This window comes from Melanaphis sacchari, unplaced genomic scaffold (assembly GCF_002803265.2).
Source record: "Melanaphis sacchari strain LSU unplaced genomic scaffold, SCAv2.0 Contig88_pilon_pilon, whole genome shotgun sequence".
NCBI lineage: Eukaryota > Metazoa > Arthropoda > Insecta > Hemiptera > Aphididae > Melanaphis > Melanaphis sacchari.
Window position 1 is genome coordinate 836708 of NW_020271625.1, and position 114176 is coordinate 950883.

Below are 114176 nucleotides of genomic sequence, written 5' to 3' on the forward strand. Positions count from 1 at the left end.
AAATTATCCTAGTAAGATAATCGATGTAATTAATACCTTCAATCAATAAGATATATAATATAATATACAATAATAATATGTATTGAATTTTTAGAACTTTTATAAAAATTATGTTTTTATTTTATTTAAAGTGAATTTTCAATGACAGTTAAGTTTCTAATAATCATATAAGTCTCATTACGCGTTGATATTATTCTATTGAATACGATTATTTAATTTAAAAAATGAATACGAGAACACTATCATCGTCATTATTCTAGTATATTGTACTGAGGTGTGGGATGTCAGCCTATTAAATAAATGTACGAAATAACGTTACATTATATTAATATTAATAAGACCCCAACCTAGATAGTATACTATTATTTTTGATTGTTCACGTAGAAGTTAATAAAAAGTTTTAAACAAATAGTAATATTATAAAATGTCATCTTTTATTATTAAGGTTAATTATGGTTAATTAAGGCATATACGGTTATTAACAAGATAAATCTAATTTTGTATACCTTAAAATTAAAAATTGAATGAGCATAGTTATTTATTTACTAAATAAAATAAATATCATTAGACACACATAATTTTTACAAAATTACACTAATATAATAAAAATACAACTCATAGATAAAACACAAATAGTTTTATAATTAGTTTTCGAATTTATGATCTATCTATTTAAGAAATATGTGACACTATCTTGCATAAAGCAATAGCTTAGCTACAAAAGGGGACTAGTTAATACATATACTGTTGTTCTAACCGTGATAACGTATTGTTTTTCTAGAATCGAATTCTTATTTCCACTATTTTAACGTTATTTGTACAAATATAGAAGTTTTGAAGTAAATAATGTTTTTGTGCATAAACATGTTGTCTTCAAAATTACTATTTTTATACCAATTATTCCCAAGCTACCTAGAGAAAAAATGCTTCAGTTGTTCACAACAAAATGTACCTGGTATCATCAATATATTATGCAAAGTATACACGATTACAATACCACTACCTCCGTAAAATAGAGTAAGTAAATATTATGTAAATAAATCTGAATAAAAAAATTGGATTTAACAATCAAATAAAATATACGAGATTTACAATAGTAAGTAACATACAATGCAATTTGTTAAAAAAAATTATAACACCAAGATGTTTAATTTATAATATTGTGTTTGTTGTAATATTTATTTTTTGACAAATTACCACATATATTTATAATGATCATTTTTTTATTTATTCTGTGATCGTGTATACGTATACGGTAAGTTGAGTGTAACTGATCAATCGTTTAAATGCCGTAATCAGCCGCTAAGGACAAATAGTCAACACACTTCGCCCTCTACCACTCTCACACAATCAAATCTCTGGCAAATCACCCGAAACTAAGCCCTAATTGTATAGGTATTTTATTTATTTGTATCTATTCTTACCAAATCAAAACTAACTTCAACTCTATGAAATTACTCATCAAAACGTACTCTATTTTAAGTTATAACAAATCTTTACAAAACAATATATGTATTAATTAACATAAATATTAAAATTATTAACCAACAATAATGGTGATGATAAAAATTTAAAACTTGAGCAATAAAATGAATAATAGTTCACTAGTAGGAAAAATAATTCCTGGTAAAACGAGCTGTAAAACTCACGAATGGAAATAGATCTATAAATGCATAATATTAGTTATCAAAATATTTGTCACCAGAAAAAAAATGTAATTTTTTGTGATTTCATCCATAGTTTATTGTATAGTTGTACGATCAAAGTTAAGATATTAATTAAATACTCGTATTAAAATATTTATCAGGAAACTAATCATAGTTGTGGTTGACGTTTATCGTATACGACGATACTGAAACTATATTTCGGTACCTATAAGTTGACTGACGAAAATACCTTCTCTGGTCTTATGATTTGTGTGTAATCGATTAGAAATATGATAACTTGAATACTATTAAAATGTAAGCTCATATAATACGATGGTGGTTATGAAACATCACGACTTATTGAAAACTGTTCATGTTGGGATTTAATAATCATCAGAGCAGTAATATTAGATTCTGAGTTACAATATTTAATTATTTAAAACGAAACCTTTTGATTTATGCTTAGTACATCGTACGCTTACATAATTGGGCTGAAAGTATGTGAAAAAGTTAGGAAAGAGTAGATATTTTAAAATGTGTGTACAATGATATATCTTACACCATAGTCAAAAAGCACGAGTTAAAGCCAACAGTATAGGGGAAAGTCAAAAGGCTCTTTCCCGTGATTTAGATAATTTACTTTAATTTTTAAATCATGAATTTACTATTTATGATTTAAATTCGCTATACTATTAATATAAATCTCGATAATACTTTTTGATTGGAAAGTTGATATTATCAATCAAGTACTATTATCTATAAAACATGAATCTTGACATCAACAATATTACTGATATTTATTTATTTAAAAATTTTTTTTAATGACATTTAAAAAAATGTATTCAGCTATTTTTTAAAAAAAAAAATATAGAATATTAGTATCTGAACGAATCAGCTTTTATATTAATTATCATTAGAAATGTACATACAATAATATTATAAAAATGTTAGTGTTTGATATTATATTTTATAAGGAGATGAACGTATTCCAAAATACAAGGTATAGAAAATCAATATTCAATTTTTGTACCGTGTGATTTTTTAATATTATTTAAATAACAAAACCGGAAACATGATATTATATTTCAATAACATGGAACATTAAACGTCTTATAATATTATACTCCATATTATAATGTACATTATTTTTCGTTTAACTTTTCAAACGGTTTTTTTAGAATATAATCGGAGCGATAAACATATTGATTTTGCAATAATAGGCGTGTTTTTTTTTAGTGTCCAACACATTTTATAATAAGAAAAACTTTTATTTTCAACTTCAATATCTTTTTTGGTAAAAAACTGGGTATAGATGGTATAGTTAGTTCTTTGAAAGTCTAAAGTCAAAAAAAAATCTCTGTATTTTTAATAACAAATAAGAAAAGCGGAAAAATCGGTTTTATAATTTGAAAATAAATGATTGTTAATAAGTACTTAACATTTTTAGCAATCTCTATTAAAAAAAAAATAATTTTAAAATATTTTGACTTTAGATTTTTTTTTTTTCTATAAATATTGATAAAAAAAAAAAAAAAAAAACTATCACATCAAGAAAAGCTTGAAAATTAAGTACAAAAATACAAGATTCCTAAAAAATGTTTTTTAGCTGCATATTAAAAAACATTAAAATATACGACATGATTTTTTTTATGAACATTTAAAGTTCAAAAATTGAAAAAAATCATTAAAATTGCTAACATTTAAAATGTTTCCGAAGTCGATAATTTATAAAATATCCAATTTATATAGCCAAAACGAAAATATATAATACAAAGTGGTTCTTGACAAGTATTTCATACTGGAAAAAAAAATTTAAAAAAAATAATAAAAAATAATAACAAAATTGTTAATTAAATGAAGAATTACAATCTTATTTATTTCATTGTAATTTAAAATTATTCTACACGGGTGCATTAAAAATTCACGTGTACATAATTTCACAGTGATATTTTCAAATCATTTAGGTTAATTTAAATCGTTATTACTTATTTATACCATTAACCAATTTACGGTAAGTCGCGGTATCGACTCAAAAGTAAATAACAGAAGTACATTATATGAATATGAACACTATTGTGATAATAAAATACTGTCAATATATTAAATTCAATGTTTTCAGTAAAAATTAATTCAACTTACCATATTATCATTAAATAGATTGTAAGTTTACATACAATCTTTGTTCAGAATCGTTTTTCGTAAGCGATGACTTATTATTGAATTAAAATTTAACACGTATATTACAGTGAGTAATTCAATGACAAGATACACTTAACACCTACAACAATAGGCACAGTTGTATTACAGCAAATCGATTACCAACTTTTCTCATTTTAATATTTTTTAATGAGTTTAATATGACGTATTAAAAGTTCCACCATAATAGCATATACATATATATAATATACATACTTGGGTAACTAAAAATAATTATTTAAACCCGATTCGTTGAAATCTACATAACGCGTAATACGCACATTGATAATATCATACATACGTATTGTATAGAAATATTTTAACCGATTTAGACATTTGTCCGTGTTTTTTGTTCTAATTATATATTTTCACGTAAATATATATTATTGTTGTAATACCGATGATTAAAATCTATAGTTCGTAGTATCAATAATGACAGGAATTCATTGAATTAAAATTTATGAATGGCTATTAGCTCATAATATTATAATGGACATTACGTTTCGCTGGTTTCTAAACTACACGAAAACAGTCGAACAAATGTCAATTGTGCACGAAGTACAAGATCTGTTTCTCTGTTTCCGCGTTTTAGTGGTATTATACAATAGGCTGTCGCGTGGCTGATTCACTGTGGGAGCAACTGAGCAAGTGACAGTTATACTGGTGTTATAAAATTATACAATCAAAGAGACATCGATACAATTAACATTGGAAACGTATGATTACAAATTTTTATGATAAAAAAGATCAATTACTTCAATAACAAAAAAAAAAAAAAAAAAAAAAAATAGAAAAACTTTTAGTTGAGTAATTAAATTCATAATTTGATATTTCACCGCAAACTCTATCATTTCTATTTTATATATTATTCGTTAGGCTATGTTGATCAGGTTATTGAAATAAATAAACACAGGATAATATTTGACGATATTGATTTAAATCTCCAAACTGACTTGACAAACTCGAATATCTGACCGACGCGTGCGATATACATATACGACTATAGGAGACGTGAATTTTGGCTCCAAACTATTTAAACGAACATGGCCTGATATATTCAACCTTAACGTGTATAATAATAACAGTATGAACAACAACAGTACTGACTAATTGCTAAAAATGTACGGTTTTGACCAGAGGCGCGGAACTAAGATTTTTTACACCCGGGGAAAATATTAAAATTACGCCCAATCATAGACCAAGACTAAAATATCTTTCCCTACGATTGTTTTCTAATAACTGGAATTCAAATTACAAACGTACTACATTCTTATTAAATTTTAAACACATATTAATGTTAACTAACAAAGTTAAAAATATCGAGCTATTTCTTACTCATAGAATCATGTTATTGCTTGTGTTACAATAATTAAACTAAATAAAAGTTATTCTGATTTTTACATTGCTATTTGCTAACTATTAAATTTATTAATAATAAACTTGTTTAATTCAATGAAAGAACCTTTTAATTTAAAAAATTGTTCATGTACAAATAATTAATTTCAATACACAATCTTTACATACTTAACAAAATTTAAAATTTAATTTTTCTGGCTTTTACCTCAGCGAAGTCGTTTATAACTGAATCGAAATCAATTGAGTTTGATATTTCTTTTTCAATAGACAATAATGCAAGATTAGTTAGTTTTGTTTGATTTATTGTGGAGCGTAAATACGTTTTTATTAGTTTCAGTTTGCTGAAACTTCGTTCACACGTGGCTGTTGTACATGGCAATGTTAAATAAAGTCGAAGTGCTATGCAAATATTTGGAAAAATATTTGTCATGGAATACTCAAAAATAAACTCTAACAGTTCTAATGGTGTTGTATTTTTGATACTAGGTAATGCACTTATGGCATGATGTTTAAAATGTATTATTTCTTCTGTTAATTCTGAAGCATTTAAGTCTTTATTATATTTTAAGGCTAAATCAGCTGCTGCTTTGACTAATTCATCTGTATCTTTTTCGAATAGTTCAGATCCAGTCAGAAAACTAAAATCTGAAGATACATTATTCAATGTTTCAAATCTCCAACCGAAGTGTGTAAGCAAAACATCACAGACATTTTTCAAATTAATTATGCAATTGTTTTTAGCAGAAATGTCCCATTCATCAGCAGATTCATCAATATCCATTTTTTTTTGCTATTTTTTTCCTTTTTACTGGAAACGAAGGAGAAATATTCATACACTAATTTGTTCAGCGTCTTGGAATAATATTTGAATTCTATTATTTCTTAAGTCAGTTATTTCTTTAATTAATCCATGAATCATTTTTGATGCTTGACATATTGTAATTGTTTTTTTTTGAAGAAATATATTTACACAATCAATACTTGATAGTATAGAATTCCAAACCGTTTAATAAGCAAATAAATTCGTGATCCACTAAATTAAGTAAATTTTTTGCAATAGGTTTTCAATCAAGATTTCCGTTTTCAATAATATTAATCAAAGCACATTTCACTTCAGGCAATTGTTTGTAAAGGGCTTTTACTGCAGCAGCTTTAGAGGACCATCTAGTATCGGAAAATGGTTTAAGAGTTACTTTCAATGATTTCATCAATATTTCCCAACGTAAAGTAGAACCAGAAAAAAAATTAAATAGTTGTTGAATTTTACCGAACAATAGTTGCATTTGTTTATTTGATCCTACAGCATTTACACCTGCTAAATTTAAACAATGTGGTGTACAAGGCATAAATGTTGCTAAGTTATTTTTTTCTAAAATTTTTGCTTGAACCCCATTGTACTTCCCTGCCATATTTGATCCGTTGTCATATGCTTGGCCCCTACAATTATTAATATCCAAACCATCTTAAGATATCTGATGTAATATTTCAGTAGTCAAACCACCACCAGTTTTTTTATGAGATTCTATAAAGCCTAAGAAACTTTCTTCTACAATTACTTTACTACCAGTGACACGAACGTATCTAATAACTTGACTTATTTGCTCTATTCTTGACACATCTGGCGTGTAATCAAACATTATTGTATAATATTTAACAGATTTAATTTGATGTATGATTTCATTTCGAACTCTTTTAGACAACAAAGCTATAAACTCATCTTGAATTTGATGAGAAAAGTAATTTATAGAACTTTTTTTATGTGATTCAATGTGTTCTTTTAATATAAGATCATATTTACTTCTTAAACTTAACAAATTAAGAAAATGACCTGCGGATGGACTCCCAGGTATGTCTGAATGTCCCCTCAATCCTAAATTGTTGTTGGCACAGTACAATATTGCATTCAAAATTGCTTTTAAAATGTGTCTCCATTTTGCTTCTTGTGATCTTATTTAATTTTATAAACAGTCATCAATAGCTCCACCATTTTTTAATTTTTTTTCAAAAATTTTCCATTCAAGGAAATTTTTAACGTGGTCTGAAGAATTTTCATGTTCCATTAAACGTTCCATTTTTTTCCAGTTTGTAAAACCTTGTTTAGGATCTGTTAAGGCACTTGATTTGGTTCCAAATAAAATACAACAAAAACAAAAAATAGCTTCATTAGGTTCAGAATATATCATCCATGTTCTGTCACACTTTTCACCGTTATTCATTTGTTTTAAAAACCAATGATTTTTGAATGGTTTAGGTACTGTTATCCCACGATTTGGTCCATGAAGAATAAGTATACTACGCAGTTTATCGTTAATAGGATACCAAGAAAGAGGATTGTCGAACAAAATTTCAGAAAAATTAGTGACTTTAAAATGTTCATACTTATTTTGAGATTCTAAAGATACTTCAAAAGTATTCTTATTTATTTCTTTTTCATTTTGTTCAATATTTATTTCGTTGCCATCAACATCTAAAGAACCGTCAGACTTAAGATTTATTTCATTTTCCTTTTGTTCAATGTTTACTTTATTGACCTCAACATCTAAAGAATTGTCAGTCTTTTCCACAACTTCACATTTTAACCAGTTTTTCCGCGTTTTTTCCCACTGTTTTGCTAATTCTAGCTTTTCAGCTTCTATCTTCTTCTTCCTATCACGAAAAAACGAACCTGGAGGTCGCTTTGACATTTTCGTTCTTAAATCTTTTATTAAAAAAATTTTATTTTTGATTTTTTGGACCTCTATATAATTTAATTGCCGACTCCTGCTATACACCATATTATAACATTGATTTTTAATGAAAAGTATTTTACTTTTAAATATAGAAAAGAAAAATCAAATTTAAAATAATACAAATTTTTAAATTGTTCATTCAAATAATTCTTACATAGAAAAAAAAAATTAATGCTGTTAAAAAAAGATGTATGATTAGTATATAAAAATGAGTTTATTATTGTCCATAGAGTAGACTTTATAAGAAAAAATATGTTGAAAATAATCAAATTTTAATTATTGACTGTTTTGTATAAAAATGCTTTTGTTGTTTTAGTTCTATACGCCTCAATTATAATAGACCTTTTGATGAAATATAAAATCTCTTATTTTGATAAAGGTACACAATTAAGACCAATAAAAAATTTAATTAAATTAAACAATTTATAAAAGTAAAAACAAAAACAAAACACTGAAAACCAAATATTTTTTTTTTAACATAAACAAATGTATAAACATCTTGGTAAATATTATAATGCATAATATTATACAATATTAACATAATTTTTAATATACCTACAGATATAATATATCGTACGTTGTTTGATACGCCTATAAAAGTTATTGTGTAGGCATAAGTAATTTTAATGTAAACACAGCATAAAATATCAATACATGCACCTAGTTTAACTCGGAATCTTAATAATTATAGAACCTATATACCAGTACACGTATACTTATATGAATCTATTCATAATTTTACCGTTAAATAGATGTCTAAATCTTTAGATCGATGACCAAAATGACGAATCCGGATTATTAATATAATATTACAATATTAAAAAATATGCACAAAAACGACAATACAGTAAAATTACATACAAAATATAAATGAAAAATGACAGAATAATGCATTTATCACTGGAAATTAATTTTGTGCTATTTTTGTCAGTGTCGTCGTTGTTCGTCGACGATAGTCGATAACGTTCATACTTATTATTTAAAATATATGTTTATATTTAATTTTTATTATTTGTCTGTCTTTAAATGTAATATGTGCCGTCGACGTACGCCGATTGCGCAGCTATACGTGCTTTAATAAATAATAATTAATAATAGAATGATGATTATTTTACGCTGTGTATGATTTTATTTAATGTTTTTCATTCTTTTAAATGTGGCTATTATTATATAATAAACAAATTATGAGAAATAAAAATAGTTTTATAACTTCTAACAATAAACATTAAGTAAAGGCCCACAAAAAATTACGCCCACCAAAATTTTACGCCCGGGAATCAATCCCCGGATTCCCCCCTCCCTTAGTTCCGCCACTGGTTTTGACAAGCAAATAGTACAGATATATGGTATTCCAGTTATCAGACTCTAAGTGAACTGATGTGAATGTCTTGCTTTTATAAAAATGTGTTTTTTTTTTCCTATTACTTTTAGACCCAGGAAACAATTCTTAAATCTTAAACTTTGAATGTGTTTCTTGAAATTAATCAGGTAAAATAACTGACAAACAGAAATATTTTATGTACCTAATATACACTTAGACAAATTCTGTTTGTATTATATTCTTGTGATTTAAAAAATGATATTTTTAGATACTTGAAAATAAATATTGTTTGAAATGCGCAATTACACTTTCAAAATACCAAATCTAATTAGCCGCAGTATAGTATATACTTATTTATATTCTTTTGTGGTACATTGGTATTTATTTATAATTAATAATAAGTAGAAGTAAATACTAAATATCATATTTTGAAAATAATTAAGAAATATATTTAAAAAAATGTGTGTTAGATAAAAACTTAATTTTTATTTATTAGTCAACATAATTTTTTTGTTTATTTTAAATTAAAAATAAAATGTAATTTGAATAAAATAATAAAAGCTGATACATTATTAATACAGACTACAGAGATTTAAAATCGAAATATTTTAAAAACTTCTTTCCGTTATTTGATGTACTTAGGGCCGAATTTGATTTAAACTATACTCAATTTAGTTTTATTTAAAGTAATAATAAAAATATAAAATGTTTAATTAAAAATATATGAATTTATGTTTCTCTATATTGTATTATATTTTAATATTAAAAATACAAATGATTCTGTTTCTATATCCATGTCTATTTTAGTTTTACTCAAAAAATCTTTGTTCGGTTTTTGAGAAGGAATGGGATGGTAAAATTGTAATACCTGTGAGCAAAACAAGTCTAAATATGAATCATCAAAAAAAAAAAATCATCTTAATAATCAGTGTCTTCATCTGTCGTCACGATTACATTTAAATATTATTCTAATATCATTGTAATCTTCCTTTGCATTATTGAATGTTGCAAAATATTTCAAGTATATTTTATCAAGTTTTTCAGATTTTACACGATTGCAATGTAAAGTTAGAATAATTTTTATAATATTTAATTTTGTAACCATAAATAGACAAATTGATTAAGTGAGAGTTCAAAAATCATTTTATTTTTCTGTTATCTTAAATCATAAGTAATTAATAGTAATCAAAAAAGCTACTCAACCGAGAGATTTTCATAAAAAAATTTTGTTGATCGATTCTGTAAAATCCATTAAATGTCTACTGTCTAGACTACTTTAATTACAAAATATAATTGTTTTTTTTTTGTATTATGAATCTATTAACAAATATTTTATTTATAGGTAGGTAAAAATGGCTGTACCCATTTCAATATAAATTACCTAAGAAACTTTTGTGAGACTTACGAAGTGTTATAGGCTAATTTTTTTACCAGAATTCAACCTTAAAATCATGGCTTGAACAGAAATGTTGTACTTAAAATACGAAAATTGAATTTTGTATTTATTTATTTATTTATTGTTCATATTGGTTATTGGTTATACAGGAAGAAAAAATGTTATTATTCAATTTGATCGTCACGAATAAGAAAGTCCCCTTTTAAAAATGTCATTATATCTTATTTTTATATGAAATACCTGCCACTCTTATTCTTTTATTATTACAAGTATTTTATTATTAATCAATCTGTTTATATAATAATAAAATTATGCCGATGTGATTATATCCAATTTTAATTATTTCTAGATTAAAATAATTTACTGTAATTGATACGACATCTAAAAATTTGTCAAGGCAAACCATCCGTATACTTATACTCATACCAAACGAGAATTTGTTTTCGGATTGTTAATTTTGTATGGATTTGAATGAAATTTGCATAGACTCAACTACTCTTTTTAGAAAATAAAGTAATACCTAGACGGTATTTCTGTCCAATTTTTACAGCAACTTTTTCAAAAATTGTATACGAATCGACTTTATTAACTTTATAATTAAAAATGTAAATTATTTTTTTTTAAACTATGCTGTGTTCATACTTTTTTCCCATATTAAATTTAACATACAGATTTCAATATATCCTTAGTCAAATCTTAGTTTTTAACTTGACGATCTTGTTTTACATTTTCAACCATTTTGTATACATATTGTAAAATTAATACATTTATTATTCATCTTAAAACTTAAAATAAACGATACTATATAGTTATAAGTTATATAAGTACATGTTATTAAAAAATAAATAAAAGAACAAATAACTAAAGAAACAACGAAACGTACAAAAAATTGAAATTTACAATTATTGAATATAAAAATGAAAAAGATACTAAGTAAAAGTGGAAGAACGTATGACGTCTTTGGTGCAAATTCTTGTACAGTAAAATTTTTATAAACAAAATATTTGAACTACTTTTAAATATATATTTTATGTGTTATTTGTTTCATTATAATTAAGTATAAAAACCTTTACTTATATTTAGCGTTTATAGCAGTGATTCTCAACCCGAAAGGGGGAATTTCCTCCCAGGAAAAATTTAGATACTACATGGAGGGAATATAATGATGATAAAATAACGAGAATTTTTTCGTTAAAATAATTATGCCATTTTACAATAAGTTCTTAATTTTTAATTTAATTTTTACTTTATTTTTAAAATTATGAAAAAAACCATTAGTTGTCTAATACAATACTATTTTGTATCACTAAATAAAATAAAAGACCTTTTGAACTTTAATAGAAGAGACGTAAGATTTTTTAAAATACACAAAGGGTTATGCTAGATTTGAAAAGGTTGGGAACAACTGGTTAATAATCATAGAATTATCATCATATCGTAACTGCTATCAAAAATGTTCACTATCGTCTCAAAAATGATATTTCAAAACAATATGGCAATTTGAACTAAGAGTGACTTATACAATTAAATCAATTAAATAATTAAAACCAATATAAATTGTACTACTGAGCAAAACATTTTATGGCTTATAATTTGCAACTTTTTTAATTTTAAACTAATTGGTAGCTCTTTTTTCATTAGGATCATATTAACATTTGTTGTATTTTATCAAGTATATTTAATATATCAACTTATTCTAAATTTAAAATTTAGTACACGCATTTTATTATTTTATTAAATTTTTTTAGATACTTTTTATTATACTGAATAATTATTTGTATTAGGAAACAATATCCGTTTAAAATATTTTTTATTGTATCAATATCACAAATAGTTACAAGAATAATAAAATTATATGATTGAAATGTTTGTTTCACTTTAAATTTTTTACATGAAATACGTGAAATATGTATTACGTCAGTAAAGTAGTGAAATAAAAATATTTGATACCTAACTTTGAATTAAATTATATTTACCATGAAAAATTTGCATATAAAATACACAAAGCCCATCGTCGCAAAATTGTACGTATTATATAACAAAAAAATAAATTATAATAATACGCATACCTATTTAACAGATAATTTGGCAAATCGTAAAATTCATATTTTTAATTATTAGGTTACGTTTGAATAGAATTTAGTATAATTATTAGGTACGGTCAAAAATATATCATTGCGTACGCCACAATATATTTCAAGTCAAATATTATAAAATGATAAAATGTTATTCTAATATACATGTACTTGTGGGTGGATAAAGCAAAAGCAACACGATGATTGACGGATTTCAAATATTTGGTTTATTGAATCGTGTTATTTTTCCTCGACGGTGTTGCGTCATCATAACGAAATTTATCTGTAAAAACATATTTACGCACTTTCCATTCGGGCAACTTTGCCTTTGTAATAAAATAAAGTGTTACAGTTCAATATTTTGGCCAGGTGACGGTATTTTCAGACCAAAATGAACACGATAACTATATAATAACAATATAATACTATAGTACTTTATAATATTTGACGTCGGTCAAAAGCTTTTTTTAAACGGTTACAAACGGATACTTATGAAACTCTTAACATTTGAAAATTCTTTTCAAGAACGTACAAAATGCATTTGAATACAAGTGACAATAGGGAAACGCCCACGTGTCAATGTGCATTTTGTTGGTATACACAAAGTTTTAAAAATTTTTAAAAAAATACAATCCTTTAATTTTTAATGAAAAAAGTATCAACCGTAATCGTTAGTTATATATATAGTTTTAGTGCTGCTACTGCATCAATGCATTGATATTATTTTAATCAATACTTGGTAGTAACGTAATAAAAATAACGTGTTATTGTAACGACCTTACGTAATTTTGTTAGAATATTTTTTTTGTAATTAAAATGTAATAAAAACTTTTTTGGATTTCCATTTATTAACAAAAAAATTCTGAAAGATACCCTTGAAAACCAAACTGAATTTCAAGAACTGTATACAGATGCCTCCAAAAATGACAATGGGGTAGGAATAGCCATAATAAAAAACAATTTTTAGACATCGTTCAAACTACCATCGACATGCTCTATATATACAGCCGAAGCACTTGCTATATTGCTAGCCATAAAATATATAAACAAAAAAGAAAACCAAAAACATATAATTCTAAGCGATTCGTTAAGCACACTAATAAGTGTAAAAAATAAATTCAATCCTAGAGATGTAGCAATTCAAATTCAAAATAGACTAGGATAAGCAAACCAAAAAACAACAATATAATCATAATTTGGATACCAGGACACATAGGAATAATCGGTAACGAAAGGGCAGATAAACAAACAAAACTAGCAATCAGCTTATCGAACTCACAATATATAAACATTTCATCATACTCTGATACTGATATAAGAAAACAAATACATCAAGATACCATCCTACTATGGCAAAATATATGGAACACTCAACACACCAAATTAAACCAAGTCAAACAAACATTAACAAACGGTCAAAAAATGGAGAATGAAAAAAAAACTAAATAGAGCTAGAATCGGTCACACAAGACTGACTCATGAGTACCTAATGAACAAAGGTGACCCACCAATATGTCAATCATGTGGCATAACAATCACTACCAAACACATCTTTGAAAAATGCAGAATTTACATTAAAAAAAAAAGAGGATCTCAATATAAGCCATCAAATTAGAGCAAACCTAGGCCCAAATCCTGACAACAAGATCAACACCATTGAATTCTTCAAAACAACCAAATCACTCAAGCTACTCTAGTCACCATTTTTAAAGGACAAAATACTAAATACATAACATATAGTTTTTTTTTTTTTTAAATGTTTATAATAATTCGGAATTCTTCACATCATTTCTATTATTAATATTGTTTTTGGATATTTTAGTCGACAGACATAATATTTATGTGATAAATGTAAAATCGTATTGTCAATTATCATTTATTAAGTAATTATGTTCAAAAACGTATTCTATAAAAAAGAAATTTAATTTTTAGTTGCTTGTTATTTTTATTTATACATTATTTTTCTAATATAAAACGCAAAATATAATCGTATAACTGACACTGGCAATTGAACGTCTGGTTAGAGAGGTATATGACATTATGTTTATGAAAACAATACTAAATCAATAATGTTTTAAAAACGATTTCGAATGTATTTCCTAAATAAAAATCTTAAATCGATATATAGTACCTAATTATTAAATAGACCTTATTTTTTCATTTCTTCACAATTTTCTTGAAAGCCATTTGGAAGTTTAACAGGCTCTTCTCATCAATATTCAATTAAATCGTTCAATTTTTAGTTCAAAACTACTTGAAACTTTTTTTTGTTTTTTATATTAATTATGGTTTTTTTGTAAAAAAAAATGTTTTCCAGACGTTTTGTAAGAAAACCAACTTTCAATTGTAAAACTAACATTCCTTAGCTATGCTTAAACCTTAAAATGATCTAATAATATAATTATAGTAATTTATAATTCAATAATATCTGTCATTTTCAGTGTTTCCAGTCTATCGACAGTAAATTGTTTTTTATTTTTATTTTTTAATTATAGACATTTTTATAATTAATTCAAATAAAATATACTAACCAACACAAATTTTTCAAATAAAACATAAATAATAAACTTATTTTATTTTTTATTATTAATTGAAATTTAAAACACACTAATTTTTTTGGTGACAGGCGTGTTAGTAAAACATATCAAAATATAACCATTCATTTACAAATCATAATAAAAATGTACAGTTAAAATAATTTATGGATTTTAATATTATTTAATCATAGAGAAATATTATTTATTATGTAAATACATTGTTTTTTAAACGGGGTAGGTGACTTTTTGTACATATTTATATATACATACAAATCGTATAAAGTTAATAGAGTTTTGAATGAAAAAAAAAATCAGTTTTTTACTATTATTTAATATACTATGCAATCGAAGGAGTGAAAAATACATTAATCTATATTTGTGTCTTAAAATGACATTATAATTATTGAAACATAAGTTTAGAGCTGGGAGTTTTAAGGTTTTAATAAAAATCTATTTAATCTTTAAATAATTCGTTACTTTGGTTATAACTATATTATGGATACAATTATTAAATAATTAATAATATAATTTGTAAATAGATTTTTCATACAAAAATAAATAATGTTTGCGGTTATATAGTACTTTACTTTCGTTTTCTACAAGTTAAACCAGTAAAGATTATTATTTATTTCGTTTATTTTTTTGACATTTTTATACTTAGTTTGATAATATATTATAGAAAGGTAATATATAAGTGTGTGTTGAATATAATGCCAACAGAAATAATTAAAAATATATACTTTAGTTTTAATAACATTCAAATAGAAATTGGCTGTCCACCAAATACTAAGAACTTTTGATTTCTTTAAACTTTAAAATAAAATAATTTAACATGCATTAAACTCCATACAAATATATCACTAGTTTAAAACGTACGTCATAACATTTTCTTTGTATGCTTTTTATCGAAAATTATGAAAATATGACAAGAAGAAAAATCTTATTAACGATCACCTCTATTAATAGCGATTTACTACACGTGTACACATAAAGAGGAAAAAAAACTAAAATATTCAGTCTACATAACTGAATAAGTAATATAATACATACAAATAATTATTGAGTTCTAGATTACTGATATTAACAAAAAACATTCTATTTGAGTCTACAATATTAAAATTCGAAACAATTATCTTATAGATTTGTTGTTATATATATTCGTTCTAATGTAAATTTATATTGTTCTGGTTTATATATATCTATCAACACTATGGAACAACGAATAATCGGTACGTTAACCAGAATCTAATCAAAAAATATATATAATTACTAAAAAAAAAAAGAAGAAAAAAAAATTATTATTATTTATTCGGTGGTTATAAAAATTCTCTATTATTATAACTTATAATATTTTAATATTTTACAATTTTAAACTTTATTGTATTGAATATTGTATTTTACATGATCTATGTTATAAGTTTCTTTATTATTAATAAACGTGGATTAACCGTAAAACGTTCGTGTAAAAATAAAACAAAATTTAAATATAATTTTCAGGTACCTTCAAAGTGATAACCATTCGTTTAGCGCACTGGAGTGTAGCAGAATTGCCTATACTTAACGCCGTTTATTTACTAAATTTGTAAATCCTCATTATTCATAGTTCAATGCACAGTAAACATTATCGATTCAGCCAAGTTTATTCAATATGTTAAGTTTGCTCCTTCTGATAATTTATTTTCAGAAATCTTAGTACAACGTCACATGTAATTTTTAAATCCATGAACTTTCCTATTATTGCACTTCAGCTGTGTGAAATGATTATAATAGCTTTTAATCGCAACTGCAGGCGTATAAAATCAATTTAATTTATTTAGAACACAGTGTGAACATAATTTATTTCAAAAAACACTCATCACAACAGTAACGATTATAGTATATATATTTTTATTAATTACCATCATGTTCTTTTACTGAAAATGAATACTAAATTAAAAGCAATTAAATTCATTATATTTTTGATTAGGTATTTTTTGATTTTCCTTAAATTAAAAACAAAAATGTGATTTATTGCATTCGTATCACTCGGAAAATTAAAAATTTTTATAAGTTTTAAAATTTAACCAGTGGTAAGCTAGTTAATGAAAAAACCACTAAAGCGATGTTATAATAATCAATAAAATCTAATGGTTTGGACAAAGGTAGGGAAGGAATACAGTCAATAAAAAAAAAAAATCTAAAAAAAATACTCCATTGTAAACAATTGATTCTAATGATTAATATTAGCTTGTACTTTTTACATATTTTATAAAAATATAGTAATTTTTTTTTTAATTGTATTATTAAAGCTTAATTATAAAATAGTTGAATTTACGATGCTTATTTACTCAATACAACTGAAAAAAATCTAGGAATTTTATTCAAAAAATTTGTATATGGTCTGAGATATTTTCAGATTTTCTTGTACTACTTATCAAGGACAATCAATTAAGACATCTAATCAATCATTATTGATCGCAGAATCATAATTAATAAAACTGTGATGTATTAATTATTTATGGCAAGATCATGATTACAAGATCATATGGAGAAAAAATAACAAGAAATTATTAATGTAATACAATAATCAGCATATTGTACCTACGAAAAGTATTGTATATTTAACGAACTTCATAATAATTGTATAGCTATATTGCATTCAAAAAAATAATGTTTAGTAACTATTGTTAATTTAATACTCAAAAATGTATTTAAAAATATGTTGTAAATTATTATTATTTATCATCCGCAGATTAATTTTAAATTATAAATATCATATTTTATATTTCAAATAGGGTAAAGTTTAATTCATGGAAGCAAATATCCCCTGAAGATAGTGATTAAAGCAATTGGCTTATTCAACTGCATAGCTCCCAACTATTTAATAGGAAATTTTCAAGAAAATATTTTTTTTAAATGATACACACACTTAAAATGTGCAAATATAACCTAAATATCAAGTTATGACATTATAATTATTATTTTAGGACATATTATATCATAATACGTATACGAGCATAAAAAATTTCAATTTTTATAAAGAGTAAAATTATTATATTAGAACGAAAGTATAGTACTTATTTGCAGGTTCCGAGTTATGTTTACAACAAGATGAATAAACATATTATTTAAAATCACTTCAGCAAGTGAATATTTGATGAAATTGATGAATATGTATTATGTGCTTTTAATTTTGTTAATAGGTATTCCGGATATGCTGGATATGAATTGTTTCTTCTTTGGTATAATAACGATGAAAAATCATTAGAATATTTTATAGACTTATCTCTTGGTCCGGCAATATAAATGAGTATCTTCCACTCTGTAATTTTTCATTATTTTAAATTGGTATAAAAATTACTTATTGTACAATCATCAATACATAGATTGTAATTAAGTTTTTCAATAAATAAAAAAGAATATTTATGTTTTTATAAAAAAAGTTAAAAATATATATATATTGCACAGTTTAATTAACTAATGATTTAAAATACATTTGCATCTACAATGGTCTACTAGTAACTGATTACATACTTAAAAACATAACAATATATATATATGTATTAATAAAATAGTGAAAGTTAAAATGAACAATACAATCTGAGAAAATTTATATTTAATTAAATAGTAAATTAAATACACACCACCTATAAAGAACTTAACGAAAAAAAATTCGTAAACTCAGTTATTTCTACGAGATAATTTTTTTTTTTTTTTTTAACTTAATGAGTAATTTTAAACAATATTCTAATAATCGTGAGACATGATATTTTTATTATTACGCTATTTAGTGTGAAAATTAATACTAATGACTAATGAGTAAATAAGTATTACCAACATTATTTTTAACCTTAAATTGTATTTTAAAACCAACGCTTTAAACCTTTTAATTATGGATCTACATTTAGTATTATATTATTTTCTAACATTCAAGTAAAATTGTATAAATATAGATACATTTTAATTTGGTTAATCTGATAATTAAGCAATGTTTAAAGAGGAATTTTCCCAAAGAAAAAAAAATTTCAGATTAAATATTATATTTGCATAAGTAAATATATACATGAAAAAAACATTTTACACATAATGTGTACACGTTAGTAAGTGAGTTGAAATGTAATATTCACTTAAACTTTTTTTTATTTTTCCATAAAAACGAACTCAGAACTCAAATACATATTACTAACAACATTAGAAATATTAAAATTTAAAAAATTTAAAAAATTTAAGTATAATGAAATGATGTTTTGTTTTTTCTGATTGGTAAAAGTAATTTATAATTTAATGTGGAAAAGTTTCCTTTATAACTGGAATTCGAATGTTTTTACCTACGTATAACGGAATGGGAATTCTCCTTGTACTAGAGTGTGACCTGAAAAAGATGTATACAGTCTAAAAACAGACTATTTGATAGAATGACTGACAATTAATATAACTCTTTACATTCAAAGAAAATACCAAAAACATAAATCTTAATCAATTTATTGCTCAGTACTAATATTAATTTAGAATCAAATGAACTCGTGAAGTCGATGGTAGTAGAAAGGGAGAGGATTTTAATTGTTAATGACGTATCGTAGTTATTGAATCGCTTAAATAGTGCGTTATAAATTAATCATAATAAATGTTGATAAAAACAATATTATAATTATGTTTGCTTAGCTGATTACATCATCAAGGCGGTCTCTGTGTATATTTGTCGACTGTTGAAAACTTACTGTAATAATTATTATGACTCGCCCACTTATTTCCATAAGGATATCGTGCAGTTAAATGTTAATTTAAATATAATTTATAAAATAAAATCATATTGTTACCGTCTCTATTTCGTGCAGGTTTTTCGTGTTATAGCTGTGATCGTTGTACCGTATAACTATAACTAAAACGTTTTGTAGATTTTTTGATAAATCAACAATATACGATAATTATTAAGTGCTAGTACATGAAATTAAAACCATCAAAAATTAACAGGTGAAAAATACTTCTATAGTATTATGTCAGAGAATTCTCGTTTAAATTATAGTTGTACGCAAAATATGTGCGAGTAAAAATTTCAAATTAGATGATTGATCGTGATTTTCACTCCCTCGAGTTAAAAATGTGTTGCGTAAGCATTAAATTCAAGCTTAGATTTATTATGTTTGTAAAGTTTAACCAATAACAATTATTGCAGTTCTTAGAGTAAATTAGAATATTTGAGTAAATTCATTGAAAGCATCAACATATCCAAAACAACAACAGTTATTGCTAATTTATTATTTTTTTTTTTTTATTTTGTGGCTTACCAGTCTTAATTTTTAAATACTTCGAATTTATCTTTACTCATAGGTAACACAGTAAGTCCTTAAATACTTATCAGTTATTAAATCTTTCCTTTGGCTACATAGTTTAAATGTTAATATCTTACATTTTACTCGTGATGAGTTATCACATTTAGTAGTAGTAATATCTTACGTTTTTACATTTGAAGGGGAGATAATATTCCCCGATTAACCTCCTAAAATAAACTCAATACAATTTAATTTTATATCAGTGATTAATAAATTATAATTATTACTTTGGAATTAAAGCTATGCTACCATTTTTATTCTTATTATTATTATTTACACATTAATTATATTCTGAATGAGTACACGTTTTTAAACATTTCTAATAATCAGTTATTGCAGAAAAATTATTATTATTATCACATTTTTTTTTTTATCCATCCGTTTCAAGCAAAATTTACATTTATTTAAAATTGATCAACTGGTGTTGGAGATGAAATTTACGATCTTGTTAATATGATTATTTTTGCACTATAATTATCATAACAAAGATATAATGTACATAGTCCCAACTCTCCGAATATTTTGTGCGTTGTGCTTAAAATCGAAATGGAATCGCTAATAGTCTCCATACGCCATATAATAACGTAATGTAGTTCGACGTTTATAAAATTCGGTCTTGCGATCAGAAAAAAAAATATAAGTGTTTTTTTCTTTTTGACTTAGAAACTCTCAATTCCCGAATGCACTTCATACTTTTCCAATAATTCATTTTTATGAAACATTGGATGAAACATATTTTCCGATTTACCGCTTTACTGATATTTGTGCTTGTCCACTTATAACCATTCAGCAAATGAAAAATCAAAACAAGATGTGTTCTTATGACAAGAACTCATATACAGTACACAATATTGTTTTTTAAATAAAAAATATAACTTAATTAATGAATGATTTTAATTAAAAACCAACTTCATGAGTGACGGTTGATATCAAATATTCATTTATTATCATATTATATTCTACGAAACAAATGTATAATGTTTTATGCATGTTTTAGATTAAAATTAAAAATAATATATCTCTTTTTATATCACGCGTGTAAAAATTACTATTACAGAGTGATTGCAACGCCCACTCCAGTTTTTCCACTAAAATAATTAATTTATTTTATTCAAATACTGATTTTAGAAACTTATTTTTAAGATAATATTTTCAAATACTTGGTTTTCTTATGCCATTCATAAGAAGTGTTTTGTGGTGATAAATATTTATTTATAATAATAAGAACCTTTGCATTTCATCACTGAAAATTGTGAAATATAAACTTTTTTTTTTGAAATGTTGTTATAATATAACTATGCTCACTTTGTATAATATTAAAAATATTATACATCTTCATCTTCAAGTAAAATGAACAAAATTTTATTTCACAAAATTATTTATAATAGTTAGGTTATTAAATATTATACACAAAAATTTTAAATTGAATTTTTACATTATTTCATCAGCATACTATCTGAGTATGTTTTATTCCGTTGTATATAACTTTATTACACATATTATATGCAAGATTTAATGTTTGTAAAATCGAACAAAAAATTCAATGATTATTTTTCCAAAATAAAGTATAATATTTGCAAATTAATGATAAAAATAATTTGTAAATTTCAAATTGCAATTATTATAATAAATAATGTAAATAAGTTTTGTTAGAAAAAAAACGATTCGCAAATTCTAAAAATTCTAATTTAGCTGTTGGATATGTTTACCTCTAACGATATGTTGTTGAATATTAAATTATTTTCGGCAGAAACTTTAACACCACATACTTTGCAAAAAAGTACAGCATTATCACAAGAAAAAATGTCTTCACCAAATTATTTTACAAAATTGCGAAAACGAGCACTACAATTGATAATTTTTAACATTTTGAATAATAATAACAAACTATACGGTGTTACAACGAAAACTAAACTGTAATTCTGAGTAGGTAAATAATTTTCAGAGCATTTTATTGTCGTTTCAAGATAAAATAATTTACTACATACAATATACTATATACGTATCTAAATTGCATCGATAAATGTATCCATAAATCAAACATAACGAGATAAAATCAGTTGAGCCAGCTATAAACAATATACGATATTGGAAAACACATTATTTAATATAAAAATAAAAATTAACATTTTAAATACATTTATTTAGAACACATTTTGAAAAAATGTACCAAAAATACCCATAAAGTCCCAAAAAATCCCCAAAAATGCATGAATATATTATAAAAAAAAATAAAAAATGCAAAAAAAAGCAAAATAAAATGTCGTGCATAGTAGTTTAATAGTATAAATTGAATTTGTAGCTGACATAGCTTCGTTTTAGAGCAATAGAAAAAAAGGCAAATGCCTTCAAAATCCGTACTCTAGTAATAATATTGTTTAATTTAATTAACATAAAATTCACAAATTCTGAAAAATAAACACCCAAATTCTCGCAATGAACTCACAAAATATTGAAGAATATAGGATCTAAGTCACTACGTCAAAGTGGATTGACCAATTTAACTTATATGAAATTTTCTAACTATTAAATAGTTTATACTAAAGATAAAATTTCTTAAAAACGGTTTAATGTTTATTATACTAGATTATTCTTACAAATTATAAATTTTTATGAATCAATATTGATTATTACATTTTTTCCAGTAGCCATGGCCCTCATATCCTTCAAACCTTTTATCATTAACTTATTATCCTTAGTACACTAAGTTAAACTGTAACCGATTACTTAGTTTTCAAAAGTAAATAATTTCTATATTCATATTATTTTTAGTTTCCTAATAATCAAATTAAAATACTTTTATCTTATATTTATTTCTTTTAAGAACTTGCTCTATCACCACAAGCTCTGCTTTTTGAGAGTGATGCAATATTGTTAAATTTTTTTAAACTTTCTTAAAATTTATAAATTTGTTATTTATTTATTTATAAATAACAAATATAAATACTAAATATATATATAGTATATAGTATATATTATAATATTTTTTTTTTAAATATGTAAAAATATGTTATTGTAGCAATGCAGTTATTATTATTATATATATTTAGTTAGATTGTCAAAATTTAAAATATATAGATAATAATTTGATGGTACAGATAGGGCAAATATGTATATTTAAACTTATTTTTTTATAAACACCATCTTAAATAAAAAAAATGAAAATAAAAAACTATAAATAATACATTTTTTTTTTCTAAAAAATGAAATGTACCTACCTATAATTGAAATATTTCTGATATTATTTTTAGCATTAATGTGGAAGTATGGTTATACATTATGTTTATTATGTTATAAAAACACCACCGTGAAGAAAACAATACTATTTTCTCGCTGTTTTTAGAACTTGCATAACGCCCAAATGTTTCATGAACAAAGTTCGATGACTTTATAAATAATTGGCATTTGTTTCCATATCTCCGAGGAGTACATTAATTTAAAATAGGAAGTACATTTTGAAATAGTAAGGGTTGTACGGTTACGTCTACTACTATAGTGTTATACAGTATCACTTCATACCATCCTGGAATAAGAATACGCCTGGGACATCCTGAAATTCCGTAACACATATTTAGATAGGTATAAGGCAAATGGATTGTACCCTTCTCCACATCAAAAATCAGTTTCGTGCACGCACCGTAGGCTGATAGTGAAATTCATCACGACAGTATTTTTATTTCCAATCCAAGAAAATATACGTTAGAATTTTCAATTGGAATAAAATATAAACACAGACATGCCAGTCCTAAACAAAATTAAACTGCCAGTTGATAAAATTGATATTGATTTACTGACAGTTGAATATAAGTATACATATAGTATATCTAAATCCAAAATCTAAATTCAAACCACCACTTTACAGTTTACAATTAATTTTCTCTAGAAAATAATATATACTTAGTCGTTATCATCTTTTTGGTGAATTATTTTGAGCTAATGTTAAATTCCTATCTATACGTATGAACAATTTAATGAGAACGTTTAACTCGAGTCCAATTGAGTGAATACAAGGTAGTTAAATTAGAAATTAATATTTAACAAATAATAAATTTAACTTGTGATTAAAGTTAATTTGGTAAAAATATTAACTTTACAATATTTAAAAAAAAGTTAATCTACTTTTTTTATTTACTACATGGATCACATTTATCACTATATATTTTTCAAAATATTATTTAATCAAGGAATATAAAAAAAATATATATTATAATATTATTAATGTTTATTATATTAGTTGTTAGGTTTTTTTACTTATTAAAGTTAAGTATTGATTAAAGAAGAATTACTTTAATCTATATGTATGTCTTCATATAAAAATGTAGTTTTTTTGTTATTATGCATTACAAAATAATAATTGTGATGTCTCATACAACATAACCTATACGCATGTTAAAAAGCTCACTCTATGAGCTTTCTGAATTCCAAGTTTCTAGACTTACCTATTTTAATAAATCATATTTAATTCTATATACAATTTTTATACGTATTAAAATCATAATTATATATTTTAATTAACGAATGGAGACATTACAATATTAAGTTTTTTAATCTTATTTTTAAAAACCAAATATTGATAATATATAAAACATACGTAAAGCGTACTCCTATCATTCATTTTTTTTCTATTAAAATTTAAAAATGTAATTATTATTTTTAATACAAATAAATATTTTATGTTTATAATGATAACAATATCTTGTAATCTTAATACAAAATAAAAAAATTATAATAATCCAATCAAATTAGATATAAAATCATATTAATAACATAAAACGCATAACGTATTATTCTACTGATTTATTGATTTTTAATTTATAAAACCATTAAAACCAAACATTTCAAAAACATTATTAATTTGAATTCAATTCATTATTTTTAAATCAACAGAAAACAAATATGAATAATTTAATTAGCCAATTATTAAATTATCATTTTAGTTTAACAATTAACTATAACTAATATAGTTAAAAAGTAAAGAAAACATTTTGATTTGTCTTTAAACATTATCAGTTTATTTTTGGTATTTAAAAATTCAAAATACGGTATAGCCTTTAAGGTAAAATCAATTTTTTTTTTTTCCAATTGCTGACGGAAATAAATCACTCCATATTGCTCAAGATTGTTGACTTTATGGGCTGAACCGGGAAGAACGCTTTAAATTTAATGACTCTGAAACGTATTCAACTTCAGAACTAGTATCCTTCTCTAGTTATACTATTTACAGTTTGAATTTATAAACGTTTATATATTTTTTCAGTGAAAAACTAATTTTATAGCTTACTATAACACTCAAATTAAAAATATTTAATGCAATGAAAAAATATAAATATATATATAATATATACTATTTAAATCAGTAATTGCTAAACAAAAAACAACATCCATGTTTTTTATGGCTTAAAACGTTCACGTTGTTAATACAATTAAAAGTTATATATATATATAATATATATATACCTATATTATATACATAATATCTATACTGTAATATACAAATCGCAATGGTATTTAGGGGAATCTATCGGTTGGTGAAAAGTCGTCATCCATTAAACAGAAGCTCATTTTTCAACCTTGGTCGAGTACGATTCAAAAGTCAATAATATGACAATATAACTAGATACCATATTTTTAAAATATTTATGCCGAGTCGTATAAATTGCAAATATTAAAAATTGAACGAATTAATAATGAGCTTATTTTTCCATAGCATAATTAAATTGTCTATGATTGGTTCGCATTACGTTTTAGTGAAACAATAAATTAATCAACTCGGTGTAAAAGTAATTTATTTTATATTGAATCATTTTTAGCTCCATCTTTATTACTTTCCACGATAACAACGCCATATTTAACCAGAAATACACCTCTTGAAATATTAAAATGTAACAAGTAACATTCTGGAGAAATCGCACAGCTTGTGCCCGTCAAATTGTCAATTACAAAAAATATTTACAATAAATAAATTGAACTTTTCATTTTTTTATAATCTTTTTTCAAGTCATATTAGAATTTATTATTTTGTAAGTAATATACCTATATTTACAACACGTTTTTTACATCGAGATTTCAGTAATTTATAGCAACCATGTTTCGTTACAAATACGTCTTATCATACCACTGTTTATAAAATGTTACACAAGGTTATTTGACAATACATATTACATAAAAAAATTAATTTAATTAACCATTCTCATATAAATTAATCTAATGAATGATTTCATTTACAATATTATCTATTATGCATTTTCTACAATATTATTATGTATTTTTCGTTAGAAAAGAAGTGAAAAAAGACTTGTGTAAATAATATTTTAGAGTTAATTTATTTTATAAGAAATCATAAATAACAGTATTATACTAATATTAGTATACAAAATTAATATTTGATATCGATTAAAAATAAAAATCATTGAGTAATTTTATACAATAAAATTTTAAGTTAAATATTTTTTGCTTAACAGAAAATGATGTGTGACAATGAAAACACAATAGTATAACGACTGTGTATACGATAATGTAACATTGTCTACGCATATATTGTCAAAATCTCAAAAATGGGTTGTGAAAATATAAATCAATACTGCTTTGGTAGATAGAAAACAAAAATAACTTCAGCTTATAAATTATGTAAAAATAATGCTTAAAAATCATAAGTTCTGTATTTGGTAAATAATTTCGTACGAGACTTAAATAATTTAAAATGAAGTAAGAAAAAAGCAATTCACAGTACAACTCATATAATATTAAATAAGTAATAATATGATGGCTAAATAAATAATTCTAAAAATATTAAATAAATTATATATGGTTGGTTTTCTCATTTTAAACCCTGTTATTTAGCTTAATATAAAAATATAATTATTGAAACAAAAACGAAAGAAATATTATGGGGACTTAGTCTCTTCCAAAATCGAATTCTTCTCAGCAATTGAGTACTAATTAAATATTATTGATTTCTATAATTTTGAAATAAAACTCAATAACAATAATTAAAGAAAAAATGTGTTTATTTCAAGGTGTACCTACTATTATTTTACCAGTTATACTTTTATTGTTCTGTGGTATTTCCGATAAATGAAGTAAGTAGAAATGGTAACAATACCGTTTTTTCAAAATTATTAGAACAAATATTTTTCACTTCAGAAAAATAAAAACCTGAACATATCAGATATGATTGAAGTTTTAATATTCTGACAGTATACTATGATATTTTTTTTTTTAAATATACAGAGACGTACAAACTTTATTTTAGTACTATATGAGAATTCAAAATTTTATTGAGACTGACTATAGATCGAAGGGACTGAATCATTTTCTTTTTCATTATTTATGCTACATTTAAGAGAGATAAAATATCTAACAGTATAACTATTGATGACATAATACATTTTAAATGTAATTTCCATAACATAACTTCATATTTTATTTAAATACACCTAAAATTTGTATCCATTTGTTAAGCCATATATAATTGGAGGGTAAAAAGTCTTCGTCTCATACTTTTTTTTAAATCAATATCATAAAAGCATTACGTTAAAAAAAAAACGTAGAATTTTATGAGCACAGTCACAAAGGGAACAAGGTAATTCACAATATTATAAAATCGTAGCAAGTTAAAAAATAATAACCATTGAGTATGGAAAATATTTTTTTCGAAATAGATGTTTATTTTTCTTAATGACTTAATATAATGCAATCAAATTTTTGTAATTGTATTTTCGTGCAAAATATATTAATAAAATTTAGCGATAAGTTAACTTTTACTGAGTGATAATCATAATAACATTTTATTGTAATTAGTAGTGTACAGAAACCTTACATTATTTTCATTAGATCTAGAATTTTTATATATTTTATAACAATCAAAACTTTCATTAACTATAAAATGATAACCTAGATTATACCTTAAAATAAAACCTAAAAAAACTATTTACTTTTTATAACTTATAATATGTGTTTTACGTACATACTTGAAGCAAACATCAAATAGAAGCAAATCGTTTGAATATAACATAAAATATTTCACGATTTTAAGTTTTACAAGAGAATTAAAAAAAAACTTAAGTTTATTGATAAACACCAATTTTAGCTTTAATAAAGAGGGGGAAGAAGAACTACCTTTATGTACAATAGGTGTCGAGTGTACATTGTAATTGAGTAATTCACTGTAATGTATTATGTTAAGTTAAAGTACAATGTCAAGTCATTAAATACGGAAAACGATTAAGAGTAGTAATGGTTTGCCAGCTTACACTAAGTAAATTTTATTACATGTTCAAATTTTCGTTATTATTGTTTATTTCAATAATAAAACACGATAGTCGTTAAACGACGTATAAAATAAGGTTAAAATTAATTAAAATATTTTTTAAATATTATTGTATATAAAAAAATATAATAACATAAATACAATTTTCGAATCTCCAATAATAAAGATTTTAATTACTATAAAATTACTAATATTGTTATTCGTTATTAAATTTAAATTCCTAATTTTGTCTGGATTTTAACTTTAAACATAAATAAAATAAATTATACTTTTATATATATTAGTTCATTATGAACTATTTACAAAGAATCTTTTATTAAACTTAGGAAAATATATTTAATTAATATAAAAATAAAAAAAGCCACCTCCTTATGTTAATAGCTCAAAAAGTCAAATATCTACGGTTATTTATTTCGTTTATATTTTAGATATACTTTATAGTGAACATTTGAATATTTCAAAAAATAATCATTGTATAAAATAAATTAATCAAAAATTGTTATAAGTATAAATCGTAGTCATACAATATGAATTTTTCAATAATTTATAGTTGTATGAAATCAATATTCGATATCTATCCTTTTAGCAAAAATAGTGTAACGGTTTAACTCATGATTAAAATGAAAATTTCAATTATTATATTATTAAAATCTAAATTAACTAGAAAAAGTTGTTACGCTAGATCTAGAAAAGTGGTGCACATTAATAGGTGATAACAATAATGATAGAGTTATTGATAAACTATATTATATTCGATGTAAAAATTTTGAAATAACTAATAAGTTATAACTGATAATTTTTTTTTATTTCATTAATGTTAATCAATCAACTATTATTTTATATTCTAATGATAATTATATCAAATTATTCTATGTTGTTTACCATCGTTTTTTAATATTTACAGAATTTTATTGAATTTGTATATTTTTGAAAGGCAAGAAAAATTATAACCATATCAAAAAACATTCGATAAAGCTTATGCGCTAATGAAGGCTGAAATTAATAGATTATCATTATCTTGTCAACAAAATTTATTTACAAACCAATATATTCAAAATTATGATTTCAGCTATAATAATATTTAAAATGATGATATTAAATTCGTGTATGAGCTACCTATTACAGTTTAATTTTAATTAATTATCAAACATGATATTACAAAATTTAATAATATAATAAAAAATATTTATAATTTTTAAATCATCCATTTGAATATCCTTTTTCTCACTATTAAAAAAATAAATGTCATCATTATTTCATTTATTCGCCTACTAAGTGTTAATATTAATACATTTATATATATATAAATTTCTAAATATTTATTTTATTTTATTTTAATAAAACAAAAAAAAATAAGTAATAAAAGTTTTAATATTTATCGAATAATTTAAAAAAAATATTCAATGATATCTTCTATTTCTGAATATATAAGACCGTTTTCAGTTAATGAGTATTTATTTTGAAATTACGTCAACTGAATAATAGTTATAACTAGTAAGAAAATATTTTCGCTACATTTTTGTAAATTCATATTTTATAAAATTGTTCTTAAATAATTACTTAAAAAAACTAAATAGGAGATCTGGTTACAGAAAAACTTGTTTAATAATAACAATAGTTAATGGAACAATGATTTATCAGTAATTGGACTGAACTGTTTTAAATTAATAACTTTGACTTAAGAGTAAAATTTTTAACAGTGTGATTAACATGATAACGATCATTTTTTTGAACATAGAAATTTGGTTATATAATTGTGGAAAGGTATATAGGTTTTACGAGTAGAATCACTGTGATTTGTGTGATACAGAAAATAAATGCTTTTAAGAGGGTATATATTTTTCTTTACATTTTAAATTTTGACCTACTAAAAGCATAAACAAGATCCTCTAAAATTTCAGAACTTTTACTTTAAAATTTGATGGTTGAAACAATTCGTCTACTATGTAATATATATAGTGTACACAGACGCAGAAAAATACATAATATTATAACATTTATTAATAGGTACATTAATCGTTCCGCTTAGAACCTAAAATTTCTTAAATTTAGATTCATAGATGCCTGTGTCATACATACGTAAGTTATTGAATAGCTATATTCAGGCCAGGAAAAAATAATACGAAATCCCATACAAAATTCTATGGCGCTGTAACTATTGCATTATAAAATTCAACCACATGTTTTGAAATCTATCAATGAACCTCGAACATAATATAATAGTCGTATAATTTTAAAAAATATTACAGAGGTAGATATTGAAATTAAACAACAATACTGTCTCGACCTACTATAGAGTTGGATTATGCATAATCATAAAGATCATCGCATTTATAAATATAAATGTTATACAAAAGAGCAAAGCAACTATTATTATTGAGTTAAATATTTTTTTTCCAGCGGCGCCGCTTTCAAACAACCACCGCATAAATGTATTAGTGAAATGAAAAAAAAAAAAAACATTTAATAAATGGTCGGGAAAACAACCCGTTAGTGCGAAAGTCTTACGGGCTTTCGGATCGTTGGTTTTTATATCATTATACGATAATATGAAATAATTTAAGATTCCTTCTCTCTATCTTTTTTTCTAATACAACTAAGGAGTAGAATGGAATGGTTGTATCCTGTTGTTTAATGCGAATTCCTGTGGCATTATTATTTTTATTATTTTCATTAGAGCGGCATAATATTGCTGTTCTTTCGAAAAATAATAAATACTTCATTTAATTTTCACTGTCCGTAGATGAGAACACGGAGCCTGGTATAGAATCGTTCTAAATGTTTTGTATGACGTTATTTTCGTCTGTCGATTGGATACGGCATTTAAATTAAATATTTTTTTTTTTCGATTTCTCCGTAAATATAAATTTTACGTGCAAATTTTCCTTATTTAATGTACAAATAAGACTATCGCGTTCAATTGCATTATAATTTAATTCTTATAATATATATATATATATATATTCGTTCTGTTTTGCAGGTCTCACTTGCGTCTTGGCTATATCTTGTACGTAAATTTCACACTAATTTATTCTATTATCATTTCATTATTAACGCGTTTAAAGCTTACAGTTAAATTTCTAAAAAACCCATCAATAGCCTTTTTGCATAATAATAGTACAATTGTTCGCAAAATCAATTAGTACCTGAATGCATGATAATTCTACCATTTAGTTTATCTAGCCTGGAGAAATGCAGATATTATATAGTCAATATAATAAGATTAATTATGTGACCAAAATAATTAACAACGTTCAGTCATGACAGAAGAATATTATTCGGTGATCGTGATCGATTAATCGTCAAAAACCTCATGGCACAACCGACGATATTTGACGGTTTGTTAAATTATGAACAGCTGCCAATCATTTGGCTTTTATTTATGTGAGATAATATGTGCATAAAATTATCGTCAAAATTGTTCCCAGTGGCTCACTGAGGTGTTCCTAAAATTATATCACCGAAGTCAATTTAACACCACTATCTTTCTGTGTTTTCACATTGACACTTTGACATGTGGAAAACAGAGTTTGCGCCTGTGGAAACGATAACGAAGGGATAGGGAAACACTCACCGACAAAATTTTAGTTCAGAATTCAATATGAGATGCCACCTCAAATCGATCGTTAGCATTAAAATTGTATTGCATTTACAACAAGCTGTGCCATTTCTACAGCTTTTAAAAATATATTTTTATTTTTTTCAACCCTTATATAGTTTGATCTATAACTTCAATTCCCCATTAATTTCCTCATTTTAAGTCGAATTTTCGTCTTTTATTTTAGTTACTATCAAGAGTTTTGACTCTTACGTCTTTTTAAATATGTTTTATATTATGATATAGTTACTACAACGTTCTATAGTCCTTCTCTTCGACCGCATTCTATACCTAAGAAACAGCTCTTCAGGATATTTAGTGTAAATTAAACCATTCGCTTTTATATAACAATCAAAAGTAATCATTTATTTGTTTCCATCTCTATTAAAATTGTCCTTTATACACGTGTTCAACTTCAAATTTCAAAGGCTTCAAATATATATATATTTTTTTTTAGTTATCATTTATGAATCGTCATTGTTTACATCAATTTGTTACTACACTCAAAGTCTATTATGTTTTAGTAAGTTTCTTTTTAATATTAAGACGTATTTTTTTAAGCTAATAGTTTCTTCTCTTATTAAAAGCTGCTTTTGACGATTATATTTCATTTTTTTAATCATCAAATGCTAAAAATAATTTATCGAAAATGTATTTGAAATTATGATTTAGAAACCAATATACTATAATAAGCCACAATAGAGTAAAGTATATTTACTTACTAAAAATTTAGTTTGATGGATGATAAAACTATATGTATATGCTTGATTGGTTTTCAAAATAATATTTTGAGTAAAATAAATTAAGTACTCGTACATCAATATTTCACTATAATCAATGATTCAAAAAAATATTCTTGGCACATATTAGATTATAACACACACACACACACACACACACACATAATATATGTATATGTTTAATCTTATTATACGTAATTGTTCTTCTTTTAACGACATATTTATCTTTAAATGTATTTTAATTTTTATTTAGAATACTCTATTTGTTTTTAGAATACTTATTTGTAACTCTAATACTTTTAATATTTCCAGTCACATTGAAGTCGTTCAAAACATTTTTGTTTTCAGTTTACTGGTTTTAAATTCAATAATGTGAAATTATCTCATTCTAATTACATAAATATAAATACATTTTTAAATCTTAAATCTTTGAAATATTGCATAAAATATACTTATATTACTTATAGTATTTTTAATAACAATTAATAAATAATAAAATTGATTTTTAATTTTTATTTATTAAGTCTTATACACTTTTAAGTTAATACTCTATATCTTAATCCCATATGTTTTCCCCAATTTAAACCATTTAATACTACACACATTAATATGTATCAATAACATATATACATTTATCTAAAATAACATAATCATTTAGTACCGCACACTATAATTAATCATATTTAACCAAGATCACAAAATCATTATAACAAAACTATTGGGATTATACACAGATTGCTATAACTACACGTTTTTCATTTCATCAGATAAGATACGATTATGGTTTTTATTTTCCAAATATATTAAATAAATTGAACTGATTATTTAAAAACTTTATACCAAAAAAATTATTTCAATCTAAATAAACAAAAAATTATTTTTAATTTATACTAAATTATTTGTTTTAATTATTTTTTTTTTTTTTTTAAATAAAATATACTTAAATTTGAACTGTCAATCAAATGTGTGCAGTTTTGAACTATCAACCTTTCAAGTGTACCTTTTTAACAATAGTATAAATGTGTGCGGTATTGAACGGTAAGTGTGCAGTAATGACGACAGCCGGAAATTAGATATTAAAAGTTTAAACAAAGGACATTGATTTTAGTTATTTTATTACGATTTAAAAATAATATTTGCACGAGTACTTAAAACTTTTATCGTAGATTATTATAGTATGAAAATATTATTAATTTTTTATATTATTTTATACACGTAATATATATTGTACAATTTGAATAAATTATTATATGCTATCATCGACAGTTAGCGCACATATTTTGAACTTGAGCGTATAGTTATCAAAGACGCGTAGGTTATGTAGAATAATTTTTTTCCCGATCACTCATCGTGAAGAGCAATTAATTTTTAACTCAATATCAAATTGATTATCAAATTCAGATATTATGATACATGTTACACAAAACGTGCTAGACGATAATTATTATAAAACGGTGCTATTCATAATATTATTCTGACGACGTGTGACCGTGAATTTTTTTTAAATACATTATGTATTTCGGAGCTTAAAGAAAACATAACAATACAATATTATTTACGATTAAATATATTATATTTTATAGGCATTTAAATCTGGTTCTTTTGAGTGCTGATAATTAATTCAAAGTATACAAGATTAAATTCCTGACGAACTCACTCCGCGGTTCAAAATTCTTTTGGCATTGTTACACTGCTATCAACATTAAAATCATTTACATATACATGATAACATATCACGCAACCAATGTCGTTTCAAATGACAATAATATTACCATTACCATAATACGGTTATCGTGACGATAATTATTAAATCCTGCTGAGGTGTTTTAAAAGGCGTGCCATCGCCGATATTATATATTTAGTCGAAACTAAAATATTATAGCCTACAGTTATAAAGCGCATCAGATCTAGAAATATTTCGAGAGTAATAATTTTGGAGTGGCAATGATTTAGTTATTGCTATAATATTGCATATATTGCATTATCTATCATGTTAACTCGATACTGTTTTTCATTGTAATTGTATCGCACTCGACTTTCTAGAATTCGGTAGCTGAAATTGTAACTGTTAATATTAGATACTAAGTACTCATATCCCTTGTTTTAATCGATGGATATTCTATTAATAATAATTATAGGTGATACAAAGAGTACTTGGTTTATATTTATTTATTTATTTTTTTTTTTTTTTAAGCTCGCTACCTATATTATATAATTACAACTAGTTATAGTATCATAATGGTTTAGATATACTCATATATAGAAATTGCGTAAAAATCATCCATTATTTTCGATTCAACTTTGAAGAAGTTCAAGAAAATTTCATTATTTGTAATAAATTATTATTCAACATAAAATGACTTTTGTTGCTAATAATATATTATACATTAATATTAAATATATAAAAAAAATATTAATTTTACTTGAATTTTAATGAAAATATAACATTCGTGTATTAAGAGTCAAGCATTGGAAACTTGTACGATGTGGTAAGTATTAATGTATAATAATAATGGTATATTTTAAACACGTTTCCTTTTTAAAGACATAATAATTCGTGAATATCGTTAATGTCACGTAAATTACCTATTGCCCATCAGTGCTATTACTTCGTTTTCGCTTAGAGTTCTTTCTAACTTTTTTTTTTCTTTTTGCTTACCTCTTAAAATTAATATTAATGCATTTTTTCAAGAATCTGGTTATCAAATGCAAAATTTTTTTTTTAATTTTGACTGATAATATTATAGCGTGCGTTCAAACAAAGAAAAAAATCTTCAACTTTGTTATATTAATAATATATACAATGTACAGTTTATAATATTATCAAACTTGATGACCTGACAAACATCATTTTTCTTACAAACATTTTTTAAATTTTATAGCTGACCTATTAGACGTTATACTTGCATATGGTTACGAGTTCATACAAAAATCTTCCGTACAATATTTCTAATTTTTTTTTTTTTTTCCCCGTAAAAACTAAAAGTCTATTCAGACTAGTATGAATACAAAAAAATAAAATCAATCGGTGCATCCATTTTCAAATTATGCGCTTACTAACAAACAGGATTTCGTTTTTATATAATATATAAATTATTATATTAATCTTGACTTATAAGTTAGCTGAGAACAAAAGTTATTAATTTTAAACGATACAGTAAATTATATATTAAATGTACCATGACTTCAATACTTCTTCAATAAAAATGAAAACTACCTCGTAGTACCTTGTATGTAATTTTAAATGACTTTCATATTATCATTTTCACAATCGTATAATATACAAATAGTTAAGTGTTTTACAGTGCACTAATTAAAAAAACAAGTCCATAATCATAATAATATTTTTGTACCTACTCAGAGGTCTCTACATATTTGACTAAATTGTTTTAAATTGTCACTTATCATTAAACCACGTTAATTGACTATTTAAAATAGGAAAAGTAGTTTAACATATTATGTTATTTATATATCATATTCAACCCTCTATCATAAAATGTATTTTATTTGATGTTAGTTGATGCAGTAAGTTTTAAAATAAACACTGCACCTACCACATTATAATTAACAAAAAACGTTATTTTTGGTATTGCATGAGTGCGAGGTCGGGAAAACGCCAAATAAATAAATAACGTTTTTGGATTCAAACGAATTAGTTAATATTTTGAGAATGGACGATGAATAATTTATAGAAATAAAACACTAAATATTTGTATATATAATTATAAAAAAAATGGATTATGGTGGAGCTGTGGTTACGAACATAACACAATATACACTAACAGTCACTTTCTTTTGAAATTCGGTACATCTGAGACCATCGTCCAAACAAACTACTCGATTTACCACACAGAATTCTCAGAAATGATTAGTTGTATAGTTTGAGTAAGTATCACGTCAGTGTCCGGTGTCCAATCAACAAGGAAAAGCCATATTGTTTACGGAGGTCATGTATCAACGTCTGTGACGCCCTATCGAGTCAATGTATATCAATATCCGATATTCATCAACAAAATATTTTTTCTTAACACACAACATCGTTAAAAGCCATATTCCGTAATGTATGGCAATATCATGAGTGATACGGTAATAATATGATCCAACCACCAATTGTATACTCAATCCTTTTCTTGAGTAGAGTGATGAATGTATTAGTTTTACAATATATGAAAACGTATTTTTTTTTTTATTTTGTGACTTTTTTATCGTCGAAAAAATTCTTAAGTTTTCAATTTCAAGAGTGATAACTGATAGCCAATTAGACTTATAAATTATAATAAGTATTTATGGAATGTCAAAATAAAAATTACTGTATAGACACTTCAAAAAATAATAATGAAAAACATAAACATAAAAAATTAGTAAAACCACAAATTTTTAAATTTTATACACTTTTATTTTTTATTTAAAAATTAAAGAATTTAAGGACTTGAATTTCCCATTTAATATTCACATTATAATTTTCTAGACATGATATGGCTTTGAAAATATTTTAACTCATTGTTTCCATTTATAGGTATAAAATATTTTTAACTTAATATGTATGTAATTTTCTTTATTTGAGAAAAAAAAACGATTGATAAATTAATATAAGATTCCTAATAAATTGTTCTAACTCCAATTTAATATAATTTACTATAAGCTATTTGTATTTATTATCTATTCACACCATTTTATAGCATTAACTAATAAATTAATAATAACCAACTTATAATACTATATTAAATAATAGTTTTGGGTAAAAGTTAGTTAACTTACATTATTATTAATATAAAAATAAGTTAATAGTTTTATTATTAATGAACAATAAAATATTCTTAGAAATAAAACTAAACAAACCACAACTCGTCTCTGAACAAAATTGGTTTTTATTTTTATCATATAAAACAGTTATTATAATTGAATTAAAATTAAACACATACATTATAAAGACTTGTTCATTAACCATAAGTACATTAAACATCTACAGTAGTATCACGTCTCTATAGTTGATTGTACATTTATTTGAATTCTGAATATTGGAAATGTTATGAATACTTTCCATTTGAAGAATAATATAAAGCAATTTATATTGTTTTTAAATAAAAACCACACTTTTTAATTAAAAATTTGAAGTAAATTTTTTGGTATTTTTGAACTTGAAATTTTAAGAATAATCGTCCATGACAATCATGAAAATAAGTTTAAAAGATAATAATTTGAAAATTGTAATTAGTATTAATATTAATATAAAATACATGAAATGTAATAATAATTATGTGTTAAAATTTCATAATTTTGCAATTTTCTTTAACTATCTGATATAATGACTAATGAGGCATTTTACAAAATAGCACACCTATTATATTTTGTGTTATTTAAAACTAATATTAAGGACTTCGAAACACACGATACACACAGTTAAAGAACTTTGAAGACTTTTCTCCCAAATTTTGATTTAGGTTCGTAAAAAATGTCAAAGAAAGAAGAACATATTTCTGATAATTTACAGCGAAAAAGTGATGTTTTTGAACGAAAAAAAAATCAGATTTGTATTGCCAGAGGACACATCTTCTTCGTTTGTATAAGATATCTAAAATTATTTGAAAATATGATCGTTAGTGTAATATTATATTTAAAAACTTCAAAACCTAGAGTATGACTACTGTTTAAAGTTATATGTAAAAGAAAATTTATTGGGCGAGTATACTCAATAAATCTGTATCCCATGTAGTTTTGTATATTACATGCACTTACTTACCGAGTGTAAGACAATATAATATATAGCAAACGTCGTACGATTCGATTTTTCTCTCACGTAGTATTCGATGAGATGGCGGCAAAACGACATCTATACACGATTTCCATCTTATCGATATATTACAAACGTCAGTAGGTATACCTATAATGTCCGCAAACAGAGCGAAAAACGAAATACGGAAATCCCAGTGCATTATACATCACAACAATCATAGACGGTGTATCTGCGGCGTACGTAAAGTGGCCCTCTAAATGTATTTTCTTTTCTTTCGTAAGTCTGTAATATCGGGTCGTCCGCACACAACAACAAAAAAAAAAAACGACAAATGAAATACAAATTATGTAAATTTACATTCGGTTGACACGCGGAGTGGTATCGCATCACAAAATCGCATCACGTACTAATGATAAAATATTGTTATATATATATGAAAGGCACAAAAACACATTAAGTACCTGTGTATAGTCGTAACTCGGCATAACTATCAGAAATTAAATTATTTTTGATCTAATGAAAAATTAAATTATGTAATATTATAATATCCTGAACCAAATTTATCTCATTTTAAAAAAAATAAAGAATTGTTCACAATAGAATAACATAATAACGATTGAAATTGTTAACCATAAATTAAAATAATAAGCTACCGCAAAACAAAGCATAATCGTCAACAAAATATATTGAATGTTATTAAACAAAAAAATATACAAAACAAAGATAATAAAAGCATTTTATATTTCTGTATTGTAAAAATAAAATGTATATTTCAATTTATTTTAGCTTTTCTACTCGATTTCTTTTTTTTTTTTATACTTCGAAATCTAAGCATTATATCTCATATCTTGATCAATTTCTGATAATATCTATAATTGATCTTAAAATAAACAAGAATTTTAAATTATACACTGTTTAGTGTTCCAACATCATATGGCACGACACCGATTTTGCAGTAGAATTTTGTTAAAAAGATGTTTATACTCGCATAGGTTGTTTTCATTTTAGGAAATAACGTAAGAAGCAAATTGTAGGTGAAAAAATATCCATTTAACCCTGTTAATTTTACTAATTGATTGAATTAACATATATAAAGGAAGGAATATTATTATTATTATTACTATTCTTAAATAATAAAAATAATAATAATAGTAATCATAAATAATAGTAGTAATAATACAATCTTAGTAATAATAATAATAATAGTAACAATAATAAAAATAATAATAATCAATTTATAATATTAAATAATAACAATAATAATAGTAATAATAAATAATAATAGTAATAAAAAAAAAATATTAAAAAATAAAAATAATAATAGTAATAATAAATAATAATAGTAATAAAAAAAAAATATTAAAAAATAAAAATAATAATAGTAATAATTATAAATAATAAAAGTAATAATTATAAATAATAATAATAATAATTATAAATAATAATAATAATAAATATATAATAATAATAGTAATAAAAATAATAGTAATAATAAATAATAATAGTAGTAATAGTAATAATAGTAATAATAATAATAATAGTAACTATAATTAGTACTAATAAGTACTAATTAGTAATAATAAATAATAATAATGGTAATAAAAATAATAGTATTAATAAATAATAATAAATATTAATATTAAATAATAATAATAATAATAATAAAAACAATAATAATAGTAGTAATAATAACTAATAATAGTAATAATAATAATATATAAATAATATTAATAACAATAATAATAGTAATGGTAATAATAGTAATAATAATAATAGTTATAAAAGTAATAGTAAAAATACAATTTTTGTAATAATAATAATAAAAATAATAATAATCAATTTATAATATTAAATAATAACAATAATAATAATAATAATAATATTAATAATACAATATTAGTAATAATAATAATATATAAATAATATTAATAACAATAATAATAGTAATAATAAATATATAAATATTATTAATATTATAACTATTATTAAATAATTATGCATTGATTATTATTACTATTAATATTGTTATAATTTTTATTATTATTATTGTTAATTGAATATAATTAATAATCTAATTGTTATTATTATTATTTTATTATAACTATTATTACTAATATTAATATTACTATTATTATTGTTATTATTATTTTTTATTATTATTATTCATTGATTATTATTACTATTATTATTATTGTTATTATTATTATATATTTATTATTATTATTATTTATAATTATTACTATTATTATTTATTATGACTATTATTAGTATTACTATTATTATTGTTATTATTTATCATTACTATTATTATTTATTACTATTACTATTATTAATATTATTATTATTACTATTATTACTATTATTATTATTTATTATTACTATTATTACTATTAATATTATTATTATTTATTATTACTATTATTGTTATTGTTATTATTATTATTATTATTTATATTTATTACTATTATTATTTTTATTATTTAATATTTTTTTAATTTTTTTTATTACTATTATTATTATTATTTATTATTACTATTATTGTTATTATTATTATTATTATTTATATTTATTATTATTATTATTTTTACCCTTGTTTTATTATTACTATTGTTATTATTATTATTTTTTTTTTTTAATGTTATTATTATTATTTTTAATTATTATTGTTATTAATATTATTTTTATTATTTAATATTATTCTTTATGGATTATTATTACTATTATTATTGTTATTATTATTGATTATTATTATTAGTATTATTGTTATTATTATTATTTATTATTACTATTATTATTGTTATTAATATTATTTTTATTATTTAATATTATTATTTTTTATTTAATATTATTCTTTATTATTATTATTTAATATTATTATTATTATTATTATTTTATTTTACTATTTTTGTTGTTTTTATATTAAAATAAATTATGAGCATTTTATAATTTACAAAAAATACTTTTTAAAATATTAATAATACCTTTAAATTTGATAAAAGATAAATTTATTCTTATATTAAAAATAACAAAGTAAAATGAATTCTTAAACAGACAATTCTATATTTTATGTGCTAATAAGACAGAAACAACGAATGGGGGTTTCATGTCCGTCAAATGTAATAATCCAAAAAAATTAACCAAAGTGTAGACCAAATATTTAATATTTACTCAAATCATTCACTACTTATGTTTATAAAGTATACTGTTTATTGTATAAACTATTTCTGTATAAATTAATTCTCGTTACCCATCCAAAATGTCCAAGAACATTGTACCTGTTTAAATTATCAGTATAAATTGTTTGTATAATATCATGCTATTATATAGGTTTAGCGTTTAATTCTAAGAGTAAATTTATCAATAAAATTTATTTTGCATAAATCAAAAGACTGTTTTTAAAGATTTTTTAATAGTAAGTTTTTAATATTAGTTTTTATTCTTTGTTTTTCAAACAATAAAAAAAAAAATTCAGACCATACAAGAAAAACCGCTTAGTTTATTACATTTTACGAGTAGCAAAATAGTATCACAAATATCTGATCTCGAACACAGGCGCACGTAAAATAAAATATAAAATCCACCAAAATATAATTCAACAGTTTCCATTTTATACCTTAGCTACTTAAAATTTTCTATGCAGCACTTGATTATAATAAAATAAATCACTCAATAAATAAATAATGTTTTGGGGAGAATAAGACGATACGATAGCGGAACGAAATATTTAATTACATTTTAATATTGTATTATAATATTAATCCTACGATTTTATTGTTATTAAGATTACAAAAATATAAAATATGACGTGCGTCTCATAAAATAAAAGCGAAACGTATTAGTCAACGATTTTGCAAACTTCTTAATCGATATAATATTATTTTATAAATGAATTATCTTATATTTACGAGTATAGATTAACATTTTGATAAACCCTATGGTTTAAGGTTTTATATTAAATATGTATTATATATTTTAGTATTTATATTTATATTTATATTTCTGTCTTGTTCTTATTTTGCATGTACAATTATAGAAAATTTCAACATGTTAATACATTAAAAAACATATTTAACCTATTATCACTAATTTATATTCTTAGTCCACGAAGTTTAATAATATTTAAGAACTATTGTTTCAAATTTTTAATTATACTCATCAAATTAAATTAAAAAAATATCTGTTTCACAGTTAACTATAAGTAATTTGGAACTTATTTATAAAAAAAAGTATAGTATTTTTTGGTACTTAAGTAAACTTATAAATTTCATAAATTAGAATTTGAATAATATCGTAACTAAAGAAAAAAATTAAAACAAATATGCCTGGTAGTAGGATCAATCATCATGCGTATATATATAACACGTACTTAACATTATATCAAAATATATTGGGAAGTAGTTATTATTTATATTCTAAATATACATATAGATTAGTTATTTAGAAACTTTAGTTTACCGCAAACAATTTGGTATACTCATTTAGAAAAAATTGTAATTTATATCGCCAACGTTCAAATGATACTCTTTAAGTGCCATAAACAATATGAGTATTATGTATTTAATATTAAATAAATACTGTAGTGTCCATAATCTTTAAGTAATAATTCTAAAAATTAAATTTTTAATAACAAAAACAAAGTTAGGACAAACATATCTGCAGGTCTATATCATCGTGCATTTTACACGGTTAACTAATGCAGTATATCAGTAACTGATATTTTTTTACCTGTATTCCATAGATTGTAATTACACGATAACTTGCCATCGCAATTATTATAAATACAAAATATCGAAAATTATAAATCGTTCACAATAACATAATAGTTTCTACCAAAATTTTGTATAAATTTATCGTGTATACGTAATTACAATATAGTATAATAATATATCGTACAAATATATTTTTTTATGATTTTACTCCTCGTGATTTACATGGTTTAATATTAATTTCTGTGTCAGCAAGTGATTATAATATAATATATAATATGTAGAGTTCAGCAACTGATAAAGTTTTAACTCTATGAATAACATTACACTAACGCAATCGCATGTTCAGTGCATTTATATATATATATATATATATATATATATATGTGTGTGTGTGTGTAATGTAATATATAGTAATATTATACGTACAATGGTATAATAATGGTAAAATTAATATTTTGTGCATCAACTATAATATATTTCCCAATTTATCGCAAAAAAAAAAATTTAACCATTCAATCTTTGATGGAAAATTGGGTGACTAATGGGTTAACGTAACGGTTAAGACGTTATTACAGTGATCCACTATTTTGCTATTTACTAAACATTTAAATCCGATTGCCATATTGGGTACATATTACCAAAGCTAAACAAGTAGAAGATTTGTTTCAATTTAGTTAAGCGAAGTCCATGTGCATAAGTAAAAAAGATATTTAAGTTAAATGTTGATTAATTTTTAATTAACTTAGTCAATCTAAAAGTTAATATACAATTGTTTAGGTTTTTATTAATTCAAATTTTTATTCTTATTTATGAAACTATATTACCTTATTATTTCACTAACTTAAAATTATGTTATTTTTATAATACTGCATTGAAGTTTTTTGTCCTTACAATCAAACACAAATCAAATAACAAATATTATTCGAAATATTTTTTGACAAGACACGAAATCTATTAAAATTCTATGAAATAAAATATGATTTAAAACACAATAAATCAACTAATCTTGATTTCAATTCAATTGAAATCAATTAACAAAAATAAAATATTTCAATGAGAATGTTGAAAAGAAAAGTAGTTATACACCAACTACAGGCTCAGATAGCTTACATAAAGTCAATAATGAAAGTAGAAGAACCATACTTGAGACTGAATAAATTTTACTCGTTGAAAACCTTGACGAGTGCTTAATTTCCCAAGAAATTAAAAGCATAAAAACATTCATTGAAGCTATAACCAAATCAACCACACATTTATAAATAAAATACACAGAATTTGCATTTGGTACTTAAAAACACACAGATCTCATGCAGATTCCGATCACTACCAACTCAATGTGAATTTCAAATTCGTGATTGTTTATAATATATAAAATAATAAGTCATTGTCTTCCAAGGAAAATTACAAGAAGAGAACGAGAACTATTAGAAATATTAAGGTCACTGATTACAGCAAATAATAGATGATTAATTACTTTCATGAGAAAAGTATACAACAGATTATGTATGGCTTAACTTATAACAAAAAATAGTAGACTTATGAGAAGGGAAATATGAAGAACTACACAAACTAAATATTCTATTGTTTATAAAATTCAAACTTCTATTATAAGGAGATCCCTGATCTATTTTATTGATAACATTATTAATTTTTCCTTTTTTTTTTATTGTATTTTAACTATAATGTTAACCCATCACGACTATTTTTTCAAAAACGATGTATGATGTATGAAACTTGTATTTTTTTATTAAATATATACGTATATTAAAAGCATGTTAAGTTTGAAAAAGTCTAATAGTTTTAATATAAAAGGCTGACAATAATATATAGACGCTATCTACTTTTAGATTCTGTAGATTCTGCACACGCCTATGTTAGGTAATAATGTTTTATTTAATTAAATAAAAAATAAAAAACAGATCTAAAATTTGGAAAATTTATAACTGTTTGGCGATGTTAATTACTAAATTGAGAAATATTATTAGTACGTATGTATTTAATACTCGTAGTATTTAAAAGTTATTATATATAAATATATTTTGAATACTTGTGAAGTTATATACTAAAAACTAAAAATGTTTCAGACAATCACATTTCGTATTCAACTTATCTAAAGTAAAAAAAAGTAGTTAACAACATTTTCAACAATCCATCTTCGCTTCAACAAGCATCTAATAAAGAAAATATCAAAGCAACAAAATATGTATATACCTACATTTCAAAAAATAAATTTGATCTAAAAATGATGAAAAATGTAATTATTTTTTTTAGATTTTAAATGTAGTCAGTGTTATAATTTATACTTATTTTTAAGTAATATTAGGCTAATAACAATCAATATTTAATGTTAAATTCTTAACAAATAACAAAACAATAATAATAATATTGCACGTCTTTAATTTTTCGATTAATCAGGTACCATACTTTATTTTTTGGTCTGCATAGAGAAACGCTGTATTCATTAATCTCTTTAATCACCACATTTAAAACTCACGTGTACATAATCCGGACTTATAGCAGGATGAGTAGTGGATAATATTTCAATATTTAAACACAAAGCATCTGTAATATGATATTACAAAGCTTTCTGACTTAAACTAATATTATCATATATTAAAAAATCACTTCTGTTCTGAGCTAAGTAGTATAATGCAATATGTTTGACTTATGAAAAACATAACTAACATACAGTAAAATGTTTAAAGTCATCGATTTTAGTTAACAAATTTAATCATCAACACTATGATCACTATTCCACCAAAAATTGAGGCAATAACTATAATGCAATATCATACGTAATTAATGTAGGTATGTAACTTTCATAGTACATATACAGATACACTAGAATATATTTATTTTTTTATTAACAAATAAATAAATAACTAATTAATAAAGTGTAGACAATATTTTTATAATTTTTTAAAATTCGCTGGAGTGAGACAATGCATTATACGAATTTATAAACAAAACATCTTTTAAGCATACGCTAAATTTAAATCAGTTGCATCCGAGATAGATCTGAAATTAAATATATAGAGTTGTTTTAAGCGATTTCCAAATTGAGTCTAACCGAATAAAGTTATGGGTTCAAAGTAGATATGTATATTATCATAATGTCGTAATTAATATGATGTACAAATTTGTCGGTTCCATTTTTCCTTACTATTTATCTAAACCATTTAATACTATCACGTTTATAAATATACAATAATATTATATTATACAGAATGATTCTTTGATTGAACTATACTCATTATTTCGAAATCTATTAATGTTTTTTTACATAATTTCCAATCAAAATAAAATAACAATTTTTATCGTTATAATGTTTATGTTTTTTCTTTCTTTTAAAAATAAGTATTTTCAATTTAATATTCCGAAGCAGAATTTTTTTCAAAGTATTTCGATATATGTACATCAAAATTCGGACGAATAGTTTATGAGTTATAAATATTTAGTTTTTTTGAACTGAGTGTGTAGTGATTAAGGGGATACTCCACAAAATGTTTGTTTACTACTCTGCTTGTCTAAATTTAAAATATTTAATAACTCTTAAGTTACTTGTTTAAATTCCGATTTTTATGTATCGAAGTACTTTGATAAATATTCTGCTTCAGAATATTAAATTAAAAATGAATGTCGCCATTCAAAAAAAATAAAAAACTTAAAAAATATTTTTATATTTTTATATTTTGTCCGAGTATTTTTTTTTTTTTAGTATGTTAATAGATTTTAAAATAGTAATTATGAATCGATAAAATAATCACCCAATATACTATAAAGATTTTACATTTAAGAAAAAAAACCACAAAAAGCATTTTTAGCCACGCCTGTAATAACTAGATGATAAGTTTTAAATAATCTTAACTCTGTTGAATAAGAAGGAATTTTTTTTTTCCTAACCCAAATAATTTACGTTATCAAAACCTATGCTACTCTATTAATAACCACGACTTTTTTTAAAATAATATGTATAAAGGAGGGATTACGTCGAAGGAACTCACTACATAGTTTTCAATAGAACTTAATAAATATCTTAGTTGATAAGAAGTAACCAAGATAATTTATAGGCAGCTAGGAAAATTTTCAGGAAAGGAAGAGGTAAAAATACCTTACTATCAAACTATAAAAATAATACCATAGCAATAGCAATACAATACATTTTAATGAGAATAAAACTTAAAACATTAAACAAATACAATAAGCATACCTATTGACTTGTATATTGATTAAAATCAATGTACTTCTTTTTACATATTTTGACTGCTATAAATATATTTTTAGAATACTAAATAAAAATAGTTATAATATAAAATTTGTTGTAAATTCTGCATTTGTGTTGATATTAATAATAATTATATTTATCATATTACATAATTGATGAGGACTGTCTATCGGTCTTTAGTGAGAAGACAATTTTTATACATAGATATTACGATTTAGAAAATTAACAATAAAGGACTATAAAATACATTAGTGTTGTTATTCATATTAGTACCTCAGAACCAAATCCATAGTTCATTTTTAAAAAGACTCAAGGCTATATTATTTAAGATATGTGTTTTATAAATATTTCTTGATTACATAGTAATTATGGATTATAACAATTCTATTATCAAATTTTAAAATTGAAAAAAAAGTGTATAACTTATAACTCCAAAGAATGAAAACGAAAATATTAAAACAAACATTTTGGGGATATGGAATTGAGATCTAGCTTACAAAGTAATTTTAAATTTCCTTAACACTCCACACACAAACACACTTTTGGTGTATACTTCAGTTGACAATTATTGTAACACCAATCATAAATATTTAGAAACAATATAAAATTGTATATTTTATAAGTTAAAACAATTACACTATTATAATTTAAATAAATAACTATAATTTAAATATTTAACCAAATATTCATATTATATTTTGCCGCTGAAAAATAGCGACTAGTTGGCACGGAACAATATTGTGCATGAGTGATTTTAAAACTAATGATTCAGAAAATTCAAAAAAAAAATCTCCTTCTCTTCCGCCACATCTTAAGTACTAGAATATGAATTATCAACGTTAGTTATTGAATATTAGCGGCCAAAAAAATACGATGAAATAACAATGTCGATGTGAAAATAAAAATTAATTTAATTTATGAACGCAATATAACAATCTATTATTAGTACGATAATAATATGAATTTTATTTTTTATTTGGTCACACAAATAAAACAACAGACTCGTGTATATGAGCTACACAATGCGTAATAATATTATGTTTTCTGTCGGTTTCAATTCCCACGGGCCGTCCTTTTAGAGCGACTTGGTTGAACCGCACCGCGATAATAACAATAATTACGTGCAAAAACATTTTGTGATAAATTTAATATATATTTTGTAATATTCGAAAATTTAACACATCATCGGAAAACATTCAAACAATCAAACGGGCTTATGTGGCTATGCTAATTAGCGAATAGTATTAAAATACATTATAGCCAATAAATGCGATGTGATATTTTAATTTTTGATTCAATAACAACGTTGCAGTGCAATTTTTTGATTCATTTCTGGAAAATTGCTTAACAGCATATTAATATAAATACATATAATGCAGTAGTACATTTTAATTATATTGTATAATATTGAGTATTTTATTGACGAAATGTATGAGTTTTCAAAAAACTTTTTTTTAAGAAATTCAAAGTTTTTAAATACGTAAAAATATCGTATCAGAGAAAAATGATATTTTTTAATATTTATATTATCGTTATAGTTTCATAATATCCAACTGTTTCTTTTTTTTATATATCAACCATTTATTTATAGAGGGTAATTTGTATATATAATATAATATATATAAAATATGCATTATACATATTTTCGACCACCGCTAAAAATTGTATTCTACATGACGGATTGACTATATTTATAAAAAAACAAAATAAGATGCATTAGTATACTACTTTATTAGCTAATTGTAATTCAATAGATATTAGTTTTCAATATAATGATAAAGGTTATATTTAAATTGGAATGTATAGGTTACCTAATGTTAATGTTAAATTATTCGTATTTTTAAATGGATCATATTTGTATCTAAATAATTCTTTCGATATTAAAAACATAACCACATGTGGTGGTATTAATGTCGACATCTTAAGTAACTCCTTAAAAAAAGCAAAATACCTTAATTTCATTCACAATTTGATTTTAATTTTTGTATCAATGATAATACTCGTATATTTAACAATGCTAAATCCAAATATTGATCATATTTTTATCAAAAACATTAATGCCGATCATACTAAATCTTATAAATGAATAGTAAAATGTAATATAACTTCCTGTAACTTAACAAAATTAATCATGAGAAAACAAGCTGGTAGAGTAACAATTTTAATTATACAAATATCACCTAAATTGACTATAATCAACTAAGCATGCTTTTTCAGATCGAAAATGTATAAACTATTATAAATAATATAGATATTGATAAGTCGTATGACTCCTTCAACACAAAATCATTTGCATTAATTAATTTATCGACCAATAGTTCTAAAACAAAAAATTAAAAATTAAAAAACTCAAGAAATAGATCACACGTAGACTTATTATTTCCATTGAATATAGAGAAAATATGGCCACTAAATTACAAAATAAATCTTTTGAAAAGGAATTCAAAACTTATTACCATAATTATAGAAATGTATTGAATGTTTTGATAAAAAAACCAATAATCACGCTATGATTGATAAAGCAGATATATTATACAAAAAACAGTATGGAGCATAATTAATGAAGTGATAGGTAAAAAAAAGCAAAAAATCAATAATAATTAACAAAGTTGTTGATAAAAATGGTATCACAATCACTAACAAAAGCAAATTAGCAACATATTTTCTGATTTTTTTGAGATAATATTGGTAAAAATATTAAATATAGTCTTAAATTGAATAGTTTTGAAGAAAAAACGTGGGCAGAAATAAATAATAATTGTAACATTTTAAATGTTTTTAACACCTGTTGATAGATATGAAATTGAAAAAATGCATAAAAAAATCAAAAAACATACAACTTTTTTTTGAAGGTCGTTTAACATGCCATAAACTAAAACAAACTGCTATACTATTTCATACTCTGACAAAATTACCCTTTGACAATCTCTTCAGGTATTTATCCATTATGCTTTAAATATGTATAGTTGCTCCATTATAAAATCTGATGACCTATAAATTTATAATAACTATTGATCAATAGCTCTATTATAAACGTTATCAAAAACTTTAGAAAAATGCTTTAAAAATAGAATAATGAAATTCTTAAATAGAAAATCTTTTTTTTTTTTTAATTTAGCTCTATAACAAATAGGATTATTGAGGATTTAATATTTTTAATTATCAAATGTAGTCATACAAACCTAAAAACTAAAAAATGTTTAGGAATATTCTCAGATATCAAAAAAGCTTTTGATTATATAAATCACATAATACTTTAAAAAAAATTAAAATATGATGATTTAAGAGACAAAATATGTATATGAATTACTAAATTTATATCTAACTAATAGAATACAAGTAGTTAAAGTTAATTATTGTTTAAGTATACAATTAGAGGTACATTATGGTGTACCCCAAGATATGATTCTAGGACCTATAATTCTCTTTAACATATATTCAAAAGGTTTGTTGAACCTAGATATAAATTCAAATTCTATTAAATTTGCTATCCTGACAATACGGTTATTTTGACAAATCGGTAGGTTCACTTTTTTTTATCTCAAATATTATTATAAATAAAGTTAAGGTCTGGTTTGCTAATATAATCCTACTGGAAATACATTTAAACAAATCGAAATATATTTACTTTAAAATAAATCTTGAAATAATTGATCCAGTGGTATACAAAATACTTGTTAGTTGATCAATCATTCCTAATACATCTAATTAAATGTATATTGCCCAGCAATTTATTAATAAAATTAAGTACATTGGTATAACATTAGATAATAAATTTAAATCGAATCATCGTGTAAACACTTTAATCAATATAATACGTAAATTATTTTACATCATTAAAGATGTTAAAAATATATTTAATAATAAAAAACTTTTATACACATCGCTTATTCAATCAATATTAAAAAATAAATATATAAGGAGTCAGACATATAATTCATATACCAGCTCTTTAAAAATAACTATAAAAAGTTTAGTTAAATTCTTATTAAATAGACCAAAACATAGCAATAATGAATATACGTAATATTAACTTAAGTATATAAAATCAAAGCTTTGTATTTTAAAAATATCTTAGTCACTGTATGCAAATACAGATATTGTACTATATAAATTATCAACCATAAATATTGTGCAGGATATAAATAGCGTATATTAAAAGAAAAATTTTTAAATTTTATTAACACTTTGGTACAAAAAATTCAATTTTTCGCTATTAACCTATGTAGAATTCTTTTTCAGTAAAAAAAATTAAAATACTTGAATAATTTACAATCTGTTTATAAATACAATATAATAAGTAATTGTGTTAACATTTTTTAACTAAACTGGACGACTTGAGAAAAGGAAGTGTAAATTGATAGGATTCTTAAAATCAATATTTTTGACTTTCAAAACTTAAAACTTTTTAAGCAGTATTTAAAACTTTTAAACTTAAATTTAATTTAAGTTGTATAAGTTTGACGACTATTCATTATTATTATTTGTCTTTTTAGTATTTTATGAACTCTTTTAAAAACCTTCCATCATAAGTTTCTTAGCTTACCGAAGGGTTACAAATATTACAAATTCTATACTTATAAGCTCATGACCTTGTTACTGGCTCTGTAGGATCTTTCTTCGAGAATACAACTGTGCTTACTGCAGCGAAAAATTCTTTACACAATACTCAATATATATTAATTATTCATGCATATTTTAGATGGGCTGTCTCTCGTAGTTTTAAATAAAATATTTTTCAAAAAATTATTCGCACGTAGTTGCAATAAAACTAAGTCTACGAATACTATTTGTGATAAAAGTATTGCATTTTGACAACAATAAGCAATTTAATAATGGACAGTTCTAACAATGCGTTAAACCTAAATATTATGAAAATAATAATCCGTTTATAAGTTTATATATTCTTAAATAAAGGATTAAAATAATTTACATGACATTATATAAAGTTTAAATACATTTATAACACATTTATACGTAAAATCAAATATGCACTTAATATAAAAATAATAAAGATACATTAATAATATTATTAGTTATTACCTTATTATATAAAATGATTTTGTTGACATGGATTGTTAATAAAAACCTAACAATTATTGTTTCGGTTTTTTTCTTTGAAAGATGATTAATTATAAAAATCCAAAAAAATATTTTAGGTAAAAAATGTTGTTTTCCATTTAAAAATATTGTTTAATTGACTCGAAGTAATCATAAGTTTTTAAATATTTTAATGGTTCCATATAAGTAACAAACGAAATATCGTAACTTGCTTTATAAATACTAAATAATTTTCAATTATCAAATGGCGAGTGAATATTTTTCCCACGACAATACTGACGCGTATCCAATTTTAGTTGGATAATAATAAAACAATATTATTATAGCCGTCAATAACGGTTTTTGCATGTAGTGTTTTTTTTTTTTTTGTGAACAACATGTCGTCGCCTCTTCATCTCCTGCATACAATCAAATATACAAATGCAAAACAATAATTCAATAAACATTATTAATCGATTTTGCTTTTTGTCGGTTCTATAATACCTAGTGAAAAGAAGATATGGGATAACTGGATAATGGATTCATTATGATAATTCCATTGTGGTATAGCTATCAAGCAAACAGTTGATCAGCTGTTGTGCAATTTAAAATCCCACGGATTCATAGCCATGGTTCGCATTTAATTATTTCCACGTAGTTGACATATCGTAATGAATTAATAATCCTATACCGAACTTGTTTAATTTGGACTTTCGGAGTACAACCGTCCAAAATTATAGACTATATTGTACCAAATTGACTACACACGCGACGACCAACAGATAAAAAATGTAATATTATTGTATTATTAAAATACAAATATTCGTTTGTTATACAGTTGTTATGAGCGTAGAGTCAAACATGTTCATGAGACGATAAAAATATTTCTTATTTTCGTTACTATTTTCAAACAGATTGCTATTGCGCATAAATACGATTTAATGATATTGATTCAAAAATGTTAATCATATATTTTTAAATTTATTTATTATTATTATTTTTGATTGATCTGAAAATTACTATTACAAACTATATTATCTGTTTGATAATATATTGATACATTCAGGCAAACGCTTTCCCGTAACACTCTTGACGTTAAGATAATATTTAAAAATCACTATTCGTAGATAATGTTCGATTAGACAGAACTTGACTGTGACACTCGAAAAAAGACATAACGAACATTAATATAAAATAACATAACATTGTATATTATATTAATTTTACAATTGTATAGATCAACGTATATAACATTTTCAATTAAAATTAGATTATTGAGCAGACGTAAACTAATTTATTTTAAATACTACTAAGCAGCGATTCCGTCCCAGCCAAGACACTTCCGTTAGAAGCGTGCAGGATCACTTAATACATTTTAATGATTACAAAATAACTGTGAGCATCATGTTTATGACAATAAACAATAAGAGAAAAAGTTAATGCACTTACCGGCTGATTCGTTTAACACCAGACACTCATCGTTTTAATGTTTTTTTTTTTTTAATATTTTTATTAATTTCAATGAATTAAATTGTAAAACGTTGGTTCATTATATAATTTATCTAAGATTTAAATACTCATAATTCATAAAATACTCATCCGATCGTATCACTCCATATTGTGTGTCATTTTAAATACCTATAACGCATGGAAGTAACCGCTGTCACCCAAAATTGTAACTAATAATGTATTATTTCATGTATGTTTCACAAATTTCAACATATCACAGATTAACTACGCTTCTGCAATACTATTAAAAAATAATTAATAATATAATATAATACTAAACACACGTTTTCTCATCGCGTTTACTTATAATGTTTTATAGACTATCCAAACAACCCCTTTTACATTCCGTTCTTATAATATAATATCTGAAATTCCTAGCGTTAATTTTCAGCATCTTTTTTTAATTAAATTCTATTATCTATATTTTATTATAATACTATATGCTATATGGACTAAAATTAATAAATAAAATGTTCAAAGTATCACGCGTTCGATGACTCAGTTAATACTTCGTAGTCTATGTATGTACATAGAGTTTTTTTTTTAAAAATGGTTTACTTAAAAAGTTATATATCGGTATGAAAAAACAGTTTTCATTTTCTAAAAGAAATCCGTTCCATCACAGGACCCTCTTAAATAGTATGAAAAATGTAATTTTTAAGTACACTTCTAAATTCTTAAAAATGGAATACTAATAAATTATTTTTTTTAAATATAAGAATGTAATAACTAATAAGTGTGCTTGGTGAATTAGCCTAGATTAAAATATTATAAAATAAATCGTCCAAAATTATTTTCTGACATATTTGGCCCTGAAAATCATTTTTTAAACGACGTTTGTAAGAGTAGTTCGCGATACTTTTCTTGATATGGAGGTATAAATAGTAATGTAGTGGATGTCACATAACATGTAAGTTTTCACTATGTTCTTTATATAATGAAATATACCAATATTATAAAAGTTGAATTAAGCTAAAATTATTTAAAAGACGATTACTTGTTTAAAGTATCATATAATATTTCAGAAAATGTGCGAAAATTTCCATTATTTATAATTATTTTATACAAATGAATTGTTTAATTAAAATAAACTACTTATATTAATTACCCAAAATACTGTTAACTGAAAATTATTTTAATAAATAATTATATTATATTAAAATTTCTATAATTACCTAAAATGCATTTACTAGAAACTTTCCATTAAGAAAATTTCATTTTAGAGACTTCTTAAATGAAAATTTCGAGACTACTGACAACATTCAAAAGAAATTTCATAACAAAAATATTTCAATGATTATTTATGTTTATTTACTATATTTTGTTAATTAAGTTGGTTTAAAAAAATAAATTATATATTTATTATTAGTTAATTCAACTAGAAATTAAGTTTACTAAGATTATTTAAGATTAAGAATATAATCAAATTAATGAAATATGTATATTTCTAAATTTAATTACAAAATATTTCAAACTTTTTATAATAGCAAGAAAAAAATTAAAATTATATAGAAAATAAAAAATGAAATTATTAAACTACACACATTTTAGAAATGTTTCGAAATTTAAACTTCCAAAATTTTACATTTCTAGTATCTACTCTAAACTGCAGTAACTAATTGTACATTTCAATTTTAAATTTACAATTGGTATATATTTATTAAATACCTACAGTTTAATTTGTTTAAAACATTAAACATCCGTTTTGAGTTGGATATTTTTTACATTTAAATGCGCCTAATTTATTGTAAATGTGTGTTATCCGTGTATATACTCGTATGTACAGTGTACACACACAACCACGTAGTACCAAAAATGCATATGTTTTTTTCCCTTTACCTTTTCTACAAATTTTTGTATTATAATCTGCAGAAGGGTTTTAAGCCAAAATTCAAATAAAATCTTGTTATTAAACAAAAATTTAACTTACATAAAGTTAGTTAATAACCATTAAATATTATAGTTTAAAATAATATAATATTATTTATAAACATATAACCTGCATGTTTATTATTTTGACCATTGAAACATCATATATAAATATATATTTCCTGCCTTTCTGGTAATATATATACTAACCTATCTAATTTACAATAAAAAGAACTGATATTTGTTGTAAATATTTTTACTGATCTTCGTAATTTTCAATCATACTTTTCAAATTTTTACATAGCAACTTTTTCCAAATAGATTTGTAATTAAATTATATTGTTTTAAGTTACTATACGTACAGAGTTGTATAAATTAATAAAATATTGAAGAAATTATTAATATACTTCTAATACAAATTGATTATAAGTTATAATTAATTAAATAAAAAACTACACAGTGAACTTAATTAAAGTTTTCTGAGTACATTTTTTAATAGATTATATGGTTACTTTTTTGAAAAATTTTACTATAAATTTAAAAATAAGTTTGTGAATATTTAAGCTAAATTTACCATTGACATCGTGGTCTTAAGTTTATATTTTTCGATAAAAAAAAAGTCTCCCCATAAGTGACTAAGAACTGAATTTAACATTTATTTATTATATTATTGTCATTTTGTGCAACCCTACAGTCGTGGTTTTTAGTCCCATACGTATAAATTAAACGATTCTGCAAAAAAATGACTTCTTAACGTATTATTCTGTCTATATAAATGATTGTTGCATGAATTTGCTTTATTTGAAATGAATATACATTTTGGCATAACAAAACAATTTCAAATTGCTTAAACTTAAGTATTAATAATAATAATTAACGCCCACTAGTTCACGAGAAACGAAAACTTATGCATGGGTTTCAAAATTCAAATATTAAATCATTATAATATAAAAACGTTGGCCAAAAATGTCCTTCATCAAATTCACTAAAATTCAAATAACATAATATGGGTTGGTCTATCTCTTCAACATTTCAACATGACTTTTTTTTTGCTTTTTATTAGAAAATAATTTAGCAAAAAAATTCAAATTACTTAAAAGGTCGTTTATTAAACGATGATATTATTTGATTATTTATACCTAGAAAATTATACGTAGATGATATAAAAACACGTACCGACATAAATAGTTTTGTTTGTAAAGTGCTTGTTAAACCTTTATCTCACTATATTATTATTTATTATATATAACTGCTTGGTAATTTTATTATTTTTATATATTAAAACGCATTAGCCATTAATTATATTTATTATATTATTAAAAACTTATGTGTTATCGTCGTAAATTTTACATTATTACGCACCTATAACACTAAGTAAAGATTTTATCTTCAAGAAATTACAAACTTTAAAAACTAAGAAAAAATTTAAAACTTTATATGTCTTTAAAAAATTCAAAAAAATCAAAAATTTTATTATTTCTAAAACAATGTTGATATACGTTTTTATTGAATATATCAAAAAGTATCTACGTGGGTTGGTTATTTGTTTTTAAATTACAATAAAATAAAAATGTAGTCAAAAACAGTATTGCATAAATATTCCCGTTTTTCGAAAATTTTCTCTAGTTTTTCCTCGATTATTTTTAAAAGCACTTGGGATTTCTAATCAAATTCTAATTGTATATAAAATTTCAAAAAAACTAACCTCCGTACCTCACAGCAAAACTTGTAGATTCATCCGCTTAACCAAACCTAAAATAAATTCACTCAAAATAGAATAGACAAACGATATTATAAACTTAATTATCGTTTATGTATAAATGGATATTACTTATGTGTAGAAACGGGTGTGTCCATTTGACGTGTAATCAACGTATACAGTATAACAGTTTAATTAGTTTATAGTACATATATTATTATGTCGGATGAACCAATCAAAAGTTTTAAAATACTCAAGAGTTTCTCAAAATAAATCGGGCCGGTACATTAACCGCGACGACGGTATAGTTATACGCATAAATCAGTGGACTACGCTTTTTAAGTTCCCCTTCAGTCGATCAATCGATTTGTTATAAATTGTTCAGTGATACAAAAGAGCTCGACCCTAATATTTCAAGTCACATACATTTTATACATAAACTTAGAAATCTGAGTATTTGGATGGTGAAAATTTGATAATATGTAAGCTATAGGCTTTGGTTTTTTAAATAATAAATATATGTTTTATTTTTATTTTTGAGAATGGTTTAGCATTATTTACCAGACTAAAACGATTTTTACATAAATTTTTTTTTTAACTTAATTTTACAAAAAAAATAAATGAAAACTTAAAAAAAATGTCCATAATCATAAGTAAAAGCACGCAATTTATGTTTATATATGAAACTTACTCATAGCTTTCATATCAAAATCGATAAAATTTGTATGGCAATAAACTCGTTACCTATCAAGTTTTATAAGGTTTATATTATATTTAGTTTTTTATGTTTCTATTTTACAATTGACTTTTATTTTATTTTGTCTATGAGTCCATACGAAATTAAAAATGTTTTACATTTTTGAAACAATAATATAACTATAAATAAGATTAATTTTTTAAATTTTAATTAATATATTATTTGGCATGGAAATTCTTGTATTTCTTATAGTTTACGGGTGACAGAATAACATTTTTAGATAATTGAATAACATACGTGTATTTAGTGGATAAAAAGTATTGAAAACATTATCGATGATCAAATTATATATTATCGAAATTGTAATCATGGCTGAGTTTAAAATCAATACTTATGTCAACTGTGAATTTTGAGATAAATTTACAAAACATAGAAGTAAGTAATCAGTTTACATTGGTGACCTAGTAGTCAGTAACATGTTTATATGAAAATGACACTACGGTAGTCGGTCCGTCCGCAGACATTAGATTTCCAGCTACATACAAAAATATTGTATTAACAGCATTATGTTTTTGCCTCCTCTTGTATTGCGCCACTGTCATGTCCGTTTGAATTTTGGCAAACGTCGAGACCGAATTTTGGCCGCAGTAATACGGTTATATAGGCGCACGATAGCAAATTGGTGCCAAAGTCATGTTCTAAGATAGACCGACGAAAACTCCAAACGTCCCATGAATCAAATAGTGAAAACAAAAAGGCGTTGACGCATAAATCTCCAGTCCATTTTAACTTATTTTATTATAACTTGCAGTGTTATGTAGAATACCTAAATTAAGTTAGGTACATGTATCTAGGTATACCTAGTATAGATACAACCATAGTACTTTATCTAATTTAAATTAATTTTAAAATTGGTATCACACTATCATCTAAAATAGAAATCATAACTCTATTTGATGGAAGAACAAAATTATCGATTCAGCTTACGTAGTGAAACATAGTCGGTATACGAACAGGATATGATATGACGTCTCTATGTTACCTATTCTATTGACTATCTATCGTCCTCTATTCTCTACAGTTTTTCATTTTATCTAGACAAAATCATTTGTCTTTTGACTTTTCCAAAACATAATCCCTCTTTTATTTTATTAAGTTAAATATAAAGTCATATGTAGTTCGAGGCATTATTCTATAATTATCCGACTGCAAGAAATACAAATTGAAATCAATAAATTAATAAATTTCAAAGTGGATAATAATATTTAAAACTTGAAAAATTAATTTCAAACACAATTATTATAATATTATTTTTTTTTAAATACAATTTTCAAATAATTTTAACAACGTTTATATTTTGTCCATGATAAAAAGCCTTGGATAGACTACCCGAATTAAAATTCACGTTTTAAATAATTTATAATATTTATATTTTTTTTTATGTGAAAAGTATTTAATTGTTCACGCTAATACTTATTATACCTCATTTATTATATTACATTCATGTACATTTATTAATTATTACATATGGTTTATTGTAGTTATGTTTACATTTATAACTTATATAATATTATATTTATAGTGTAAATACTATTAAAAAAAAAAAAAATTAATTTAATATACCGTTTTAAAATTTCAATTAATTATCTGTTATCTCATCTAATCGTAGATAATTAAAATTATGTTTAACAACATTGACTCCCTGTGAATAAAGCTGGACAAATCAAATTATCTTTGAAGACTCGCCTTTAAAAATTCAAAAGGACTTATTTCTTGAGTATGTTAAAAATTGTTTATTTTTTTTATCATTGTCGAAAATAAATTTTAAAACTGCAGTTACATTTTATTCAGAAAAAATATCTTTACTGAATAAAGTTTTTTAATAGACAATAAAAAAATAAATACGTTTTTGATCTTAATGATTTTATAACAAACAAAATAATGATTCTATGATTATAATAAAAAATTAACGGAGTTCGCGGTGTGCATAACCGTACGATTAATAAAACCATTACTGACATTTATGATTTGTATAATAGTGTAAGTAAATGGTAATTTTCGGTCACCCAACTACTCACATCTATTATAGTAATATAGTATATACATCAGAATTTCCATTACAAATCATTAGCCCATTTTAGACTCGGTGAATTCAGACGTCCATCATAATATAAGTATGATCTGAAATTCCATCTAGTGCGAAGATATTCATAATGATATACGTATTATTATATCGTTTTCGTTGAGTCATAAATAGAAGCCCAAAAACGGTAGTGTATCCTCGTTGGAATAAATGCGTTCGCTACCTACAATATCTAAAGTGTAATATATTGCAAGCCAACTGTAAAATATTACGATTTCTTATGAAAGGTTTAAATATCCACGATCGTCAACATTGTCAAAACAAAACTTTTACAAATAAAAATTAATAAATTTGCGGCGCATACAATAATCACTACGTCGTAGCCACTAAGTTTTTACGTTTTCATCGAAAAATTGACCATCTCATGACATTGACTAAACATTTATTAATATATATTTTTCAACATTTTATTATCTACTTTGTTATGTTTTTATTATATTTATTAATATCCTTTTGACACATTTTAATCAACCAAAAGCAGCATTAAAAATTCAAACAATTTTAGACAGCAGTGGTAGATTTTACAATTACACATATCGGTTTCATATATTTACAATATATGTATAACACTCGTCAGTTTTCTGTACCTAGTACCTATAGTATATTTCAAGTTTACCTTGTCATTGCGTGACAGCAAATAAATATATAATAAACCATACAATAAAAAAAACAATTCTGAGATGATGTGTCAGCCTCTATATTTACATGTTTATATTTCAATAAATATATTATGATTTACAAGAATTCTGTAATTTTGCTAAAGTTATTCACGGTTGCATCAAGTTTTCCTTTTAATTCTCAGTAGTAGTGTAGTAAGGTAAATTCTTAGTGTAGGTAAGCTTTTTCCCAAATATTATGAAGAAAAGCTGAAATAAGTAATTTGTCAAAAATCTGAATCAATAATTTTAAAAAAGTATCCAAGTATTTAAAACAAAAATGCGATTTTCCGATACTCATACAAGCTATTCAAGCGATTTGTCAGAATTAAAGTTGTGATTAGATTAGGCAAGCAAGAGACTTAAGGAATTTCTTCAAATCAATTTTAAACTATAGCAACTTTCGTGTTTAAAACAAAATACATTATAAGTATAAATATATAATGTATACAGTGACTAATCTGTTACAGAATTTAAAATATATATAATAAATTAAAATTTGAGAATTTTTTTTATGTTACAACATAAATTACTTAAGATAAGTTAAAATATTCTTTTGGTAGCTGTGAAAATGATTTATCAGATATGAACGTATACTAAAGATCAATGTATTAAATCATTTTCAATAATTATGTACATTTAATTATAATTATGTTATAAAAATTTAAACAAGGCTAAAACTAAAAATAACATATACTTATGATTAATAATATTTTATGAATGTAAAAGACGAAGTACTCACGGATTTGTTTACTATACTCTATGTAATGCGATGAATGATAGGCGCTGCTGATGTTTCTATGAATAACACATGTGTCGATTTTATAATAAATGTATTAATATTATTGTCATTTTATACATAAATTTGATAATGAATTATTAGAATTCGAATCATGCTTTAGTTTTAAAAATATATCATTTGGTGATCCAAATTATTATTAGAGTTTAAATAACTTAATACTGTTTCCTTATTAATTTAAATACTTCGTATTCTTAAGATAATTTTCTAGAAATTACACCTGAACACGAATGGTTCAATATAAAAACTTTTTATAAAATTTTAAATCCCTTAAATATTACTAATTTAACCACTGTATTCTAATGAATTTTATCTTTTCTGTAACTTTTAAAACAAATATTATAGTATAAAAACAATGATATTTTAAAATGTTTTGTATTTTGTAAACAATTTTTTACTAAAAATGTAATACTTTTTTAACCAAAACTTTTAACCTAAAAAGTACAAATTATAAAATTTCGTTTTGAATACATTTAACAATTAAATAATTTTCTTACCTATGAATAAAAATAAATACACAAATTAACTAAATTTGTATTTTTATTTTTAAAACTTAATTTAAATGTATAATTTTATGGAAACCAAACAATTCTCAATGCATAATATTATAATAGCTGATTCCTCAACTTAGTTACGTACGTACTGCTTGTTAAAAAATTCATAGAATACTATTGTCCATAAAATATAATATTTGTTTTTCTTTACTTCATCTGCATAATGCTTTAACGATCGTATCAATATATTATACAAGCTACTAGAAATTATGAATATTAGTTTAATTATGCTGAAATCTTCTAACCTTTGACCTGAAAAGATTAATTTTATATTCTGTAACCAATTTATTAAGCTTGAGCCAGTCACCAACAAAAAAAAACCATCCTAAAATATGTCGGGTAATTAATTAAAAACTATCATTAATTTGTACCTTGTACATCATAGTATATTTTATAAGTAACAAACTATAGAGATATTATCCAGTTTTTTTGCATTTCTTTTTTTAACGCGATAAATTAAAAGCCGATAATATCCGTACAAAATGTCTATTGTTTAAATTGTATGCATATTCAAGATAATAATATTACATGATATAAATAATGTTTTTAAAGCATACAGAAACAAATAACAATTACATTACCGGTCTTAAATTTACGTTAACTGTTTACGATCCAGTGTACGTATATTATTTCAATTGCGTAATTTAAATGTTAATTTTTAAACAAACGTAATATGTACGAGTCCTGTTTTCCTTTTTAATTTTTTTTAAAAACCTTAAAATATAGAATAGATGTACAAACATATATAAATTGTGGTATATAGAACCCGTTTCGGGACGTTAAGGAAAATGTGTATACTTTCAAACACTGAAGCTAGGACTTCTCGTAAAGGTAATGTGAATATTAAACGGTTCTACGTTTTGGTACTCATATGGTTTCGTGATTTTTATACAAACTTGACGATTTACAGACTATCAGCCAAATGGTTCTATGAGTTCTTTTAGAAAATAATTGAATCGATTAAATTAGTTTTGAAAAATGCGAACATCATAACATTATTGTAATCTATTTACCAATAGGCGATTTTAGGGTAGATTTTTCTTTTCATCAAACGTCGTTTTCGATTTATTAACGTTTTCATTTTATCTGAGCGCATAGTTTATTAAAAGCGAAGCAGTGTTCGACGAAATAAATAATTATTAACTCGCCAGAAATCGAATGAAAAGGCGCCTATAGATTGAAAACGTTTATATAAAAAGAAAAATAATAATAATAGTCTGTTCGAAAACATTTACAATGATGTAACAGTGCACCGTCTAGAGTCTAGACTTTGGACGGCTAGCAAAATTTAAAATAGCACTCGTATATTTTCTTGTACTTTAATGTAACTCTTTTGTTTACATAACAAGATGCATTTTAACGGAAAACAATTATTGAAAACAAATAAATTGTAATTTTAGTTTATAATATTTCGGTTTTTCAAATAATGTAACAAATTAATTTTAGTTTTTGAATAATGTTCCAATTGTACTTCTTAAAACAATTTAATTTATTTTTTATCTCATTAAAATTTCAATAATTATTTATTTAGTTATTTATTACTTTTTTTTCACCTAATTGATAGATGATTTATTTCCTTTCACGGGGTTGACGCCAGCTATGTACATTTTTCACACATTCACCAAATTCACTTATATTTTACTATTATAGTATCACCTGAAACATAACATAGCTTTTTCAAGTCATATTAATACATTATCAACGAATTTGCAATACTTAAAACCAAAAAAAAAAAAATAAAATAATAATAATAATAACATTTTCAAAGATAAGAAATCTTGAGCGATAATATTATTAACAATATGGATGTAAAGTTTAATTGTTTACCAGCGTTTATGAGCAAACTTCACTATAATAGATATGTAAATTTGAATTCAATGGTAAAATATATCATTGCACACGAAAAATGGTTCTGAATGAAGACAGTCTACCACCCTATTTCATTAGGTATATTTCATAGTATATTTTTTTTTGATATAGCTACAATCATTTATTATTTACTATTAATATTAAAACAGTGTGAATAAGTTTATGGTATAAATAGTTGATATTTTAAAACGAATTTCCATATGTTTTGAAAATATCATTTGTTTAAATTCATAAAAAATGTAATAAAGTAAGTTCCAATAAATAATGTTTTTAAATAATAACAAAATAATAAACATCGTTATTTGCCAATATGTAATTTTGTCCAAACTTAAACTTAGAATATCTATAAAAAATTTTTATGATTCTATATATTTTAAGTTTTTTTAGTTCCAGAATGAACTATTTCAAAGAAAAATGTTATTAAGTTCTCAAACTCAAGCTTTAAAAATTGAATATTTTATAAATTTTTACCACAAAATACTTATAATTAGTAAATTTTAGTGACTGACGATTTTATAAAAATTTAAACATCAAATGCACATAAAAAAAATCATTATTTTTTTTATACAATATATTGAAAAACTTATGAATAATCTAATATTACATTTTCTAAGAATAAGATAATAAAAACATTTAATGAAAATTTCAAGAATTTAGGTATTTATTTATTTACAAAATACGAAATTCATTTAAAGAGATTCTTTTGTTGCACGAGTGTATATCCAATTTCATAAACATTTGAACTTCAAACACTTATAAAAATTGATTTGACTTTTCAATAAATATTTCAAATGTGATAAAGAACCATGAATTAAATTTTCAAATCCTATACATAAATAAAATTTTTTTTATGAATTTCTAACTACAAAATAATTAGTTATTTTCGTGATTTTAATAAATTTTGCCAAACATTTAACTTTAAATGCTTATAAAGAATATTAAGACTGCATTTTTTTTTAATTTAAAAGAAATTTTCTAAGGACCTTAGTGAACCTAACTTGCGTTGAAAAATTATTTAAATTTTAAGAACAACCAATAAATGGTATTCTATAGAAATGAACTCTACTCAAAACAGTATAGTCCTGATGATGAACTAATAATAATAATGTGAAACTCGCTGTTTTTTTGAAAGATTGAACGAACTACTAAAATATTTTTTGATGGGATTGTAGTCAGAGGTCGGAAAAATTGATGTATGTAATTCGGACAGGTCAGATAAGAGAAATAACACGTATGTCTTAGACCTGTTCTGTGGTTTCAACCAAAGGGTATAGATTAAGTCACTCAAGTTTACTGGTTAGGTTAAAAATATATAAATATATATATATTGTTAACGATATGGTTCTCCGTTTAAATACAACTAATTTAAAAAAAATAAATAAGCCAGAACACGTTTTGATTCCGATCGATTAAGGACCAAAATGTAAGAGTCTCTTTAATTTTTTCATATCAAACAGTTTTCATTAAAAACTATATTCAGAGTTAGTTTTTCGAGATTTTATCATTCATTGAAGGATTTTGTACTCCTGATTAAAATATCTACTCCAAAACAATTTTTGTTTTCTAATTTCATAGTAAATTATGTGTATAATATATACGCCAATTTTTTCATACTTGGGTAAAGCTCTCCTATAAAATCAATTAGAAAAAATAATGAATGTCTACTTATTCATTAATCCATTAATTGATCGTAATAATATTAACAATAACTGTTAGCGTGCCTATATAATCTCATCTTATTAGACTAAACGTTGTCCCAATCACGTGATTACCTATATCATATCACTAGTTTCAAATGGCTTATTAAAATGAGTCATACATTTCAAGGCGTCACTCCAATCACAATATTATCAACAAAAATCTCGTTTAAAAAGTCATCAGTTTTAATTGACAAAGTCTGCCAATTATAATGGTATAATATTCCCAAATAAATAAACCTAAGTATTAAATCACCTAATCAACTTCATTACAATACTCTATTATAGGGAAAACTCCAAAAACAATGTTCTTACTAATTCATTCATCAAATAAATAAATAGAATTATCAATTTATGACGAATACAAAAATAATATGAAAACAAATACCATTATTAAAAAAAAAAACTTTATTCAAAATAAATTATCAACTTATGATGGTTTTATTATTGATAAAATCACTTTACAGTAAGTGTTATTGACGAATTAATTTTTGTCAAACTGTTTATAATGAACTATGATAAACTTTTGATATAATATTTTTGATTAACTATCTTAGATCTCCTCAAATGATATGTACCAATAACTCCCCAAATACAATTTTAATATAATATAATATAATATAAAGAAATATTTTAGATACTTGTTTAGTCAAAATCGAGGTATATATTATCCAAATACCATACGCGTAAGTCTACACAATTCGCTATAAAAAAATCAGATTTTTCAGATTTTAAAATGTTCACAAAGTTAGAAAAAAATAAATTAATAAATCACTAGTTGACATTTAAAATATTATGTCAAAATCAATAATAACAATAATATTTCACAGTAAATATTAATTTAATATTATGATTAATAAATATGAAATATAAATAAAATACTAAATGTGACAATAACTATAGATGGAAAATTAAATCAAATATTGTGTCATTCACTTACAACGCTTAATACAATTTAGTAAATCATATAACGCAGACATACAAAACAAAAATACATAAATTCAAAATCAATAATACTCGATATAATTTGAAAAACTTTTTAAGTTTAATGGTTGTTATGAAATTAACTCTGCATTATAAATTTTAGTAATAAATAAGCACAAAAATAAAAACAATTAAAAATCAAACATTATTAATTATTTTACAACAATTGATAGACATTAAACCTAATCAGCTACACGGCGTAGTAATAAGTGTACACCCGATTGATATTGTAACATTGTAAATGTCTAAAACAACAGTTATTTTAATATTGTAAGGACTTAAACCCGTCATCTGTCTGTTTATTATTCATAATATAATTTTTATTTTCGTCTACGCATACGAGGCTACTGGATATGGAACAATCCTCAAATGGAAAATTAAACTTAAAGTATGTTCCAGATGGTTTATGAGTCGGTGTCGTCCAGAGAACTGCATTTTTTTTTAGTACTTTAATCATTGATTTCCAATAGCACATATATCCATTAGTAATTAAGTGATTGAAAGTTTGAATTATCATCTAAAATTTAATAAAAGCGAATTAGTAATAAATAAAAAGATAATAATATATCAATGATTAAAACTGACTTAAAAAATGTTTCTATACACTGATGGTGAATTATCAATAAAAAAATATATATATAAATAAATATAAATTTACTACCATAACTATATATTTAATCTAATAATTTATTAGTATAATAAATAATGTATTTTATTCTATGGTAATCAATGAACCAATAATCTTAAAGAATTGAATTAAGGAATTATTATTAATAAATTCAAAGTAAACTGAATTTATAACTTATTCGAGTGTTAATAATAATTATCGAGTAATAATTCTGACAGAATTTTAAATTATAATGATTTGTACTATATTAAAATATTAAAAAATCAGTGTCAAATCATATAGCTATTTATAATATTATTTCTAGAACAAATTTGAAAACGAGGAAACGAAAATTTAACAAAATATTTATAAAAAAAAAAAATACATACATACATATTTTTACAAACAAAATTAACTGATCGTTTTTAATATGTATGTAATAAATAATAATAATAGTTAATAATGAAAATACATTTTAGTTTTTAATAATATACACAATAAGAGTTAAAAAATTTTTATTTGAATCTAATAAAATATACTTTTTGGTTTTAAATTTCGTTTTTTTATGAATTATAAGTTTATGGTTATTTATTTAAATCGTATTTTTCTCAGTCTCTTAAACATAAACAATTTCTACTGTATTTAAATAATAGGTACTTGTCTTTGTCCTTACGAATAGTTTTAGCGGTGTATGATATAAGTGAAATTATAAGAAATATTTAAAGTGTGAACGATTGAGGTCTAAGATAATTTTTACTACATAATTTAAAATTTCTGCACACTTACTTAACTCGCCTAACAATAATAAACCAACCTTAAGTATTTCAGTTTTATCAATCCTGTCGTACGTTTCATCGATATATGACCCGTAATTATATTTACAAAGTTCGGCGCTGTCCAGTGCCGATTTTAGATCCTACACAACAAAAAATACAAATTTTGTTCAGATTTCGCATGTCCATTTGTTAAATTGTGAACGATTAACTGGTATTGTATAGAACTTATAATTTTTTTTATGTATATACTTTCTTGGAACGATGATATTTTTCACTTAAAATAACATTATCCTCCGTCAACTTAATAGATTTTGCAATATTAATGTTATTGGATAAAATATCTTCTATCATCAGGGTTTTGCATAGTGATTTGTAGTATTTGTCTTCATTTTCACTTTCCATTCTCTACAATTAGTTTAATCTATTATTATTTTATTCAAATAGCAATTTCAATAAATATTAAATTTATTTACATAGCTTGTTAGTGACACTTAATGATATTACTAAAAAATTATCCATATTATACGATGTATAATTTAATACCTTTGACAATAAAGTAGTTGTTTTGTTAGTGAAATTTCCATTAGTGTTTTTTATTTGCTGATCAATGAATTCACTTTTGTCGTCTTTTTCAGCTATCGATAAAAAATAAAGCTATATAATATAAATAATATGTAGAGTATTATGCTTATAGTTTTCAAAGTGCTTAAGTTAATATAATATCATAAAACATATCGTCATATTAATTATTTCATACTTAAATAAATAAAAGGTGAGCAAGTAAATACCATTTTTTTTTTTTTTTACAGTAAATTTCAAGTAGATTGCTATGATGGAAAATCTGTTAAATTTGAATTCAATTTTATACCTATATGAGAAACGATTCTTTACGATATATATATTAATATAGGTATATATTTTATACGAGCATAGCTATATTAAAGTAATTTATTTTGCTATTAATTTTACGGTAGAATGATTTAATTTTTTCTAAAAACGTTCGATTTTTATTATATTATTAATATTTAATTATTTAATTATAAATAGTTATATATCTACTACTACATATATTATATTTTGATTATTAACTTTTGAGTCAATATCACCTTAGTACCTTACTCTAAAACAATGTGAATAGATCCATGTTTAAGAACTTAAAACTAATCAATGTATTTTGAAAAATTCAATGTGTATGGTAAAATAATTGACTTTGTATAATATTCACAAAGTTTTAAGTCTCTGCGAATAATATTTTTGAATTATAATAAAACAAGTAAGTAATATTGATATTCTTCGTTTAAATATGAAATTTTTCAAAATTTAATCTTCAAATATTTAAAAAAAAAATATATGTATTTTATGTTTCAATATGAATTACTTATGTTTCAGCTATAAAAATTGAACGTTGATATAATATTCGATTGCCTTTGATATTAAAATTAAAAACGTTATAATTTTTAACTAAATGATATTTTCCTAATTTTTTTAGTAATTCCTTAACAATTTGAACTTTAAACACATATACACAATACACATATTATTTTTACTTCATCTAAACTAGCTACATTAAGTTTTATCCTGTCTAATTTTCTACAATCTAAATTATTAGACAAAAGCTTATTATCATATTTAAAATTTGGTTAAAAGCTTTATTCTCCACAGTTAATCGTCGTAAATTATTTTGAAAAACATATTGAAGAATTATATTTATGTAATAGGCTAAGCATTTTTGTAAATTTACTTTTTGCTTTTCATATATACCAATTGTTCCAATCAAATTAAAATGCTAAATTATAATTATATGAAATATTTTGAAAAAAAATAAAAGACAAATTATCGAAAATATAGTTATAGCATTAATAATTCAATTAATACAAATAAACAAATCACTTTATCGCTTCTATGATTCATCAAAAATCCAAATGGATCTAGTTTTAAGTTAATTAAAAATAATATATCATATTTATTACATAAATAGTTATTGCATAACTTTTAAACAATTTTTTTCAAACTTTAACTCACCTAATAATCTTTGTATTTCTTCAAATTGATAATTAATCTTTGATGTTATTATTCTGTTTTTGTTTAGAGTATCTTTTAATTCATCTTCGTATTCTTTTTTGGTTTTATCAATTTTATTAATTTCATTCTTTAACTTTTTATTAAATAAATCTAAAAAAAAAAAAATATTAAATTTTAGTTTTAGTAGAAAAAATATTTTTAGTGTGATCTAACTTTGTTTTTCTATTTGTGTATTTAGCCTATTGAGACTGGCTTTCAATTCAATATATTCTTGAATTTTTTTTTCATTCATTTTCTTGCCTTTTTTTGCTTCTACGTACAAACTTTGTATTATCTTCACAATTTCAGATAATGACGTTTCATCTAAAATATTGAATAATGATATTAATAATTTGTAGAAAATAAAATATACTTGACATACGGGTCATAATTTATAATAAAAAGATATAGTTAATTTTCATCACAGCAAATTCTTTTCTATTTAGATTTTTTTAGTTTATAAATATAAATAAATAGTAACTCAATGTAAAACGAACAAAAAACACAATCAATCATCACAACATCAGTTATAATTATTAAGATTTAAAAACAAACGGTGATATTAGGTTGTTTACCGACTTGATAGACAAATTAAATGAAAAAATAAAAATGTAAACATTTGCTTAGCAACAAGAAAAAATATGAACATTTTCAAACGAATATTTATATAATAAAATAAAATTTGTCAATTGTGCTAAAAAAAATATAAGATCGACCGACCTGATAACATTTAAAAAATGCTTTAAAATTCAAATTATAGTTTATACAGTAACTCTTTAGATATTTTATTCGATATTGAAGAATTTAATATAGTTATTGTGTTTATAAATATATTTATACCTACTATAACTATTTTTTTTTAAATCGTACTTAAAAACATTGTTTTTTTTTTTTTTAATGTGTATTACAATAATATAATGTATATACCCATTTTCGTTAAACTACGTTTTATAATATTATTTATTAGTCTTAATTTAACTGTTTTTATTTAGTTCGACGATAATTATTTTTAATAATCTTTAAGTATGAACATTTTTTTTTTATTATACCATGATTTGCAATATCAAATTATAAAATATTAAATAGAAAGAAATATATGTTAAATACATGACAATACAATTTAAAAACCAATCGATAGTGAATAAAAAAATAAAATCCAGAAGACATTTTTTCAAATAGAATTTGTATGCCTTTAAACTAACAACTTTTTGTACTTTTGTCGTGAAGAGGATGGGTGCAAAGATTAACATCGATCGACTGTTCTTATTGTTATCAGACATAATTTTTTGATAAAGCATTGAAGATAAGTGAATAGTTTAATGAATTTATTTACAATTTTTGAAAATCTTTTGTCTATCTTAGACACTTTATAATGAAAGCAATAGAAAAATGTACCGTTATTTATTGTTTTAAAGGTTTGATTGTATTCGTATCATATTACTGTGATAATGCAAGTCAAACTGTCAATTTGGTTTTTTGTTTATTATAATAAATAATCGGTTATTTTCTACAAATTGAAAGACTCACATTTACTGATACACAATATCGAAATAAAATATATGCCACCATATATAATATTATCTGGCCCACAAATATCAAACTGAAAATATCTTAAAAATATTGGTTGTTGTAATATGAGATAATATTAGCTGTAACGGCTAATTAACAATACAGAAAATTTGTTAATGTTCTATACGTGATATTATATCATTTAAAAATTTTAAATTAAAATATTAGGGGTAGAAATGAATTATACAAAACAAAATATGGTTAGTTGATTCTATAATTCGTAATTTACAAATATTTAAAACTTTTACGTATTTAAAAAAATTTCATATTTTGTATTATATTCCTTGTAAAATATTTAATGAAAGTTGAATTTATTTTTGATTAAATTTATTATATAATCTTAGTTAGAATCATCCTTTTTAGTTCCTATTCAGTCCCTTTGAATCTTTCTAGATTTATTTCAATTAGCTCGAATATAAATCGAGGGCATACTACGGAAAAACATACCACTCCTAAAATGTTCGTAGCCGTACTAGATATTTTGAAACGTATAGATACATCTTATAATGAATATACCGGATTTATTATACTTTTCGTTAATTAACTCGCCGTTAGTTTATTATAAATAGTTTCTTTTTACATATGACCAAGATGCAGAATACATATTTTAAAAAGTATGATTTTGCATGTCGTTTAAACCTTTTAAAAAATTGTAAACCTAATTCTCTTTCAAATTAAAAGCAAAATTATTGTGTAGGAAGTTCATATTCACAAGTTATAAAATGTGATGATTGGTGTTGTACTAATCAATTAACATCTAACATTTTTGAAACTAAAACTAAAAATATATTTGTTACAATAAAATTTTAGTAAAAACACAAAAAGCTACTCATTTAGATTTTACAAGAATTAAGATTTTCATATTATTCTATATGCTCACAGTTTATACTGCACCAAACTATAAATCCATTATAATATATAGAATGACAACCTTAGAAATCAAAACTTTAAAGTATATTTTACAATTTTTTTTTTTTCTAAAAAAACATACCTATTCATTTTTTTCAAAAAAAAAAAAAGTGAAGTTATTATAAAACAACCTATATTATATTTTAGTATACAACTTCATGAATGTTAAAAATATGTTTTATTGATACTACTTAAATACCAAAAATATGTTTTCAGTTCAATAATTGATATTAACTACCAACAACCAATTCTCCAAACATTAAGATTTTTTTTTTTATTTATTTAATAAAATAATTCTTAGCATAGTAATATATCGTATTAATATTACCAAACTGCTGAAAAATAATAATAAAACCTACTTTTTATTTATCTATTTCTTAAATTAAAACAAAAAAAAGTGCATGCTAAATTTAATATTTTCTGTGCATATTTTGTATATTTTAGTTCGTATAACTTCTGAGCGCTCCAGCTTTAAGTATTCTAACTATTAGCTACATGTGTGACGACACATAAAATATGTCATACAAAAAATAATATTGAAATACAATATAACATGTCTGACAAACTAATAATGTATATTAGGTAACAAACTTCATTTCAGAATCATAATAAAATATAAATCAAAATTTTTTTTATGACACGAATATAATAAGTAGGTGGATGATATTTAAGAAATCTTGTTTCCCAAAATAACGTAATTTGAATAGTATCCTACTAACTGTATCACTGAACAATGCGACTCGATTTCTGCATGAACACCTTCAGTAACTTGTTCAAAAGTTGAGAACGAAAAACAATGCACACAATAAAACACCTCTTAACGGAAAACATTACTAAAATGTACGTTTTCACGGCAAGGTAAAATATTACATAGTAAATTCATTGTATTGTCTTCTTTTTTCAACCCGGAAGAGGTGTCATGTTAAAATATTTAATGAGAGGTGTCGTTGGTCTTTTAGACCGATATATCATAAATTGTTTTCAATAGTTGAAAAATAAATATTTTAACACATTTGGTAATACACATTACACGCATTATTATATTTTATACTATATAAATGGAAGATCACCCTAAAGCTTAACCCCTTTCCTACAAGTAAATAAATGATAATAGGTACTAAACAAAATAATAACTAAAACACTTTTAGGAGTAATACATTTTATTTTTTAGTTAAGTGTTTTATTTAAAACAAGAAAATAGCTCTTTATTATTCTCTTTCATACTTTAAGATGAATATTGTGAATATAGACGTATAATAATATTAATAATACTATGGTGAACATGCTTCGATAAGAGTATAAAATATAAAACTAATGACGATAATTTAATGAATTAGTAACTTTACTATGCTCAAAATCTAAACAATAATAGTACATGCCACGGACTTTGCACACCAAAAATGTAAATGTATTTCTCATTTTTCAAATGTAACATAAAACTTAAATATATGATCTAAGACTGTTAAAATATCTAATGACATAGATCTATCACAACAAAATTAATGTGTGTAAATACGAAATTAATTTTAAGTTAAAAATTAGACTTTTTAACTAAAAATAACGAGATTTTTACTTATGATTGTTTCTGTTCTACTATAATTATTCAAAAAAATATCAATCGTAGGAATTGACACTTTTTAACGTTACGTATATTATTATTTTGTATACGTAATATAATATCCAAAAGATTTAAATTAATTTAAACTTTTTATTTATTAATTTTTATTTTTAGACGTCCACTTTTCCCCATTATACATTGCAACAAAGCGATGAGTAAAAAAAAAACCTTAGAAATAGAAATTGACGTGGACTCCTCTTAAAATCATTTTTGTAATCGAAAAATAGGTTAGTACACAGAGTCATATTTCTATATTACTATATACCAATCGTACATTATTGTTCATAAAATAATTTCAACAAAGCGGTATTAAAAAAATTTCCACGTGTTACATACTTAATATTTTTCTAGTTTAAATGTATGATTCAACTCGTTAATAAATATACTCTTATTTCTCTTGCGCTATTGCCCCAAATAGTTTTAAGTAGTTAAGTAATTATTATTTTAGAGCAGTGCTTCTTAACCGGTGTACCGCGACCGTAGTATATGCGTATAGTGTTATTACTAATTAGGTATTACTTATTTTTAATTATATAATATATTAATAATAAAAATAATAATTGAAATAAAAATGCCTTTTTTTTTGTTTGCTTCTTATTAATTTATTACTACAATGTTCCGACAAACTGTATAGTCATAAGAAATACGCCATGAGCATAAAAAGGTTGAAAACCACTGTTCTAGAGAGTAAAAATATTTTTATATTTAACTATCATCATTGAGTAAGCAATATATTGATTTTAATTCAAGGTAATAAATTAACATCAAACAATAGATATGTTTTATTAATATATTCCAGGAGCAAACATATAGCAAATAATAATAAAAAATGCATGGTATATTTTTGTATGTAATAGAAGAAATGAAAAAATAATATTATATTGTAAACGTATTATATATGATTTTCATTGTTGGAAGTTATAAATTATTTAACTAAACATATAGACAAGTTATAATTTTAACTTCAATAGTTATTATTATGAATAAAATATACGTTGCACCACAAACTACCATCAAGCAATATGACAGATTTGAAATTATTTTCGGTGTTAATATCTACGGTACTACGGTAAAATTTTCAGAGCGGGCTATTTATTTAAACAAAAAATTCAGCCAATTTTTAGTTGTCCATAAAATAAGCCATACGAATAAATAAAATCAAACCGTTTCAATGAAAAAGAATAAATTTACACTAAAAACAATCACGCCTCGTAGAACCGTCAGATTGTTTTTTATTATTATTATTTGAAAATAGTAATCTCTGTTGAAGTTCCACAGTACTACGATTTTTTAATTAACTTCAAATAAAGCCAGAAAAATAAACTTTAAATAGATACACAATAATTTTCGATAAAAATACGTTTATTACCAATCTTGAAAAAAGAGTTTTTTAAAATTAAATTAAATCTGATTTGATCTATGTTAAGTTTTCGTTTTTAAATTATAGTAATTAAACTGTTTCACGAAGTTTGACACTTATTCCTATGAGGCAAGTTTTTGTATTAAAAGTGCTTTAGCTCCAAAATCATTGACAAAAAAAGACAACAAAAATTACTGTCTCGCTTTTTGAAAGTATAATGTCCTTAATTTGTAATAATAAAGTATTTTAAAAAATAACTTCTTTTTATAAGCATCCATTTGAATTATTATATTCAAATACACGTACAAAACACAAGTTAACTAAGTGATATTCCAAATTCTATTTATCATTATTCATTAGAGTATTAGAATAGTATTTTTAGACAATTATTAGTTCAGTATTTGATTATAATATGACTTATTCTAAATTAATTATTAAAATATTTAATACAAGACTGAATGTATACATTAGTAAGAGCAATTTTGGGTTTTCGTTACAATATACATAATAATTCATAATAATATTACTATTACTATTTAGCTCAAGTGGAACGCATTAACTGAACATTTTTCAGATATTATATTATTGCAGATTATTATTTACTGGACCATTGCACATGATTTTTAAAAGACTAAAATGTATTTATTTATTTATTTCAGCATAATTTAACAACATATTAACCAAGGTAAATTAAAGTAATTAGAGCTGATATGTATACCAACTAAGCTCAACTCGAATCTGATATACGGAGTTCCTATAGATTTACATAATTGTTTTACAATAAAATGTTTATATTTAATTAAAATGATAACATAATTTAAAAATATATAGAAAATATATAGATATATTCAAATCGTAAGTTATATATTATTTTAAACCAACATCGATTTTATCATTAAATTGGAAATAATTTATTATGAAATGCATATTTACAGATATTATCAAAATTTTATAATTTGATCGATAAACATATTCTCATTAAGGTCATCAACTATTTTACTGATTGATTTTTCTACATGTTTTCATTTATAATATTATTGGTATTAGAAACGTGAATTTCGTCTAAGCTTTTTATAAAAACCTTTATACCATTTTTCAAATTATTATCAATGAAACATCTTGAACTAGTTAATGTTAATATTGTTACTTTAAAAGGAATTTTATGTAGTTTCCTGTTTTCGTGTTTATTATTTCTTTAACATAAAGTATGTACCTTTGAATGGATTTTATTAGAATTTGTTTGTTTAAATAACTCCTTTGTTGTATATAATGTGTTAACGGAAAAGTATACACCACTCTTTTATAATATATTTTTATTTTTATTTTAATATTTAAAATGCGATATAATTTAAATTTTCAAAATGAGTTTTTAAAATCTATAATCAGCCAAAAACTCACATCATATCTAACAAATAAGCACAGTGAATGATAAAAAATCCTAAATGAAAATATATTCTCGTATACATATATTATCTAATATCTACAGCATAATTCCCTTAATAGGAACAAATTAGCATAGTTTCGAACGAATTTATTCGTTTTAGACAATTCAACTTCATTTACTGAGGAGAAACCATAGGTTATAAGGGACAAAAACAAGAATGTCTAATTAGATATTCTAACTTATATTTACTTACTTTCTTACTAAAACTATTAATTATCTCAAGTTTATGGTTCTATTACATTTTATACACGTATGTCGTATAATATGCATGTAATAATTTCATGTTACGTGTTCTATTTTTGTTATGTTAATAATTTATTTTTATCTTACTACCATGTACTCCACTGATCAGCTGAGATTATATTTCATTCGAAATGGAAACGAAAATGTTCTAACATCTTCATTAGATTTTGTGCAGATTTTTAATAATTTAAGTCTAAGTAAATTACAACAAAAAATAATAGATGATTTTTTTGCAACCTAACAAAGTATAAACTAAATACCTATATGTTAATCAATTAACAATATAACAATACTACCAGTAATAATTTTTTAACAAAATATGAATTTAATGTGTATGTATTTTGTAAATAAAATTTTCATGTATATGCGCTTAATAATTTCTGTGTATTAGTTAAACAGGACAGACGAATAAAGGAGACAAATCGATCACCATCCAATGTGTTCCATCAAAGCGGATTCTATTGTATACTTTTTTTTAATTATTACTTCTTATAAAAAAGATTTAATTTACTTAGTATATTTATTTTGGGTATGATATACGTCATACTATCTACGCACTTATATAGTAACTCTAAAGTAACCGACATAAGCAGTATCTAAATGTTTATAATTAAAAATGAATATTATCGTTTAACATTTAATCATTGGATACAAATTTTAATGACTTTGTTCACAACTTTAATTAAATGCGGTAGATACTTTCTTTTAAATTGTTATTTTTACAAACACTATACCTATCAAATTTATTTTTCCAACAATTATTTAAATAATGCATATAATATATAGGCAAAAATAAAATCATACAAAACGATTTCTGATATAAATTACTTATCAAATGATCATCATGAAATTATTTTTGCATAATTTTGTTAACAAGTGAAAAAGATTAAAAATAAAAAATTAATTTTTTCAACATTTACGTTTTTTGTAAACCTTGCATTTTACTTTGATACATAATATGTACTATAATAATATAATAACGATACTTTTTTATCTATGTCGTATGTTTCGGAAATGAAAATAACACAAAAAAACGTTTCACTGGTCCAATTTAAAAATTGATAAAAAGCGCATTTAAAACACATTCAAGTTTTCGACGTACAACATAATGATTTTACATATTTACATCAACACCAGTCGTAATTTATTAAAAGAATTTTTTACTGGAATAAAACGATTCATATGACTGCGCTCCAAACACATTGGATTACATACGAAGACAAACAAATCAAGAAGATAAAATGCTGCAAAATCTCCAAGAAAATGAATGCAAAACATTTGGTAAAGATAAAATTCAAATTTTGTAAAGTGTAGAGAACTATTAGACGATTATAAGTAGGTCAACATCACTATCCAGAGCCTCGGATTTTAACAACATACGTAGATGTGTGCCTGTTGTAGACATTTTGACGGTACAATTAATTTGTCCAATTTTCCATAGATCTTCAAGTGTAAGGTAACAGTTTACAACTATATACAGAATGAAAGTCATATATCACATTAGTATCTTCGTGGCAAATAAATAAATGTGTTTTTGTATAATAATTAGTATAATTATATAACGATACCTAATTGAATGCCATACATTTCATTTATTTTTTTTTTTTTCAAAAATTCAAGAATTACAAAAAGATATTTTTATTTAATTTAGTTTTTTTAAATTTTCAATATAACCATTTTGTCATCATATTTACTATACCTAATCGTATGGTTATTAGTTAATATGATTTAGCAACGTGGTATTGAGTTATTTCATTGATTTTCTAGTATTATTAAAAACTTAATTTTAATTCTATAATAATGTCAGTGAGTGAAATAGGTCAAGTCAAATAAATCATAAAGCATAACAATTATTAACCTCACTATTAATAGAAAAAAATTGTTAAGTATTCCTAAGTCCAAAAACTTCAACTGTATGGTATAACTTCAAACATTTATAAAAATATGTAATACATCGTTTTCATTTTTGTGTATTAAAGTTATTTTTTAATTAAAATAAAAGACTAAAAATATTATTTTTAATTTATTTATTAATGAATAATAATTTAACTAAGACATAATAAACTTATGTAAATTCCACTAATAATTAGATATTTGAAATTTTACAAAAAATCTGCGTTAACGCATTTCAATCGAGATTGATTGAACGCGTTTCTTAAATTGTTTTTCTGTAAAACCGTTTTTGGTGTCCACTCTTATCGTATAACCCCTACTTTTTTTTTAGCTTTTTAGCTTTTTTTAGGACTATTTGCATAAAAATTATAATTATTTTAATTAATAACTATACTATAGAGCAGCGATTCTTAATCTATGGCTTGCGGCCCCCTAGGGGTCCGTGATACTCATATATGGGGGTCCGCGACAACCAACACATAACATACATCAATACGTCACATGAGTACATTTTTACAGTTGAATTCTTATTTTGTTTTTCATATATAATGTTATTATATTATTTAAAAAGATAGATATATTTTATCTTATTTATGATATTTTTTTATGAAAAATGAAGTGTAATAAAAATTATTAAAAATTTGGTTATGATAACATAAGATGTTTCATAAAAGAAAAAGGTATTCAAAAAATAGTAATAAGGGGGTCCGTGATCTATAAAAGGTTATAAAAACCACTGCTATAAAGTATAGACTGTATAATATAGACTATACCATATTCATTATTATTTAATATACATACAAATATTTTTTCCCCGTTAGCCACTAGTCACTACTAATCTTAAGTTATATATTTAAAGCAATTTTCTTAAAAATTTGGAAAATAATTACTAAAGCTTCACGGAACCCTGAAGTGATCTCCGTGGAATCCAAGGTTCCACGGAAAACAGTTTAAAAAACGCCGAATTAAAGAATCACACGATTCTTAATTCGTTAAGTAACTATTATTCTTACGAAATTAAAAACTTAATTTAACTTGGCCCTAAAACTTTTGGCATATATAAATTGTATCTATATTTATCCGATTGATTAAATGTAAAAAACCTAATTTTCCTTACATACAATGCTGAAACTGATCTAAATAAGAATAGGTAACTCTTTTATTATCTTAATAGTTTGAAAATTTCATGAAATATAAAATTATGAAACATTATAAAATTTAAAAAAAATTTGTTCTTGTTTTTTTTTTTTAATAAGTTTTATTTTTGCATAGGTGATTTTTCATTAGTGATTGGTTCCTTAATACTAAAAATTATTTAAAAATTAATTTATTGATAAAATACATACAAAAATATTTAGGCAAATGATACAATATCATACAGAAATATGAATTACTCACAAGTTACATTACAAAAATATTATATACTTTTGTACTCAACTATAGTAATAATTTAATAAATATAGTAATATCATAACGACCACGGCACTTGCATAAATATCATCAATATTTATATTAAAAACATAATTAAATGTATGAAATCTCAATACGACAGTGGTTTGGCTTGCACTTTTAAAATTAGTCTGCTGCAAACTGTATAATAATGACCCAATGTAAAATTGTCTAAGAAAACAGAAAAAATGCTAAGTTCAAGACATTTAAAACAGACGACAAACCATATGATATGGATTTGGGTTGAATGTAAACAATTTAAAAAAAACATTATCAACCTTAAAAAATAAACGGAAATAGAACTTTCCGTGGCTTAACGCGTAGTTATGTAACGCAATAAATATTTAACCGGAACCGAGGCCCGAAGTTATCCGTCGTAATAACAATAACCATAATATGTATATACGAGTATATGTATATATTTATAAGTTCCGTGTTACCGGCTAAAACAATAAATAGCGTCCGACTACTAAACAGATGAACAGATTCAAAGGTTTTAGTGTCAGGAAAACTAATTTCCTATGAGTTAGCAGCGCTCAACTATAAAAATAATCGATTTCTTACCGATGTTCTATACATATAATGATTCACCATAAACATGTTTATTCCCTTTAGTTTCCTTTAATGATAAATTCAACAAAATTTTGATTTTTCAAATTGTTTGATGTACTTAAAGACTATACTTCTAAATTCTTGAGATTTGTTGTATTCTACTCAAAAAGTGTTTTGTAGTAATACAAGCATCTATTTTTCAAATTAACTCGCTCCTCCTTCTTTTTTACTACAAAATAATTGATTGGGTAATTTTTTTGAAAATTTTAATATAAATACCTAATTCAAAATTCAAACAAATAGTTCTAAATTATCACAATTCTTATACCAAAAACAATAGTTCTTAAAAATGGACAATAGTTTTACAAAAATATAAAATAGATATACTTAATATACTATATTAAAATACTTATTATACTTGAACAATTTTAACAAATCATAAGTTTTGATTGGCTAATATCAATTACTTATAGCCCTCATATTATCTTTTAAACCTGTTATCACTGACTTGATATTATCCCTAGTACACCAAGTTAAATAACTCAAAAATTAGACATTCAAATTTTGATTTTGATACGTTCAAGTTTTCAGAAAAACAATTCATTACATAATTTATATTTAAAATAAAAAAGGTGGAGTTCACATTTTAAAAATATAAATTTGTATCTCCATGGGACACTTCTTAAATAGTATGTAAGATCTCAAGAACTTGTAAATATGATCTTAAAATATTTATATTTAATGATTCAAAAAATCAGATTTTAAATAACTGCATCATAAGAAAAATAAAGGGATGAACACTGTGCTCATTGAATCATTCAGTATATATATTATAGTGACGGACAGTGTAATATACAACGACTGTTACATAATATAACAATATAATTACATATCAAATATGCTTAAATTAAGTACAAAACAACTATTATATAACGATTGAATTGACATGATTAAGGACGAGACGAAAGTTTGCATAACAATCCATTAATTAAGCCAATTATAGTACGCGTTATCGATGAGCGTACCTACGCGATACGCGAACCGAAACATATATTATTTTAGTATGGACATGTTTAAATGATTAAAGAGTGAACATTGTTCCAACGATCTAAATGTTTCACGGTTATATATTTATTCGTATACTTTCGTTACACGCGTATTGGTAAACCTTTGTATGGCGGTAAGTTAAAATAAATTGAAATATTTAAAAAAATAAATAAATTATTTGACGCTTTCAAATTATTTATAAAAAACATTTATTTATATATTTATTTATTTTAGCTTATAAATCAATTAAACTGTTGTTTTTTTTTTAATTTTCGGGTTTTTATTAATTTTATAGAGCATTTAACACCATTTAACATTATAACTATGGTGTGGTGTGACTATAAACAACTCATCCATTTTCTTTGAAATAAATTATCAGCACTAATGTATTCTGTTTGTTTAAATAATTTTTAGTTTAATTTAAAACATTTAAATACATAAATCCTATTATAACTGCCTATATAAATTATTACTTGCTAGAAAAATAAAATAATTTATTATTTTTATAAAAATAATAATTTTGAGCAGCGAGGATGTTTGTAATGAATTATAAATTTTAATATTTAGTAAAATTTGATAAACCTATTTAATTTAAAATGAGAAATTTATACGAGACTAAAATTATCAGTTTATAGTTTCTAAATATTTCTACAACCATGACTTAATAATCTTAGTTTTAATTTTTTTTATTAATTAATTGTGATATGTCACACTTATATTATATTAATCAAAGTATTGATAGTATATTAGTGTAAATAAATTAAGTTATATTATCAAAAATCAAATAAAAAAATATATTTATAAATTATTTCCTCATCTAACATATCTAGGAATCGAATGTTAACACGGGCGTAAATTTTAACAACCAATTCTACTAATTTTTGAAAATTTTGCACAAACTTTACAAAATAACTTGTTTGATTTTTGTATAACAACCGCTTATACATATTAACATTTTAAATTTCTAACTAATTTTAAGATTGTTTTGTCAGCATTAGTAAAACTAAAATTTAAAAGTAAATCTCCCGTGTATCATTAAGTGCTTAGTTCTTAAATTTTGAATTCAAAATTTAAGTAGAACATTTCACCTTAAAAACAATAAATAACTGAGTTAGTTTGAATAATACATAAGCAGTGAAAACTATGTTTTAATATTATTATGTATTATATATTATGTATTATTATATACTACCAATCTAATAATTATTATTATATAGTCAACTTCTTAGTATAGCATTGCACTTGAAAAACAAAATGTAGATCAGACCCTAGTGAACTATAACCGAAAATAGTATCCACTTACTTTCGTCATGTACGGACGTATACGTAATTTTTTAATCACGTAAATTAACATTTATAAACTTTCTATACAAACATCACTAGGAACCTATTTTATTTACAAAAGAAATAACAGGAATAATATTAAAATTTATATTTATTAAAAATAAAATGATTGTTATTAAAAAAAAAAAATACCTGGTTATCGTTTGTCGTACCAAAATGAATTTAAAAATCGATTCTTATAAACTTATAATAGTTTTAATAGTATAACACAATAGTATCATACAATTTAAATTTATGCTAAAATTTAAACAACATGCAATCGTGCGTACATTTTATCACAATAAAAGTATTGTTATTTTACTACAAGGTACAATTCCATGCTTGGGTATACGCTATTTTATGTTTAATAATAATTTCAACATTTTTTTTTTTTTATATAAGAAATAACACAATCTATACTAAAAGTACAATAAGCGTATTTGAAGAGAGTAAATAAGCAGGATAATACGAGGGTAACCCATTAGCAACACTTAGTATGAGTACAGATTATATTAATCTATGACTTAGTAGAGAATAAAAGTAATTTCAACAAAAAAACATTTTTCAGTACCATTAGAATAAGTTGTGATAAACATAGTAAACTTCGCGGTTTGTTAAAATTGTTATATTTTCGTGAAACGATTTCATAAGCATTTCCGATTATCACACTATTAGGATACCTCACACCGCACACCGAAATCGAAATAAATAACTAAACAATAAGTGCTAATATTCTTATGTTGACATCATTAATACCGTATACGTTAAAATCTTTTGAAATAATTGAAAACAATTTTATGGTATGCTAAAAAGCCAAAAGATAAAACATATTTTTATATATATATATCTTTTGTTAGAAATATGTATACAATCTGTAATAATGTTTACGGTGAGTATATGTGATGAAAGATGAGAAGAGGAAAAAATTGTACAGGTAAAACAAATGAAACAACTTTTTATAAATTATTTATTCCAAATAATCTTTTTCTAAAATTTTCAATTATTTTTAATCTCTATTTTACGAATTGTACCATACTATCGCGCAATTGAAAAAAATGTCTTATTTGATATTATAATTTTACTTCTATTAATCTAAAACAACTAACCTCTTACAACACAAATTTTTTTGAACATTGAAACATCACCAATTTCTCAGGCTTTATTATAATGTGTAGTAAGAAATATGAAATGTGCGATCACCTTAATCAATAAATGCATTTAAGAAATGTATAACTTATAAATTAAATAGTTAACTAGTGACTGATATCTACCTATAATGTTGTCAGTAATATTATAAATATCGACAGTTGCTTTCCACTGTCTCTAGTTTTTTTAAAACTGAATATAGTAAGATTACTTAGTCATGACTTGTACGTAAAATTTATACATTTTATATATTATGATGTGTAAAAATTTTAATGCTATACGTCTTGAAGCATTTAATTATAATTTATTTTATACACATATAATACTCGTAATATATCTATTAATAATTATTATAGAAATAAAAAACATAATCATGGTTTGATCTTATCACATAAACAAGATGTTAAAATATAATACAGATTTTAAAACTATGACTCAGTGACATCAATATCCAGGACTCTAAATTAAATAAAAATGAATTGTGTATCTATGTATATTTGGCTAGTATTCGTTCAACGTAGCAAATTTAAACTTCAGTAAAGATATTTTTTGTAAAATGTAAATGATCTTAGAATATCCAGGATTTAAATGTATACTACGGTGTTATAACTATATTTTTTAAATAACTGATAAACTATTATTCTTAAACGGAGAGTTAATTTTTACAGTGTAACTTTGCAAGATTTACTAGTTATTCCCGGAAGCAATACATCAAACAATTATTTAAATGATCCATATATACACAATATTTAAATAAAAATATTATATTATATAGAATAACAAATTTGATTAAAAGAGAAATACATTAAAAAGTCATTAGGCATATTTTAATAATTTATTCTTTGATTTTTAACAGCTCAATTTTAAAAAACTTACTAAAAGATGCTGCCAATTAAATAAGCAAGTATCCAATTACCATACATAATACCGGCATTTTAGCATATTTTAAAATTAATTAATTTTAAATAAAATACATTAAAAAATACAGTATTATTATTTTAATGTATTAATAATTTGATTAGTATTCTTAATCTATATCATATACCGATTTAACTATGTAGTTATATCATCCGGAACTCAAATTAATCATATCAAAAACAATAAAAAATAATTTGAAATATATAAAAATTAAAATAATAAGTTAAATAATAAAAAGTTCAAGGTAAGCTTTATAGTATGACAATAAAATACATTTTATTTTATTCATTCTATAGTAATACCAAACAATTAAAGTTACGACCTTAAATTGTTTAAGTATGGATCTTAGACCTCATTAAGTATACTAAATATAGCCAATTGGACGGAGAAGTACCTATTGGCATAAAAAAATTTAACAATGTTTTTGCTTATCGATCCGGTCATTACTTATTATAACTTATAAGGATACTTCCCAGTGATTAGGCGTCGGTTAATAGTTTTAAACAAGTATGAGAGTAGTGGATCCATTACTATTAGTATTACAATAAATATATTATAAGTACTAATCGGGCACTATACTTAACTTTGAGGAGCTATAGGTATCTCGTCATGAAATTACATATACAAAAATAAAAACTCTATTATGAAAATTCATAAAAAAATAGTTCTATTTATTTTTGAAATAACTTCTATATAAAGATCAAAAATTAATTCTGGATTTACCTACAAAAAAAGAGCTATTATAATAAAGGATAAAAAATAGGTAAAAATATTATAAAATTTTGATACTTCAAAAAAAAAAAAAAAAATTGAAAAGTATTAATACTTTTTTAAAATAATGAGTATCTGCGTAAATATATCGTACATTGTAGAGTATATATTTTTGGTGGGAGAGAGTAGTAAAAAAAAAACCGTTTCGAAAGACTGTATATGATTTTAACGAAATCGAATCATGAATATTTATTAAAAATAATGTTTTATAATAGTGATTACAATATATGCATTATCTAGATTCCAAGGGACTTTTTATGGGTAACTTGATGTATAGGTATGCATTGTGTATATTATGTCAGTCAGAAATTATCATTAGTGTAAAAGTGTTGTTATAGTAATATGTACACGCCTTTTGGATTTACTAGAAAATAACGAACGAAAATGCTCTGTGACTACAAAAAAATGTTTTATTTTTCATTCATGTGGATGGTTCTAATAATTCTCATAGTCTGTGATAATCCTTACTTCGACATTTATTCTGAAAAAATATAAGATTTTTCCGTGATAGTTTCAAAGCAATAGCCTAAGGACATTTATAAAATTGTCTCAGTTAATTAAATATTTTAACTAGAAATCTATAAACCACATTCATTAAAATTCAAAGAAGTAAAAAAAAAAAATGTGGCTCGGTTATAACCTCGTAACTATTTATTATGGGAAGTTTTAATATATTTTTTTAGAACGAAAATAAAGATAAGCATTAATATGGAATTCTTTTAAAATTAGAGTGAGTAATTTTGTTTTACTAAAACAACACAATAGCAGCTAGGCTTTTAACGAAAAATCCAATCCCGATCAACGCCCAACCATAAAAAATATTATTTAATTTAAATATTTTTCTACGTGTACTTCATAGTTCTTTGTTTATATCGCGGTAAATCAAAATAAAATGTCTTTGCATAATATTATTATATTTATAATTCTATTACCATACAAATACACGATTTCTGGCTAAAAATAAAAACAGTTGGCTATTATTTTAATAAATAGTGTGCGTCACCGAACAACGTTTCATTAAAATATAAAATTTTAAATTACTTCCAACATATTATCATAATTTTTGAAGTAAAATGACGACTAAAACTGAGTAAAACAATTCCATGTACAATTCAATGCCAATTGAATGTAATCCGGGTTAATCGACTTTTGCAGGTCTATGCCTGCCGCCAAGAACGAGAGTCCTAGTGAAAACTTCTCGTTCAGTCCAATGCTGTACAATTTTCGAGTGTCGCCGCCACCCGGGCACAATAAAACATTTTCACTCCAACAACCGTTCGCAACCCTATTCGATAACCTAATCACAGTACTGTGGTCAGTGTACGGCAAAAAATCAAAAATTCAAATTGGTAACACACACAGTAATATAAAATAATCGTAGGTGTCACTATGAGAGGTATCAATTGGTAAGTATGAATGTCGTTACCAAAACAAAGTTTCGTTTATGATAAAACCTTCGTTTTACTACTTCCCCCAGTAAACGTTAATTTTTAAACATTCTTCGCCGATCGGAGACGGTTCATTTAGTAATATAATACAGTTGATATTACCACAATATTAATTGTCAATAAAAAAAGCACAAACATCTCGTGATTTGTTTCAGGAAATTGACTGAAAGCTAATACATTTTTCTTTTGTAAGGTCAAAAATGATGACCCAAAACTATCTCTTTAGTGACACCTCGATGTAGCACGATTGAGCATTTTTACCTATTTGGTATTAAAAAATCACTTAATTAAAATACATATTATATACGTTAAAATTAATAAGACATAAGCACTAATTTAAAAATATATCTGATACATAACATTAGCATCTAAGATAAAAAAAGAAATGTTTTTTTCACTAATACTATTTTTATTTGTTATACAAAACTCCTTTATTCCTAATTGTTTTTGTAAAATTCATTGTTACTGTAATAAGCCTTACGCGAATGCTTACCAAGTTAGTACTTACACAAAATACATAATATATGAAAATATAGTCTATGGTACTGAAAAGTAAATATTATCCCTAAAACTCTGACGATCTATCGTGTCTTAATCTAACCTATACGTACCTACATTCGGTGTTTTTAATCGATAGAGTTTTAAATTTAATATCTATAATGTATACAGCGCGAGTATCTAAGAATTAAGCATTTTTACACCAGATAATTATTTTTTTGCGCTTACATCTTCTACTGCTAAAAATATATGACGTTTGGGCATTAAATAAATAGTAAAAAAAAAGTATATAAGTCTATATACGACATTTATTATACTAAAATATGTAGGTGTTGATGATATTTATACAATTCAAATAGGAACATATAATATATAATATATCACATCAAATTGATATGAAATACTATAACAATTAAAATACGTAAAAAATGCATAAGTAATTAGTAAAAATGTAATATACATATAATCATTCATTCAACAAGCCACAATTATAGTAGTAAAAAATAAAATATAAGAAACGTTAAAATAAAAATATAACTGCTTGAAAATTTCAAATCGATTTTCGAGTCCACTATAATAACTGCTAATAGTTCCATTTCACAGTAAGGCGTATGAGGTAGGTACGCGGTATATTTAAATGTATATTGTTTCAACTTCGTATGCGACGCGTCGTCGACATTTTGTACTTACGGCTTCATTATTATATCTTTTTTTATGTTTCCTTCTTGTTTTTAACATCATATAATTTCTAACTTATAAACTATACACTATACATATAGCCTATATAAAAGAAAGGAGTAAACTTCACATATATATATATATATTTATTGATTGATTATAAGATACACTGTCCAAACGTATCATGATTATATACCTAAACGTGTTATTACCAGACACCTATAATGTAACTATAATAATATTTGAATATAATAATAATAACTAGGGCTAAGATTTAATATGCATTTAATTTCATTAAAGTTTAATAGAATATACAAATATACCAATATTTTCAAAACTATCAAATATGTAATAGGTATGTATCGAATAATGTTAAGAAGAATTTAACACACTTTTACTTCCATATAAAGTAAATCTAGAACTTTAAATTTTTAAATAATCCATAGATTTTTTTAACACTCCTTGAATCAAAAACAAAGTCATTGGTTTTATTTAATTGAAAATTTTAAATTACTTTCCATAAAATATGTATTTTTCGTTATTATACCTAGTTATAATATACAATAATAACATGGAAAAAATTTTTATCATATCCAACGATAATATGATGTGATTCGTTGACACAATTCAACTATATTTTTAAAAGGACGCTGTAAAAAAATGAATCAATTTGTAAAAATCTTAGACCTAAATTAATAGTAATAATAACAACAATAAAAAATAGGGCTAAACTCGCAAACGTATAAATATAACTACATCACAAATTTTACGTTCTAAATTTCACCATGGTCGTCTGGTCCGTCATTTTAATACAACCACAGGCGTCAATCAATTACAATGGGCGTTGGAATTTTTGAGATGCATGAAGGTAGACTATGGTTACCCAGATAGCATAGAGAAAATCGTTGGCGAGCTAGAAGAACAACTGATATCGCTCTATGCCAAAGTCGGCGAAAAGATGCAAGAAAACAAACGAAAAAAAGACTTAGAGCAAATGGAAAAAGACGTCGGTGAAAAAAACTCAAAAAGTTAGTACACTTACGCGGAATTGCGATAATTGACAAATAAAATATTATCATTATACATCTCGCGATGAAGACGAATGTGCAATGATAAAATACTGTATAATGATATAGACGATTAATACAATAGCAGTAATTAGTTTATTATCCATTGAAATGTAAATATTATAATGATTATAAGCTAAGCACTCGTCGTTTTAAAACACAGAAAATTATCTCTTTTACGACATTTTAAATCATTTCAAAACAGCATTTCCAAGAAAATTATTTTAATTTTTTTAAGTTCTTAATCTTTTCAATAATATCATTAAAAAAATTACAATCTCTAAAAATGTTGGACAAGAATTGTATTATCCATGATATATTTTTAAAGACAAAGAACTGAGTTGTAGGTCAACATTTTACGGAGTATATGAGTACCACTCCACTCCGCTAATCAAAACTTTTATAAACTTAAAATTTATAAATTTATGAGGAAAATTACTCATTAAAGATTCGGCTTTTATACATGCAATGCAATTACCATAATGAAGTAAAATTCATTATATTTAAAAAAAAATTAAAAAATTAAAAACGTGTGATTGTTACCACTTTAAAATTTGTAAAAAAAAATATTTACAAAAAATCCGATAACTTTTAAAATGATGAGTATCTTACATTAAATAGACCTCGTGATATAATTAGGATAGAAATCCAACACCAAACCGATCAAAGAATAAAAATTATACCAAATATGATGTGAATAATATTGAGTACCAATTATTAATTCGATCGGTTTTGTTTTTCGTAGTTTCTAGTACTGAAAAACCTACAACGGACAAGTTTGTATCGTTTAATGAAGAAGATATAATGGGAAAGCTAAATGTGATCAAAGTAATAATAGATCCAATTTCTGGCGAAGCAAAATACTTAAAAGAATTAAATTCATTGGGAAAAAGGAAACAAAAACCAATAGACCCGTGCGCCAACGATAAAAAGCAAACAAAAAGTATGTGCATTTTTTTATACAAATTATGTTCCCAGCTATAACCGTTTAATTGATTAAATATAGATTACATGATTGGTGCCTTGCAAAAAATTCTTAGCAAAACGACGGAACCAGACACTAAAAACGGAGTGGAAGAGTATATATTATTATAGACTATTATCAATTTATTAAAATATCTAAATCGTTATAATTTTATTAAGATCTATTTTTCTAATAATAGACATTTTATTTTTCAGATTAATAAAAGGGCTTAAAGTGGAAAACTCAATATCCAAAAAGCCATAACATACGACATTGAAGACACAACATCATAATATAATTATATATTTTTGTCTATTACTTTGAACTTGTAAAAACAAATCATTTTTTCAGATTTTTATCGGAATGAAAAATAAAATTACCAACTATTAAATTTTTATACATATATCTACTTGAGTCGATTTTATTGAAAATTTTCACAAAATTTCAATTTTTTCTTACTCGTCATTTCGTATTATTACAGTAGGGAAATTGGAAGAAAATAAATGTAGCGCATAGCTAACTTAACAATTATAGTTGCATGTGACAGGCTCGGTCATTTTAGGATAAATTTTACTTTAAGTTGTGATGTTCTATAACGTTTTTGTCCGGTTTTTCGAAACAATATTTCCAATTTTCGAGACTTTTTCTCGACCTAAACAAATTATATAGTATATATTATATAATGTATCTAGGACAATTTATATTTGAAATTGTGTAAAATCAGTATACGTGTTAAACCGTTGTTTTTTGTAAAAATGTTTAATATTTTATCTGCGCATATGATAACATTTATATATATATACCTATATATATTATATTATATGAATATTATACAAATAACGAAATAAATCATTTAAAATCATTAGAATAATTCACTGTACTGACGTTAAAAACATATTTTTTTGGGTCGGACAAACAATTTCAATTTGTCGGGTAATTTTATTAGGGTCTTAAAATATTTCATTAATTTACTAATTAATTATCGTTATTTATTAAGTAATATTTGGATTTTAATTTGCAGGAGTAATAAATTAGCATTAGGTTTTTTTATACCATTTAAAAAGTGCTCTGTATTGTACAAACTTCTATTTTTAAACAAAAATCCCCTTTTATTATTGTAAATTGATAGGATTAGATTATATACTAAAGATAATAGTCTTTATAGTTTTAAATTAAATATTATAAAATAAATTAACTATATTTTAATCTAGCCCTTATTAATTTTTATATTCGAACAATTATTTCAAACAAAATATTAATGTACGATATGTATATGTATATCGTATATTTATATATGTATTATCATAAAAATTACTTTTAATTTAAAAATCATCATGTTTAAACCTACATTGTTACATAGTATTATTCTTAGTAAATAAAATTATAAAATTGTTTTTAATAATTGAGAGATTAATCTCCCAAGTTTCAATTTATTTGTATCAACATTTATATAATTGTATGTATTATGTTAATTTTGGTATACATTATTTGATATTCATTTCAAAAAAAAAAAAACATTGTGTACCATCCCAGATCAAATCTTAACTGAGATATAAAAACTAAGTACTCAATCTCAAACATAAAAATCATAATTACAGTAGAATCCACTTAATGGGGACACATAGGATCACCGCCCTATATGTCCCCTCCCCCATATTGCGACTGTACCAATTAATCGATTTTTTTTAAATATTTAAAAAACTATTAAAGTGCGTATTATACATAATAACTTTATTTACAAGATTTACTAATTTAGAAGTATCTATTAATTTCTTTAACTCACTGACATTAATATTTTGAGGTTGAGTTTTTATTTTATCCGGTGCAGAAATGTTTGCAATCAACATTAAATCTTTACGAGACATTATTGTTACATATTAACACAAACTGAGATTAATAAAAACAGAACGTACATACAGAGATCCGAAAAATCGAATATGTAATTTTGTACGCAGGCTAGTCAATTCAATTATCTTCACGGGACATGTAAATTGTAGGAGATAAAAAAATAATTAATTATAAAGTAAAATATGTAAGTAATTGCTATTATTAATAAGTTTATAACATACGATTATCATATAAAATGTGATAGAAACATAGAAATTAGATATATATAAATTATTATATGTCCTTTATGAGTTATAACTGATGATTTGTCTCCAATAAACGAATTTATAGTCCCCAAAATAAATACATTTGTTAGGGACTCTGACGATTTGTCCGCATTAAGTGGATTTTACAGTATTTAAAATATATATAATGCATGGTTGAATGAAAAAATGCTTGGAAAAACACTCTGTATAGATATTTAAAATGTTATATATCATTAGTGTATAACATTAAATCGACGTATTTAGGTTAATGGAGTACTTAAACTATCCGCGATGGACCCCATATGTAGCTAATATATTGCCTATCCAGAACGCCATGTTACAATCAGCTTAACGGAATAATATTATTTATCGTTTCTTATACACAAGTATAATATTATTTTATTATTGTTATTGTACCTAGTGAAGTTTTGTTACCATATCTTGGTTATATATCTATACGTTGTTTTACTAAAGGAAAACCGTGTGTAATTCAGCACTTATAAGTATAGAAAATCGTCAGGGTTTTAGCGCATTTCGCAAAAGTTTTATTACTGTACTTAGTTATTCCCAAAACTCCGTGTAACCATGTATAGGTATTATTACTACTTATGTCTTACACGCCGTTTCATTTTTACCATGACGGTCAGGACTGCAGAAGCTCTTTGTTGAACGTGTCACAATAAATTGTTGTTATAATTTGACGTCCACTCGTCAATACTCCATTATCAGTCACGTCGGCAATAATAGCACAGTAAACAACCGAACAAACAATCGACAGGTGTTTTAATATTAAAGTGCTTTACTTTACCGACGATACACGTCAAACGAACTTTCTAAGAATATTGTATAGGTACATGACATGACGCTAGACAATATTTTTACTGAATACAGAATATAGGTTGTACCTACCTATTTCTATATTATTTTTATATGCATAAACACTCAAAGTAAAATGAATTCAACAATTTTAGAATCTAATAGCACTAAAAAACCAAGTCATGTCGTTAAATTTGAAATTTTTTTCGTTATTACGAGTTTTTTAAATTAAAAAAATTATGAATTACCTACACATGTTTACGTCATATTTTAATTAAATTGATTATAGTTAGTCAAAATTTACTGCATAATATGATACCAACTATTATTTTGTGTGTGTGTGTGGGGGGGGGCATAAACATAGTTAATATGATAATAAATCTGAAAAAATTTTCTCACTGAATCATCGTCTCAATCCTTATAGATAGGTGGTAAAAATAAAGTTTGGGGGGGGGGAGTCGCCACAATAATGGTTTTGATACGGAGCCCGGGAGACTAGTTTCAGTCATCAGGCGACACACGTTAATATGTTATTCATTACGTAAATTTGTGTGGTGCGTCATAAATTTATTGTATTTCTAATTAAATATTTATATTATGGCATCAAAATATTGTACGTTTATGAATTATTAAGCTATTTTAGTATGATGAAACATTAAACAAAAAGCCTACTCCTTGTTTATCAATCAATTAAATCTATAAAGACGAAACATTTACTCGTAGATTTCAGAGTAATTGATATTATAAATTTACTTAACTATTAGTGGTTGTGATAAACGCAACATACTTTTTTGTTTCGTCTGCGTATTTTTTCGAGGTGATAAAGAATAGAGTTTACCTGTTTACACACATTACCTAAGTAAATTTAACGTAATTTAAGTATCAACCTATTATCTATAGTTGCTGAAAATAAAAAAATACCTAGCATTTATAAATACTTATGTTCGAAATAACATTTTTATGATACCTGTATTGAAAAATTTTCTCTGCTATGTAATATTTGTACGTAGGCGTCAATTGGATCGACCTCGTAATCGAGTAGATCACTGTAATACATGTGTTGAATTTTAATTTAATGTTAATTTTTAATCACTGCGTATAAAAAACAATTTTAAGCAAAGACAATGTATCACCCTCAATTTTTAAGGACTCATGCAGTTATTTGTTTTTTAGTATTTCCCACTTATTTTAAAAATTGACTAGACATTTTTTATAATTGATCACAAAAAGTACCAACAAGATCCAATATCTTACACCAGAAACAACCATCAAAGTTAAACATTTAAGCTTTATTGTTACTACTCCAAAATTTGACGTTAGATACGTTAGACACCTTTAAAATATTTGATCATATTTTATTAATAATGTTCGAGTGTTTTTATCTAAAAACAAATATTTTATCTAAACGTTCAAATAGAAAAAAAAAGACAGTTGAGATTTATATAGATAGCATAAAAATATCGAAAATAATTTTAAAATTTTTAGAATTATTTAAAAAATAATTAAAACTAAATATTAGTAAAGGAGCCAAGTTTATACGATATTTACTGTTTGAAATACTATTAAAAAACAAAATCAATTTTGTTAAAAACTAGTCTAATGTAATTCTGTTTTGTCCAAAGTTTTTTTTCTGTTTTTCCCATTTATTTTGAAAGGTCTCAATAATTTACAATATAGAAGCTATAAAAAGTTTCTTTAACAAAAAATAAATTTTAGAAAAACATAAGTACATCATCATAAAACCAACACGTTGCGATATTTAGGTATTGAATTAATAATATAAAATGATCGAAACCATAGTGTACAGTATGTAAGCCATACATGTAATAAAAATTAGTGCAAAATCAATGTGGAAATGTATGTATACAATAAATATTAAATACATACTAACATTAATTAATAATAAAATATTATGAAAGTAAATACAATACAATTAATAGAAAAATTCTATTCTCGTGAAAAAATTATTGACATTAAATTGTATTATGATTAAAAATAAAAATATTTTGGAAAATCAATATTTTTTTAATCATTCAATTTTTTCTATTTTTATGTAGTTTAAATTTATTTTCATATTAAAATTTAAAATAAGTTGCAAAATTTCTTTCATTTAGTAAAAATTAATTAATATAATTATCTTAAAAATCTAATAATGTATTTAAAAAATGTTAAAACAACTTCAAAAAAATAAACAAGTTGGATACTCCTCAATGACTAATTTAGTAGCCAACTTATCTACAGTACGCACTTGCATATGCAAGGTCCTTTTTAAAGTCTAAAAATCTCTTAACTGTAGTATATAACTTATTTTTTGACATAATATTATGGCTAAAGTTCATTTTATTTTATCAAATAATAAAAACTTTTAAAAACAGTTTAAAAAAAGGTAAGCAAGTGGGTAACTGCTCTGGTGTACATTAGGTGTCGAGTAGATTACTATTATGGATGTGTTAAATTTGAATTCAATGATATATTATTATCATTGTATATTTGCATACGAAAAACGATTCTAAGCGAAAATGATCTGTCAGCCCTTTATGACTAAGTATGTTTTATTGTTATAACTTATAACTATTAAAGTCGTTTATTTTACTATTACTATTACAGTAGGTTTATACATTTTTTTCGAAAATTTTACATTTATTAAATCATAAGTATTTATTTATAATAAAATAAAGTAGTTTTGCCAATGCTAAAGAAGAAATAGAACAATTTGAGAAAGAAAATGATATACCACTGAGTTTGTGGATTATTCAGTTCAATACTATCCGCATACTTTTACTGCTGAGGATCTTCATAATTAAGTAAAAATAGACGAGAACCTGGAGGTTACAACAATATCGTTAATTGATGGAAAAATCTTAAACGCAGTGACAAGAGGCAAGGAAAAGCAAAAGGAAGATAAAGAAGAACAACCAGACAAAGTTGTAATACCAAGTAGGTATTCAACAAACACTTAATGCAGCAAATTATTAGAAAATACTTATTGTTTCATGGAGATGATCCAAAGTTATCCCAAAATACGGGACAAATTCATAGAAAAATACAAAATAAATATTGGCAAATTAAAAAATAAAACAAATCCAGACAAAGACGACAGATTATTTAAAATAATTGTATAAAATATAATACATATAATTTAAAAATAATAATAAGTAGGTATGATGAATAATATTACATTGGTACATTTATACATAAATAATTGTATTTATATAATTTTTTTTATTTACCCTCTCTATTGCGAAAACTCTCTATAACGAAAGAAATCGCTTGGTTCCTTCAGATTTGTTTTCACTGTATATTGTTTTGTGTAGCTGTGAACACGGCACAAACACCACTATCTCTACCAAAGTATTCTTAGACTGTCACGATACGATACACAGAATTTTAAAACACACAATAATCAATTATTATGACTATTATTAGCAATAAAAATAAATATCGAAAAGTCGACAACATAAAACCTAGTTATGATTATTTATAGCCTTTTCGATCAGTCGTGTACTCGTGTCAATTTATAAAATTACCTAAAATAATACGGAAATATTCAACAGTGCCTAACATCATCAATAGACAGTAATTGTCAACAATAACTCGGGAATGATGACAATTCCTAAATGATCATCTTTTCCGGTAGGTTAATCTTTATCCTATCCAAGACTTTTAATAGATATATCATCATTTAATTGATACCTAACTTGATAAATGTTTTTAATTACAAATAAAAATAAACATGGTTTTTATACTATAATTTATACACCTGTAATTTCAGTATTTTTTTATTTTATTTTTTTTTAAGTATAGGTAACCTATAGAATGAGACACTATTTAATAAATTTTGATTTTGTTAAATATATTACATCAATAATCGTTGTGTGTAATAAGTAATATTTTCATATATTATCTATTATGAACAATAATTAGGCGTTCATTAAACAAATAATATTATTTATTTTTTTAACTACAAGCAAAATCTAAGTTATGAATAGCTCAATAATCAATTTTTAATATTGAAAAATATATTGTTTTTAAATAAATGTATTGGATTAATTTGTATTTTCATTAACTTTAAATAGATTTATAATTTAGTATCATTTAAACAAATAAGACTTATAAATAGATAGGTAAATTAGCGACTTTGAATAGTAATAGAAAATATAATATTAAAACATGTCAATCATTATTGTTATATTATAAATTATTAAAAATAAACACTCATATTAATGTATAAAATATGATTTTGAAATTACGTCAGAATGACTAATAAAAAAAGGTGGTCAATAAAAATGATTTATAAATATAATAATATAAAGGTACTTTTTTTTTTAATTAAAATATACCTTAATAGTATACAACAGTGGAAAGCGATCCACAAACAAAGAAAAACAATTCATAAGAACTGCTCTCAAAACTGGAAATTAAAATTGTAACAGACTATAGTAATAGATTATAAATACACATTCATAAAAAATAAAAATAAAAAATAGAGTTTGAATGTCATATTTTTATTTCTTTGAGTTTAAAAACATGCAATTTGTACAGTTTTCAGCTATAAACATGATTTTAATTATCAAATTATAGTAGATTAAAAATATTTTAAAAAGAAAATGCGATGAATAAAGATATTATTACAATCATGTACATGTATATTTCAAAATTGTATTAGGCATATCTACATTTTTAAAAATAAATTATATCATTATAAGCGGGAATACATTTTTTGATTTATTATCAAACAGTTTTTAAGTAAAGAGTTTTATATTACATGAATTATTTTTCAATGATATAAAATAGATTGAATTAAATATTAAATTTTAATTTTAAATTAATCTTTACTTATCTTTTTTTAGATGTGAATAATTATAAAATTGAATAAATAAAATCATTTTAAAATTTTTATTATTTTTAATTCTTTTTAATATTAAATAAAGCAATAACATCCAAACTCCAACAACAATAGTTCCTTATTTCTTACAATATAAATATTAGCTGAATGGTTGTTAAAAATTAAGAGTTAGTTAAGATTTTATACCAAATGTTTATTTTTTGTATTATACAAAATTTGTTGAAAGTTAAAACAAATTAACAAAATTCAGTCAATTGAGAAAATTCCGTTTTGAAAAATACAATTATTTTTCCAATACACAATTAAAATACAACTATTATCAATGTTGAAAACAATGTAAAATCTCTAAGAAATGTAATGTTATGAATTTTTATAGAAAATTTTGTCGATATCTAAATTACAGTGAAACCTCCCTTAACGGACACGTCTAAATTACAGATACCTCCAAATAGCGGACGTTTTTTGAGAACGGGGACATTTTCACCACTTTAATATAGAAAAACTTCTAAATACCAGACACTTTTATGGCAATTTAATTTTTGATTTTGACGATTTTTATCGTAAATGTTGAATAATCGTGGAATGCCTCAATAAATACCTATCTTACTATCTTATATAATCTGACTACTATTCATTATTATACTATGTACAATTATAGTTTATCTAATCCGTCTGTTATCGCGTCGATAAAAACATTTTTCATACGATTTTTCAACAGTTTATGTTCTTCTATCGATATACTTCACTGTTCTCCAACGCAGTCGAATTAAAAAATGCCTTGATACATGAAATTACTATGCATAAAGTAACAAGCTAAAGTAACTGATTTTTTCAATAAATGTTAATTTTTGTTTACATTTTCATTAATTTTTACATAGATAATAATATCATAACTTTAAATAATACATAATATGGATAATAAATATTTGTATTAAAATAATAAAAATAATATACATTTATCATTATTATACATATAAATAATGTTGTACATAGTTATTAATTTCTACAAGTTATTTTCCCTCTCTGGATAGCGGACACCTCTAAATAACAGACAAAATTAAGGCGACCGAGAGTGTCCGGTATATAGAGGTTTTACTGTATATCAATTTTATCACAGACAATATGAACTGTTCAATAATAATGTAAAATATTTTTATATTATTAAATTCATATTAAACTTAAATTATTAAGAAATGACAACAAATTTGGAAAATAAATTCATTTTAAATAAAATTTCCTACATTTTAGTTTTTAACTTCTTTGTTTAATATGTAACACATACATCAATTAAACATACACAATAAACATCTTATCATATACACCCATTATATCCATCTGAATTAACTGTAATAATCAACTTCAGTAATAGGATGAATTATTTTTAGAATTATATTATTCTAAAAATACAAAAAATTAAATAAAGTGAAATTAATAGCGTAATGAATCATAGGTTTAATTTTTTTTAAAAGCAATTACAAGTATGAAAAAGTTATATCATAATAAAATAAGTAAAATGAAATGTGCCGCTTTGTCCTTTCACAATGTTAGAGTTTCCATCAACCACAAAACTTGATCATTTTCATCCTGTAAAATAATTAGAATATAATATAACAATTTAAAAATATTAAGCGTTGAAATTTGAACTAACTAATAAAATTATCTTTAAAAAGGATAAAAATGTATGACAAATAAGCAGATATAAGAACAATTTTATAATGAATAAGTAACTGTAAATAAATAAATATATTTAGTAATAATAAATCAATGCATTTAAGAAAAAAAAATTCTAAAACTAGTATTCTTGTTTTAATAAACTTTTAAACCTGGGTATCAAATTTGCCTTTGCCTCAAATTATTTATTTTTTTTTTTTAATCATCTAATTACAACAATATTTATAATTATTATGATGTAAATTAAAATTTTAAATGTTTATTAAATCATTTTTTATCAAAAATTATTATTATTATTTTTTTTTTTGATTTTACTCTTTATTCATAATTAAGTATAACTCTGACTATGTAAAAACATAAACAATCTTACAATATTTTTAAATAGTTCAATATTCATTTGATTCAAAAATAATTTTATATCAATACCTATTGAATAACATATATTCAAGAGGTTGAACAATTTATATTTCTATAGCGATATTTAATTACTTTTATTTTTATTTAAGAACTTGATAATATGATAATGAAGTAGTTGAGTATACTAAAATATTATGAATAGGAAAAAATATATATATATTAAAAATAAGTTTTAGAGAAAAAAAACTACATAGGCTGTCTAATAAATAAGGTACAAAAATTAACAGAATAATGAAAAATGAATTAATTACTTGAAAGCTTTTATATAATAAATTAAACATATTTTCCTATTTTTCCACATAGTTACCATTCAAATTTATGTATTTTTCTCAACGAAGAGATAACTTGAAAATTCTATCTTCAAAATACGCAACATATTTCTCATCAAAGTATTCAAATAATGATAGAATTCTTTTAGCTTTCATATTTTCTATCTTAATCAACTACACATAGTTAAATAATAACATCATCATAAAAAAACCACAGATCTACTAGAATACCATATAAAATATTTAAATTTAAGCTTTTTGTTTAAACTGTTCAATTATAAAATAGATTGATCTTTATAAGAAAAACTCAATTTTGAAAATATTGGTCAATAATTTACTTTTCATACGAAACATCATTCTAATTGATCAATTGGTTTACCAAAAAATATTAATTTCATTAAATAAATCTGTTAATTTAGATATAATAATTTATTAATATAATGATGATATCAAACAAACTTGTGGAATAATTTTATTTTATTTTTTATACTTTCTCTTTATTACACCTAAATATATTAATTTAATATTTATAATAAATAATATATTCTTAAACTGTGAACAGATATTTATACATTTAAATTGTACCTATAACTATAATATTTTAACAACATTTTTGTAAATGGTATTTCTGAAGTTTTGTTTCAATTATTAGGTATAATAAAAATATTGTTGAAATTTGGGCACAAAATACATATTTTAGTCATACTATTGAAACTAATGTCTTAATTCTATAAAAAGTGAGATGGGAAACTATGTGTCTTAAATGTGTTATGAATAATATTTTAACATGACCCCATTTAGCTGTTTTCTTCAACATTTTAAGCTATGTATTGATTTTGCATATTATAATTTAAAAACTCAAGTATTGCTTTTTGTTTATAAATCAAAAACTATAAACGAAATATCTTGCCTGATATTTCGATTCATCTGTTGAATATGAATCTTTTAATGATGCCAATGCTTGTTTCAAATCCTCCAACGAAGAGCATATTTCTTTAACTCTGACTGGTGACAAACGGATAAGTCCATTCAATGCTGATAAAATTAAATCATGATGAAATGGTTCAACATTTTTTTCCATGCCCATGATTATTGAACAGATAATTTCAACAACACCAATATCAACATACATTTCTGTAAATATCAATATTGTTAAAAACTATATAGTAGTATAACAATCATAACATACCTGCTACATCATTACCCAAAGTACAAGTTGAATAGATCATGAAAATTGCTTTAATCTTCAATTTATCAATGGGCGTTTTCAATGAGTTGATAATCAAATCTTTACCTCCAACCTCAATGAATTTCCAAAACCCAGATATGTTATCACGAACAAGACCTAAGAAATTTAAATATTAAACCATACATTTTGTCAAAATATAATGATTAAATTGATTACAACTTATTTGTAACTCACATGAAATCGCAGATAGTGCCCTAATACGCACATCATCGTTAGGATCATTTTCCACCATAGACATCAATGCGTTAAGGTATTTTGGATTTTCCATGAACTTTTCTTGGCAGTATGGATTTTGCTGAACCAGCGAAGAAATCAATTCGCATATTTTAATGCGCACAGATGGATGCTCAGAACGGATGCACGGTAAAAAAATATGAAAACCGCCAAGCTTTTCAAAATCTGAAAAACTCTTGGTTATATTCACATGTTTATATAAAAAGAAAAATTAAATTAAACATTGGTACCTACCGTTAGCATAATCAAGATCGTAAACATATTCTGCAATAACATCAAATGCGAATTCGTGTTCATCCACTTGTTTCTTATTGTCAAACAAAATGTTAATAGAATTGTTCATTTCTTCATGTACATTAACTGTCATGGTTGAAAAAACATTTGAAAGATATTTCTTACTCTATAAACATAATAAAAAAAAGCAATTACTAATAGCAAAAACATTAAAATTTATAAATAAGTAGGTATTTAGATTGGATAAGTATTTAACGAAACAGTTTTAAACAATCGAAAACATTTTAACAGAATAAAAATTGGTACTTGATGTGAAGTTATGAATAATAAAGTTATATAATATATATACCAAAATACCATCAAATATAGGACTGCATAAGAGTTTGGTCGAAAATGTTTTAAACTGTGAACAAATTAGATCCATATAAAATTATAGTAACCAAGTTTTTTCAAAAATTATAGTCTAAATATAACCTTCAACAACACGAACTATTAACACATTTGAATCCTTTTCACTTATCATTTCCATGTTATATTCTACTCGTACAAATATTTATTAAAATATATTTAAATCATTCAGTGGCGTAGCCAGGGGGGTTTTGGGTGTTGTACCCCCCCCCCTATTGATTTTTATTTAATTATTCAGTAAATTAGTGATCAAAACAAGAAGACTACGGTTAATGTAATGAAGTTTAAATACTTTTGACTTTAAATGTTTAAAATACAATACAACAAAATTAAAAATATGCTTTACATATAACCTATTGTATATACCAAGGATGAGCAACTGGCAGCCCACAAGCCTTTTTTATCTGGCTCGTGTTACATTTTCAAATAACATCATATAATTTACAAAATCATTCTAATTAAAATACATGTTTTGAATAACCTTTTTTCTTTTTTGCTTTCTATATTCTAACCCATTAGATTTTTTAATTTTCTAAAAAGTTGTCCTCTATTAATTTTGAGTTGCCTATCCTTAGTATATACCTAAACCATTTAAAAATTCTGGCTACGCCACTAAAATCATTTACCCATATTAAAAAGACAAGTCCAAAATAAAATAAAATAAATTATTTAATAACTGAGAATAATTGCATAAACAAAACAAATACAGAAAAAATGAAAAAATATTGGGATAAATGAATAGTATTAAGTATGTTATAAATTTCCACTGATCAACATCTTATATCAACAAACAATTGTACAATTATTCAACCAGACAATAAACTATTATAAATCACAAAAATTAAATGATTAAATTTAAGAAAAAAATATGCAAAAGAAAACAATAACATTCTTTTTAACCTATAATTGGTAATTGCTAGATCATAAATTACGGTTCTAAATCTGGAAGAAAAGTTATTTCTATGACTGATTCACAATTGCAGCAATATGATTTTTAACACGAGACTAAACTAGTATAATACATTTGAATCAGAGACGCAATAATAACTCAAACAGTTTGTTCAGATAATCAGTAACCGTAACAATTATAAAAAAAAAAAAAACAATGAATAATAATAAATATCAAATTCCAGGACTAAGATGGATAGTAGAATTGTGATATAATTTTATTTAACTTGATTTGGTTTAAAAACCACAAAAGTGAACTGGATGGAGTAAAGTATGAGCAGCATTACACAGTTGGAAACGATAATGAAAAGTGGGAAACGCAGTGTACTACGCCCGCCGGTAGTCATCAGAAATCTAAGCAATCGGTCGTCATCGTAAGACGGATATAATACAGAATGGCTGGTACCCAATATCATCGTCACGAGACAGTACTGTAGGTAAATGAAGAGTAAAAAGGTAGAGATACTCACTTCCTCAGTAAAACTAGTCGATTTGGCTTCTTGTTCTATGGATGAACCGGCGGTTAAGTTGTTGGCGAAATTGAACATTCCCTTGAGAGTGCGCACTTTCTCCAATTCACTGTTGGCGGACGCCATATCGGAGTGGTCGGCGTCATTGACGGTGGCAGCGGTATCGGCAGTGGCGGCGATATTGATGGTGGCGGCGGCGGCAGCAACATCGGCGGCGACGGCGGCAGCAGCAGCGTTTTCCTCAGCGGCGCGGTCCATGGCGGCTACGTCGATGATACTGGCACCGACGGGGGTCATACGGCGGCGATTGCGGCGGCGAATACAACCATGGCTGCTGTTGAAGTTGTTGTTGCTTTGACCACGGATAAGACTATCCTCCATCATCAACATTTCGATCACGTTGTCGTCTAAGGGTATGACGTCTTCAAGCGGCGGCGCGATGATGACGGGCCCGGATTCATCGTCGCTAGACGACGACGACGACGAACGCAAGAAGATGTCCTCCATGAGGCTGTGAAACGTGACCGTCGAAGCTGAACGGCGGCGGTGACGACGGTAACGGCGGGCGGCACGACGAGAGACGACGTGCGTGAACGCGTGACGAGCGGCGAATGACGGTGGTGGCGTTTAGCGTCCGACGTGCCGCTGCCGTCGACGTGTGCACCGCGCGCGCCTGTGGGTTGTGTACGGCCGCGCCGAAATCAATCGCGATACGCCGCCGACGCGGCTGAGTATATAATCGGACAAAAAATCAATACCGAACGAAGGCCAAAGACGGTGGCGGACGGAAGCTGTGCGCGCCGTTGTAGCGGAGAGAGGTACGGGAGTAGCGCGGACAGCACGCGGTTTGCGGATAACGGAAACGGAACACGCGAAACGCCGAACGACGTTACGTAGTTGGACCGACACTCCGATGGCCCAATGGTTGTCGAAAAAATGAATAATAGTTATCGTGCGCCGCCGACGCCGCAATCAACAGGCCGGGCCACGCGCGCGCACGCTCTTTCTCCCGTTATCAACAACTACTACAACATTAATTTGCCAATACTTAATAATATTGTCGTAACGTAATCCGCGTAGATAACTTAATAAATAATAGTATAATATTTTTATTTTTTTATTTTTTTATTATTAATAATTCGCAATAAATCAACGTCGTCGCCCCCCCCCCCCAACGATCGATGAATAAACCTTTTAATTATTTCAATATTAAATCGCCTATGTCGTTGCCGTTATCGTTAATGGCTTATCAGCAGGCTAGCCGCTGCTGCTACGACGGCTGCCCGTTTTCGACGAGATAGATATTTCTGCGTTGTCTTCGCGATCTCGCGTCCTTAGTTTTCGCTTTCTGTCGCCACTCGCGATTGCGTGCATAAATATTAAATATTAAATACCTACATAGTAAATAATATAACCGATATTGATCAATGTGTTTTCGTTATTATTGCTTAGCCCAGTTAATGGCGTTATTACTTGTCACGATGTCGCTGTATATTATATTGGCATTTGGCTACCTAGTACAAAAGTTCCATCGCAATATTTGAACAAGTAAATGTTTATTCCACCGATATGATATAAAATAAGTCAAATCCAAATTTTCATTCGCAATTATTATTCTACGATTTATATATTATTTGTATTTATTTATTTAATGGTAGTGATAAATCGTTAATAAACGAATTGTTCCTTTGAAACGAATGCAGACGGCGAATGAACCGGAACGCTTACTCGTATGCATATTAGATGTAATACGCAGTGGTGAAACGAACGTGATGTTTGAGAAGCGATTGCTTCTCGATTTTTTTTAAGATTTAGGAGTGGGTGGGTGCCAATATGAAAGTGACCAATAATAACTAAATATCAGTACTACTAATACTAGTATTTATTACAATTTATGTAGGTATATAAATATATTACGAGTAAAGACAATTGGCAGTAACGGCAGACGGAAGTGATAGAACTAATGAATAAATTCATATATTATGCCATAGATAAGATTGCCATGACTTCAGGTGTTTAAAAAAAACAGCTGATGTATAAATAATTAATTTCATATTTTTAACTTTTTTTTTAGTTGACAATTCAACATAATAATACTGTATTACTATCTAGGTTACTGTTTAAATATGTTAATAAATATACTACTATCGAATAAAAAAACTCCCTAGTCTTATATAATGTGATTATTTCATTATTATATTTTATTTTATTTATTTTTTCCAGCAACAACAATAATAATAATAATATACAATAATATGTACAATACATAAATTCACCTACATAATTTTATTAATAAAAACGTTAATTAAAAAAAAAATATTTTAAGTATAGATGGTAATTGGTAAGTGGGTTGGTGGGTGTGTAAATTTTAATTCGCTTATAGGTTATTTTAGGTTTGTTTCGCCACTGGTAATACGTCCAAACCCAAACTGATCTAAATAAATACATTGATACCAAGAGCCAAAATGTTTGTAGACACATTTTATATAATTTGATATTTTTTTATAAACTAATACCTAAAAAATTAAAATTTATTATAATAATAACTAATAAGTAAATTTTGATTTTATAAATATGACGTTAGCCTCATCTGACAATGATGAGAACCACATAAGGCTCGCAACCTGTAAGTTAACTACCTATATAACATTTACGTAGATATCGAATAATGTATACCTAAGTGTGTGTGAATATGATATAATAATACATGTACCTATATATTCTTGGATTCTTCGCATTTCAACTGTTATTTATAATAATTTATAATAATATTTACTAAAATTATTTCGAATTTTTGAAATGTTTAATTTTTATTGTCTATAATTATCAATCACGTATCTACTAAAATATAACCATTCATAGACTAAAATAATTCGTTAACTTAATATATATTTTAATAAACTATAAATTGTTCGTAGTCAAAGTGATAAATCAGAAAAATTAATAAATTATAAATTATATACAATTGTGAATTAATATTATTTTCCATTTTCATTATAATTATAGGTACTACTTTATTAGAAAACCCGTTTTATTACCTACTATTTACTAGCAGAGGTACGACTACTTACTATGTAACTACTAAGTACTATTCAACGAGTTGCAATAATTATATTGATTTTGCCGATTTTGGTTTTAGGAAAATAATACATTATTTTACTGGTCAAAAGTTCATACTGGTAGAAATTTATTATTTTTCAATTACTACTTATTTATTGGATTATTTTATAATAATAAAATTATTATAATATAATTAAAATATTATATAATTATAACTAGAGCTCCATTTTTATGCATTATAAAAGTCAAAATATTTAAAAAAAAAACATTAATATAATATTTAACAAAAATTTTTTATTCGACATTATTTATTATTATTATTATTAATTATTATTTTTAAATTTAAAATGTATCAGCATATCACAAGTCTTAAAATTTAATAACGAGAATAATATAATTATTACACGTTATATTAAGTTATTAAGTATTTTTATCAAAGATTAAAATTTAAAATTTAATGTTCGTCTACACTGAAATCTGACAGAAAAAAGTCTTTTTGTGTAATCATTTTAAATGTCAAAAATTTGAATGGTCCAAGTATACTTTGCCCGTAGTAAATAAGATATTGTATCTATATATATGTCGACTGAATATAGCATAAGTATCTAATCCGGCTCTATTCTCAATTTTATATTTCAACACATATAAAGTATTAAAAATTAACTTACCTATATGGCTATGCGTCTTTTTATAATATCTTAACGACTTGCAGTCGGAGCTCAGTATTATAGATACAGCTTAAAAATATAGGCTCATTTTAACTTATCAATTTAACATACTAGTTTGATTTTTTAATAATGAACTAAATTTTGATTTCATTCAATTGTTTCTACGTTAACTTAAGAAATTTTAATATTTCAAATTTACTTTATTTAGCATTTTCATGTTATCTGGAAAAATTTTTTTGTTAATAACAGTTTTAATTTTAAATTTGTAGAACACAGACAATTTAATAGAAAATAACTATCTTAAATTTACTAATAATTTCGTTTTATATTTAAAGATAAAAACTAATTTATCATATTAATATTATTCATAATATTGAAGAACATTAAAGTTATCTATATAATAAGACATTTCGTATAATTTGTACACAAATTATATTCATAATAGTACTTATTATATGGTGCCTAATATGATTATCAAATATCTGGTTTAGACCAGCCACGGTGTCAAAAAATATTTTTTAGTATAAAAATACATATTATTATTATTATTATTATACATTTTTATCATTTTTTCATTTCCCGCTCATTCATTTATTATAGTAGGTATTATTTAGTTATTTCTATAAACCTTAGTACTTACTGTGATCGGTTAATCTACTCGTACTTATTACTTAGGTACTACTTATCGTATAACTATTTTAGATAAATGATAACCTCGTAGATAGTTGTTTGTTTGAACACTTATTTTAGATATTATATGTAAATAAATTAATTTAATCACATTTGTTTATAATATGATTGTATTAACTGTAAAAGACACATTCATAGTTCATCATGCAAAATAAATATTTATAAGTAGTAAAAATATACAATAAATATAGTTTTTCGTAGTTTTTATTAATGTTTGAATTAATTAGGTATTTAGTAGATTATAAAATTTCAACAATACATTTAGCACATATTATTTACTCTCAAATTTAAATTCAAATGATTTAAAAGTTTTAAATGTAAATAATAGAGTTCTATAAAATATGCTTCATAATATTTTAAAGTACATATATGATTTATAATATCCGTCCACGTTCATTAGGTTGGTACATTAAATTTTTATCTAAATGATTATTAGTTATTTTATTTCTTAATATGATTTTTTTATTATCTTTACTTATTAATTTAAAGTTAAGTTATGTTGACGATATAAGATATAAGTATTAATATAACTATAAATTATTTATAGTTATATTTATTAAATTAATTAATTAATGTATTAAAAATATGTATTAATTTAATTTTTCTCTTAATTAAAAAAAAAAAAAAACAGTTAAATTAGGTAACTAAATTAAACAGTTTTATTAACTTTGCATCTAGAATTGTAAAATGATTAAACATTATATGATATAGATTTACCTGTATAGAAATAGAAGGTAATTCGAATAAAATTTCTATCCCCTTTTTCATTAAAAACATATTGCTCTACACACTGAACGTTCTGATAATCAATAAAGAAGACATTTTTTTTTTTGAAAATTACATAAGTTTTTTTTTTATTTTAACAAATATTCTTTTTTCACGTGTAGTGCTAGCCACTAGGTATACGGGAAGGTATATTAACTGAAACATCTACGAGTATAGTTAAAATATGGTCGACGGTATGTTAAATCAAACACCGTTGCGACAAAATGAATCATTTATAAGCTAAGTAATTAGTAGCATTGCACATTATTATGATAAATTGGTATATTGTCATGGCCAGTATAAGTGGCATCACGGGTTTCAAGAACAATGCCAAACAAAGCACACATATAAACCGATAAGTGTGTATATGAACATATAGTTGTATAGACTTGTTGCAGGCGTAGGTTATTATCTAGGTCCTAGAAGGTGCCTGCACAAATTATTGTCAAATCATTTTTTCTATAAAATTATTCGAAAATATTAATTATTTTGAAGAATTTTGTAGACATTTAAAACAAGGCCTATATAAAAAACAATAGTGTCAACTGCCTTTATATTTTTAATGAATTTAAATTGCCATAGTGTGTGATATATCAAGCTAATTAAATATGGATAGAAAATAATAATTTAAGAATTAATTGAAAGTTTCAAATTTCTATGTTTAATACTTTTTAAAATAATACATAATTATAAGATTTATAATAAAACATATATATATTATTATATGTACATTATATCCATTATTTTATGAGTGCATATCAAACTTTGCTAAAATTTAAAATTTAGATGATTATAAAAATACATGAGAAATTAAAATGAACTTTATGTTATAATTCTTATGAGTATAACTTTTAAAAATTCTAGCATTCAATATCCAAACCTTAGGTATCAATGCATATAATTAATTTTATACATTTTTTATTACAAATTAATTTTTAAGATTTTGCGATTTTGATAAAATTCATCAAAATTATATCTTTTAAAGCTTATAAAATATATCGTGCCATAATATATTGCAATATTTTTTAAACAGTAAAATATTTAAATAATGAAAATATTTTTATTAAATTTTCTAGCTTATCACAAAAGAAAAATATTGTATTACATTTACAAAAAAAAAAAAAAATCGTATATTATAAATATCTAAAAATAAATAAATCAAAAAGGATCAGAATACTTAATAAATAATAAGTTAAATTATATGTAAAAATTTCGAGAAAATTCCAAGGATCTAAACTCTAAGTCAACAAACAATGATTAATAAAATTATTATAATAATATATATAGAATTTATAAAGTCGAAGTCATTAAGTTTTATTTGAGGTTTATTTAAAATATGAATGATAATATATAATTCAATAGTTTAATATCATATTAGTTGAAAATCAAATAATTATTTATTCTAAAACATTAGTAAATTTATTTTTAATCTTAATCACTATATTAAATAAGGATGAATAAACTTGTTAGTGAATTTTGTACTAAGAATGATTTATTTAATTCCGATACTATAATTATTAGAAATATTCAGCTTAAATACAAAATCACTAATACTCAGTAGTCAGTACTATTTACGTTACGAGAACTACTGGGAAGTACTTAAAACAAATATTTTATGAGAATATTTTAAGATGTGTATATAAACGTTAAAAGATAAAAATCAAAACTTATTCTACTAGTGTTGTACATACCAGTAAAACAATTAAAATAAACAGTGTATTCAACTTAATTCAATAATAAATTAAACAGCAATATAATTTCTACAATGGCTTGAGTATTGATGTTATTGTCTGTGTTCTGTAATATTGATCAATGATTAGTGTTTATGTGACGGAACAAGCATACTTTTTGTAACAAGATTTTGTTGCCAAAATCAATGAACAAGCAACTACATGGAAGGTAAGTCGTAAATTATTTATGTTTTTTTTTCAATAAATAATGAGTTAAAATATATTTATTTTTTTATATGAAATAAAATACTTCATAATAGTCTTAGTTTATTATCAAATACGTTAGTGCGTGGAAAAAATTATAAAAATATAATAATTCTATTTAAAATGTAAATTAGAATTATTGGACTTGTTGTCTGTGTACACAATAAGTAGTCGATAAAATAATTTGATTTTAAATTTTGCAGTATCTACTTTTCAACTTATTAATAACCATTCATATTCATAAAAAAAATTACCAAAATAGACGAGCGTGAACTTCGACCCAAGTATGCCAAAGGAAAATTTCCTAAAATATTTGTGATCTAAAGAAGTACAAATTCCAAACGAGCTCAGCGTTCGGCGACCGTTATTGTGCGTAGTTACAAACGGAGATTTCAATGAATTGTAATCCACGGAAGAAATTACTTTTTACTATCATTCATGTGGTAACGGATGTCAAGGTGGCCGTCCAATAAAAGCTTAGAAATATTTAAAAAACACGGTATACATAGTAGTTGGAGGAGATTACAAATCAGTTGCAAAGGTAAGCGACTTGTTCAGAGAAGAGTATTATTAATTAACTGCATTATTAATATGTTTAACTGTTCGCACGTCGTCTTTTAGAGTCGTAAACCATACAGAGTGCCGCCTTATCCTATTATGACAAACAAGGGAATAATACATGCGCAGGTTAACCAATGGGATCAAATCACAGATGCAGGAGAATGTATTACAGAGATCAGGAAATTAATTTCGATCAAGATCACAGATACAATATAATTTATTTTTACAATTAATTTTACATGCGGTAAACTATGTTAGATTTATTAAATATCGCTTATAGCACATAACTATTACTACATTACTAGACCTAATTTATAGCAGCATTCAAAAGGACATTATGCGATTCACGGACCGATTGAAGCATCTTTTGATGTATACAACGATTTTCCTAGTTACCAGTCAGGTAAATTATAAAGAATCACTAATCGTCATTATTTACTACATTTTACGTGTACATTTTCTTTTATACGCATTTGACGGTTTTTAAGCTTTACGAGATATCCGAAAATGCAACATATTTAGGAGGGCACACCTCGAAATTGATCGGTAGGGGTAAAGAATTTGGTGTCTCATATTGGTTGATGGTCAACTCGTGGAACGAAGATTGGGACGACCAAGATTTATTCAAAATCCGACGAGACACAAACGAATACGAAATCAATAATTCGACAACTGGTGGTGTACCAGTTACCAATTAATAAATTGTACTATTCATACGAAAATTTTTTCTTTTATATTTGAATTAAATTGTGTTTACTCTTTAACGTTTCGTTCTCATTGAATTCTTACTGGACACGATTATATTATCTTATATATCTCAGACCTTTAAATCGTCGTAGTTATATTTAATTAGTTACTTATTCTAGTTCTACTTAGAAAATATCAAAAATTATAATATACACATATCTTTTATTATTCCGAGCAAGAGTATGTAGTCATACAAAATCTTCATCAACGAATTTTCGAGAAATGTATTCCCTTGCATTATAGTTATAAGTGTTATAACTTTCGAGTAATTTGCATCGTGTATCTATAGAATAACTTTGTTTAACGTCTAAATAATAAATTGTAATTATAATCTAAATTATAACGACGTGACGTATAGTATTTATTATTAATATAATAAATAAAAATACGGCCATATTC

At 24.0% G+C, this 114176-nt stretch overlaps 5 protein-coding genes and 1 pseudogene across 5 annotated transcripts; 2 read left to right on the forward strand and 4 right to left on the reverse strand.

Moving 5' to 3' along the window:
- Positions 1-5376: 5376 nt before the first annotated feature.
- LOC112602433 (zinc finger MYM-type protein 1-like) lies at positions 5377-5979 on the reverse strand. The gene has a single exon (XM_025350506.1). The coding sequence runs from the start codon at positions 5977-5979 to the stop codon at positions 5377-5379; it is 603 nt and encodes a 200-aa protein (XP_025206291.1).
- Positions 5980-7156: 1177 nt separating this feature from the next.
- On the reverse strand, positions 7157-7882 carry LOC112602434 (zinc finger MYM-type protein 5-like). Its single transcript, XM_025350507.1, has one exon. The coding sequence runs from the start codon at positions 7880-7882 to the stop codon at positions 7157-7159; it is 726 nt and encodes a 241-aa protein (XP_025206292.1).
- A 59656-nt stretch (positions 7883-67538) lies between these two features.
- LOC112602435 (uncharacterized protein PF07_0086-like) lies at positions 67539-100778 on the reverse strand. Its single transcript, XM_025350508.1, has 9 exons — positions 100750-100778; positions 97837-97883; positions 70975-71124; positions 70762-70911; positions 69283-69374; positions 68989-69144; positions 68778-68879; positions 67697-67873; positions 67539-67601 (listed from the first exon to the last, which is right to left on the reverse strand). Exons 1-9 carry the CDS (start codon positions 100776-100778, stop codon positions 67539-67541), a joined length of 966 nt encoding a protein of 321 aa, XP_025206293.1.
- LOC112602438 lies at positions 88116-91980 on the forward strand. Its single transcript, XM_025350509.1, has 6 exons — positions 88116-88132; positions 88198-88391; positions 90488-90694; positions 91479-91676; positions 91740-91812; positions 91913-91980. The coding sequence occupies exons 1-6, from the start codon at positions 88116-88118 to the stop codon at positions 91959-91961; spliced, it is 738 nt and encodes a 245-aa protein (XP_025206294.1). The 3' UTR covers positions 91962-91980.
- Positions 100779-100879: 101 nt separating the features above from the next.
- LOC112602425 (hsp70-binding protein 1-like) lies at positions 100880-106372 on the reverse strand. The gene is made up of 6 exons (XM_025350500.1): positions 105353-106372; positions 103527-103692; positions 103233-103457; positions 102999-103154; positions 102720-102943; positions 100880-101036 (listed from the first exon to the last, which is right to left on the reverse strand). Exons 1-6 carry the CDS (start codon positions 105857-105859, stop codon positions 100989-100991), a joined length of 1326 nt encoding a protein of 441 aa, XP_025206285.1. The 5' UTR covers positions 105860-106372; the 3' UTR covers positions 100880-100988.
- A 414-nt stretch (positions 106373-106786) lies between these two features.
- LOC112602423 lies at positions 106787-113728 on the forward strand (annotated as a pseudogene).
- The last annotated feature ends 448 nt before the right edge of the window (positions 113729-114176 follow it).

Coding starts and splice junctions, on each gene's coding strand:
- LOC112602433 (XM_025350506.1), bottom strand. CDS start 5,979: ATGGATATTGATGAATCTGCTGATGAATGGGACATTTCTGCTAAAAAC.
- LOC112602434 (XM_025350507.1), bottom strand. CDS start 7,882: ATGTCAAAGCGACCTCCAGGTTCGTTTTTTCGTGATAGGAAGAAGAAG.
- LOC112602438 (XM_025350509.1), top strand. Junction 90,695..91,478: donor CGGTGAAAAAAACTCAAAAA/GTTAGTACACTT, acceptor TGTTTTTCGTAG/TTTCTAGTACTGAAAAACCT. Junction 91,813..91,912: donor ACTAAAAACGGAGTGGAAGA/GTATATATTATT, acceptor TTTATTTTTCAG/ATTAATAAAAGGGCTTAAAG.
- LOC112602435 (XM_025350508.1), bottom strand. CDS start 100,778: ATGGGTGTATATGATAAGATGTTTATTGT. Junction 71,125..97,836: donor GAGTTTTCGCAATAGAGAGG/GTAAATAAAAAA, acceptor TCAATATTTTAG/ATGAAACGTCATTATCTGAA. Junction 70,912..70,974: donor TACACAAATAGAAAAACAAA/GTTAGATCACAC, acceptor TTTTTTTTTTAG/ATTTATTTAATAAAAAGTTA.
- LOC112602425 (XM_025350500.1), bottom strand. CDS start 105,859: ATGGAGGACATCTTCTTGCGTTCGTCGTCGTCGTCGTCTAGCGACGAT. Junction 103,693..105,352: donor CGACTAGTTTTACTGAGGAA/GTGAGTATCTCT, acceptor TTATGTTTATAG/AGTAAGAAATATCTTTCAAA. Junction 103,458..103,526: donor CGATCTTGATTATGCTAACG/GTAGGTACCAAT, acceptor AGAGTTTTTCAG/ATTTTGAAAAGCTTGGCGGT.